Source organism: Podarcis muralis, chromosome 2, assembly GCF_964188315.1.
Source record: "Podarcis muralis chromosome 2, rPodMur119.hap1.1, whole genome shotgun sequence".
Lineage (NCBI taxonomy): Eukaryota > Metazoa > Chordata > Lepidosauria > Squamata > Lacertidae > Podarcis > Podarcis muralis.
The window spans coordinates 119146868-119266984 of record NC_135656.1 but is presented as its reverse complement, the minus strand read 5'-3'; the positions used below and the strand labels follow the sequence as shown (position 1 = coordinate 119266984).

Genomic DNA, 120117 nt, shown 5'->3' with positions numbered 1-120117 from the left:
CCCAACTGTGTTGCTTGGCTGCCCGGCCCGCCCCCCTCCAGCCTCCTCTCGCCAGCCACGGCCCCCGGGAGCCCCTCCCCACCGGGACTGGCGGGAGCCTCGGGCCCTTCCGCCACCATCCTCCTCATGTCCGCTGAACTGAGCGTCTCTGCCTGGGGCCTCCCCTCTGCCCGTCGCCGCCGCTCCCACTAGGCCATACTGCAGCTGCACCACCAAAGTCCCGGATGAGATGGGCAGCCTGGCACGGCCTATGAACTGCTGAGGAGCCTTGAGAGGAGAGCGAGGGCAACCATGGAGAAAGCAGTTCAGAGAGAGGAGGAGGAGGCTTTATACATTTTTGCTAACTTTACGGGTGTAATGTACCATCTATATACCATTTTCATGATATTCTCCTTTAACGCCGTACATGCAGTAAATTTCATATTTTCATTCCATACCTTTTCCCAATCATCCAATTGTATATTATAACCAAAATCTCTGGCCCAGTGTATCATAACTGACTTTATCTCCTCGTCTTTTGTTTGCCATTCCAAAAGTATTTTGTACATTTTTGACATTGTCTTGACATCATTATCAATTATCTCTGTTTGAAATTTCGATTCTTTCTCTGTATATCCCCTCTCTTTAAGATCCTTTTTGAACCTTTCATTTACCTGAAGATAATGCAACTTGTCTTGTAAAGAGTTACATACATTGGTAGGATTGACAGAAAACTTGTAGTAAAAAATTGAACTATGGATGGACAAATAATTTATAAAAATAGAGTTATGAAAGGGATGCAGAGGGAGAAATCACTACATCAAGATGCTGCACTGGTTGGAGGGGATGCTAAGCAGCAGGTTGGGGCTGCTGTCGTCCTGGCGCGAGGAGTTCCAACAGCCTTTCCCCACCCAAGAGAGGGGGGGAGGGAGAGAGACTCTCGCCCACGCCGCCCGTGAGCCCAGCATGAGGCGGTTGTGGCGCCGCGGCAGCCGCTGAAGCACCGCCCTTCTGCATCCCTCCTCTTCCTCCTCCCTCAGGCCGCCTTCTCAGCTGCCGCTGCCGCCTCCGGCTTCCCCTGGCAGCGCGGCGGAGGTCTCACAAGAGAGGGGATGCCTGCCCGCCCGCCACCACCCGTCTCCTCACGACGCGCCCCTGAGGGGGAAAAGACGGCAGCTCGTGTGCGCTCTCTCTCTTGCTCTCTTGAGGCAGAGGACCCCTAGCCGCTGCTTCCCTCCTGAGCCGGGCGAGCATGAAACCCGGGAAATTTAAGGGACATCATCAGTAAGGGACAGCAGCGGGACACGGCGCTGGGATAAGGGAGTTTCCCGCCAAATAAGGGACAGTTGACAGCTATGTCTTAACCTGAGGTACCACTTTAGCTAATGTGGCCTCCCACTGCTGCTGTGCTGCAGGTACGTGACTTCTGCTCTCATCCTGGGGCAAAGTTTGCTACCAGGAGCATCTACTTCTGGGTTAGTGGCGCTCAATACCCGAAGCGTTTGTAAGGGGGACGGTACGTAACATGAGGTTCCACTGTAATGATTTTTTGAATACTTACAGATAAATTGTAATCAGAAAAAAACATTAGCAGGATGATTGTAATGTTTTTATTTTTACAATAATCCTGCTAATGTTTTTATCTGCAGGAAAAAAAGAGCATGTATTTACAGTAGATAATTAAATGAGCAAGTTAAATGAATTTGAATCTGCAGAAGATATGAAAAAATAAATTTAAGAAACCTCAAAAAGAGGGGGAAGGAAGTCAAATTTTGAAATGTTAAATGGATTGTAAAATTAATGAAATGTATAAATTTGAAAACTATAATTGTAGTATTGTAGAGTTGGAAGGGACCCTGTTGAGGATCATCTATTCCAACCCTCTGCAAACCAGGAAAATGCAGCTGTCCCATCCTTTTTACATTTGCTCTCAGGTTTGCCCTCCTCCTGCTATGTAAATTTACATATCTCTCTCCCTCCCTCCCCCCTCCCACACGGTTGCCTCGGATGCTGGTCCTACTCAGACTCAGAGTAGACTCACTGAAATGAATTAAAAATCCCAACATTAATTTCAAAGGGTCTGCCCTAAGTAGGATTTAGTTGGATGTAGCCTGTTATTATGACCAAAGTAAAGGGACTCCTGACCATTAGGTCCAGTTGCAGATGACTCTTGGGGTTGCGGCGCTCATCTCGCTTTATTGGCCGAGGGAGCCGGCGTACAGCTTCCGGGTCATGTGGCCAGCATGACTAAGCCGCTTCTGGCGAATCAGAGCAGTGCATGGAAACGCCGTTTAACTTCCTGCCGGAGCAGTACCTATTTATCTACTCGCACTTTGACGTGCTTTCGAACTGCTAGGTTGGCAGGAGCGGGGACCGAGAAATGGGAGCTCACCCCGTCACAGGGATTCGAACCACCGACCTTCTGATTGGCAAGCCCTAGACCCTGTGGTTTAACCCACAGTGCCACCCGCGTCCCCTACCAAAGTCTTATCCTCCAGGAATTGTATCTAATCCCCTGTTAAAGCCCTCCAGGTTTTTCAGCCATTGGAAGGCACCACACTTTATTAGGAATATAGGAAGACTTTACACTGTGTAGTAATATTGATTAATAATAATAGCCAAGTCTCACCAGGCATTCATATCTAGGGAAGGAACTCCAAAACTGGGCTGCAACCATGCAGATGGTGCCTTCTGCCAGGTCCATCGAGGTCAGTATGCCTCCACTGACTGGCAGTGGCTCTGCAAGGTCTTCCCAACCATACCTGGAGATGTCCTGGCCAGGGATGATGGGAGCTGAAGTCTTAAGCAAACAGAGGGCACCAGGTTGGCAAGGCTGTGTTGTAAACAAAAATTGCCCTTTTCCCTTATGGGGTATCCAAGAGCCCATATAGAGTCCTTACATAGGTTCCCTATTGGTAGGAGAGAATAACAGAGGCCAACCAGAGAATATTGAGAAGCAAAGCAGCTAGTAAGCCTGATCTTTATTGATCTGTTGCAACAGGGTGCTCCCCTCACCCGCAGGAGAGAGGAGGGACCCAGAAAAATGGCATGTAAGGCCTTATAAAGACTTTTGAAATTGCCAACCTGTAGATCAAGACCACCCCCAGAAACATCATACATACATCACAGAAGGGGTGTAACCTAAGACCACCCCTCAGATACATCACACCTACATCACAAAAAAGGCGGTCTAAAACAGAACATTTGAATGTTGTTTTTCTCCTGTCGTTGTTTATCTCCTGTCTGGCAGGTTACTTGATTAGATTTCCTGGGTAGCTTAGTTCCTGGGCCATGTCACCAGTTCACACCCTGTTCATATCTTAAATGTGTCCTTAAGGCAGGACTTGTGAGGAAAGAGACAATGAGGAGGTTTCCCACTTTGACCTTGCAGAGAAAAGATTTGGTCAGTTTAGGAATCAAAATGGTTCCAGGTTGGCCTTCCTATGCTGATCCATGTATGTGCTTGGTTGGTACACTTATGAACATTTAACATATATCCAAGACCTCAAAATTCCTATCACAGCTGAAAGCGTCTGTTTCAATCTGAAGTTCTTCGCCAGCCTGCTAAAAGGGGATAAAACCAGACTTTTAGGAGTTCTCTTCACGGAATCAAGTCCCACCTGCTAAATCAGAACTCCTATCCATTTAGGGCAGAGGCAGATTTTCTCCAATTCAAAAATGACAAGGAAGCCTATGAATGAAAAATGTTGCAGTATGAATACCACAACTTACTAGGTACATGTGTCAAAACAAAAAAATATTCCTTCCAGTAGCACCTTAAAGACCAACTAAGTTAGTTCTAGGTATTAGCTTTCGTGTGCATGCACACTTCTTCAGATACCTCGTTTTGACTATGGCAGACCAACACGGCTACCTATCTGTAATAGGTACATGTGTGTTTGTGTGTAATCAAAAGCATGGGAAGCAATCCAGAAGCATTGTCTGCTACTTGAGAAAACATTCAGCAATTGCAAAGACCTGGAGACATGTGTTTGTGTTTTTTAAAATAAAGATCACGTGATCACTGAGTCATTTCCAGGAAGGGAAACTCCCAGTGACTGAAAACTGAAAAAGCGAAACTTAACTGAGTCTTCAGCACGAGGGAGCCATGGCTGCTGCAGGGGGTCACATCCAGCGTCTCCGTGATGAAGCCACTTGCTCCATCTGCCTGGATTACTTCAAGGATCCAGTCACCATCCCAGAGTGTGGGCACAACTTCTGCCGATCCTGCTTGGTCCTGTTCTGGGGGGAATCGGAGGCAGAGGCTTCCTGCCCTCAGTGCAGGGAAAGAGTCCAGAGAAGGAGCCTCGTCTCCAACCGGCAATTGGCTAATATGGTGGAAATAGCCCAGAATCTCAGCCTTCAAGAGGGAAAGGAGGAAGGAGGGAAAGGAGGAGTCTGCGAGGATCACCAGGAGCCCCTCAAGCTCTTCTGCAAAGTCCACGAAGCCCCCATCTGCGTGGTGTGTGACAAGTCAAAGGAACATGAAAATCACAAGGTGATTCCTCTGGAAGAGGCTTTGGAGGAATACAAGGTAGGAGATCCCTGGATCTGGAGGGGGAGAAATAAATAGCTGTGGATTCTTCTTGGGAGGTTTGCTTTGTAATTCTGAAGTCCAAAGTAGACATGGCATTGATTGGTCGTTGTTTATCGCCTTGGAAGCAGCCCAGGGGAAGCCTGAGGGCTCCTGGGGTGGCTGGAGGGGGGAGCTGAAGTCTTTCTCTTTGCCAGGGGCACAAGGGGATCTTGAAATACTCACAGCAGCTTCAAAGATTAGGGTTGGGACCATGGCAGGGAGAGAAAGGGTTAACCTTGTCCACATGCCCCTGAAAGGCTGCTTTGTATATATTTAGAACAGTTGAAATGTGAATGGCACATAGACAACTAAGTACATGTCTCCTTTGGTTACCAGGATTCCTCCTCAATGCCCTACAAAACAGAGAGCAGCAAGGGATCAGCGTGGGGTGGGGAGGGGACTGTTAGCCAGGAATTGACCAGATGGTGCCTTATCCCACCCCCCAAGTATCTGTTGGAAGCAGATTTGGGAGTGGGGAGTGGAAGGACCTACTGGTGGCTTATTCTAGGGGTGCTTTGGAGCCTCTGCAATGAGGTTGGGGGGGGGCTGAGGATCTCCTCCCACCCCAAATTTTGAAACGTTCTGGTCTATCCCTGCATCTCTCGCCTCTTGGCCTGACCTCACTATCTCTTTGACGCTAGAATGGTACATCCCAGGTTGGATCCTGCCTTAGCACTTCCTCCTCCTCCTCCTCTTCCCACTTCTCCCTGAGACCTCAAGATGAGAAGTCAGGCTGGGACTTCCAAGGAGAGGAGGGGAGGCTGAGAGATCACTCCACAAGGGAGGGTGTTTGAGAAAAGGTGAGGGGCTGCCAGCTCTGCAGGCAAGGGGGGACCTAATTGGGATCCTGAGCCCCACAGGGTAGCTGATCCATGGAGCCGTGGACCCAAAAAGGCTGAAAACCTTTGAACTTTTATTTCCACCAGTAAATTACTTTGCTATTATAGCAAGGCCACTGGGCTCAAGAAGCCATTATGATTTTAATTTCTCTGTGTGTCTCAATCAAAGCTGAATTTTTCCTTTTCTCTTTAGGGAGAGATCTGTCGCCGCCTGGAGATTCTGAGGAAAGAGAGAGAGGAAATTCTGGCCCATCAAGCAGATCTGGACAAGGAAAGCAAAGACCTCCTTGTAAGTGTCTCTGTTGTTACTAGACAGGGAACAAGCACTTGAGACCTCCAGGTATAGGGCAGTGTATAAATTCAATAGAGAAGAAGAGGAAGAGGAAGAGGAAGAGGAAGAAGAAGAAGAAGAAGAAGAAGAAGAAGAGAGTCAGGACTGAGGAGGAATGGAGAAATCTGCCTGTTTCAGCTTCTCCACATTTCTCCTTTTTCCACATCAGCCTGTTATGAATCAGATGTTAGGGTAGCTACCTCCTTGTATAAATATTTTGATCTGTACTTTACCCTCATAAATACATTTTTTGTGAATATTACCTGGCTGGGTCAAGCTTGAAAATATCAGAATTTTAAAGCTCTGTTTTGGTCTCCATATTTTTTCAGCAAGAGCGAATCAGGTAAGTTCACCTTTGAATGCAGCTAAATTGAGTTTATTTCCCCTTGTCATTTATTATGTGAATAGCAGTCAAGGAGAAGCCTGAGGACTTGTGAGCTGAAAGGGTGGAAGCAATTCAATCCAAATCCTGATTTACCATAAATATTACTAAAGAATTGTCTTTCTAAATGTGCGCTCTTGTTCATTTTTAGGAAACTCAGGCCATTTTGAACCTTTAAAGAAAACAGGGGAGCTACGGGGATGAACGGGGATCTCTCCCTAAAGAGAAAAGGAAAAACTCAGCACTTTGTCCTCCTCCTCCTCCTCTGTTTCTGTTCCTTCCTACACCTAAATGGCCCCAGTCTAAACTGAGGGGCGTTTTATGTCCCTGGATGTTCTCTGAACAACTGTGAACTCTGGTTATGCCATGCCCCAAAACATGCAAGGAACATCCTTGGCTAGGAAAAAAGAGCTCCTTCCTTTAGGCTGTATCCATCTGCAAAATGGAAGTCAACAGAAACAGCAAAGGTAGAGGGCCTCCCCTCAAAATAAAGATTTACTTCTTTAGCCACTGGAGGTTTCATGTCTATAGAAATATCAGAAGTGTCCTCCCTGTGGAATTCTCATAATTCTCTTTCTGCTGTTTCGAGGCTAAGCACCAAACACACTCAGACCTCCTCTTTTCTTGCAGAAATTAACAGAAACAGAGAGGCTGAAGATTGTGGAGAAGTTCAGAGAACTGCGCCAGTTCCTGGAAGAACAAGAAAAAGGTCTGCTGAATCATGTGGAAGAGGTGGAGAAGGAGATTGCAGGGAGAAGGGATGAGCAGCTGGCCAGACTCTCCAGGAAACTCTCCTCTCTTGAGAGGATCATCCAGGAGATGGAGAAGAAGAGTCAGCAGCCAGCGAGTGAACTCCTGCAGGTAAGACGGTGTCAGGAACAGCCCAAGGCTCCCGGAAAAGGCTGCCTCCAATCCTTCATGTGTCTCTTTCATTTATGCAAGGAGTGCAGGGGTTCAGATGATGGAGCCTCTAGTCAGGTATGTAATGGACAGGAAGACCCAAGAGACCTGGGATGCTGAACTCACCTGAATGCAGACTAGAGATTCTTCTGTGTTCTTGATGGAACAGGAGGTGGTTTTCTGCTCTTTGCTGATGATTTTTCTCCAAATGCCTTCCTTCTTGGCAATGCTGCCTTCCTGCCCTGGGCTGGGCTTCAGTGAGGATGAGTTCAGGCCTCCTTCTGACATGAGCCAGTCTCTTGACCAAATTTCTCTTCCTGTTCCCTCCACAACTTCTTGGTTGATCCCCTTCACAATGGATCCAGATCAGCCCAAAATGGTGCTCAGTCACAGTGACCAAAGAGCAAGACAGAGGGACTCATCCTGTCCCACCCCTTTCCTCCAGGAAAACCTGCTCTCTACTGCTGAATTAGAGCAAACCTCAGCCAGGTTTTATCCAGATTGACGTTTGCTTTGATGTTGCACCAAGGAGCAGGTTTTTCCTGAGGGAAAGTGCCAGGGCAAAGGCAAAACCACTTGGACCCGTGTTTTCTGAGCACAGGAAAAGCAGAAGTATGGATGAGCCCAAAGAAGCTATATTATTATTAATTATTATTATTGTTGTTGTTGTTGTTGTTAATATATTTATATCCCACCCATCTGGCTGGGTTTCCCCAGCCACTCTGAGCGGTTTCCAACCGAATATTAAAAACAATACAGCATCAGACATTAAAAACTTCCCTAAACAGGGCCACCTTCAGTTTTCTTTTAAAGGCAAAATGGTTGTTTATTGCCTTGATATCTGCTGGGAGGGCCTTCCACAGGGCGGGCGCCACTACCAAGAAGGCCCTCTGCTTGGTTCCCTGTAACCTCACTTCTTGCAAGGAGGGAACTGCCAGAAGGCCCTCGGCGCTGGACCTCAGTGTCCGGGCAGAACGATGGGGGTGGAGACGCTCCTTCAGGTATACAGGACCGAGGCTGTTTTATTACCCCATTGGAGGCATTTTATGCTGCAGGTGCTTTTTTATTTCCAGTTGGAAAGTAGAATGTGAAATTTGGGGACTTCTATGGAAGACAATTTGGGACAGTTCTCTGGTAGGATTATCCTGTAGGCTTGCTTATGTCTAAATTGCACAATGCAAACTGGATTAAAGTTAATAAATTATAATCTAAGACATGAGATGGGTTGGAATCTTCTATTGAATCCATAAACATGAGATTCCCTTAAATGCTGGTGGATTTTCATAAGGATTTTCAACAATAATTGCAAACTGATGTGGAAATGTGGAGAACTTGATATTGGAAAAATTCATAATTTCATATTGGAAAAATAAAAGCTGTGAGAAACCAAAACTGGCTGGTTCCACCATCCCTGCCCACAAACCTTGCCATGTGCCAGGCAGACTGGCATCTGAGGGCCAGGGTCTGAGGGGGTCTTCCTAGTGTGGCCTGTGGTGTGCAGTGAATTCCCTTCTCCTTTCCCCTCTAGGATGTGAGAAGGACCTTGCAGAGGTAAGTGGATCTGGCTCATTTCCATTAGCATCACTCTTTGAAGCTGAGATGCAGGAACCTCAGACATGGCCCTCCAGGGGCTGCAGGGGGGAGACTGTAGGACTCACTCCCTGAGGCATCTCACAGGTAAAACAGGACCCCCTCTTTGGGACTTGACAATGGGTAGATCACAGTTGGTCTTTTTATACTGTGAGGAGATCACAGTCTCTTGGGAGTTGGACATGCCTGCCTCAGTTGTTTCCTTCTAGACTGACCAGTTCAGTCACTCTGCAGCAAACACTATGCCGGGCCCCCACCCTGTCCCAAGCAAACTCCTGCCCCATAGAGCCCCTTGGGAGGGGGCGATTTCTCACCAAGGAGCAGGAATTGGCTATTTTCTTGACCATATTCCAGCTGCGGTATTTATATTTAAGGTGTCACTCAGGTGCAGAGTAGAGGTTTGAAGGAACATTTCTTGTTTCCCAACAAAAGTGCATCTCTTTTTCTTCCTCTCCCCTTCTCTGGGGACATCTAGAGAAAGGAAATGTGTGCTGTGCTCTCATCAACCTCAGACAATTCCTGCCCCTTGATACAATATGATTCTGCTTCTTCATTGAATAGACATCAGTGGGGAGACCCAGAGGCCTGGGGTTGCTGTTTTGGCCCTTGGGGGTCTGGCTGAGGAGTCCGTAGTGAGGAAGAAACTCCCCAATCAGGTGCCTGCCTGTCCCTCTAGGCCTCCCACAGCCAGCTTCCTCCTCTCAATTCCTTTCTTTTCCTTTAACAGAAATTGTGGATTTTAACGTGCAGACATTGTTTTTCTTTTCACCAGGTATGAGAAAAGAGAGAGTCCAGAGAAGCCACTGCCTTTCCCTCCAGAACTGAGGAACAGGGTCTTAGAATCCTGTGATGTAAATCACCTTGTGGAGGATGCAATGAAACAATGGAAAGGTAATGAAAATTGGCTGCCAGGATTTCACACTGGGAATTCTAATATTTCTTCAGAACTGAACATGCCAGGCTCTTATTGCATGGAATTGAGTAACCCCAGGATACCTTCCTTCTTGGGGCTCCAGCCTTCATTTCCTGTCCCCCAGAATGGCCCATGTATATTGTGAGGCTGGATCCTGTAAACAAAGCCTGAACCAGAGTGTATTTGTTTTCAATTATACAGAACCTCCTTTTCCTTTTGGTTACCAGTCTACACAATCTGGGGTTGTCCTTATGGAGGTTCTCCTGCTCTGAATGGAGTCAATTTGAGGATGCCACATTATGAAGTGTTACTTTTGTATGGAGATTTATCTCAGGTGGAAGAGTGTTGCCCTAACACTTTATATCTTTTTGCTTCCTCAGATGCTGTGTTATACAAAAAACAGACTCAGAAAGGTAAATTTCCAGGGGAGGAACAATTTGACAGGAGGGATGGGGACTGATATTTCATGGGTGTTGAACCTTTCCTTCTGCAGACTTTAGTACCCCCATCAATGGCGTCACTCTTGGTAACAGTCCTCTAGGGGGTTTTGGTTCTTTTTCTGTCCCATGAATGAACTGGGAGAGGGTTTGAAGGCTTGGATTGGGGGCAGAGCTTGTCCTTGCGAAGAACCCGCACACCAGTCTGAGTTTTACTCCTGCCTATAGACTAGTACCCTGGTTTCACCCTCAATTTTATAGATTTTGCTTTCTTTCATAAAATCTATATACTGCTTGTTTGTAGGGAAAACCCTCAGAGTCTTACAATATCTTACAAAACCTTAAGGAGGTTCCTGCAGGGTCAGTCCAATGTCCATCTTGTCGAGTTCTCGTGTATAAGGAATCTCCCTTGCATTTTGTTTTCCCTCCACACAATCTGCAGAGGTTCTTCTGGGGCTTTTGAGATCAGCCCCATTCCAGGAGGGAGGACTTCCCATTGCATGAGACCCTTTGAATTACAGGGTAAAGCTCTGCCGATTCTTCCTTTGGTTTGTCAGCATGCTTGGAAATTCCGCTTTGAAGAGCTTTTTCCCACCAGTTCACTTGGCGCAGATGTTAACCTTCCTCCAGCCATTCAGTACAGATCCCCATTTCATTCATGGATTCTGAATGATTGTATTCCGCCATTTTCTAGCATGGTTTACCATTTCTGATTTCCCCATGGAATCATGGAATAGTAGAGTTTGAAAGGATCCCAAGGATCATCTAGTCCATGGGTAGGCAAACTGAGGCCTGGGGGCTGGATCCAGCCCAATCTTCTTCTAAATCCTGCCCGCAGACTGTCCGGGAATCAGCGTGTTTTTACATGAGTAGAATGTGTCCTTTTATTTAAAATGCATCTCTGGGTTATTTGTGGGGAATAGGATTTTGTTCATTTCCCCTCCCCCCCAAAAAATATAGTTCGGCCCCCCACAAGGTCTGAGGACAGTGGACCGGCCCCCTGCTGAAAACGTTTGCTGACCCCTAATCTAGTCCAACCCCCTGCAATGCAGGAATCACAGCTAAACAGGTTAGTTGTTTTAATTCCTTAGGCCTACAGTTGTTGTCTTTCAATTACTCGTTTTATGATGCCATCTTTTGCTTGAAATAAGGAAACAACAGATGCTATGTTATGGTGATGTTTTGTAAAAAGATTTTCTTTGAACTATTGCAGTGTAGACCATTAAGCCTCTCTTTTTGCTTCCTCAGATGTCCAGTCACTCAGAAGTCTCCAGAGAGGTAAATTTCACATGGAGACCCCAATTCACAGGAGGGGGGGGGACTAGTGTTACATGGGGGGTCAAGAGTCTCTTCTGTACAGTTGAGAACCATCCACCGCTTGACTCTAGCCCTGCTGTTTGTGCCACAAAGGCAGAGAAGGTGGACTTGAAGGGGGGAGAGAAACTTCCCAGAAGGATCAGGCGGAGGAGGGCAGAGCTTTACTCCTGGCTAGAGAGAGTCTGGTTGCTTTTCCATCATGTGACCTTTTTCATGCCTGGTTGCCATGTGTCCTCTTTTTCCCAGCCATGTCGGCTGGGTGAGGACTGCAGGGCTTGCTCCCTTCCAGGGCCTTTTCCATCTGGCCCAGGGGGTGTGGCCCAGGCCCTCTCTCCCGGCTATAAAGGGACTCCTGCTGCAGGGAAGCCTCGGACCATCGGCTGGGTGAGGACTGCAGGGCTTGCTCCCTTCCAGGGCCTTTTCCATCTGGCCCAGGGGGCGTGGCCCAGGCCCTCTCTCCCGGCTATAAAGGGACTCCTGCTGCAGGGAAGCCTCGGACCATCGGCTGGGTGAGGGCTGCAGGGCTTGCTCCCTTCCAGGGCCTTTTCCATCTGGCCCAGGGGGTGTGGCCCAGGCCCTCTCTCCCGGCTATAAAGGGACTCCTGCTGCGGGGAAGCCTCGGACCATCGGCTGGGTGAGGACTGCAGGGCTTGCTCCCTTCCAGGGCCTTTTCCATCTGGCCCAGGGGGTGTGGCCCAGGCCCTCTCTCCCGGCTATAAAGGGACTCCTGCTGCAGGGAAGCCTCGGACCATCGGCTGGGTGAGGACTGCAGGGCTTGCTCCCTTCCAGGGCCTTTTCCATCTGGCCCAGGGGGCGTGGCCCAGGCCCTCTCTCCCGGCTATAAAGGGACTCCTGCTGCGGGGAGGCCTCGGACCATCGGCTGGGTGAGGACTGCAGGGCTTGCTCCCTTCCAGGGCCTTTTCCATCTGGCCCAGGGGGTGTGGCCCAGGCCCTCTCTCCCGGCTATAAAGGGACTCCTGCTGCAGGGAAGCCTCGGACCATCGGCTGGGTGAGGACTGCAGGGCCTGCTCCCTTCCAGGGCCTTTTCCAACTGGCCCAGGGGGCGTGGCCCAGGCCCTTATTTGGAACAAACTTTTGGGGAAGCTGGGAAGTGTTCTGCAATTGCTTCCCTGTTCCAATGTGTTTTAAAATGTCCTCAAGCAGTCGGTGGCAATTTAAATTTGTATTTCTTTTTTTCCTTTTTCCCTTGTTGGGGGTGGGTGGGTGGGATGGATATTTGGTTGGGGATTAATTTTAGTATAATTGTTCTGTTTTTGTTTTCTGTTGTTTTATTGGTTCTGTATAGTTTGTGTTTTGTTTTTAAGGGGCGGGATCAGGGCTGCCTGGGAGTGGGGCCCCAGCCAACACGATGGCTGGGACAAGTTCCACAGGGGAGGAAGCACTGGGACATCCGATCTCGGTGATCATGGGCAGGAGGCGGAGTTACGCCAAGACCAGACCATGTCATTACCGAGGAGGCAGGTTTAGTCGTTGTTTGAAGACTATCCCTGCCTCCGGGTCTGGCCTTGACCGGATGGATACTGGAATCAACAGGGGAAACCCACATAACCTGAAGGTGTTGCTGTGTAATGCCAGGTCAATGATGAATAAAACCACTGCCATCCACGACCTGATTGTGGATGGAGGATTTGACCTGGCATGTGTGACAGAGACCTGGTTGGATGAAGCGGATGGGCCTGTCCTTGCTGCCGCTTGCCCACCAGGTTTCTCTTACGCACAGCAACCCAGGTCATGTGGGCGGGGAGGGGGGGTTGCAGTGATTTTTAGGAAGTCATTAGTTTGCATCAGGCGTCCTACTGGGAAGACCCAGTTTTCTGAGTGCATGTTCTGGAAGTTGGGCAATAGGGGCAGTACAGGATTCCTTTTGGTGTACCGACCTCCCCGCTGCACCAAGGATTCCCTGTTCGAGCTGCTTCAGGTCGTGGCGGATGTTCTCCTGGAGACTCCTAGTTTGGTTGTCCTAGGGGATTTTAACATCCATGCCGACACGACCTTACAAGGGGCCGCTCGGGACTTCGTGGAAAGCATGGCCTCCATGGGGCTGTCCCTGAATAAGTTGGGCCCAACTCATAGTCATGGACATGCCTTAGATCTGGTATTCACCTCTAGTGACGTGGGTGATCTGACACTAAGTAAAAGTGAAACTAAAGAAGTGCCATGGTCAGATCACTTCCTGGTGCAACTGGACTTCTCCGCGACCCTTCCCCTCTGCAGGGAGGTGGGACCAATTCGGATGGTCCGCCCCCGCCACTTAATGGATCCAAATGGTTTCCAGAGAGTGGTAGGGGATGCTTTATCCCATGTTGATGGCCTTTCAGCTGATTCCCTGGTGGCCCGCTGGAATGTGGAGTTAACCAGGGCTATCGACTGTCTGGCTCCGAAGCGCCCTCTCCGATTGCATGGAGCCCGGACAGCCCCGTGGTTTTCTTCGGAGCTGAGGGCGATGAAACAATCGCTGAGACGGCTAGAGCGTCGGTGGCAGAAAACTCACTCCGAATCTGACCGGACACAGGTTAGAGCTCAACGTCGAGCCTACCAAGTGGCGATAGCGACGGCGAAGAAGACTTTCTTCACCGCCTCTATTGCATCTGCAGAAAATAGTAGCAGGAGACTCTTTCAGGTGGTCCGCAATTTAACGGAACCACCTTTAACATCGGGGCCTTGTAAAGACCCCAAGATCTCCTGCAACGATTTTGCAAAGTTTTTTGCAGATAAAATCACTCATATTCGGAAGGAGCTAGACACCACCGTGGGAGCAGGGCTGGGGCGGGAGAGTGCTGGAGCTCTGTCTGGTCAAGTTGCATGGAACCAATTTCAATCCGTTACCCCCGAGGATGTGGACAGGCTGCTTGGACGCGTGAAACCAACCACCTGTCTTTTTGATCCTTGCCCATCCTGGCTAATAAAAGCAAGCCGGGAAGGGCTGGGCGATGGGCTCTGCGGGGTGGTGAATGCTTCCCTCTGTGAGGGAACATTCCCAGGTCTGCTGAAAGAGGCGGTCATTAAACCGCTTCTTAAAAAACCATCTTTAGACCCGGCCAGTATGGCCAACTATCGCCCAGTCTCAAATCTTCCATTCTTGGGCAAGGTGATTGAGCGTGTGGTTGCTGAACAACTCCAGGCACGCCTGGAGGATACGGACCATTTGGATCCCTTCCAATCGGGGTTCAGGCCTCATCATGGGACTGAAACTGCCTTGGTCGCACTGGTTGATGATCTCCGGCGAGCTAGGGACAAAGGTGAGAGCTGTTTCCTAGTTCTGCTGGATCTCTCAGCGGCCTTTGATACAATCGACCATAACATCCTTCTGGACCGTCTAGAGGGGTTGGGAGCTGGGGGCACTGTTATACAGTGGTTCCGCTCCTTCCTCCTGGGCCGTGTTCAGAAAGTGGTGGTGGGGGATGAGTGTTCAGACCCTTGGGCCCTCACTTGTGGGGTACCTCAGGGTTCCGTCCTCTCCCCCATGCTTTTTAACATCTATATGAAGCCGCTGGGAGAGATCACCAGGGGGTTTGGACTGGGTGTCCATCAATATGCAGATGATACCCAGCTCTACCTCTCTTTCAAATCAGAGCCAGTGAAGGCGGTGAAGGTCCTGTGTGAGTGCCTGGAGGCGGTTGGAGGATGGATGGCGGCTAATGGGTTGAAGTTGAATCCTGACAAGACAGAAGTACTGTTTTTGGGGGACAGGGGGCGGGCTGGTGTGGAGGACTCCCTGGTCCTGAATGGGGTAACTGTGCCCCTGAAGGACCAGGTGCGTAGCCTGGGAGTCATTTTGGACTCACAGCTGTCCATGGAGGCGCAGGTCAATTCTGTATCCAGGGCAGCTGTCTACCAACTCCACCTGGTACGCAGGCTGAGACCCTACCTGCCCGCGGACTGTCTCGCCAGAGTGGTGCATGCTCTAGTTATCTCCCGCTTGGACTACTGCAATGCGCTCTACGTGGGGCTACCTTTGAAGGTGACTCGGAAACTACAGCTAATCCAGAATGCGGCAGCTAGACTGGTGACTGGGGGCAGCCGCCGAGACCACATAACACCGGTCTTGAAAGACCTACATTGGCTCCCAGTACGTTTCCGAGCACAATTCAAAGTGTTGGTGTTGACCTTTAAAGCCCTAAATGGCCTCGGCCCAGTATACCTGAAGGAGCGTCTCCACCCCCATCGTTCTGCCCGGACGCTGAGGTCCAGCGCCGAGGGCCTTCTGGCGGTTCCCTCATTGCGAGAAGCAAAGCTACAGGGAACCAGGCAGAGGGCCTTTTCGGTAGTGGCGCCTGCCCTGTGGAATGCCCTCCCATCAGATGTCAAAACGATAAACAACTACCTGACATTCAGAAGACATCTTAAGGCAGCCCTGTTCAGGGAAGTTTTTAATGTATAATATTTTAGTGGGGTTTTTGGTTTCTATGGAAGCCGCCCAGAGTGGCTGGGGAAACCCAGCCAGATGGGCGGGGTACAAATAATAAATTATTATTATTATTATTATTATTATTTTCATGATCAAAATTTCTTAAAATTTGTATCGGGGCAGATTATTAAAATTGGGAAAATGTCCCCAAGGTTTCTTGTTCAGTTTTTTGGTTTACAAGAACTCATGAAAATTTTAATATTGCATTAGAACAGGCATAGGCTACCTCGGCCCTCCAGATGTTTCAGCACTACAATTCCCATCATTCCTGACCACTGGTCCTGTTAGCTAGGGATCATGGGAGTTGTAGTCCCAAAACATCTGGAAGGCCAAGGTTGCCTATGCCTGCATTAGAGTCAGATCCAAGGCACCCGGTTAGGCTAACCTGCAGCAGAGAATCACAACAGAGCAGCATCTTAAGTTAGCGACATACTGTAAAATCCCTTCTCTTGTGGCTGAAGCAAAAGGATGCTGGCTCAGCTACAAGATAAAGAGAAGGAGTCCAGGAGGGCAAGAGTTAACATCCCCCTGCCCTTAAGGAGAGTCCAGATGCAGATGTTCAACAGGTTAATGAATTGTTCTGTGCACACTTACATTCAGAAAGATGTGAACATGTGCCCAAATATTTCATGTGGCAAGTGAGGGAGTGATATGCATTCTTACTATTCTTTTGTTGTTGAAAGTTAAGAGCATTGCTACTAGCAATATATCACACCTACTACAGCCTACATATAGTAGGGGTATTTCAAATGAGAATCATCATAGTGATCCATGGTTAAAAGTCGAAGTTGGCCAATGTGTCCTCTTTCTTGCTCTTCAAAATAGGGCAGCCCTACACTTGCCTATCATGACTGTCTCAGCCCCAAACTGGTAACCTTTTGAGTTATTCCCCGCTTATGGTACTGTATATATTAAATCCCAAAGAGAAGCATGGAATAAGCAGCCCTTTGTAAAATTGCGCTGCCACCTGCCTCTTCTTCCCTGGCGGCAAGCCCTAAACTTCCAAGATGGTTGGGAGGAAGGAGAGACCAAGTGGGTGAGAGAGATGGAGAGCAGGAATAAACAGGCTCCCCACTTAACACGATTTTCACTTTTGTGCACGAGGGCCCAGAACATAACTCCCGCAAAAGTGAGGGGAAGCCTCTATGTGGTTTTGTGTTGTATTTTTATGCTGTGGACCACCCTCAGACCTATATATGAAGGGCAGTATGCAAATGTTGATATTATTATTATTATTATTATTATTATTATTATTATTATTATTATTATTATTAGAACAGGGGGTCCTCATCCCCCAGCCCAACCCAGAGGTCCCCAAAGGCCAGTTCCCACAGAGATTGTCAGAGGAAAGCAGCTTCTCTCCTCTCCTGCCTCCTCCTCCTGGGTGGTTTTTCCCCTTAGAAAATGCCTGGGTTGAGAGGAGGGCAGGCACAATGGACATTGAATATAAGAAAGTGAAGGAAACCGAGTTAAAAACAAACAAAGAAGTTATTTATTCTGATGAGAGCCTGCAAGGAGGAGTCTCAGTCTAGCATGCGATGCAAAGAAATCCCCTTGATCTGAAAGGGAATCTGGGTTTTTCGGGTGTTTCTTGGATTAGGATGTCCATCTCTCTCTCTCATCTGACTCTGCCTAATCTTCTCTCTCCCTCATCTTCTCCCCAACAGCAAATGTCACTCTGGATCCAGACACAGCTCATCCTGAACTCATCCTGTCCAAGGATCGGAAAAGCCTGAGATTGGGAGACAAACCTCAAGCCCTGCCTGATAATCTTGAGAGAATCAACTTCTATTTTTGTGTGTTGGGACGTGAGGGATTCACAGCAGGCAGACATTTCTGGGAAGTCACTGTGGAAAGTGGGAAATGGTGGTCTGTGGGGGTTGCCAGGAAGTCTGTGAAGAGAAAGGGCCGCTTCTCCTTTAGCCCTGAGGAGGGGATCTGGGCTGTGGGAAGGTCGAGAGGGGAGTACATGGCCTGGACATCCCCTAAATACTCTCTTCTGTCCCTGAGTGAGGAGCCCAGGAGGATCTGGGTGACTCTGGACTATGAAGGGGGACGTGTGTCTTTTTCTGACGCTGACTCAGGAGCCGAACTCTACACGTTCTCAGGAGCCTCGTTCTCAGGAGAGACCCTCCTCCCTTTCTTTCATCTGTGGGAAAATAAAACCCACCTCATTATCTCCTGAGGAGACTAAATCTGCCTCTCAGGCCCAGCAGGAGTTTCTCTCCAGACCAGAGTGACTGACATAAAAAATATTTACCCACCAGGAGAACCTTGGGCAGTTTTTCAAGGGCCCTTTGAGAAGATTCATTTTCCTTCCTTTTCCTATAATTCCCTCTGTAGCTTGCTTCTTTTTAAAGAGACAGTCACACTTTAAACAGTCCCAATAAATCATCTTTTCCTCACCTTCAGTCTTGTTTTCCTTTTGAGATGTCTGATTTGGCAGAGCACGAGACTCTTAATCCCAGGGTTGTGGGTTGGAGCCCCACGTTTGGCAAAGGTTTCCTGCACTGCAGGGGGTGGGACTAGATGACCCTCAGGATCCCTCGCAGCTCTGCAATTCTACGAAACCTTCCTCTCCCCACAAGACCTTATGCAGCTGTGAAAATGCATGCATAATTGGATTAATAGAGGACTAAAAAATGAACCCCTTCCCCCACATCAGGCAGGAAAGCTCCTTACTCTGGAGACCTCAGATGGGAAGAAAATAAAAAAGAAATTGAACAGGGCGTCAGCTTCAAATGCCCTCTGCAAATACAGCCTCCCCATCTCCACACGTTGCCAGAAATGAACCTCACTGCATTGAGTGGGGCTTCGGCCCAATTATACGTGTTTAGGGTTGATGTATTAACGTTCCTTATTTACAGGCTGGATTCTGTCTATCGGGGGCCTCAAATGGGGTGTCCCCTGGATAATGCTGGACTCCAACTCCCCTCTGACCCATCCAGCATGGCCAGGGGTCAGTGAGGATGGGAGCTGCAGTCCGGCAGCTTCCGGAAGGGGCCCCATGGGCTGTGCTGCCCTATACATTTCGCAGGACACCTTGCCTGTGTTCCTCAGCCCCACCCCAAATACACAATGCTCCCCCAAGGAGGGTTTTTTCAGCACCAGCTGCATCTGATTTCTCTCCTGGGATACTAAGAGCTAAAACAACAAATGCCTGTGGAATTGACCCCTCAAATATCAGGCAGGACTCACTCTGGCTCCACTATCAGTGCTGGTGACTTCTGACCGGTGCAGCCTGATCTCCTTTTCCTGCATTTCCCATGGGGTGGTGGCACATGTCAAAATAAAGACACCTCCCCCCCACCTGCCTGAGGGCCACCTCCCCTTGCTCCATCCCCTATATGATGTTGGCGATGTTTGTGTGTCATCATACGTTTCCCTGTGAGCTTCCACTCAACCCCTGGAAGGACACAAAAGTGTCCCATTTGGTCCAGCGCCCAAGAGGGGCCACCCAGACGCCCGTGGGACACCTGCAAGTGGGACCAGAGAGCAAAACCAGCCTCCCTCCCCTCCTTGCAGTTTCCAGCACCTGAGATTTAGAAGCCTTCTGCCTCTGGACTGGACTTCTTGCTCTTCAAAATAGGGCAGCCCTACACTTGCCTATCATGACTGTCTCAGCCCCAAACTTGTAACCTTTTGAGTTATTCCCCGCTTCCCTCAGGGAACTAGTCTTATGGTATATATATGAAATCCCAAAGAGAAGCATGGAATAAGCAGTCCTTTGTAAAATTGCCCTTCCACCTGCCTCCTCTTCCCTGGCAGCAAGGCCTAAACTTCCAAGATGGTTGGGAGGAAGGAGAGACCAAGTGGGTGAGAGAGATGGAGAGCAGGAATAAACAGGCTCCCCACTTAACACGATTTTCACTTTTGTGCACGAGGGCCCAGAACATAACTCCCGCGAAAGTGAGGGGAAGACTATATGTGGTTTTGTGTTGTATTTTTATGCTGTGGACCACCCTGAGACCTATATATGATGGGCAGTATGCAAATGTTGATATTATTATTATTATTATTATTATTATTATTATTATTATTACCCTCTGTGTCTGCCAGGGCCCATTTAAGATTCCTACGATTTTACATCAACCTTGCAAATACCTCAAACACCTTATTAGCCAAACAAGCCTTTGTATCTCTTCAAAAGAACACCACTTGGCGTCAAACCTATCTGAGATCCTGGTTAGATACACCCTACCGGAGTTTAATATCCTCAAACTGTGGAGCCCGGACAAAGTTCGGGAATGGATCCTGCAGAGAGACGCTCTGTTAGATATCACAAAAATACAGAACCCAGGGTCCTCCCACTGGCTTCCCCGACTGAAAACAGTCAAAACCTGCGCCAATTACTTAGCGAATATCACCAATCCCACCCTTCGGAGAGCCTTCACCATGGCCCGTTTTCAAACCATTCCTACGGCCTATCTGTCAGGCAGATATGCAAAAATCCCAGTAGAGCAGCGTATATGTCCTTGTCATATGAGAACCAAAGAGGATCTCATACATTACATGTTGTATTGTCCCATCTATTCGGCCTTCAGGGATGCGATGTTACAAACTATTCCCAAATCAATAGTCAACTCTGAGGACCAAGTAAAGTTTTTACTGGTGGACGCTGATCCACGGATTTCTCACGTGGTAGCAGTCTTTGTGGTGAAGGCTATGAAAACTAGGGTATGGTTCCTGGATGAAACGGTGAGGTCCCTTCCATTGATCTCCTAACCTGTTGCTGTATCTTCTTTCCTGAATGGTGGGGTTTTTTGGGTAGTTTCCTTGCTGGGATAGCATGACATGAATTTTAGCTTACTTTTATAATTTTATTGTTTATCTTTTAACAATGTTTTATGGTATTTTGTGTAAAGGCATGGACCTCACAAATTTAATAAACTTGTTGTTGTTGTTGTTATTACTACTACTACTACTACTACTACTACTACTACTATTATTACTGCTGGGGGTCCTCCTCCCCCAGCCCAACCCAGAGCTCCCCAAAGGCCAGTTCCCACAGAGATTGTCAGAGGAAAGCAGCTTCTCTCCTCTCCTGCCTCCTCCAATTCTCCTCTCTTTCCTCTTAGATAACACAGAAGAGAAGAGTAAAAGGTTTCCTGGGTGTTTTTTCCCCTTTGAAAATGCCTGGGTTGAGAGGAGGGCAGGCACAATGGACATTGAATATAAGAAAGTGAAGGGAACTGATTTAAAAACCAAAAAGAAGATATTTATTCTGATCAAAGTGTGCAAGGAGGAGTCTCAGTCTTGCATGCGATGCAAAGAAATCCCCTTGATCTGAAAGGGAATCTGGGGTTTTTCGGGTGTTTCTTGGATTAGGATGTCCATCTCTCTCTCTCCGCTGACTCTGCCCAATCTTCTCTCTCCCTCATCTTCTCCCCAACAGCAAATGTCACTCTGGATCCAGACACAGCCCATCCCAACCTCATCCTGTCCAAGGATCGGAAAAGCCTGAGATTGGGAGACAAACCTCAAGCCCTGCCTGACAATCCTGAGAGATTCAGATGCTCCTCTTGTGTGTTGGGACGTGAGGGATTCACAGCAGGCAGACATTTCTGGGAAGTCACTGTGGAAAGTGGGAAATGGTGGTCTGTGGGGGTTGCCAGGAAGTCTGTGAAGAGAAAGGGCCGCTTCTCCTTTAGCCCTGAGGAGGGGATCTGGGCTGTGGGAAGGTCGAGAGGGGAGTACATGGCCTGGACATCCCCTAAATACTCTCTTCTGTCCCTGAGTGAGGAGCCCAGGGGGATCCGGGTGACTCTGGACCATGAAGGGGGACGTGTGTCTTTTTCTCACGCTGACTCAGGAGCCGAACTCTACACGTTCTCAGGAGCCTCGTTCTCTGGAGAGACCCTCCTCCCTTTCTTTCATCTGAATGACTTTGAAACCCACCTCATTATCTCCTGAGGAGACTAAATCTGCCTCTCAGGCCCAGCAGGAGTTTCTCTCCAGACCAGAGTGACTAATATAAAAAACATTTAACCACCAGGAGAACATTGGGCAGTTTTTCAAGGGCCCTTTGAGAAGGTTCATTTTCCTTCCTTTCCCCAGAATTCCCTCTGCAGCTTGCTTCTTCTTAAAGAGACAGTCACACTTTTAACAGTCCCAATAAATCATCTTTTCCTCACTTTCAGTCTTGTTTTCCTTTTGACTTGTCTGATTTGGCAGAGCAGAAGACTCTTAATCCCAGGGTTGTGGGTTGGAGCCCCACGTTCGGCAAAGGTTTCCTGCACTGCAGGGGGTGGGACTAGATGACCCTCAGGGACACGTGCAACTCTGCAATTCTACGAAACCTTCCTCACCCCACAAGACCTTATGCAGCTGTGAAAATGCATGCATAATTGGATTAATAGAGGACTAAAAAATGAACCCCGTCCCCCACATCAGGCAGGAAAGCTCCTTACTCTGGAGACCTCAGTTGGGAAGAAAATAAAAAAGAAATTGAACAGGGCGTCAGCTTCAAATGCCCTCTGCAAATACAGCCTCCCCATCTACACACTTTGTCAGAAATGAACCTCATTGCATTGAGTGGGGCTTCGGCCCAGTTATATGTGTTTTGAGTGGATGCATTAACGTTCCTTATTTACAGGCTGGATTCTGTATGTCAGGGGCATCAAATGGGGTGTCCTCTGGATAATGCTGGACTCCAACTCCCCTCTGACCCATCCAGCATGGCCAGGGGTCAGAGAGGATGGGAGCTGCAGTCCGGCAGCTTCCGGAAGGGGCCCCATGGGCTGCCCTATACATTTTGCAGGACACCTTCCCCGTGTCCCTCAGCCCCACCCCAAATGCACAATGCTCCCCCAAGGAGGGTCTTTTCAGCACCAGCTGCATCTGATTTCTCTCCTGGGATACTAAGAGCTAGAACAACAAATGCCTGTGGAATTGACCTCTCTCAAAGATCAGGCAGGACTCACTCTGGCTCCACTATCAGGGCCGGCGACTTCTGACCTGTGCAGCCTGATCTCCTTTTCCTGCATTTCCCACGGGGTGGTGGCACATGTCAAAATAAAGACACCTTTGCCGCCCCCCACCTGCCTGAGGGCCACCTCCCCTTGCTCCATCCCCCATATGATGTTGGCGATGTTTGTGTGTCATCATACGTTTCCCTGTGAGTTTCCACTCACCCCATGGAAGGACACAAAAGTGTCCCATTTGGCCCAGCGCCCAAGAGGGCCCCCCCAGGTGCCCGTGGGACACCTGCAAGCGGGACCAGTTTGTAAAACCAGCCTCCCCCCTCCTTGCAGTTTCCAGCATCTGAGATCTGTGGATATTTCACCCCTCCCATTGCAAGAATCTGCTGACAATGTTTCAGAAAGGAGGGTGGGATTTGCTCATCGCTTCCTCAGCTCCAGCCTGTGGGTGTCTGAGTGTTATCTGTACAGTGGTACCTCGGGTTAAGTACTTAATTCATTCCAGAGGTCCGTACTTAAGCTGAAACTGTTCTTAACCTGAAGCACCACTTTAGCTAATGGGGCCTCCTGCTGCTGCTGCGCCGCCGGAGCACAATTTCTGTTCTCATCCTGAAGCAAAGTTCTTCACCTGAAGCACTATTTCTGGGTTAACGGAGTGTGTAACCTGAAGTGTATGTAACCCGAGGTACCACTCTATAGAGATAAGGTGGCTGCTCAAACAACTGTAACACTCATGCAGTCCAGCATCTCCGATAGTTTTCAGTAGTTTATTTTAGTTTTGCAGTAGCTGTAAAAGAATAAATAAGTTGTGCTTCAGAGCCGTCGTTTGTGTAATATATACTCTGCTGTGCTCGGCTGACTTTGGAACTGAGTTTGGTGCTCACAGCTCTGAGTTGTGAGTCCACAGCACTTAGACCTGCTCCCAGCAGTGGAAGGTCTCTGGAAGTGCTTTCCCAGCTCGCCTGGCCCAGTCGGGGCTGAAGAGGTTGAGCCCAGTCGTTGGCACCGGCTCATAGGTGAAGCTGACAAGATTTAGAAGCCTGCTGCCTCTGGACTGTGGAGGCAGAGCAGAGCCATTGTGCTTCACAGCCTAGTGCTCCATGAATTTGTCCCCTTGTCTTGTCCCCAGCTCGGTGGGTGGAGCACGATAGTCTTAATCTAAGGGTCACCGGCTTGAGCACCACGTTGGGCAAAAGATTCCTGCGTTGCAGAGATCTGGACTAGGTGACCCTTGTGGTACCGTTCAGCTCTGCAATTCCATGATTTTAAGCTGGTAGCCATCTCTGCCTCCAGTGGCAGTGAGTTCCATAGCTCATTTGTGTGCTGCACAATGAAATGCTTTTATCTGTCCTGGATCTCCCACCATTCAGCTTTCTTGGAGGGCCACAACTTCTACTGCTATGAGAATCTGCAACGTGGAGATAATGTGTCTCTGCCTCCATCATGGGGACCAGAGCAGGGGGTGGGCAGTTCGTTTGTCCCTTCCTGGGACAGGAAGCCTTGACAGAGAACTTTCTTGAATTAACAACAACTGGTTTCTTGAGGCAGCAGGAAAACAAATCAGGAAGGAGCAGGCCTCTCAAATGCAACACAACATCTCTCAGCTCCGGCCTCCCTGAACTGTGGGAACAGAAAGTCAATCCTGGAGATGCCATGCACTGTGTGTGTGTGTGTGTGTGTGTGTGTGTGTGTGTGTGTAATTGAGCTGCATTGGTGCCTTAGATGCAGGGACATCTTGCTCTGCAGTTTCTACACTGAGTGGCTGTGGCTCTCCTGGATTTCTGACCAGCACCTTTCCCAGTCCGAAATGGAGATGAGGGGGTTGAACCTGGAAAAAGCAGACACTGTTTCCCTGAGCTGCAGCTCTTCCCCATTTTTGAAGTAATGCTCATGACCTTCTTTGTACTATTCGTTTAACTTTCTGAAGACCCAACTGATTCCTATTTTAGGTGAAAAGCAATTAATAAGGAGTCCGACAAGTTCATATATTCACATCCAAAAAGTCACACTCAAAACAAGACCCCATTTAGAGCCCCAGAGAGAAACATGAAGCTGAATGATATAGACCAGTCATGATGTTACAATCACTAAACCAAGATGGCATCGTAAGAGTTGAACAGAAAATGGCGTCCTCTTATCTTGAACGGTCTTCACGACAAGGCAGTGCAGACCCAGAGGCCGATCTACTCCAGATTCCTCTTCTCCCACTAGCTGATCAGGTGCCCCAGTGGGAAGCCCCCAAGAGGACAAATATAGTGTGAGTTACTGGGAGCTATGGTTGTCAGTGTGGGTCTGTGGCTGCCCTTGTGATGTGTCCCTGGCCTTGGTTGGGAACCATCAAGTTGAGATGCTTCATAATGGAGTCTAGAACATTTGAGGACTTAACTAATTAACCTGGGGTGGGGTCTTGCTTCTTTTAAAAAAATAATAACTATTCATCAACAAAACACAATCCATTTTGTTATCAACTGCAGCTGGTGCAACAGAGAAATAGACTCTTCAAAATAAAATTTCCTCCCACTCCATCCATCAACCCCATTATTTTTCTAATCAGATCATCTATATCTTCTAGATTAGGTACGTCCAACCACAAGTAGCCTGAGATCTACCATCCAATATCAAAAACTGGCAGTGATCTACCACACTCTCCCTTTGTCATTCTTCAGCTTAAACATATTATATTTGCCTGAGGGAGGGAACTGCTAGAAGGCCCTTGGTGCTGGACCTCAGTGTCCGGGTTGAATGATGGGGGTGGAGATGCTCCTTCAGGTATACTGGACTGAGGCCATTTAGGGCTTTAAAGATCAACACCAACACTATGAATTGTGCTCGGAAACGTACTGGGAGCCAATGTAGTGCAGAAAGAGGGGGAAGGAAGTCAAATTTTGAAATGTTAAATTGATTGTAATACTAATTAAATTTATAAATTTGAAAAGTATAGATAAAAAACTTTTTAAAAATACGCTGTTGAATTTATCTTAATGCTGCCAATGTTTTCAAGTGTGCACAATCCCCCCCCCCATATATTCAATAAACATTTTCCAATGTGGCCCACCTTGTCACGTTTCCTGTTCTCACAGGACTCAGCTATACAGCTGCAAATATAACGTTTTAATGTGTTTTAAGTGCATTATACAAATGTGACACTAGATGGCAATGGTGAGCTTATGGCAAATTCAATATATTTTTTAAAAACTTTTTTTTTTAAAAAAACATTTTTATATGTGTCTAGATTCCACCACAGTGGTCAAACAGACTCTTGTGGGAAGCCCCTAAGTGCCGCAGTGCCTCTCCCCACCTGCAAATTCCCAGAAACTGGTATTCCAAGATAGACTGCCCCTAAGAATGGAGGCTCCATTCAGTCGGCCCAAGTGGAGCCCTGAAGCTGGACGCAGCCAGTGGCCTGTCCAGTCCAGCCTCCTGTTCTCACAGTGGTCCACCAGATGCCCCGATGGAAAGCCGGCAAGCTGGACCGGAGGTCAACAGTGACACTTAAAAGATTCCCTGAGCCTGGTATTCAGACGCATCTCTTGTCTCCGACAGTGAAGGGGAAACTGAGCCAGGACCTCTGATGGCCTCATCCTCTAGGGAGGATGCTTAATCCACTTTTAAAGCCTTCCCAAAGGACCACAGCTTTCTGTTACAATATAGAAGCAATGCAGCTGCAAACTGCTAGCTTGAAAGCAAAACATAATGGGAATGTTGGGACTGCCCGTGGGAAACAGAGGGACAGTCAATTCACAGTGCGAAGCACCGGAATTAGCTCAGAGTGTAATATGAGCTGTACAGGAAGTGCAGGAAGTGTTTGCTACTAGACTGCTGGAGCTTGAAGAGAGCAGTCATGTTTTTTGTAATGCTGCAAAGACAGAAATAAAGGCATGTAAATACGTTTCTGTCTATCACTTTCCCCTGCCAGGGGGGGCAGGAAAGAGGGGGGGGGTGTTCTTCCCACGTTTGAGAAGAATCGCCTATCGAGACCTAGTCTGGATCTTGCTGGGGAATGCAGCCAGGGAGGTCAACAGGAGATCAAGCCGGGTGCCTGGGATCGTTGCCAGTTTCTCCTGATATGGGCTTGATTTCCGACACTTTCCCCATCCATCCAGGCATCTGACTTTGCACCAGAGCACCCGTTCCCTTCTCTGCTCCCCTAATGCAAAGGTTTAAGGGGTTGGGAGAAGGGGGGGAACCATTGCAATGGACGTTTGGGCCCTGCTTTTCTGATGTTTTGCAACTGCATGCAGAAATCTATACAAGAAAACCAGAGCTGGGAGGTTTCTTTCCCGTCTTCACGCTCCTGGCCACCTCTATTGCTCAAAGAAATTCACCAATTCCTCCAAATGGGGGAATACAATGCTGGCATTTCGGGCATTTCTGCTACCAGGAGGCCGAGGGACCCCGAGAGTCCACCATCTTTGCGCTCAGTGGCTGAAGCCGGAGAGACGCACCGAGGCTCAGATCTTGGATTTAGTGATCCTGGAGCAGTTCCTGGCTGTCCTCCCCGCGGAGACAGAGAACTGGGTCAGGGAATGCGGAGCAGAGACCAGTTCCCAGGCGGTGGCCCTGGCAGAAGGTTTCCTCCTGAGTCGGGCAGAGGACCAGGAACAGCAGGTGAGAGACAGTTTCACTGAGATAATAATAATAATAATAATAATAATAATAATAATAATAATAATAATTTTTATTTATATCCCACCCTCCCCAGCCGAAGCCGGGCTCAGAGCGGCTAACATCAAATGTATAACACATTAACATAAAATCAGACAATCAATTAAAATACATCCTCACCTGAGATATTTGCCAGGAGCTGGTAAAGTGAGGGGGGAGATACCCTAAAACGTTTCACTAATTGCCCAAAGTCTTCTAGAATGTCTCAACTCCCCAAAAAGTGTTTTCCCTCTTATAATTTTATTTTTGATCCTAGTCCTCATTGCTGTTTCAGGTAAAGGAACGAACTGCAGAGGCAGGAGGAGATTTCTCTGAGGCCAAGGAAACGTTCCTTGTGGTGGCCTATCAATCAGGAAGGTGACGGAGAAACCGCCTTACGGAGTAAGCATAGATGGGGCACCTTCGACCAGAAGAATGGCTCCTTGCAAGTTCAGGATTAACATGATGTGGCACTTTTCTGAGTGCCAGTCCCTCAGGTTGCAGGATCCAAGGGGACATGAAATAAGGCCATCCATCTGCTAAACCAGGGGTAGACAACCTAAGGCCCAGGGGCCAGGTGCGGCCCAATCGCCTTCTCAATCCGGCCCGCGGACACTCCAGGACTTTGTCTTTTATTATTATTATTTCTTTGTTTATTATCTTTGCTACTTCTTTATTTTTCTTTCTTTCTTTATAAATGTTCTATTTTATATAATTTTCTTTCTTTTTTTACTTGTTAAGAGATAGTACATAATGTTTGTACAGACATGTAAATTTTTTAATCAATCAAAAATATTAATTTAAAAAAAGAAGAATGCTTTTATTTTAAATGCCTCTCTGGGTTATTTGTGTGACCTGCCTGGTGTTTTTACATGAGCAAAATGTGTGCTTTTATTTAAAATGCATCTCTGGGCTATTTGTGGGGCATAAGAATTCATTCATTACCCCCCTCCCCCAATATAATCTGGCCCAGCACATGGTCTGAGGGATGGTGGACCGGCCCATGGCTGGAAAAGGTTGCTGACCCCTGGGCTAAACTAATTCCAAACTTCTTGTCTACGTGACAAGCATCTGCTACTGTGAAAAGAGCCGATATCACTTTCCTGAAAAAAACAAGCAAAAGCAGGGAGACGTTCATCCAAACATAGCAGAGGAAAGCTCCCTCAGAACCACCCAGCCAATCCGAGCACGTTTCCTCAGTGAAGGTCATGCCGCTCTGCTTGGTTGCTAAGCAGCAGCTCCGCCCACCCCTCTTGGCTAGCTCTCTTTAAACACCACCAGATTTAACCCTTAGCTGATAAACTGCATGATCCCTGCTGTTGACCTTCCAACATTCCTGACCTCTTTGTCTCTCGCAGGTGATGAAACCGTGCTGACGATTCATGCTCAGCCATCTCTCCTTGGGTCACCAAATCAGGTAGAGGGAATCAGCATCGGGGACCCTACCAGTACCGCTATCTTGCTACCCACTAGGAAGGCTGTCAACGCCACTCATGAAGATTTGAATCAGGAGTGGGGAACCTCAGGCATCATAGTCAGGGGCACTAACTGCGGCCCTCCAAGCCTCTCTCTGGCCCTTGATCTTGCCTGTTGTTTCCTTGGATGGAGGTAGAAAATTTTGCCTCTGGATCCGCCCCGAATATTGTCTTGAATGGAAAGAGGCTCCCAGGTGGGGAAAAAAGCTTCTCTCACCTCTACAATGGTACCTTAGTTCTCAAACGCCTTGGTACTCCAACAACTTGGAACCCAAACACCGCAAACCCGGAAGTAAGTGTTTGCAAACTTTTTGGGGAAGCCGAATGTGCTCCGTTTTGAGTGCCTTGATTCAATTGTGAGTGTTACGCTTCTGTTTTGAGTGTTACGCCGAGGTCTGTCTGTGTTTGCTATTTATTTTGCGTTTTTGTTTTTGCGGCTCTTTTTGTTTTGTTTTTGTGACTGTGTGGAACCCAGTTCAGCTACCGACTGATTGATCGTGTGATTGCAGTACATTGTTTATTGCTTTCATTTTATGGATCAATGGTCTCGTTAGATGGTAAAATTCATGTTCACTTGCTGTTTTAGGGGTTGTTTTCAGAAGTCTGAGACGGATTAATCCATTTTGCATTACTTTCTATGGGAAAGCGCGCCTTGGTTTTGGAATGCTTTGGTTTGGGAGCAGACCTCCAGAATGGATTAAGTTTGAGAACCAAGGTACCAATGTATATTAATCCTGAGGGAAATGCCCATTCACCTCCCCTTAACAAGGCTTTGGGATTTTGCTTGTAGGCTGGTCTATTTTGATATTTGCAAGGAAGCATTCCCCCCTTCCTCTCTCTCTCTCAGAACTCAAAAAAAATTCCTTCCAGTAGCACCTTAAAGACCAACTTAGTTAGTTCTTGGTATGAGCTTTCGTGTGCATGCACACTTCTTCAGATACACTGAAGAACTCAGTTTTACTGAAGAGGAATGGGCTCTGCTGGGTCCTGACCAGAGAGCCCTGCACAACCAAATTATGAATGAGATTTGCAGGATCGTGTCCTCTCTCGGTAAGGTTCCCTTTTACTCTGCTTGATGATAATATATTTTCAGAAATGCAAGTAAATTAACTGGCAATACTCAACGGGTTTAACGACTGTGTGTCAGCATCACAAGTCTTATTCTTTTGGTCCAGTGAGATTTATCTATTTGTGTATATCTTCTGGATACATATTTCTATAGCTCTGCTTCTGTTTATCTACCGTTTTCCCATTTAACAAAAATCCACAAGAGGATTAACCCTGGTCAGATGCCAGTAGAAAAAGTAAAAATTATTATCACATTATTTGTAACAATGATTTATTGATTGCCTTAAATATGATTGCCTTCTATGGCGAAACTTACCAGAAGAATAAGGAATCAAGATAACATTTTTTTAAAATAAAAGAATGGAAATGGTTTATTGAATATTTACAGATAAATTGTAAACAGATAAAAACATTGGTAGGATTATTGTAATAACCTGCAGTTTCATACCAGTATATATTTAAAGAAGATGAATAAATGAGCAAATTAAGTTAATTTGGATATGCAGAAGATATTAAAAATAATTTTAAGGAAGCACAGAAAGAGGAGGAAGTCAAACCTTGAAATGTCAAAATGATTGTAAAATTAGTGAAATGTATAAACGTGAAAAGTATTTTAAAAATATTTTTAAAAAATAATTGATTGCCTTCTAAACCACCGTCTCAAGGCAATTTATATAAAAAATGTTTTAAAAAGCAGTTATATACACAAAGGCAACAAATAAAAATAAGACTAAAACCGTAACAAGTGGACCCCCATTATTAAAATCTATTTATCCAGCTGGAAAAGGTCCCAATTCCTGCCCCCCAAGGGATGCCATTCCACAGAACACAAACAGTGACACTAAGAGCCCCATTCTGGGTGCGTGCTTTTGAGATCTTTGGAACTTGCAGGAGAATCTCTGCTGTATATCTGGGACTGAGCAGAACAGAGACTTGCATGTGAGTACAAACTCCTTGAACTCAGCCCAGTAGCAGATTGGTAGCAAGTGCAAATCCCACTAGCAAGGTGTTCTATGCTGGCAGTAGTTTCCTCCCACAAGCCTGACGTGGATGGCACTGTGGTCTAAACCACTGAGCCTCTTGGGCTTGCTGATGGCAAGGTTGGCGGTTTGAATCTGTGTGACAGAGTGAGCTCCTGTTGCTCTGCCCCAGCTCTTGCCAACGTAGCAGTTTGAAAGCACGCCAGTGCAAGTAGGTAAATAGGTACCACTGTGGTGGGAAGGCAAAAGATGTTTCCGTGAGTTCTGGTTTCCATCACGGTGTTCCATTGCGCCAGAAGCGGTTTAGTCCTGCTGGCCACACGACCCAGAAAGTTGTCTGTGGACAAATACCAGCCCCCTCGGCCTGAAAGCAAGATGAGCGCCGTAACCCCATAGTCGCCTTTGACTGGACTTAACTGTCCAGGGATCCTTTACCTTTTTTAACCTTGCTCACACAAGCCACCTGGCTATTGCATTCTGCACCAGCTACAGCCTGTGGCCCAACCTTCTACGATATCTGTTTGTACGGTGCATTGCAGTAAGCTAACCATGAGGGATGTGAACAGATTCCACTATTTTTTTCCAGTGTAGGTGGGACTCATGAGTTTTTTGAAATTTTCATAAAGATTTTATTTTCGTAAAGCTTTTTCTGTTTCATTTTATGATGCACATGAAACAGAGATAGCAGCTATAACTGTAGTGATCAGACGGGATTACTATGAGGAATTATAAAATATGCATCAAGCCACCGTGTCCGCGATGAAAGCATTGCGTTGACTGGGTTTGATTCATTGAGAGTAATTTCTGATCAAATCCCACAAGCCTCTGCATCTACACCATTTTTCTCTACTGCCCATTTCTCTATGTCTGACAAGCACCTATAAGCATTCTAGGACACAGACCAGTTGCTGCACCAAGCACTCTAGGTCATAATAGGTTACTTTGATGTAGTTTGTTAATCTTTAGATAGATCTTAGGGCCAGGAAGAGACTTCCCAAAGAAATGGTGAATACTACCCTTCCTTCCTTCCTTTACTGATCTGACTTTGTCCCACGTGGGGTTTTTTTAAATGCTCAGAGGAAATCTGATAGGTTCTTACAAACACTGTGTAAAAAGTTCTTTTGTGAATAAAACGACCTGGGCTAAGGGGTAGGGAGAGAATTATTATATGCACTCCTCCCAGAGTCTTGCTGGTCAAGCCTCGTGTATATTTTATTAATCAGAGTCCTATTCTTCCTTGCTTTGGGAACGCTACATACAACAGCAGATGAAAATTAGGATATGAAAAGCAAAACTATAGAATAGGCACCTAGAATTGTACATGGGTTCAAACAGCACAGTCCAAGTGAATAATATTGGCATTATCTGATGATCAAGTATATCTCCGGATTTACCAAGCTTGTGACAACAGTTGTCTTGCAGATGAATGTTCTGCTGTATATAGAATCATAGAACTGTAGTTATAAGGGACCCCAAGGGTCATCTAGTCCAACCCCCAGCAATGAAGTAATCTCGGCTAAAGCATCCATAGCAGAAGGCCATCCAACCTCTGCTTAAAAACCTCCAAGGAAGGAGAGCCCACCTCCCACCGAGGGAGACTGTTCCATTGTCAAAACAGCTCTTACTGTCAGAAAGTTCTTCCAATACAATAATGGCTGTCCTGGGGGGACCAGAACACGTTCATTGGTTTTACTCTCTGTAGGAGTTATTTGATATGATTAAAGATCTTCCCACACTCCAACCCTTTCTAAGATGTTTCCCTTGTACGAGTTCTTTACTGTTTAGGAAGGGAGCCCCTGTCACTGAAGTTCTTTCCATACACCAAACATTTCTAAGATTTCCTCCCTGTATGACTTCTTTGATGCGACTTAAGGGAGCTACTCTGACTGAAGCTTTTTCCACACTCTGAACATGTATACGGTTTCTCCCCTGTATGAGTTCTTTGATGCAACTTAAAGGCGCTATGGTGACTGAAGCTTTTCCCACACTCCGAACACGTATACGGTTTCTCCCCTGTATGAGTTCTTTTATGCGACTTAAGGGAGCTACTGCAAATGAAGCTTTTTCCACACTCTGAACATGTATACGGTTTCTCTCCTGTATGAGTTCTTTGATGCAACGTGAGATGGCTACTGCACCTGAAGCTTTTTCCACACTCCGAACATGTATACGGTTTCTGTCCTGTATGAGTTTGTTGATGCAGTGTAAGTAAGCTACCACGACTGAAGCTCTTGCCACACTCCAAACATTTATACGGTTTCTCTCCTGTGTGCAATCTTTTATGCAAGGTAAGGCTGGAACTCTGGCTGAAGCTCTTTCCGCACTCCAAACATGTATATCGTTTCTCCCCTGTATGAATTCTTTCATGTGAGGAAAGGGAGTCGATGCGACTGAAGCTCCTGCCACATTCCCAGCATTTATAAGGTTTGTTGCCTCGATGAGTTTGTTGATGTCTAGTAAGCCCATTGCTGCGAGCGAAGCTCATTCCACACTCCAAACACGTATGCGGTTTCTCCCCTGTATGAGTTCTTTGGTGCGAGGTAAGGGCACCTTTGTGATTGAAGCTCCTTCCACACTCTGAACATGTATATGGTTTCTCCCCTGTATGAGTTCTTTGATGCGAGGTAAAGGCACCATTGTGACGGAAGCTCTTTCCACACTCTGAACATGTATACGGTTTCTCCCCTGTATGAGTTCTTTGATGCAACCTAAGGCTGTTACTATAAATAAAGCTCTTTCCACATTCTGAACATGCATACGGTTTCTCTCCTGTATGAGTTCGTAGATGCAAGGTGAGGGAACTACTTTCACGTAAGCTCTTTCCACACTCCAAACATTTATATGGTTTCTCCCCTGTATGAGTTCGTTGATGTAACATAAGGCTGCTCCTCCAAATAAAGCTTTTTCCACACTCCGAACATGTATACGGTTTCTCCCCTGTATGAGTTCTTTGATGCCACATAAGGGAGCGACTCTGACTGAAGTTCTTTCCACACTCTGAACATGTATATGGTTTCTCCCCTGTATGAGTTCTTTGATGCGAGGTAAGAGTTGAGCGACTACCCAATATCTTTCCACACACGCTGCATTCATGCTTTTTCTCCTCTCTGGCAATTTGGTTTTCACCACCCTGAGATGTACCAGAGTCACCATCCGGCTTCTGCTTTCGTCTCCCCTCTCGCCTGCTGCCTCCATCTTGACCTCCCAGCGTCCTTTGCTCCTCATCCTCTTTGGATCCTTTCGGTGACACTTCTGAATGTTCCCCTTCTGCCAGGATCCCTTCAACATCTCCTGATGGAATAAAAAGGCAAACTGATGAAATGCTAAAGGAGCATCTTCACCCCAATCATTCAGTCAGGACGCAGAGATCCAGGTCCAAGGGCCTTGTGGCAGTTCCCTCACTGTGAGAAGGGAAGTTACATGGAACGAGGCGGAGGGCCTTCTTGGTAGTGGTGCCCACCCTGCGGAACGCCCTCCCGTCAGTTGTCAAAAAAATAACTATGCAACTTTTAGAAGACAATTGGAGGCAGCCATGTAGAGGGAAGTTTTAAATGTTTTATTATGCTTTTATATTTGTTAGAAGCAGCTAGAGTGGCTGGGGCAACCCAGTCAGATCCGTGGGGTACAAATAATGAAAGTATTAATATGGTATTATTATTTATTGAGTTTATATACCGCCCTATACCCGGAGGACTCAGCATGGTTCACAGAAAAGATCACATCATATATAATCAGAATAAAAACAACCCAATAACACTCCCAAAAAAAGAGCCACGTTTGAAAATGACCATAGGATGTCAAAGATATCTAGCAAAAACCTGGTTAAAAAGGAACATGTTTGCATGGCACCTAAAGGTGTAAACCCCTTCATGGATCACTGCCTTGTCGTGGTGAAGGGACTTGAATAACTCAGAGAAGCTATGACCTATGCTTTGCAGGGCCACCTAAGACAGGCAGGTCAGCCGAGAGTTTAGACTAAATGTGATCCACCTGGAGAAGAAACTGGCAACCCACTCCAGTATTTTGCCATGAAAGCTCCATGGACTAAAAAAGGAGAAGCTTTGAGAAGAAAGCAACTGTTTCCAAGGCATGCTCTGATTCATGGGGTCACGGAGAGTCGGAAACGACTAAGACGACTAAACAACAACAAAGGTTTATAAGAAAGGCGCCCGGCGAACTTCCCTGGGGAGGGCATTCCACAGACAGGGAGCCCCTGCAGAGAAGGCCCTGTTCTCGTGTTGCCACCCTCCGGAGCACTTGAGGAGGAGGCCCACGAAGGAGGACCTCAGGATACGGCTAGGTTCATATGGAAAGAAGCAGCCCTTGAAGTACTGAGGTGGTACTTGAAGTATTGTGATCCTGAGCCATGTAAGGCTTTATAGGTCAATACCAGCACCTTGAATTGAGCCCGGAAACTAATTGGTAGCAACCTGGCTGCTGAATTCTGCACTAGCTGAAGTTTCCAAACTGTCTTCAGAGGCAGCCCTACGTATAACGCATATCTATATCTAACCTTGAAGTTCCCAGAGCATAGACAACGGTAGATAGGCTATTCCTGTCCATATAGGGGTGTAGCTGGGCTACCAGCCAAAGGTGATGAAAGGCACTCCAGGCCATCTGAGCCTCGAGCAACAGCAAAGGATCCAGGAGGACCCCCAAGCTACGAACCTGCTCCTTCAGAGGAAGTGTAACCCCATCAAGAGCAGGCGACCTTCCAGCCATCTGCTCTAGGGAACCACCCACTAACTGAGCCTCACTCTTATCTGGATTGAGCTTCAATTTGTTGGCTCTCATCCAGTCCATTACCAAGGCAAGACACTGGTGGGAGAGGGTGCTCAGGGGTATTAGTAGTAGTAATAGTAATAGTAATAGTATTAGCCTGTCTAAGTAAGGCCTTAGCCACGCTTGTAATTTTAATGTGGACTTGAAGTTGCTTGTTTCTCCTTTTTTTTTTAACCTCTTCTGCCCAGAACTGCTATATTTAATTTAAACACAGATGTTTTAAAATGTGTGTGGTTTGGGGGGGCGTTATTGGGTTGATTTTGTTTATGTTTTGATTATATACTTTTGAGTTTTAATATTGCGATTTTATCCTATGGGTATAGGGAGGTATACAATTTTAACAAATTATAATAAAATCAGGCCGGATAAAAATTATTACAAGTTCCAGGGAGAGCCCCAGCAGAAGGTTTCCCAATGCTTAAGGGTTTACCTTGACCCCAAGCCCTATGGGGAGCCCAAGGAAGGTCCCCCACCTGCCCAGGTTGGCCTGCAGGGAGGAGAGCAGGAGAAAGACCTGCCCTTCCATTGGGAAAATATGTCCTACCCCCATACAAAGGGGGAAAGCCCTATAAATGCATTATTTTAGCGGAATTATATACAGAATGCATTAATTATGGCAAATATAAATATTTGGGGAAATACCCTTTGCAAAAGCATGGGCATTAGCTGAGATCTTCACCAAAATGCTGACCAATTTTCAAGAGGTCTTTAAAAATAATAACGTGAAAATCTGGACAAATTGACGACTAGAAAAAGGAGACGCAGAAAAAAACTTACATTGAAACGGTTTGCCTAACAGGGTTTTTTTTAATCCCTCCCCGCAACTCCCTCCAGCAGCAGCCCCAGTCTCTCCCCCAGTTATAATACATAATAATGTGACGCACCTCCAGCGCCTCCGCGAGGAAGGAGAGCCGCCGCCATGACCGGCATCTGCCACCCCGCCAAAACAGGAAGCGGAAGCGGAAGCTGTAATTCTCCCGTCAGCCTTTTCCCCTCCGCTCTAGGAATCTCAGCTCTGTCGCCGCTGCTCTTAACCGTTTCGGAGCCGAGCGGCAGGAGCCTCTGGGCGTCTCCGGGCAGAGAGCGAGGAGAGGCGCTGGTCTCGCCTCCGGAAAGCCCCGCTGGATCAGCTGCATGGGAGCCCCAAATAGTTTTCTAAACTATTTTTAAATATATATTTTTTATTTTCAATTTTCAAAATAACCTTTTTTCCAAATTTGCCATAAATGTCTCCCCCCCCGCCCCCTAGTTTCCGTCCCCCCCTTTATTCTCCTTGTATATAATTATATTTCTCCAATTAATTTCAACTTCTTTTCCCCCTCCTAATTCTATTCTTAGTTCATCAATGTTACATCAAACCTACCAACGTTTTGACGTTTTTGCAGTGTTCTCTAAAATAGTCTATAAAGTTTTCCTATTGTTGATTGAATTTTTTCTCATCTTGGTGCCTGATCTTTACGGAAAATTTAGCCATTTAGGCATAGTAGTCAATCATCTTTCCATTCTTCTTTCTTTGGGACCTTTTCTTCTTTCCACATCTGGGCTAGTAGCATTCTGGCTGCTGTAGTCGCATAAATGGTCTCCTTTGCTTCCTTGGCAATTCTCCTATTACACCTAGTAAAAAAACCTCTGGTTTTTTTAAACAAATTTAATTTTAAGAATTTTTAAAAGTTCATTGTATATCATTTCCCAGAAGCCCTTTACTTTTTTACACGTCCACCACATATGAAAACAAAGTTCCTTACTTATCATTACATTTCCAGCATAAATTAGAGACATCTTTATACATTTTAGCAAGCTTTACTGGAGTCAAATACCACCACTACATCTTCATATAATTTTCTTTTAATGAACTACAAGCCATGAATTTTAAAATCTCTTTCCACAGCTTTTCCTATGATCCAAGTAGTATATTATAACCTATGACTTTTGCCCAGTGTATCATTACAGCTTTAACCTCTTCATCTTTCATCTCCCATTCCAACAGTGGTTTGTACATTCTTGATAAGAATTTCTCATTATTTTTTAATAATTCATTTTTGAACTTTGAGAATTCCTTCCCAAAGTCCTTCTCTTTGTCACCTTTGAATATGTCATTTATTTGGCACTATTGTAACCAATCTGTTAACAGAGCTTTTTTATCCTCATATTCTTTACCTTTAATTTGTTTTCTACTTCTGTTAACAGATCTTTGTATGTTGCCCAGTTTCGTGTCTTTTTACAGATATGGTTTCTAATGGGGAAAGCCACAAAGGTGGTTGTTCTCTAATAAATTCTTATATTTGTCCCATACTTGGTAAATTGATTTCCTTATAATGTGGTTCAGGAATCCCTTGTGCACCTTTGTTTTCTCATACCAAAATTCAGCATGCTAACCAAATCTATTACCACGTCCTTCCAGATCTGATACTTCAGTATTGTTTAACTATCCATTTGCCAATAACGTGCAGCCCATTGTGTAAATAATGTATATAAAGTCGATACTGTGGGGGAACATTCGTTCCTCCTCACCACTATGAGCTGAATAAAGAGTATGAAATCCACTCTCGACTCCGAGTATATTTCACACCTTATAAACAATAAAAGAACAATTCTGCATTTGTTATCTTTTTCTGTTCTTCCTTTGAAAAAACAAAACGAAACAAGAAATCAGTCCCTGGGGAGAAGATGTTCCATGATGATTAGTAGGCCCTGCTTAGTGAGGCCTTTGCAGGAGACATGCAGGCCTGGTTGTTCTCCACAGCAAAACAAAAGAATTGTGGACCATAAAAAGGTGTGTTTCTTCATTTTAAAAGCACTTTATGTACCATTTATTTTGGTTGTGCAGGTCACGAGAGTCGTGGAGCTCTGCTGCCGCCAATTAACCATGTTTTCCAAGTCCTGGGGAGGGACAAGCCTCTGACCCCTGGTCACCTTCCTCTCTGTTTTCAGAGATTTCACAGATGTTGTACATCCACGTTGAAGTGTCTGCTCTGCTCTTCAGGGCTGGAAACTTCCCTCCCCCCAAAGAAGGGATAAATGAGATTTTCCAGAAGTTGTACTTTGCAGCCAGTGGTCCCAACCCCACCTTCAGAAAAAGGCAGCCCAAATTATCGAGGGGATGGAGGAACTCCGCTGTGGAGAATTGGGAACTTTTTAGTTTAGAGAAAAAGCAAGTAAGAAGTGACACGATTATGAAATTGTGCATTGTGTGGAGAAAGTAGGTAAAGCTTTTTATTTCTCCTAGCGTCAAAGGGGCGTCAAAGGAAGCTGAATGGTGGAAGAGTCAGGATATATAAAAGAAACCCTTCGCACAGTGAGGAATTAAGCTATGGAACTCACTGCCACAAGAGGCAGCAATGGACTGCTGTAATAGAGGATTTGAGGAACCATTAAGGAATACTCTTTGGTTCAGTCAGTCAACCGGCTTGTAAACTATGCTGTTTGCAATGTGCATTTTATAGTTGGCTTCACTTAGCAATGTTTTCTTTTGAAATGTTCAAGTTGTTGTTGTTTTTTGTTAACTTTGTGTTAAATATGTATTCTGTAGTCGACCTCCTTTGTAATGTTTTATTTTGAAATATTTTAAGATAATATTTTAGTTTCCTGTTAAATATGTTGCTTTGACTGTATACTTTATATTTGACATTCTTCAGAAATGTTCTAGATTGTTTTATTGATGTTAAATATGCAGTAAACCTCTTTGAGATTCTTTTTAAAAAATATCAAGCAGTATAGAAATGAATAGTAATAGTAATAATAATAATAATAATAATAATAAATTAATTTGGGGGGAAGGCTAGATGGCATCAGTGGACCTCACTACTCTCCCTTGTCAGTACTCCTTCTCTCCTTATGCCCCAAACTTGCTGGGCCCAATTTCCCTAATGGCAGAGGGGCTAGCAGCTTGGCTCCCTCTCCTTGCTGCTTCCACACATTTGGAGAGGGCAGGTGAGGAAGCAGACAGAGCTAGAAAAACAAAGAGGAGCCTGGCTGAAGGGAAATTCCTCCCGAGTAATACTAATTTATACCCCTCCCACTTGGTGGGATTTCCCCAGCCACTCTGGGCGGCTCCCAACAGAAAAATAATTAATAATTTATTATTTATACCCCGCCCATCTGGCTGCGTTTCCCCAGCCACTCTGGGCGGCTTACAAAAGAATATTAAAATACAATAACCTATTAAACATTAAAAGCTTCCCTAAACAGGGCTGTCTAGCAGATGATGGTTCTGCTGTATATAGAATCATAGAACTGTAGTTATAAGGGACCCCAAGGGTCATCTAGTCCAACCCCCAGCAATGAAGTAATCTCGGCTAAAGCATCCATAGCAGAAGCCCATCCAACCTCTGCTTAAAAACCTCCAAGGAAGGAGAGCCCGCCACCTCCCGAGGGAGACTGTTCCATTGTTAAAACAGCTCTTACTGTCAGAAAGTTCTTCCACTCCAATAATGGCTGTCCTGGGGGACCAGAACACGTTCATTGGTTTACTCTCTGTAGGATTTATTTGATATGATTAAAGATCTTACCACACGCCAACCCTTTCTAAGATGTTTCCCTTGTACGAATTCTTTACTGTTTAGGAAGGGAGCCCCTGTCACTGAAGTTCTTTCCATACGCCAAACATTTCTAAGATTTCCTCCCTGTATGGGTTCTTTGATGCGACTTAAGGGAGCTACTCTGACTGAAGCTTTTTCCACACTCCAAACATGTATACGGTTTCTCTCCTGTATGAGTTCGTTGATGCAACGTACGGGAGCTACTGCACCTGAAGTTCCTTCCACACTCTGAACATGTATACGGTTTCTCTCCTGTATGAGTTCTTTGATGCAACGTGAGTTGGCTACTGCGACAGAAGCTCTTGCCACACTCCAAACATTTATAAGGTTTCTCTCCTGTGTGCAATCTTTGATGCAAGGTAAGGCTGGAACTGTGGCTGAAGCTCTTTCCACACTCCAAACATGTATATCGTTTCTCCCCTATATGAACTCTTTCATGCGAGGAAAGGTAGTCGTTGCGACTGAAGCTCTTGCCACATTCCCAGCATTTATAAGGTTTGCTGCCTCGATGAGTTTGTTGATGTCTAGTAAGCCCATTGCTGCGAGCGAAGCTCATTCCACACTCCAAACACGTATGCGGTTTCTCCCCTGTATGAGTTCTTTGATGCGACTTAAGGTGGCTACTCTGACTGAAGCTCCTTCTACACTCTGAACATGTATACGGTTTTTCCCCTGTATGAGATCTTTGATGCGAGGTAAGGGCACCATTGTCACTGAAACTCTTTCCACACTCTGAACATGTATACGGTTTCTCCCCTGTATGAGATCTTTGATGCAAGGTAAGGGCACCACAGTGACTGTAGCTCTTTCCACACTCTGAACATTTATAAGGTTTCTCTCCTGTATGAGTTCGTAGATGCAAAGTGAGGGAACTACTTTGACTGTAGCTCTTTCCACACTCCAAGCATTTATACGGTTTCTCCCCTGTATGAGTTCGTTGATGCAACATAAGGCTGTTACTCCAAATAAAGCTCTTTCCACACTCTGAACATGTATACGGTTTCTCCCCTGTATGAGTTCTTTGATGCCTAGTAAGCTGGCCACATTGACTGAAGCTCTTTCCACACTCGGAACATGTAAATGGTTTCTCTCCTGTATGTACTCTTTGATGTAAAGTAAGAGCTGAGCGACGACCAAATCTCTTTCCACACACTGTGCATTCATGCTTTTTCTCCTCTCTGGGAATTTGGTTTTCACCACCCTGAGACATACAAGAGTCACCCTCCGGCTTCTGCTTTCGTCTCCCCTCTCGCCTGCTGCCTCCATCTTGAACCCTCAGCTTCCTTTGCTCTTTGGATCCTTTTGGTGACATTTCTGATTGTTCCCCTTCTGCCAGCATCCCTTCAACATCTCCTGATAGAATAAAAAGGCAAACTGATGAAATGCTAAAGGAGTGTCTTTACCCCAATCATTCAGTCAGGACACAGAGATCCAGGTCCCAGGGCCTTGTGGCAGTTCCCTCACTGTGAGAAGGGAAGTTACAGGGAACGAGGCAGAGGGCCTTCTTGGTAGTGGTGCCCACCCTGTGGAACGCCCTCTTGTGAGATGTCAGATAAATAACTATACAAATTTTAGAAGACATCTGAAGGCAGCCATGTAGAGGGAAGTTTTTTTTATGTTTTATTATGCTTTTATATTTGTTAGAAGCCAGCTAGAGTGGCTAGGGCAACCCAGTCAGATCCGTGGGGGTACAAATAATGAAAGCATTAATATGGGATTATTATTTATTGATATGGGATTATTATTTATTGAGTTTATATACTGCCCTATACCCGGAGGACTCAGCATGGTTCACAGAAAAGATCGCATCATATATAATCAGAATAAAACCCAACCCAATAACACCCCCCAAAAAAAGAGCCACGTTTGAAAAAAACTATAGGATGTCAAACATATCAAGCAAAAGCCTGGTTAAAAAGGAACATGTTTGCATGGTACCTAAAGATGTATACCCCTTCATGGATCACTGCCTTGTTGTGGCAAAAGGGCTTGACTAAATCAGAGAAGCTATGACCTATGCCGTGCAGGGCCACCCAAGACAGACAGGTCAGCCGAGAGTTTAGACTAAATGTGATCCACCTGGAGAAGAAACTGGCAACCCACTGCAGTATTATGCCATGAAATCTCCATGGACATAAAAAAGGAGAAGCTTTGAGAGGAAAGTGAGTTTCCAAGGCATGCTCTGATTCATGGGGTCACGGAGAGTCGGACACGACTAAGACGACTAAACAACAACAAAGGTGTATAAGGAAGGCGCCAGGTGAACTTCCCTGGGGAGAGCATTCCACAGACAGGGAGCCCCTGCAGAGAAGGCCCTGTTCTCGTGTTGCCACCCTCCGGACCACTTGAGGAAGCCCACGAAGGAGGACCTCAGGATACGGCCAGGTTCATATGGAAAGAAGCAGCCCTTGAAGTATTGAGGTGGTACTTGAAGTATTGTGATCCTGAGCCATTTAAGGCTTTATAGGTCAATACCAGCACCTTGAATTGAGCCCGGAAACTAATTGATAGCAACCTGGCTGCTGAATTCTGCATTGGCTGAATTTTCCAAATTGTCTTCGGAGCCAGCCCTACGTATAACGCATATCTATATCTAACCTTGAAGTTACCAGAGCATGGACAACGGTAGATAGGCTATTCCTGTCCAGATAGGGGTGTAGCTGGGCTACCAGCCAAAGGTGATGAAGGGCACTCCAGGCCACCTGAGCCTCAAGCAACAGCAAAGGATCCAGGATTACCCCCAAGCTATGAACCTGCTCCTCCAGAGGAAGTGTAACCCCATCAAGAGCAGGCGACCTCCCACCCATCTGCTCTAGGGAACCACCTACTAACTGAGCCTCACTCTTATCTGGAGTGAGCTTCAATTTGTTGGCTCTCATTCATTCCATTACTGAGGCAAGACACTGGCGGGAGAGGGTGCTCAGGGATAGTAGTAGTAGTAGTAGTAGTAGCATTAGCCTGTCTTAAGTAAGGCCTCAGCCACGCTTGGAATTTTAATGTGGACTTGAAGTTGCTTGTTTTCATTTTTTAAAAACCTCTTCTGCCCAGAACTCCTCTTGCAGAAACTGCTGTATTTAATTGAAACACAAATGTTTTAAAATGTGTGTGGTTTGCGGGGGGTGGGGGGTTATTGGGTTGATTTTGTTTATGTTTTGATTGTGTTCTTTGAGTTTTTATATTGCAATTTTATCCTGTGAACTGCCCTTAGGCCTGTGGGTACAGGGAGGTATACAATTTTAATAAATTATAATAAAATCAGGCCGGATAAAAATTATTACAAGTTCAAGGGGGAAGCCCCTGAAGAAGGTTTCCCAATGCTTAAGGATTTGCCTTGACCCCAAGCCCTATCTATGGGGAGCCCAAGGAAGCTCCCCCCACCTGCCCAAGTTGGGCTGCAGGGAAGAGAGGAGGAGAAAGATCCTCCCTTCCATTGGGAAAAGATGTCCTACCCCCATACAAAGGGGGAAAGCCCTATAAATGCATTATTTAACGGAATTTATACAGAATGCATTAATTATGGGAAATGTAAATATTTGGCGAAATACCCTTTGCAAAAGCGTGAGCATTAGGCGAGATCTGCACCAAAATGCTGACCAATTTTCAAGAGGTCTTTAAAAATAATAACGTGAAAATCTGGACAAATTGATGACTAGAAAAAGGAGACAGAGGAAAAGAACTTACATTGAAACGGTTTGCCTAACAGGGTTTTTTTAATCCCTCCCCGCAACTCCCTCCAGCAGCATCCCCAGTCTCTCCCCCAGTTATAATACATAATAATGTGACGCACCTCCAGCGCCTCCGCGAGGAAGGAGAGCCGCCGCCATGACCGGCATCTGCCACCCCGCCAAAACAGGAAGCGGAAGCGGAAGCGGAAGCTGCAATTCTCCCGACAGCCTTTCCCCCTCCGCTCTAGGAATCTCAGCTCTGTCGCCGCTGCTCTTAACCGTTTCGGAGCCGAGCGGCAGGAGCCTCTGGGCTTCTCCGGGCAGAGAGCGAGGAGAGGCGCTGGTCTCGCCTCCGGAAAGCCCCGCTGGATCAGCTGCACGGGCGCCCCAAATACTTTTCTAAATTATTTTTAAAATATCTATATTTTTTATTTTCAATTTTCAAAATAACATTTTTTCCAAATTTGCCATAAATGTCTTCCCCCCCGGCCCCCTAGTTTCCGTCCCCCCCTTTATTCTCCTTGCATATAATTATATTTCTCCAATTAATTTCAACTTCTTTTCCCCCTCCTAATTCTATTCTTAGTTCAAACCTGCCAATGTTTTGACGTTTTTACAGTGTTCTCTAAAAATAGTCTATAAAGTTTTCCCATTCTTGATTGGATTTTTTCTCATCTTGGTGCCTGATCTTCACGGAAAGTTTAGCCATTTCGGCAGTCAGTCATCTTAGTTATCCATTCTTCTTTCGTTGGGACCTTTTAATCTTCCCACACCTGTATCTTCTGCTTCTCAATCTCTTCCTTTATGCCTATCAGTTCTGAAGACATTACTGAATGAAAGCATCATATAGCATTTTGTGTTTAACCATGTAGTAAATAATAATAATAATAATAATAATAATAATAATAATAATAATAATAATAATAATAATAATAATATTTGTATACCCCGCCCATCTGGCTGAGTTTCCCCAGCCACTCTGGGTGGCTCCCAATCGCGTGTTAAAAACAATACAGCATTAAATATTAAAAACTTCTCTAAACAGGGCTGCCTTCAGATGTCTCCTAAAAGTCAGATAGTTGTTTATCTCCTTGACATCTGGTGGGAGGGCGTTCCACAGGGCAGGCGCCACCACCGAGAAGGCCCTCTGCCTGGTTCCCTGTAACCTCACTTCTCGCAAGGAGGGAACTGCCAGAAAGAATAAATGAGCATCTCCGACCCCATCATGCTGCTGCTGCTGCTCTGAGTGAGTGCTGGGTGGACCACTCCCTTTCCTGCCAACGCCATCGGGCCTAGGGGGCGGAGCCTGTGTCCCGGAGGCCTTGATGGAGGCCCTCAAGTTGTGGTGGAGAGTGCAGGCCCTGCCCCCTAGGCTGGATGGAGTTGGCAGGAAAGGGAGCGGTCCACCCAGCACTCACCAGAGCCTCTCACCGCCACAGCTTGAGGGCCTCCATCAAGGCCTCCGGGACACTGCTGCTGCTCTGAGTGAGTGCTGGGAAGACCGCTCCCTTTCCTGCCAACTCCATCTGGCCTAGGGGGCAGTGCCTGCACTCACCACCACAGTTTAGAGGCCTGAGCAGCTCCCTGCAGCAAGTGTCAAAATGGTTTTAAATGTTTTAAGTGCTTTTAATTTGCTGCACTTTAAATGGTGGTTGTTGTTTTTTTATAATATTCTATAATTTTATTGTTTTATTTCTGCTTGGGTTTGGAGAAGTATTTAGTCAGGGTGGGGAGTAATTTAATTTTAGCACTATTGTTTCTTGCTTTGCTTCTATTTTTATTATTCTGTTAAGTTATAGTTTGTATTTTGCTTTTTAAGGGGAAGGGTCAGGGCTGCCTGGGAGTGGGCCTCAGCCAATAGAACGGCTGGGGCATGTTCCACAGGGGGGAATGTATTGGGACACCTGATCTCAGTGATCACGGGCAGGAGGAGGAGTTACGCTAAGACCAGACCATGTCATTACCGAGGAGGCAGGGTTAGTCGTTGTTTGAGGACTATCCCTGCCTCCAGGTCTGGTCCTGACTGGAAGGATACTGGAATCAGCAAGGGAAACCCACATGACCTGAAAGTGTTGCTGTGCAATGCCAGGTCAATGATGAATAAAACCACTGCCATCCACGACCTGATTGTGGATGGAGGATTTGACCTGGCATGTGTGACAGAGACCTGGTTGGATGAAGCAGATGGGCCTGTCCTTGCCGCTGCTTGCCCACCAGGTTTCTCTTACGCACAGCAACCCAGGTCATGTGGGTGGGGAGGGGGGGTTGCAGTGATTTTTAGGAAGTCATTAGTCTGCACCAGGCGTCCTACTGGGAAGACCCAGTTCTCTGAGTGCATGTTCTGGAAGTTGGACAATAGGGGCAGTACAGGATTCCTATTGGTGTACCAACCTCCCCGCTGCACCAAGGATTCCCTGCCCGAGCTGCTTCAGGTCGTGGCGGATATGCTCCTGGAGACACCTAGCTTGGTTGTCCTGGGGGATTTTAACATCCATGCCGACACGACCTTACAAGGGGCCGCTCGGGACTTCGTGGAAAGCATGGCCTCCATGGGGCTGTCCCTGAATAAGTCTGGCCCAACTCATAGCCGTGGACATGCCTTAGACCTGGTGTTTACCTCTACGGATGTTGGTGATCTGACACTAACTAAAAGCAAAACAAAATAAGTGCTATGGTCAGATTATTTCCTGGTGCAACTGGACTTCTCCGCGACCCTTCCCCTCTGCAGGGAGGTGGGACCGATTCGGATGGTCCACCCCCGCTACTTAATGGATCCAACTGGTTTCTAGAGAGTGGTAGGGGATGTTTTATCCCAAGTTGATGGCCTCTCAGCTGAGACGGCTAGAGCACCGGTGGCAGAAAACTCACTCTGAATCAGACTGGACACGGGCTAGAGCTCAACGTCAAGCCTACCCAGTGGCAATGGCGATGGCGAAGAGGGCCTTCTTCGCCACCTCCATTGCATCTGCAGAAAACAGCAGCAGGAGACTTTTTCAGGTGTTTCGCAATCTATCGGAACCACCTGCACCACCGGGGCCTGGTAGGGACCCCAAGATCTCCTGCAATGCTTTTGCAAAGTTTTTTGCAGATAGTCACTCAGATTCAGAAGGAGGTAGATTCCACCGTGGGAGCAGGGCCAGGGCAGGAGAGTGCTAGAGTTCTGTCTAGTCCTGTTATATGGGATCAATTCCAATCTCTTACCTCCGAGGATGTGGACAGGCTGCTTGGACAAGTGAAACCGACCACCTGTCTCCTTGATCCTTGCCCATCCTGGCTGATAAAAGCGAGCCGGGAAGGGCTGGGCGATGGGCTCTGTGGGTGGTGAATGCTTCCCTCTGTGAGGGAGCCTTCCCAGACCCGCTGAAAGAGGCGGCTCATTAAACCGCTTCTTAAAAAAAAATCTTTAGACCCAGCCAATTTGGCTAACTATCGCCCAGTCTCAAATTTAACATTCTTGGGCAAGGTGATTGAGCGGGTGGTTGCCGAACAACTCCAAGCACGCCTGGAGGATGCGGACCATTTGGATCCCTTCCAATCGGGATTCAGGCCTCACCATGGGACTGAAACTGCCTTGGTTGTGCTGGTTGATGATCTCCGGTGGGCTAGGGACAAAGGTGAGAGCTGTTTCCTAGTTCTGCTGGATCTCTCAGCGGCCTTTGACACAATCAACCATAACATCCTTCTGGACCGTCTTGAGGGGCTGGGAGCTGGGGGCACTGTTATACGGTGGCTCCGCTCCTTTCTCCTGGGCCGTGTCCAGAAAGTGGTGTTGGGGGATGAGTGTTCAGACCCCTGGGCTCTCACTTGTGGGGTGCCTCAGGGTTCCGTCCTCTCCCCCATGCTTTTTAATATCTATATGAAGCCGCTGGGAGAGATCATCAGGGGGTTTGGGCTGGGTGTTCTCAGTATGCAGATGACACCCAGCTCTACCTCTCCTTTAAATCAGAACCAGTGAAGGCCGTGAAGGTCCTGTGTGAGTGCCTGGAGGCGGTTGGAGGATAACTATGCTTTCCTCTGCTTAAGAAATTTATTGACAGTAAGACCCGTTTGAGAGTGGAAAGTTTCTCCAAGCAAAATTACCAGGTTTGTCCTTGTTTTCCTGCTCATTGTTTGGAGAGAAACAGACCGCAAGCCGGGTTCGGACATCCCAGTAAGTCAGACTCTGGTGTCTTCTCCATGGAGCAATGTCAGAAATCCGGGAGCAGCCGAAAGGTGTTACCGTATTTTAGCAGTGTATATACCTTGGGGCTTCCAGTTCACACGAAGCCATCGCTTTTTAAAAAAAATAAATGATTTTTATTTGATTTTACAAATTCATTCACACTCAAAATAACAAATAATAAAAAATTATACAAGATTCTTCTGAATCTCAGGACCTCCCTCCTCCCCTCCATGGGTTCTTTAATTAACTTTTTCAACTGCATACTATAAATCCGAATTTTTCAGTCCTCCATTACATCCAAAGTCTATGTAACATTACAAGAGTTATTTAAGACCTGCCAAAGAATTCAAATATTTACAGCAGTCTGCCAAATATGATATAAATTTCTCCCATTCTTTGTTGAAGTTTGATCTTCCTGGTTTCTGATTTTCCCAGTCATTCTTGCCATCTCTACATAATCCAGTAGTTTGCCTGCCAGTCTACCCTGGTAGGGATTTTATCGTTTTTCCAACTTCGGGCAGGCAGCTTCCTTGCAGCTGTTGCTGCATACATTAACAGTCTTTTCAAAAAGGCTTCTGTTTGTTTTTTAACAAACATTATTTTAAACAGTCCCCCCCCAAATTCATTATATATCATTTCCCATATTTCCTTTGTTACTTTACAGTTCCACCACGCATGGTAAAAGGTGCCTTCCTTTTCTTTACATTTCCAGCAAATATTTGAACTTGTCCTGTACATTTTTGCTAATTTACCCAGGAGTTAAATACAAGCTGTACATCATTTTCATATAATTTTATTTTGATGTATAAGGTAAAGGGACCCCTGACCATTAGGTCCAGTCGTGGCCGACTCTGGGGTTGCAGCGCTCATCTGACTTTACTGGCCAAGGGAGCCGGCGTATAGCTTCCGGGTCATGTGACCAGCATGACTAAGCTGCTTCTGGCGAACCAGAGCAGCACACGGAAACGCTGTTTACCTTCCTGCCGGAGTGGTACCTATTTATCTACTTGCACTTTGATGTGCTTTTGAACTGCTAGGTTGGCAGGAGCAGGGACTCACCCCATCGTGGGGATTCGAACCGCCAACCTTCTGATCGGCAAGCCCTAGGCTCTGTGGTTTAACCCACACCGCCACGCGCATCCCTATATTAATGTATAACACGCTGTAAATTTCAAATCCCCTCTCCATAATTTTTCCCATGCTGAAAATGGAACAATCACTTATTTTAACTGTGGTTTAACATGGCATGTGAACCTCACCAATGTCACTGAAGCACCAATCTGCTGCAAAATGTAAGTGAAAGTAGAATGATAGGTGATGTTTCACCTTAATTGGAATATTTACAATAACGTATATTTACGACTGGGTGGTCTACGGAAACTGAGCACAGAGCCACACCATTGAAAGCATATCCAATGCACATTTAAAGCAGTTTCTTCCAAAGAATTCTCGGAACTATGGTTCCCCCACCACAGAACTACAATTCGCAGTACCCTTAATGTTGTTGTTATATTTATATCCCACTTTCCCCCCACAAGAGGGTACTTTCTTCCATATGTGGTAGTTATGTAAGGTAGCAAAAGCTTTCTGATAAATGATTTATAATGAGCTGAAAAAAATGTTGAAGATAACTTTTGTTAAAAATACACAGAAGAGAGGTACCCAAAGAACAGAATATATATATATATTTATATACATTACAGTCGTACCTCAGGTTACATACGCTTCAGGTTACAGACTCCGCTAACCCAGAAATAGTACCTCAGGTTAAGAACTTTGCTTCAGGATAAGAACAGAAATCACGCAGCGGCAGCAGGAGGCCCCATTAGCTAAAGTGGTGCTTCAGGTTAAGAACAGTTTCAGGTTAAGAACAGACTTCCAGAACGAATTAAGTACTTAACCCGAGGTACCACTGTACTATAGCTGCCCAAATGATTTATGTCCAGAGATGGAAAGAAGAACATCCATTTTATTTTCCAGTCCTCCTTTGTCGGAACTGCAGAATATGGAATATGCAGAAATGGTGAAACTTACCGGAAGAATATGAAACCAAGAAGAGAGATTTTTTGAAACAAAAAGGGGAACATTTGTTGATTATTTGAAGATACATTGTAAAACTTGAAATATTAGCAGGAGAGACATAAATTCGTGCAGTAAGGAATAATTAAAAGAGAACACAAGGGCAAATCAGTAAACAGGTTTGAACTGGATACGTAGTAAGAAAAATATACAAAGTAAGTAACCGCAGAAAGGAGGGGAGGGAAGTCGAAAGAAATGCAGATCAATTTTGCTACGATTTTTTTGTCAAAATATTTGTAAAAGGTGAAAACGAAAAAGAAAATTATATTAAAAAATAATTAAAGTATAACAGAATTAAAACAATATAAAAACAAATCTATTAACACACAGGTAGTAAAACAACAACAGCCCAGCCCCATTAAAAGCCCTTTCTTTAAAAAACAAAACAAAGCAAGCAAGCAAACAAACAAACAAACAAACAAACAAACAAACAAACAAACACCCCTTAATAATCTACTTTACCCAGGATTTCTGAGGGAAAGTCATGTTCTTTAAACGAGTGTTGGATGTGCTTTGAATCTATGGTGTGGATCTGGCCTAAGAGGCAACACATGATACGTAATTTCTCCTGGGTGTGAAATCTGAGAAGTTGTTCTTGGATCTGAGAACGTTCTTTCTAGGCGTAATGCGTTTCTATACTTCCTCCTCTTCATGAGTACTCTGGTGCTTACTGAGGTATGATCTTCTTTTAAAGCATTTTCCGCACTCGGAGCATTTGTAGGGCTTCTCCCCGGAATGAGTCACTTGGTGCTTACTGAGGTTTGAGCTCGAACTGAAGCACTTCCCGCACTCGAGGCATTTATACGGTTTCTCCCCCGAGTGAATTCTCTGATGACATGTAAGGTGTGTGCTTCGACTGAAGCTCTTTCCGCACTCCGAGCATTGATACGGCTTCTCCCCTGTGTGGATTCTTTGATGAAACGTGAGATTAATCTTCTGATTGAAGCTCTTTCCGCACTCCAGGCATCTGTAGGGCTTCTCCTCTCGGTGGATTCTCTGATGAGAAGTGAGGTCTTTGTTTAGGTTGAAGCTCTTTCCGCACTCCGAGCATTTATAAGGCTCCTCCTCCGAGTGAGTCGCTTGATGGTACATGAGGATTGTGCTCGAACAGAAGCTCTTTCCACACTCCAAGCATTTATACGGTTTCTCTTCAGCGTGAGTCCTCTGATGCATACTGAGGGTTGTGCTGTTGTTGAAGCTTTTCCCACACTGCAGGCATTCGTAAGGTTTCTCCCCCGTGTGAATCCGGTGATGGTTACTGAGGCCCGTGCTCAAACGGAAGCTCTTTCCGCACTCCGAGCACTTATATGGCTTTTCCCCTGTGTGGATTCTCTGATGGGTAATAAGGTCGGCGTTCTGACTGAAGCTCTTTCCACACTCGGCGCATTTGTAGGGTTTCTCGGCCGTGTGAATTCTCTGATGTGTGGAGAGGGCTGAGCTCTGACTAAAGCTCTTCCCACACTCCGAGCACGTATACGGTTTCTCCCCTGTGTGAATCCTTTCGTGATAAGTAAGACTAATTTTGACGCTGAAACTCTTTCCACATTCCGAGCATTTGTACGGTTTCTCTGCCATGTGAGTCCTCTGGTGCATAGTTAGGCTTGAGTTGTGACTGAAGCTCTTCCCGCACTCTGCACACTTATACGGTTTCTCCCCTGTGTGAATTCTCTGATGAGCAGTTAGGCTCGTCCTCACCGTGAAGCTCTTCCCACACTCCCCACATTTATAGGGTTTCTCCCCAGTGTGAATTCTCTGATGACGAGTGACGTACATCTTCTGACTGAAGCTCTTCCCACACTCCAGGCATCGGTACGGCTTCTCCCCAGTGTGGAGGCTTTGATGCACGATGAGGGTTGTGCTGCGGCTGAAGCTTTTCCCGCACTCCAGGCATTTATAGGGTTTCTCCCCTGTGTGGATTATCCGATGCTTCCTAAGGTCCGAGTTCGAACTGAAGCTCTTTCCACACTCCAGGCATGGGTGCACTTTCCCCGCCGTGTGAGTTCTTTGATGCCTGCTGAGGTTTGTGAACCAACTGAAGCTCTTTCCGCACTCCGAGCATTTATAGGGTTCCTCCCCTTTGTGGATTTTGCAATGAGCTCTGAGTTTAGACCTAGAACTGAAGCTTTTCTGACACATGAGGCACTGACTGGTCTTCTTCCTTTTATCGGTTTTTTCTGGGGTTGCGATTTCAAGGCAGCCACTCCCCTGGGAAGCAAAGGGTTTTTCTCTCCCCTGATTTGCTTTTGCTTTCCTTGCTGGCTGTCTCCTCTTTCCACACTGTTCTATTCCCAGCGACACCCCCCATAGTTCTTCTGTTTCCTCAGTTGCCCCTTGGTCACCTGTTGCAATGAAGACAAGAAAACGATAAGAGTCCATTTTGGAAATGGGAGCTTCGAGTAACTGAAGGACCTCAGGTAATTGTTAATTGGGATGTGCCACATAATTTCTCTCATAATGTCTGTCCTGCACTTGCAAAGAATTCTCTGCCCCTTGATATTAGGCAAGTGTTTTCAGGGCCTGCTAAAAGCTTTTTTTACACAGGTAAATCTGACAAGTACCATATTTTTCTGTGTATAACATGCCCCTGTGTATAACACGACTCCTATTTTTGGGACTCCTAATTAAGAAAATGAAAAATGAAAAAAATGAAAAATGAAAAAAAATGCGGGACACGGGTGGCGCTGTGGGTAAAACCTCAGCGCCTAGGACTTGCCGATCGTCAGGTCGGCGGTTCGAATCCCCGCAGCGGGGTGCGCTCCCGTTGCTCGGTCCCAGCGCCTGCCAACCTAGCAGTTCGAAAGCACCCCCGGGTGCAAGTAGATAAATAGGGACCGCTTACTAGCGGGAAGGTAAACGGCATTTCCGTGTGCTGCGCTGGCTCACCAGATGCAGCTTGTCACGCTGGCCACGTGACCCGAAAAGTGTCTTCGGACAGCGCTGGCCCCCGGCCTCTTAAGCGAGATGGGGGCGCAACCCCAGAGTCGGACACGACTGGCCCGTACAGGCAGGGGTACCTTTACCTTTTAATTAAGAAAATGGGGGGAGATTGCCCAGAGTTGTTAACATTTTTTTGGGGGGGGGTTGCACATGTCGCCAAGAGTTTGGATTTGGATTTGATATCCCCCTTTATCACTACCCAAAGGAGTCTCAAAGTGGCTAACATTCTCCTTTCCCTTCCTCCCCCACAACAAACACTCTGTGAGGTGAGTGGGGCTGAGAGACTTGTAAGAAGTGTGACTGGCCCAAGGTCACCCAGCAGCTGCATGTGGAGGAGCGGAGATGCGAACCCGGTTCCCCAGATTATGAGACTACCACTCTTAACCACTACACCACACTGGCTCTCGCCGACAGCAGCCACCAATCGCCCGCCCAGTTGCCTCAGCGGCAGCCAGTCAACACCAGGCCACAACCAACAACCACCCACAAAATTGACGCAGAAGCAGCCAATTGACAGCAGCCACCAATCACCCACCCAATCTCCGCTGACAATCTCCTGCTCGTGGCTGCAACCAATTGCCCCCCCCTCTACACTATCCATGTACAAGACGGCCCCCAATTTTTAACATTTTTTAAAAACAAAAATCGTCTTATACACGGAAAACTACGGTATACTACTCTGTGATTTTATTTTGGAATGTGTCTTTTTAAGACTTGCTGATTTTCTTTTAAAAACTGTTTCCACTCATTTGTTTTTAAGCTTCTGGTTTTATCAGTAATTTTAATGTCTCTTTTATATTATAAGTATTATCATCATTATTTATTGAATTTATATACTGCCCTATACCCAGGGGTATCAGGGCGGTTCACAGAATAAAATCGAGATATAAAATCACAAAATATCTAATTAAACAAAACAACAACAACCCAATAGCCCCCCCTCTAAACTGCTTAGGGGTTCTGATGACTGAAAGGCACAGCAATCCTGCTAATATATATATAGAAATAATATGCATTTGTGGGATATTGATTTATAGTTAATGATGTCTGTTGGCTGACAAATTGAAGAGTAACTCTACTTGACATTTGGGGAATCTGTTATAATTATATGCAAGTCTATGCAGGAATTGAAATATGTAGTCGATGAGAAATGAAGAAGGGGGGAAATGAATGCTAAAATATTTTTAAGCATTGAAATGGAATTAGTAAATTCATGTTACGCTGAGTAGCAAGTAAGGGAGGGAAGAGAATCATCATGGAAGCGGGGTGGGAAGTCAATTTTTAAATTTGCATTATACTTGAATTAATTTTATTAAAACAATAAGGACCAAAAACAATGATTTAGTTATTTGCTTGTTGTTCCAGCTCTCAGCTATTAAATGTGTCCTGCAACTGAGTATTAAAAATGGCTATTTTGATGACGCCAAGCCTTTAATATTTTGCACCAATGTATAACCATGCATAGGGACGCGGGTGGCGCTGTGGGTTAAACCACAGAGCCTAGGACTTGCTGATCAGAAGGTCGGCGGTTCGAATCCCCACAACGGGGTGAGCTCCCATTGCTCAGTCCCTGCTCCTGCCAACCTAGCAGTTCAAAAGCACGTCAAAGTGCAAGTAGATAAATAGGTACAATTATTAAATTGAAAGGTGGGAGATAAATGCTCTTAATCTACGAAGAGAGATCAAATCCCACTAGAAAAGGTGAATGGGCTTTGGGGCACGAAAGCATAGGAACCGTTCAACAAGCAGGTTTATTAACTGCTCTTTTAGACAGACACCCTCACCGAGCGAGTCCAGGATCCTGCCCTTTTCCTCCTTGACTTCTCCATGCAGAGCCGCCCGGTCAGGATCCAGGGGCGCCCAGGCCTCCTCCTCTTCCTCCTTTTTGAAATGCAGAGCCATCTCTTCAGGGGGGTCACCGGATCCTGAAAGGCAAGATTTCGCTTTCACGCAAAAAGCAAAGCCACCTACAGCAGAATCAGGAGACAGGGCTGAAGCAAAGCTGGTTCTTCTGGTCAGTAGCTGGAAATGAACCACTTGCATGATCCTTGGGCTTCACTGCCAAGGCTCAGACTTTTATAATCTGGCTGTCACAGCCCCCCCTCTGCCCTTCTCCTCCTTTCACCAACCCCGCTAACGATTTTAGCTGTTTACAACGGTTTATAAAATAAGATTGGGACACAGGTGGCCCTGTGGGTTAAACCACAGAGCCTAGGACTTGCCGATCAGAAGGTTGGTGGTTTGAATCCCCGCGAGGGGTGAACTCCCGTTGCTCGGTCTCTTCTCCTGCCCACCTAGCAGTTCGAAAGCACAAAGTGCAAGTAGATAAATAGGTACCACTCCGGCGGGAAGGTAAATGGCGTTTCCGTGCACTGCTCTGGTTCGCCTGAAGCGGCTTTGTCATGCTGGCCACATGACCCGGAAGCTGTACGAGGGCTCCCTCGGCCAGTAAAGCGAGATGAGTGCTGCAACCCCAGAGTCGGTCATGACTGGACCTAACGGTCAGGGGTCCCTTTACCTTTACCTATAAAATAAGATTATAAATTTTCCCCATTCCTTATTGCAATTTTGGTCTTCCTGATTTCTGATTCTTCCGGTCATTTTTGCCATTTCGTCATAGTCAGTGGCGTAGCGTGGGTTGTCAGCACCCCGGGCAAGGCAAGTAATTTGCGCCCCCTAACCCATGGATTTGCGCCCCCTAACCCGTGGATTTGTGCCCCCTAACCTGTGGATTTGCCCTAACCGCAGATGTTGCGCCCGGTGCGGCCGGCCCCCCCTGCACCCCCCACGCTACGCCACTGGTCATAGTCCATCAACTTAGACCTGCCATTCTTCTCTGGTAGGAACTTTATCTTCTAATCCACATTTCCAGTACATCCCTCACACAAAATACTGAGAACCTGGAAGCGGGACCTAGTTTAGCCAAGTCTCACACCAAAACCACCTCGAACGTGGTTGAAATGAAGGTTTTCACTCGGTTGGAGTCAGGCTGCACAACCAATTCTTTAATTTGCAGGCGGTGTTTCAATCTACTGGGTGCACAAAACCTCACTTCCCTCCTTTATTTCAGAAATATTATTTAATATAAATTTAAAAGAGGGAAGAGCCTTTTCTGCTGCCGCACCTGAAGTTCAATATGTTGCCCCTGCACATGGAGGCTTTAATAATAATAATAATAATAATAATAATAATAATAATAATAATTATACCCCACCCATCTGGCTGGGTTTCCCCAGCCACTCTGGGTGGCTCCCAACAAAATATTAATATTAATACTACTACTAAAGTTTTATTCTGCGCACGTATTAACTGTTTGGTGACCATAAGATGCACCTCCAACAGCCTCTTTACAGAAGTGACCAACTTTTGCAATGCTTTGGACCCCAAAATCTACCAGCCAGCGTTGTTCTGTTTCCAGGTTCTTCTTCAATTTTTCTCCCTCCCTCCCTCCCTCTGCCTGATGTACCTTTCCATCCTTTCACCTGAAAGATTTAACCAGGCTGCTGAGTGCTTCACCAACTCCCCTTTTGAAGGAAAACCGATGAAACAGAGGCGCGATCAAACAAGAGCCACCCATCTTAATCTCGGGGCCGTGGGTTCGAATCCCGCATTGGGCAACAGATTGCTGCATTGCAGGGGGTTGGACTAGATGACCCGCGGGGTCCCTTCCAACTCTACGGCATAGCTGTCAACTTTTCCCTTTTCTTGCGAGGAATCCTATTCGGAATAAGGGAATTTCCCTTTAAAAAAGGGAAACGTTGACAGCTATGCTCTACGATTCTATGGGCGGGAAACAGCGCCAAACCGGGATGGAGTGATGGACTCCAACTCCCATCATTCCTCATTGGCGGCCGTGCTGGCAGGGGCTGATGGGAGTTGGAGTCCTGTCGCAGGATCCCCCACCCTGGTGCAAAAGGAGCCTAAGATCCCATTGGTGGGGGCAAGTAGGGGGGTGGGAGGGCCAGCAGCAACCCCGCATCTCCCTGTCCTGCCTTGCAGTGCCCCCCCCGCACCCTCCTCCCTCCCTGCCACCCCAGGGCTCCCCTTCAGCCCCCCATCTCCCCATGCACAGAGCTATGGGGGGGGGGACATACGACTGACCAGATCCTGGGGGGGTCTCCGATGCAGCGCTTGAGAGAGGCTGGGCTGGAGCTGGAGGAGGGAGCTGTTTGCACAGGCTTGCATTTGCTCGGAGGACCCCCGCCCCACTCTCCTCCTCCTTTTGCACCCCCACCCCCCCAATTCACATCCTCTCTAGGACCCGGAGTCAGTTCACTTTAACCCTTTGAAGGCAGGATCGCTTTCCTCGCTCTGCGCCTCTCTGAGCCAAGGAGGGGAAATCAGTTCTAATTGCGCAGCTCTGGTCTGATTGATTGATTGATTGATTGATTGATTGACTGATGCTTATTCAAATATGTACCAAAAAAGGGAAAACGAGCGAGGTCCCAACCAAATAAGAGTGGCAAGTTAAGTTGCCAGAATATGCGCAGCTTGCAGACTTAACATATAGAATAAGAGAACAAGAAGAACATACGCTTAGAGAAGATTGGAAAACGTTTATTGAATATATGGGGAATAACTGCGTACAGCTGAAAACGCTGGCAGGGTTAAGATAAATTCAACGGTGTAAAGAAGTATTGGTGGATGCAATAATGGAATACTGAATGGTATCGTTTCTGCAAAACATGCAAGGATTTATGATATGTAAAATGAACCATGGAAAGAGAAAAAAGGGAAGTCCTGATATCTTAAGGATGTAATAATGAGTATTTTAAATTGTAAAACAGAAAATTTAATAAAAATTATGTACAAAGATGTACAAAAATGCATACCTATTTTAAAGCATCTTATATACTGAAATGAAACAACTGCCTGGTCGAAAAGAGAATGAAGGTCTAAAAGTCAGAAGGAAGACATGGAAAGGAGAACACTAAGAAAAAGAGAAAGCGAGAGAAAAAGAAAAGAAAGGAAAAACAAAACAAATAAATACAAGGACTTCCAGTTCTCTGTCCTGCAGCTACATGTGGTATTCATGCCTTAAGATCCAACCATTCTGTCATCTATAAACCAGTATTTTTTCAACCTTCAAATCCTGATATTACAAGATTGTTTTCCCTTTCATGCCAAAAGCCCATAAGAAATTCCCAAGTCCTTATTTGCTCAGTAATGATTTTTTCTCTAATTAAATGTGCGAACGTCAGCATCTCAGCCAAATCCACTAGTTTTATTGGCCATTCTTCTGTAGTGCATAGGGCTGTAGACTTTCCACCTTTGTTCCTGTAGTAATCTTGCCGCCGTAATAATATAGGATTATTATACGCACAGCTCTGGCCTATAATGCATCGTCTCCCACACACTCCTAAAGGTTAAAATGATTGTGTGTGTGTATATATATATACATATATATATATATAAAATAGAATTTATTATTTGTACCCCGCCCATCTGGCTGGGCCTCCCCAGCCACTTTGGGCAGCTTCCAACAAAGACCAAAAATATACTAAAATGTCACACATTTAAAACTTCCCTGATGTCTTCTGAATGTCAGGTACTTGTTTATCTCTTTGACATCTGATGGGAGGGCGTTCCACAGGGCGGGAGCCCCTACCGAGAAGGCCCTTTGCCTGGTTCCCTGTAACCTCACTTCTCGCAATGAGGGAACCACCAGAAGGCCCTCGGAGCTGGACCTCAGTGTCTGGGCTTAAGGATGTGGATGGAGACACTCCTTCAGGTACACAGGACCGAAGCCGTTTAGGGCTTTAAAAGTCAGCACCAACACTTTGAATTGTGCTCGGAAACACACTGGGAGCCAATGCAGGTCTTTCAGGACCGGTGTCATATGGTCTCGGCGGCCACTCCCAGTCACCAGTCTATCTGCCGCATTCTGGATTAGTTGTAGTTTCCGGGTCACCTTCAAAGGTAGCCCCACGTAGAGCATATTGCAGTAGTCCAAGCAAGAGATAACCAGAGCATGCACCACTCTGGCAAGACGGTCCATGGGCAGGTAGGGTCTCATCCTGCATACCAGATGGAGCTGGTAGACAGCTGCCCTGGACACAGAATTGACCTGCGCCTCCATGGACAGCTGTGAGTCCAAAATGACTCCCAGGCTGCGCACCTGGCCCTTTAGGGGCACAGTTACCCCATTCAGGACCAGGGAGTCCTCCACACCTGCCCGCCTCCTGTCCCCCAAAAACAGTACTTCTGTCTTGTCAGGATTCAACCTCAATCTGTTAGCCGCCCTCCATCCTCCAATTGCTGTATAGGACAAGCTTCAAGAGCAGGGGATTGGAAACTCAGTTCCAATGGTTTTCCAGCCCTGCTTCTCGCCTGCTCCTGCATTTATTTCTGACACAGACTCTCCCTGCTCACTACGCCCTGTTACCTCTTCAGCTTCCCAGTCTCCTCCTTCCCCCCTCTTCTCCCTCTGCCCGCTCATTGTTTTCTCACTTCGATTCCCTGGGCATAGACCATTCTTCTATTTCGGGTTCCCCAACCATTGCATGACACCTGCCTTCTGCCCTACCAACCCCAATGGGTTGACCACTGACCACCGAGGTAGAAATTATGCAAAACCCACTCTCAGGAAGGTCAGCTTCAGGTGTGCAAAGCTACAGACTGACGCCAAACTAGTAGACCAGTTTTACAACAAGGCTGTATATTGTCTCCCTGCCTATTTAACTTATATGCAGAATTCATCATGTGAAAGGCTGGGCTGGATGAACCCCTAGCCGGAATTAAGATTGCCAGAAGAAATATCAACAACCTCAGAAATGCAGATGACACAACCTTGATGGCAGAAAGTGAGGAGGAATTAAAGAACTTTTTAATGAGGGTGAAAGAGGAGAGTGCAAAATATGGTCTGAAGCTCAACATCAAAAAAACAAAGATCATGACCACTGGTCCCATCACCTCCTGGCAAATAGAAGGGGACGAAATGGAGGCAGTGAGAGATTTTACTTTCTTGGGCTCCATGATCACTGCAGATGGGGACAGCAGCCACAAAATTAAAAGATGCCTGCTTCTTGGGAGAGAAGCAATGACAAACCTAGACAGCGTCTTAAAAAGCAGAGACATCACCTTGCCAACAAAGGTCCGTATAGTTAAAGAATTTTTAATTTACTGGTTTCCCCAGTAGTGATGTATGGAAGAGAGAGCTGGACCATAAAGAAGGCTGATTGCCAAAGAATGGATGCTTTTGAATTCTGGTGCTGGAGGAGACTCTTGAGAGTCCCATGGACTGCAAGAAGATCAAACGTATCCATTCTGAAGGAAATCAGCCCTGAGTGGTCACTGGAAGGACAGATCCTGAAGCTGAGGCTCCTATACTTTGGCTACCTCATGAGAAGAGAAGACTCCCTGGAAAAGACCCTGATGCTGGGAAAGATGGAGGGCACAAGGAGAAGTGGACGACGGAGGACGAGATGGTTGGACAGTGTTCTCGAAGCTACCAGCCTGAGTTTGACCAAACTGCGGGAGGCGGTGGAAGACAGGAGTGCCTGGCATGCTCTGGTCCAGGGGGTCACGAAGAGTCGGACACGACTGACTAAACAACAACAAAAGCTGCATGCTAGAGCGAAAAACAACGATCAGATAAGATGCAAAGGAGGCCTCTGCACACAGCAAAAAACTTGAATTGAATATGTGTTTTTGAGGACTGTGGTTGGAGGAAGAGGTGGCAGAAGGTGGTCAGCTAGTGGAAGGAATGAAAATGTCGCTTTTTCATAAAACCACAAAACGTCAAAAGGCCTCAAACAGTTGCAGCATCTAAGCAGAAGGTTGCAACAGCGAAGAAACAGCAGACTCGCCTAGAGGTTTATTTTGAAGAGAGCACAGGAACATGCCTTCTGGTGGTTCCCTCACTGCAAGAAGCCAAGTTACAGGGAACCAGGCAGAGGGCCTTCTCAGTAGTGGTGCCTGCCCTGTGGAATGCCCTCCCACCAGATGTCAAAGAAATAAACAACTATCTTGACTTTTAGAAGACATCTGAAGGCAGCCCTGTTTAGGGAAGTTTCTAATGTTTGATGTTTTATTGTAGTTTTTTATATATAAAAAAAATTCTGTTGGAAGCCACCCAGAGTGGCTGGGGAGGGCCAGCCAGATGGGCGAGGTATAAGTAATAAATTATTATTGTTATTATTATTATTGTTATTAATATTATTATTAAGAATCATAGTTTTGCAGAGTTGGGTCATCTAGCCCAACCCAACAGATGAAACTGTTTCTTCCTCCTTTTTTAAAGGTTTGCATTTTTTGGATGGCTTTGTTTGTTGTATCACTTCTAAATAATAATAATAATAATAATAATAATAATAATAATAATAATAATAATTGCCACCCATCTGACTAGGTTGCCGCAGCCACTTTTGGCAGCTCACAACAAAAAATAAAAGCACAATACAACAATCTTGTGTTTCTCTGTTTTATTGATCTGTTGCGCCCCCCCCCCCCACATGCTGGCTGTTTGCTGTAATAAACATTGGTTGGTTGGTTGGTATTGCGAAGGCTAGCACTTCATTGCTGGGAAGTGACCTATGTATGGAAAGAGAGAGAGATGATGCGCCTCTCCCTGGCCTCCCAGGGGTTAAAACCAAGTGAATCTGAATCCTAGACAGGACAGGGATTTGAGGCGGGAGGACCGGAAGTGGCGGAGGCGGAGTCCTTCCTCAGTTGTTCTCCAGCCTAGGTCGAGTCAGAGGTAGATTGGACTACAACTCCCATCATCCTCAGCCCGCTGAGCCAGTTGCCGGGCATGATGGGAGTTGTAGTCTCCCAGCCTCTCCGGAGCCGATGCCTCCCCCTCCTCCTCCTCCTCCCCAAAGTCTTTATTCCCCTGCCTGGCGTAGGAGAAAAGCGACCTTCTGCCTCTCCCCGGAGCGCTGCATCGGCGGCCCCCGCCTGGAGCTGGTGAGCCCCCGCGCCTCTTGCGTGCCTCTGCAGGAAGGGGAGCCCCGGGGTGCAAAGCTGGCCTTCAGGGCCAGGGCGCCTCTGGCTGGGGAAGATGCCCAGATCCCTGCACCAGCCGCAGGCTGGAGGGGAAAAGCCACCATAGCGGGTGCAGGATCCTATATCTGCCCCTTCCCTCATTGCACCCCATGGGGAAATGGAAGGCAACCCTGTTTCGGAAAGCTTTTAATTATCTATGTGTCTTTCTTTCTTTCCCTCTATATTTTCTTTGGAAGCCACCCAGATCAGCTGGGGGCAACTCAAGTCAGTTGGGCGGGTATCAGAAATAAATAAATAAATAAATAAATAAATAATAGATAGATAGATAGATAGATAGATAGATAGATGATAGATAGATAGATAGATGATAGATAGATAGATAGATAGATAGATAGATAGATAGATAGACTGAGCTCAACCAGGACACACACAGCATCCACATAACCACCCAAGAGGAAAATTTTATCCTCCTTGGGCATCTTTGTTAGGATGGCATCCAGCTGAGAATAATTTTTTCGTGGGAGCCGGTTGAAGTTGAATCCTACCATTAAGAACCACTAAGTCTCTTTATCATGAGTCTCTTTATCATGAAGAAAGAATGGGCCATGATAAAGAGACTTAGTGGTTCTTAATGGTAGGTGATGTTGCTGTGTTATATTATCTATGTACATCGATTTATTTCTTGGAGTTAAGAATAGGACTGGGATAAATTGTGCTCGCTGAGCCCGTATTTTATACAGTCTGTATATGATGTTTGTTTGATAATGTGCGGTGTGCTATGCCTAATAAAGGATTTTGAAAGAAGTTGAATCCTTCGAAGACAGAGGTCCTTTGGCTGGGTCAGGAGGATATGGGATTGGAGGGGCAACTCCCATCTCTTGCGGGGGTGCAATTAGTGCCAGCATCGTCCGTTAAGAGTTTGGGTGTAATCTTCGACACCTCCCTTCCCATGGGGGCACAGATTGCCGCTACAACAAAGGCGGCATTTTTCATCTCCGCCAAGCTAAGCAGTTGGCCCCTTACCTCTCTCGCCCTGACCTAGCCACTGTGATCCACGCGACGGTCACCTCCAGGCTTGATTCTTGTAACTCGCTCTACGTGGGGCTGCCCTTGAGACTGACCCAGAAACTCCAGCGGGTGCAGGATGCCGCAGCGAGACTCCTTATGGTGTCCTCGCTGCGAGATCACATTCACCCGGTGCTATACCAGCTGCACTGGCTCCTGGTGGAGTACAGGAGCACGTTTAAGGTGCTGGTTTTAACCTTTAAAGCCCTATACGGCCTAGGACCCTCGTACCTACGGGACCGCCTCTCCTGGTATGTCCCACAGAGGAACTTACGATCTTCAAACAAAAACATCTTGGAGGTCCCAGGCCACAGGAAGGTTAAGGCTGGCCTCAACCAGAGCCAGGGCTTTTTCGGCTGTGGCTCCGATCTGGTGGAATGCTCTGCCACAAGAGACTAGGGCCCTGCGGGACTTGACATCTTTCCGCAGGGCCTGCAAGACAGAGCTGTTCCACCAAGTCTTTGGCCCAGGCACAGCCTGACTCCCTCCTTTGGCAATCTTCACAGAACTCTAGCCCAATGGTTGCCATCAATTTTGATTTGAATTAATTTTATAATGAAATGATTTTAGAATGTTGTATTATTTTATTGTTGTTAGCCGCCCTGGGCCCAGCTTCGGCTGTGGAGAGCGGGATATAAATAAAAAATTATTATTATTATTATTATGGGCATCCTACGCCCATGTTGTCTAGTCTTGGGTGCATAGGGAGGAATGGGAGGGGAAACGCCACAAAGAATCGAAACAAGGAAGAAAAGGAGTGGCGCTGGTGCTTACTGATGCAAGGCTAGTCTTAAGTCCATCTACCAGGAGATTGGGGAAGAGGGGAAAACCTCCCATTGCAGCATTTCCTTGCCTATCTGCAGCATAGCAGGGTTATTTTAAGGGGGGGAAGGTTAACCTACTTACAGGCTGTGACCTCCGCCCCCCAAAAAAAGAAGAAAAAGAAAAATCATTCCTGCGCTGCAACTGATTCCTGCACTATGCCATCAGACAGCTAGATATCTCACCTTTGCTCCAAGGAGCTACAAGGTGCAGTAGATGGTTCTTCCCCTCCTGATTTAATCCCCACAACAGCCCCGTTAGGCTGAGAAGCAGCTGCTGGCCCAAGGTTGCACCCAGTGAGTGAATGAGTGGTAAAGGAATTGTGTGGGATAAATAGCATGTGGGAGGCGGGGCCTGGTTCCTGCCCCACCCACATTGGGCTCTGGCACCTCCCACCACGTGTTCCAGCCCCTCCCACTTCCGGCATGCGTTCCCCCAGCAGCTTCTCCCCGCATTTGCTAACGGGACAATGTCACACTTGGCAGGATTTGGTGGTCTGATCCAATTGCTCCCTTCTCTGCCTCTAGACGGAAATCGGTAGGAGGTTTTCCTGATGGATGAGCAAAACCCAGCTGGCCTTGAAGGAGGAAGAGACCCCGAGCCTGGGAGCAGTGGGGAATTCTGGAAAAGAACTGTGGAGAACATCCTGGGAGAGGAAGAGACCCTCAGCTTAGATGTCCAGCGCTGGCATTTCAGGCAGTTCCGCTACCAGGAAGCTGAGGAGCCTCAAGAGGTTTGCAGCCGGCTCCACCATCTTTGTCGTCAGTGGCTGAAGCCAGAGAGACACACCAAGGCTCAGATCCTGGACCTGGTGGTCCTGGAGCAGTTCTTGGCTGTCCTCCCTCTGGAGATGGAGAACTGGGTGAGGGAATGTGGAGCAGAGACCAGTTCCCAGGCAGTAGCCCTGGTCAAAGGTTTCCTCCTGAGCCGGGCAGAGGACAGGAAGCAGGAGCAGCAGCAGGTGAGAACATTCTTATTCTTATTCTTATATATTGTTCTTCATCTATAGATCTCAGCGCGGTTCACAACATAAAATGACGATAGAAGAAACACAGTGTTTTTTTAGCCCCAAAATGGAAAACGGGTGAGGTCCCAACTAAAGAATGGCAACTTAAATCGATGGAATATGCGCAGCTTGCATATTTAACATATAGAATAAGAGAACAAGAAGAACATACATTTAGAGAAGATTGGGAAATGTTTATTGAATATATGGGGGGAACTGTGTACACTTGAAAACGTTGGTAGCATTAAGATAAATTCAACAGTATTGATGGATGTAGTACAGTGGTGCCTCGCAAGATGAAATTAATTCGTTCCGCAAGTTTTTTCTTCTTGCGAGTTTTTCGTCTTGCGAAGCACGGTTTCCCATAGGAATGCATTGAAAATCAATTAATGCGTTCCTAGGGAAACCGCTTGCCAGGCTGGCGGTGCGGAGAAGGGCTTTTCTCCCCACCGCAAGCCTTCATGACAGGTACGGGAACAGAGGGGAAGGCGCGCAGAGCTTTCCCTCTGTTCCCAGGGCTTGCGTGGGAGGAGGGTTTTTCCTCCCCACCGCCAACATTCAGAACAGCATTCTGAATGTTGGCGGTGGGAAGGAAAACCCTCCTCCCACCCCAAGTCTTCAGGAAAGCCATCCGATGCCGGGCGGCGGGAGAACGCGTTCCCGCCCCCCCGCCCGGCATCGGAGCTTCGTTCCGATGGCGGGCGGCGGGAGAAGGCGTCCCCGCCCCCCCGGCATCGGAGCTTCGTTCCGAGGGCGGGCGGCGGGAGAAGGCGTCCCCGCCCCCCCGCCCGGCATCGGAGCTTCGTTCCGATGGCGGGCGGCGGGAGAAGGCGTTCCCGCCCCGCCGCCCGGCTTTGGAGCTTCGTTCCGATGGCGGGCGGCGGGAGGAGGTCCGAGGACAGTGGGGAAGACATGCTGCGCTTCCCCGCTGTCCCGGAGATTTCCCTATGGGCTTTCGTCTTGCGAAGCAAGCCCATAGGGAAATTTGTTTTGCGAAGCGCCTCCAAAACGGAAAACCCTTTCGTCTAGCGGGTTTTCCATCTTGCGAGGCGTTCGTCTTGCGGGGCACCACTGTAATGGAATGGTTTAGTTTATGTATAATATGTAGGGATTTATGATACGCAAAATGAACCATGGAAGAGAAGAAGGGAAGTCATTGATATTTTAAGGTTGTCTAAATGAACGTTCTAAAACGTAAAACAGAAATTGTTAATGAAACTTATACTGACAGTATAAGAAACACAAAATACATAGAATTAGAACCAAAACAAACCAAAGGCAGTGAAGGTGAAGGAGGATTTCCTAAAACTATCTAAGAGGCGAAAAGAGATGACCTGATAGAAGTTTATAAAATGAGGCAGAGTACGAGAACGCGAATAGATAGTTCCCCTGCCCCCATCCCTCTCTCATAACATGGTAACTTTGAGATATCCAAGCTGAATTCAGGACAGAAAGTAATTCTTCATGCAGCACATACTTTAAACTATGGAACTCCTTTAAAAAATAAATAAATTACCATATTTTTCGCTCTATAAGACGCACCAGACCACAAGACGCACCTAGTTTTTGGAGGAGGAAAACAAGAAAAAAAATATTCTGAATCTCAGAAGCCAGAACAGCAAGAGGGATCGCTGAGCAGTGAAAGCAGCAATCCCTCTTGCTGTTCTGGCTTCTGGGATAGCTGCGCAGCCTGCATTCGCTCCATAGAACGCACACACATTTCCCCTTACTTTTTAGGAGGGAAAAAGTGAGTCTTATAGAGCAAAAAATACGGTATTTATTCATTTTTTTGATACAAACAACAACCGCAAAAGACAATACAACAAAAACCATAATAACAATAACACAATTTGACAATTCAGATTTAAATACACTGATATACCTAGGTATGTCAGTGTAAACTATGGAACTCCTTGCCACTGGAGGCAGTGATGGCCGCCATCTTGGATGGCTTCAAAAGAGAACTGGGCAAGTTCATGAAGGAAAGGCCTATTCACAGCTACTAGCCAGGATGGCTATGCTGTGGCTCCATGGCTTGTTGTTGTTGTTTAGTCGTTTAGTCGTGTCCGACTCTTCATGACCCCCTGGACCAGAGCACGCCAGGCATTCCTGTCTTCCACTGCCTCCCACAGTTTGGTCAGACTCATGTTTGTAGCTTCGAGAACACTGTCCAACCATCTCATCCTCTGTCGTCCCCTTCTCCTTGTGCCCTCCATCTTTCCCAACATCAGGATCTTTTCCAGGGAATCTTCTCTTCTCATGAGGTATCCAAAGTATTGGAGCCTCAGCTTCAGGATCTGTCCTTCCAGTGACCACTCAGGGCTGATTTCCTTCAGAATGGATACGTTTGATCTTCTTGCAGTCCATGGGACTCTCAAGAGTCTCCTCTAGCACCATAATTCAAAAAGCTCCATGGAAGGAGGCAGTAACTCTTCTGAATGCCAGTCGCTGGAATCCGCACACAAGAGCTTGAATCCTGCATTCGGGTTTCCCACGGGCACCTGGTCGGCCGCTGTGAGAACAGGACACTGGACTAGATGGGCCCTTAGCTTATGTTCCTAGAGGCTTCTAGTTAGCCAACCTGGACAACCGAATGCTGGAACTGGATAGGCTATTTTGGTCTACTTCTTCTGACGCATCTTTGCCTCTGCCATCCTTTCCCTAATGCTTTCCACTCCCACCTCTTCTCCAGGAGAAAAGCCTGCTTGCAGAAGCGAGGGCCAGATTTTCTGACTCGGAGGAAGCTCTTTCGGGGACGAGGCAGAGCCCCCCACAACGTGGGATCGCTCCAGAGCGTGACAGAGGGGCCACCTTGCTTGGTAAGGATCTCTGCATGGGTGGGGAAACTGTGGCCTCCCAAATGTCGCTGGACCCCACCTCCCATCAGCCTCTGACTGACAGGTGTCAGGGACTGGGCAGAGGAGGAGAGTTCAGAATCACAAGAGGGATTTGAGGGAGGTCACAGCTCAGAGGAAGCGGAGAAGAAGAAGCACCTCGGGGAGGGGGCGACTGCTGACAGACTCAGTGTCTTTAGAAAGCATTCCAGACCCCCCTCTCTCAGAACCCGGAGAGCAATGGACTATGCAGAACTAGATAAATTAACAGGAAGGATTCGAAACCTGCGGGATCAGAGATTCTTAGAAGACTGGAGTAAATATATGAACTACAGTGGTACCTCTGGATGCGAACGGGATCCGTTCCGGAGCCCCGTTCACATCCTGAAGCGAACACAACTTGCGTCTGTGCGTGCGTGGGTCACTATTTGCCGCTTCCACGCATGCGCGTGATGTCATTTTGACTGCGCATGTGCGAGCGGTGAAACCCGGAAGTAACACACTCCGTTACTTCCTGGTCGCCTCGGAGTGCAACCCGAAAATACTCATCCTGAAGCTTCTTCAACCCAAGGTATGACTGCACAGTGGTACCTCGGGTTACATATGCTTCAGGTTACATACGCTTCAGGTTACAGACTCCGCTAACCCAGAAATATTACCTCGGGTTAAGAACTTTCCTTCAGGATGAGAACAGAAATTGTGTGGTAGGGACGCAGCAATAGTGGGAGGCCCCATTAACTAAAGTGGTGCTTCAGGTTAAGAAGACTTTCAGGTTAAGAACGGACCTCCGGAACGAATTAAGTACGTAACCAGAGGTACCGCTGTATCTGAAAAGTAATTGTGACAGACTACGCTAGTAGGACTGCAAGAAGTTTTGTAAGGTGGATTATTTGAAATATTGCAAGAAAGGCTATGAAAAGAATTATTAGTTAAGGACAATTAAATGTAATAGGGAATTAAGAAATGCAGAATAAGTGATAAAAAACGGAAAATCATCAAAGGTGTTGACGGAAGTCAAAAATATTGTATAAGATGGGAAGATATGTTGTATGACTCTTGGAACAGATATGTTAAAAAATCAATAAAAATGTATATATATATAAAAAAAGAAAGTAGGAGAGCAAAGAGTTCAGAGGGCACTTTGCAGCACCTGTAGCGATAACTCATAAGGAAATGGGAGAGACAGAGAGGGTGGAGATTCACTCGGGACAACACCATTATTCCGCAAGGCTGCATTCCCAAGCCTCTCTCTGTGAACGTTGAATAAAAAGCAGATGGCAAGGACTTTTCCTCGTTTTATCCGTTCCTGGCAACCTGCCGTGGGGGTTGGTTCCTCTGCTGCCTGACGCCAGACCACTGCTGAGGGATGCTGGCAGTTGGAGTCTAAAAGCAGCAGCAGCATCTGGGCCAGAGATTCCCTATCCCTGGATTGCAATGGTAACGCTTCACCCTTGGGTATGCTCGTGTTTTTTGCTTACAGTGGTGCCTCGCAAGACGAAAATAATCCGTTCCGCGAGTCTCTTCGTCTAGCGGTTTTTTCGTCTTGCGAAGCAACCCTATTAGCGGCTTAGTGCTATTAGCGGTTTAGCGGCTATTAAAGGCTTAGCGGCTTAGCGGCTTAAAGGCTATTAGCTGCTTAGCGGCTATTAAAGGCTTAGCGGCTTAGCGGCTAAAAGGCTATTAGCTGCTTAGTGGCTATTAAAGGCTTAGCGGCTTAGCGGCTTAAAGGCTATTAGCTGCTTAGCGGCTATTAAAGGCTTAGCGGCTTAGCGGCTTAGAAAAGGGGGGGGGAGCGAAAAAAAATCGCAAGACTCGCAAGCCATTTTCGTCTTGCGAAGCAAGCCCATAGGGAAATTCGTCTTGCAAAGCAACTCAAAAACGGAAAACCCTTTCGTCTAGCGGATTTTTCGCCTTGCGAGGCATTCGTCTTGCAGGGCACCACTGTACTCTGTATCCATTGTGCTTGGATAGCTCAGTTGGTTAGAGCACGGTGCTGTCAACGCCAAGATTGCAGGTTCGAGCCCTGTACGAACTTCCTGCAACGACAGGATGTGGGGGCAAATCCGTTAAGTGGTTCATGGCACAACCTGGAGGCAAGGCAACCCGAAACAGCCTTCTCGCCCCATCAAAGTGTTGGTGCTGACCTTTAAAGCCCTAAACGGCCTCGGCCCAGTATACCTGAAGGAGCGTCTCCACCCCCATTGTTCTGCCCGGACACTAAGGTCCAGCTCTGAGGGCCTTCTGGAGGTTCCCTCACTGTGAGAGGTCAAGTTACAGGGAACCAGGCAGAGGGCCTTCTCGGTGGTGGCACCCACCCTGTGGAACGCCCTTCCAGCAGATGTCAAAGAGATAAACAACTACCTGACATTTATAAGACATCTGAGGGCAGCCCTGTTCAGGGAAGTTTTTAATGTGTGACATTTTAATGTATTTTTAATCTTTGTTGGAAGCCACCCAGAGTGGCTGGGGAAACCCAGCCAGGTGGGCGGGGGTACAAATAATAAATTATTATTAAATTATTTTTTGTCTCTTGCAGGAGATGGAATGATGCCAGCAGCATGTAGCGGGTCATCTCTCTCTGGTGGTGGAAGGGAAGGAGCTGTGATGGAAAAGGATCAGGTAAGGAGAAGGATCAGGGACACGGGTGGCACTGTGGTCTAAACCTGATTGGCTTGCCGATCAGAAGGTTGGCGGTTCGAATCCCTGTGACAGGGTGAGCTCCCATTGCTCGGTCCCTGCTCCTGCCAACCTAGCAGTTCAAAGCATGTCAAAGTGCAAGTAGATAAATAGGTACCGCTCTGGCGGGAAGGTAAACGGCGTTTCCGTGCTGGTTCTCCAGAAGCGGCTTAGTCCTGCTGGCCACATGACCCGGAAGCTGTACGCCGGCTCCCTCGGCCAATAAAGCGAGATGAGCGCCGCAACCCCAGAGTCGACTGGACCTAATGGTCAGGGGTCCCCTTACCTTTACCTTTTAAGGAGAAGGATCACTGGGGAGATGGAGAGGGGCTCACTTCTCTGGATATGTCTCATTCCCTTAGCATCTTCCCACCAGGCCTGTTATGGAGTGAGACATTCATTTGCCAGAAATCATGCAATTTCCAGAAGTTTTCTTGCTGGTTTGGTTTGGTTTGGTTTGGTTTTTTACATCTGCAAGCTCAGCACTCTGAGAGCTGTCTTTATATATGCTCAGTTTCTGGAACTGAGTAAGAGTCCATTTAGTCCGAACATAAACCTCAAACTGAAAGGATGTAGTCCTTTGAGGGTGGGGTGTGTCTTGCAGCCAACTATGGCAAGGCCTTAAAAAGACTTAGAAAGAAGTTTGCCTCTATTAGAGAAGCTGGTAAATAGTTTTTGGAATTGTTAAGCTTACAAAGGCAGTACAGTGGTGCCTCGCAAGACGAAAAGAATCTGTTCCGCGATTCTCTTCGTCTAGCGGTTTTTTGTCTTGCGAAGCAACCCCATTAGCGGCTAAGCGGATGAGCGCTATTAGCGATTTAGCGGCTTAGCGGCTATTAAAGGCTTAGCGGCTAAGCTGTTAAAAGGCTATTAACGGCTTAGCAGCTTTGTAAAAGGGGGGGGGGAAGCGGGGAAAAAATGGCGAGAAGCAAGCCCATAGGGAAATTCGTCTTGCGAAGCGCCTCCGCAACCGAAAACCCTTTCGTCTTGCGGGTTTTTCGTCTTGCGAGGCATTCGTCTTGCGGGGCACCACTGTAGTAAAAAAAAAGTTCTATCTATACCAGATTTTGTTGCTGTGATTTATTTATTTATTATTAATACCCCACCCATCTGGCTGGGATTCCCCAGCCACTCTGGGCGGCTATCAACAGAATATTAAAAACACGATAAAACATCAAACATAAAAAACTTCCCTAAACAGGGCTGCCTTCAGATGTCTTTTAAAAGTCAGATAGTTCTTTATCTCCTTGACATCTGATGGGAGGGTGTTTCACAGGGTGGGTGCCGCTACCGAGAATGCCCTCTGCCTGGTTCCCTGTAATCTCACTTCTTACAGGGAGGGAACCGCCAGAAGGCCCTCGGAGCTGGACCTCAGTGTCTGGACTAGACGATGGGGGTGGAGATGCTCCTTCAGGTATATCGGGCCAAGGTCGTTTAGGGCTTTCAAGGTCAGCACCAACACTTTGAATTGTGCTTGGAAACGTACTGGGAGCCAATGCAGGACTTTCAGGACCGGTGTTATAGGGTCTCGGCGGCCACTCCCAGTCACCATTCTAGCTGCCGCATTCTGGATTAGTTGTAGCTTCCGGGTCACCTTCAAAGGTAGCCCCATGTAGAGCGTATTGCAGTAGTCCAAGGGGGAGATAACTAGAGCATGCACCACTCTGGCGAGACAGTCTGCAGGCAGGGAGGGTCTCAGCCTGCGTACCAGATGGAGCTGGTAGACAGCTGCACTGGACACAGATTTGACCTGCGCCTCCATGGACAGCAGTGTCCAAAATGTCTCCCAGGCTGCGCACCTGGTCCTTCAGGGGCACAGTTACCCCATTCAGGACCAGGGAGTCCCCCACACCCACCTGTCTCCCCAAAACAGTACTTCTGTCTTGTCAGGATTCAACCTCAATCTGTTCGCCGCCCTGCATCCTCCAATCGCCTCCAGACACTTCAATTCACTTCAAGGCTGTGTGGAAAATGTGCTGGACCCAGTGTAGTGTTTCTGGCTGTGCAAATTTCAGCAAGCCTTGCAAAAATGCACAACAGGTTGTTGTGGCAGCTTGCAGATTCTCAACGGATTATGGGTGGTTTCCATAATCCCTGACAGCCATTAAGTGCTATTCTCCTCTCAAAAGGACCCCCGGGCTGCAAATGCACCTGTGATAAAAATCAGGGATTTTTTTGTTTTTGTTTTTTGGAGCAGGAACTGGGGGCAAACTGAACTCCCTTACCTTTTAAAAATTAAATAATAATTATTTTTTTGTCTGAGGGGGCTGGAACGGATATATACCCACAGTGCCTCAGCCAACAATCCCCCTCCATCTGTCTTCAATAAAGTTTTAGCCATTTCAAATCCAGATCATTGTCTGCTTGAGTTTATTAATCACAATTTGCATTTAGCCACTGCCTGGGAGAGGGGCACTGTGACTGGGCCTGAAACAAACAAACAAACAAACAAACAAACAAACAAACAAACAAACACACACACACACATTTAGCGGTAAGTTCCCTCACCTATTTTCCCAGGGGGGGAAATCACTGGATGAAATAATGCAATTAAAAACAAAACCGAATCCTTTTTAAAAACCAAAGAGGAACCTATGGACTATGCAGCTACATGGTAGCCATTCATGAATTACGTCCAGATACAAACTTACAGCTGGCAGGCTCCTGTAAAGCAGTGTTTTTCATCCTTTTTTGGGCAAAGGCACACTTGTTTCATGAAAAAAAATCACGCGGCACACCACCATTAGAAAATGTTAAAAAATTTAACTCTGTGCCTATATTGACTATATATCAAGTAATTCTCTTGAATAGGAATCAAATAAACACAAAGAAAGTATTTTATAATTACTTTATTATGAAATAGTAAGTAAACAGAAATATGAAAAATTATAAAATACTTTATTTTTAAATCTTTCGAATTTTTCCATTTTTCCCACGGCACACCAGGCAACATCTCGCGGCACACTAGTGTGCCACGGAACAGTGGTTGAAAAACACTGCTGTAAAGTATAATTTTATCTGGATTTGATTCTATACCAGAACTTTTTGACTGCTCAGTTGCACTTCCATGAAATCATAGCCCTATCATTCGTAGCATTGATTTTATCTCTCTGAAATAACCATTTCTCCGCTCTGCGTCATTTTCTTTCTAAAGTTGCGGGTCAAACAGGCAAGATGTAACCTAAACCAAACAGTTAAAATTAATGTTAAAAAATACACTAATTGTCCGGCAGAATCCGAGACCAGGGAGAAGAGTCGGTGGAAGAAGATTGGAAGAAATTTAAAGACTATTTACAGAAATATTGCAAAATTAATGAATGTTAGAATGATGTTGGATTGAAGTAAAGTGGTTTTCAGCAGCAATGTTATGAAGATGTGCAAAAATGGATTGTTAACAGGGGATAGTCTAAAGTTATAATATATTAAGATTAAAGATTAGGATAAAAACAAAGAGGGAAAGGATTTGCTGAACCAACCAATTGAAATGGATACAAAAAAGAGAGGTGTGAGGAGGTCCGGGGAACAGGCAAATGAAAAATAAGATATGAAAAGACTGAACTGTTTTTAACTGCTTTTATTTTGTATTTCTTTTTCTTTTTTCTTTTTGTAATACTTTGAAAACCTTAATAAAAAATTATTTATTTTTTTTAAAAATACACTAATTGTCTTACGAAGTAACGAAGGAGGTGCAGTGTTATAAATCTTAAAAATATAAGAAACCGCAAAAGGAATGGGGGGAAGTCAATTTATATTTATATTTATATTTATATTTATATTTATATTTATATTTATATTTATATTTGTTGGGAAACATTGGAGTGTTTTAAAGTCAAAACACTTTTGAAAAATAGAAAAAAATATATAATAAAGAAAAACAGGCAAGCTGTGGTTCGTTTCTGTATTTCTCAAACATGTGTATGTAATGAAATGAAACAGCTTTTTAAAAACAGTTGCAAGCATCTTAAAACACACACTGAAATGCAATTTAATAGAATGAAAATGTTCAAATGGATTTTAAACCACATGCACGGGGATTAACCCAAACCATCCTCAGGGTTGAGGGTAAAACCCACCCAAATCGTCTGCACTTGGGATTTTGCTGGTAAATAAATGTTCCGTTATCGGTGAGGAGGAAATGTTTGCTTCTCTTCCAGGATTTGGTGACCTTTGAGGAGGTGGCTGTGTATTTCTCTGAGGAAGAGTGGGCCCTGCTGGATCCGAATCAAAGGTCCCTGCACAGGGAAGTCATGGAGGAGAACTGGGAGATTCTGGCCTCTCTGGGTAAGACACAGCTTTTTTCTTTAGCTGATTATCAGCACATAGAACTGTAGAGCTCAAAGGTGAGCAGGGATCACATATTCCAACTCCCTGCAAGCGAAGCCTGCTAGAGAGTATTATTCATTTATCCACAACCATTTTTAGCACTGTTGATTTTCAGTTCTTTTGAGTAGCTAAAATAGTTGTTTTTAACTGGTTTTTGCTGATAAGTTCATTGTTTTCTTCTTTTTTTAAAAAAATCTTTTTATTAGTTTTCCAAATTTTTACAAACCAAATTACTTTAATATAATACGATTTCTTAAAATCAGGTTTCCGCTCGTGTTGCAAAAATATGTTGATCGTTTCCCATAGCTGCATCATTTCTTATTTAATGTTTGGTTGTAACCCAGTTGCTGACCACATTTCCCCATTGTTTTACTCTTTTTGTAAAATGGCTTGAGGTTTTTTCTCTTACAGTCAAGGGGTACCGTATTTTTCGCTCCATAGGGCGCACCTGACTATGGGGCGCACCTAATTTTCAGAAGGGGAAATCAAGGAAATAAATATGATTCCCCCCCCCCCCCAGCTGTGGGAGCAGCGGACAGGCTGCAGGCAGCCTGTGCGCTTCTCCCAGACCTTCTCCCTGTTTTTGCGGGAGGTGGGGGAATTCCCCCATCTCCCGCAAAAGCCCATAGGAGCCACACACCCTTTAAGGAGCGCACTGCTCCTGCGGGCTTTTCTACGAGGAGGGAGAAGGGACTGACGCAGCCAGTCAGTCCCTTGTCCCTCCTTGGGGAAAAGCCCCCAAGAGCGGCGCACTCTTTAAAGGGTGCGCGGCTCCTGCGGGCTTTTCTACAAGGTGGGGGAATTCCCCCACCTTCCACAGAAGCCGCATGCTCTTTAAAGGGGCTGCGCGGCTTCTGCTGGCTTTTCTAGGAGGTGGGGGAATCCTCCCGCAGAAGTCGCGTGCTCTTTAAAGGGTGTGTGGCTCCTGTGGGCTTTTCTATGAGGTGGGAGAAGGGACTGATGCAGCCAGTTAGTCCCGTCTCCCTCCTGGGGAAAAGCCCGCAAGAGCCGCACGGAGCTTGTGTGCGGCTCTTGGGGGCTTTTCCCGCCTGCCTCCCCCCTGCATTCGCTCCATAAGACGCACACACATTTCCCCATGCTTTTTAGGAGGGAAAAGGTGCGTCCTATAGAGCGAAAAATACGGTATATAAAACTCATTAATTAAATGTACGTCTCTAGAGTACGTACAGAAATATATATATATAATCCATCTTAAAAACAGCACAGAACAGAATCACAGATAAATTTAGAAACACACACACAGCAGAGACACTAGATCATCCAGCAGGGAAACCTTGTCTGAACAAAAATGAGTGCTGAGAGTTGTCAGGAGAGACCCCTGTTCCCTTCACAGTGCTACAGTTCCCAGAGTGGTTTAGGAGTCAATCCTTCTTCCCAGAGGACTCTGGGAATTGTAGCTCTGTTAGTGGAATAGTCATTTTGTCCATGGAGGTGCAGGTCAATTCTATGTCCAGGGCAGCTGTCTACCAGCTCCACCTGGGACGCAGGCTGAGACCCTACCTGCCCGCTGACTGTCACGCCAGAGTGGTGCATGCTCTGGTTATCTCCCGCTTGAACTACTGCAATGTGCTCTACGTGGGGCTACCTTTGAAGGTGACCCGGAAACTACAACTAATCCAGAATGCGGCAGCTAGACTGCTGACTGGGAGTGGCTGCCAAGACCATATAACACCAGTCCTGAAAGATCTACATTGGCTCCCAGTATGTTTCTGAGAACAATTCAGAGTGTTGGTGCTGACCTTTAAAGCGCTAAACAGCCTCGGCCCAGTATACCTGAAGGAGCGTCTCCACCCCCATCGTTCAGCCTGAACACTGAGGTCCAGCTCTGAGGGCCTTCTGGCGGTTCCCTCCCTGCAAGAAGTGAGGTTACAGGGAACCAGACAGAGGGCCTTCTCAGTAGTGGCACCCGCCCTGTGAAACACCCTCCCATCAGATGTCAAGGAGATAAAGAACTATCTGACTTTTAGAAGACATCTGAAGGCAGCCCTGTTTAGGGAAGTTTTTAATGTTTGATGTTTTATCGTGTTTTTAATATTCTGTTGGGAGCTGCCCAGAGTGGCTGGGGAATGCCAGCCAGATGGGCGTGGTATAAATATTATTATTATTATTATTATTATTATTACTTATTAAATAGGGGGTTACCTAATCACTCTCAGAGTCCTTAAGAAACTACAGCTCCCAGGATGCTTTGAGGGAAGGTGTAGGCAACCTGCTGTGGTCTACTAAAGGTTCCTAGATTGCAACTCCCGCCTCCCTTCAACTTTGGCAATGGAGCTGCCCGGTCCACAGATATTTCTGGCAGGAGCTTCTCGGTGCTGGCTCCCCCTCCTGAGTGAGGTGCAGCTGTCTCCGTTACTGATCTTCAGGAGAAAGTTAACAGCATTCCTGTTTACCCAAGAGTTCGATGGCTGAGAAATACTGGCCATAGCAACCATGAAAGTAATAACTCTGGGGGTACGTTATTGTTGTCAGGTCGAAAGTAATAATTATGGGGGTATGTTATTGTTGTCAGATCTTCCAAATGTTCTTAAGACTGTTTTGAATGGTTTTTAAACACTTTAAATACTTTTTTTAAAAAAATAAATCAATTTTTAAATTGGGCTGTTTTAACATCTGAAGAAGTGTACACGCACACGAAAGCTCATACCAATAACAAACTTAGTTGGTATCTAAGGTGCTACTGGAAGGAATTTTTAAATTTTGTTTTAACATTTTGCTGTTTGCTTTTCTGGGCTCCTTCGGGAGGAAAGGCAGGAAACAAATCTAACAAACTGTTGTTAATAACAGTATTAGTAAGTCTGGTTACATTGGGGTCAGTCCAGTGATGTTTGGAGGTTTACAGCAGGCACCCTCTCCCTGTTTCTAAAATGATGATGATGATGCTAACAATAGTAATAATTTTATTATGGTTGTACCTTGGTTCTCGAATGGAATGCGTTCCAGAATCTGTTTGACTTCCAAAAACGGTCAAAAACCCAGGCGCGGCTTCTGATTGGCTGCAGGAGCTTCCTGCACTCAATCAGAAGTTGCGGAAGCCATGTTGGACGATTTGCTTCCAAAAAACGTTCGCAAATGAGAACCCTCACTTATGGGTTTGTGGCGTTTGGGAGCCAAAACAGACGAGTACCAAGGTGTTTGACAACCAAGGTATGACTGTATTTGTAACCCCGCCAATCTGTTTTGGTTGCCCCAGCCACTCTGGGCTGCTTCCAGCACATATAAAAACATTCCCTCTTAAGTCTTTTCAGCCCTTATCACAACTGTTTGAGTCGTTCTATGATTTGAGGCTCCATTTCTGACTGATTTTCCTCCTCCGTTCCAGCAGGTGATGAATGGGACAGTGAGGAGAAGGGAGACTCTCCCAGGATGTCTCTGGAAAGAGACACATGTGAGAAGAGGGAACAGCAGAGAAGGAAAACCGAAGCAAATCAGAAGATGAGGGGGAAAGCCTCTGCCTCTCAGGACACTGACTGCCACGAAATCACAGCTCAGGAAGAAGTGGATGAGAGACAGGAAAAGTACAGCCCTTCCATGCTGAGGGAAACAGAAGAGAAACCATATCAGTGCTTGGAGTGTGGAAAGAGCTTCCATTTCAGTTCCGACCTGACTTGCCATTTCAGAACCCATACGGAGGAGAAGCCATATGAAAGCCTAGAGTATGGAAAGGGCCTCAGCATGACAACAGGCCTCATGGCCCATCAAAGTATTGACACAGAAGAGAAACCATATAAATGCCTGGACTGTGGAGAGAGTTTCTGTTTGATCCACTCGGTGGAGGAACCATATCAGTGCTTGGAGTATGGAAAGAGCTTCACGGAGAATTCAAATCTCACTTCCCACCAAAGAACCCATGTGGAGGACAGATGCCTGGAGCATGGAAAGACTTTCGGTTCGAATGCAGAACTGTCTTCCCACCGAACAACCCACAAAGGGGAGAAACCTTATAAATGCTTGGAATGTGGAAGGAGCTTCAGCGGCAGAACAGCCCTCGTCTCCCATCAGACGACTCACACAGGGGAGAAACCATTTAAGTGCACCGAGTGTGGAAAGAGCTTCAGTCAGAAGGTAAACCTCACTTCTCATCAGAGAACCCACACAGGGGACAGGCCGTACAAATGCTTGGAGTGTGGGAAGAGCTTCCATTTCAGTTCCAACCTTACTTGCCACCAGAGAGTTCACACAGGGGAGAAGCCGTATGGATGCCTGGAATGTGGAAAGTGCTTCAGCGGGAGAACTGGCCTCATTGCTCATCGAAGTATTCACACAGGCGTGAGACCATATAAATGCCTGGAGTGTGGAAAGAGCTTCAGTCAGAAGGTGAATCTCAATACTCATCAGAGAACCCACACAGGGGACAGACCATATAAATGCTTTGAGTGTGGAAAGAGCTTCCGTTCCAGTCCAGAACTTTCTTCCCATCAAACAACTCACACAGGGGAGAAACCCTACCAGTGCTTGCAATGTGGAAAGTGCTTCAGCGTAAGAACAGGCCTCATTGCCCATCAAACAACTCACACAGGAGAGAAACCGTATCAGTGCTACGAGTGTGGAAAGAGCTTCAGCCAAAAGGTAAATCTTGCTTCTCACCAGAGAACCCACACAGGTGACAGGCCATATCAATGCTTGGAGTGTGGGAAGAGCTTCCATTTCAGTTCTAACCTTACTTGTCATCAGAGAGTTCACACAGGGGAGAAGCCATATGGATGTTTGGAGTGTGGAAAGAGTTTCAGTGGGAAAACAGGTCTCATTGCTCATCAAAGAATTCACACAGGAGAGAAACCGTACCAGTGCTTGGAGTGTGGAAAGAGTTTCATTCAGAAGGTGAATCTCACTTCTCATCAAAGAATTCACACAGGAGAGAAGCCATATAAATGTTTGGAGTGTGGAAAGAGTTTCCGTTCAAGTCCGGAACTTTCTTCCCATCAAACAACTCACACAGGGGAGAAACCATATAATTGTTTGGAGTGTGGAAAGAGTTTCAGTCGAAGCCCAAACCTTGCTTCTCATCAGAGAATTCACACAGGGGAGAAACCCTATCAATGCTTGGAGTGCGGAAAGAGCTTCAGTAGGAGCACATACCTCTCTTCTCATCAAAAAAATCATGTGGGGGAGAAGCCCTATAAATGTTCAGACTGTGGCATGACATTTTCTGTTAAATCAAGCCTTGCTTCTCATCAACGAATTCACACGGGGGAGAAACCCTACCAGTGCTTGGAGTGTGGAAAGAGCTTCATTCAGCGTGGAATCCTGACTACCCATCAAAGAACTCACACAGGGGAGAAACCGTATAAATGCCTGGAATGTGGAAGGAGCTTCATTCAACGTGGAATCCTGACTAAACATCAAATGACTCACTCTCGTGACGAAATATTAATGCACGGCATGTGGAAAGGGTTTCAGTAGAAGCATGCGTCTCACTTTCCATTAAAGAATTCACACTGGGGAGAAGCTATATAAATGTTTGGGGTGCAGGAAGAGCTTCTGCGTATGCAGGCACACCTGTGCACATTGAAGAATCCACAAAGCGGAGAACGCTATAAGTGAAGCGTGGCAAAATCTTAAGCACGCGTGAAATCCTTTCTGGGCATCCAATAATTCGTACTAGGAAGAATTCATTAAAAACTTTTATGGAGTGTTGAAAGGTTCTTTGTGGGAAGACTTAAGATGATCCCTGCTGGGTCAGAACAGTAGGAAGCATAATAAGCAGGGTGTGAGGTCAACACCCTCTCCCACTTCTGTTCCCGAGTGACGAGGATTCAGATGCACGCTGCCTCTGATTCTGAAGGCAATATATATCCATCATGAATGGTAGCCATTAGCAGTCTTATCCTCGACACATTTGTCTAATTGTACTACATCTTGTGGCAGTGAATTCTGTAGTTTAGCTATGTGCTGTGTGAAGAAGGTCTCCCTTACCCGTCCCGGATTTTCTACCGTTTACCTTCATTAGATGATAGTAGAACTGTAGCTTTGGAAGGAACAACCTCTTGCAATATAGGAATAACTGCGAAGGAATCCTTGACCACCCAACCTAGTTTAAAAATATCCTTCTTACCATCAGAATGACAATTGCAACTGACTACTCGCCCTTTACCTTCAGGTCCCAGGGCGGGTAACAACTAAAACACAAAATTAAAAACAATTTAAAACGACTTAGGGTGGGTCCTAAAAATATACATCTATAGCGTCAGAAGCAGTAAGAGGCGCATCTTCAGCGTTTGTGAAAACGAAGGTGCCAGTTATGTCTCTGTGGGGAGTTTCACAATTTAGGGGCTGCCACAGAGAAGGCCCTCTTATGGCTACAAGATGGTATAGTGTAATGGAAATAAATTAGGGTTGACATACGTCTGGAATTTGGCCGCCGGCAACGGTGACCGGGCGGAAAGCTCTGACGTGTCCGGGAAAATCCGGAAGTGTCGATTTTTAGAAGGATCTTTAGAAAGGAAGTTTCAGAGCTCAACGACTTTGGCCACAACTTTAAAAAAAAAAAATAGCTCAACAATTTTTGTGTCTGCATTGTCACTTTTTGAAATACGGCACCCCTAAATAAATGCATGGGTGGGTAAGCCTGTTCTTTTCCTCTGAGGAGGCTGAAAAGAGGTTAGCTGAAATTTGCATCTTGAAGCTGGCCAGAACCTGCATGATTTGAGGAAAGCAGCCTTGAGAAAGAACAAAATGTTAAATGTCAGGAAATTGCCCAAAGCAGGGCTGCTGAGGGGTGTGGCTGAAGAGGTTTGGACCAGGGAGAGTTCTGAGGGGCTGGATTTGGCCCCCAGGGCAAAGGACCCCTGTGCCTGCTCTGCTGGGTTGAGGTTGAGATGAGTTTATCTGAGAGATCGTCTGATCCCATATATAACCATTGACCACTTTGATCTGCGGAGCTGGTGCTGTGGCAAGTGCCACATAATAGTCATTCCACATTTGTGAAAAAGAAAAGAAAATGTATTTTACCGTGGCAGCACCCACACTTTGGAACTCCCTGCCGATTGACATCGGGCAGCTGCCGTCCCTGTACCCTTTTCGTCAGCTGTCGAAAACATTTTTTGTTTAGGCAAGCCTATCCAGATAAAGTGTTTTAATCTGTGCTTTAGCATATCGTTGAATTTAATTGTTTTTCGAATGTTTAAAATAGTTGTTTTTAACAGATAATTCCGTTGTTTGATTCTTTTTTTAAATCGCTGTGAGTGGTTGTTTTTTTTAAAAAATAATAATAATCAAGGGTTTGGTTGGCATCTGTCTGTCCCGGGAGACAATGGAGGACTGCGCCTTTGGGGATGAGGTCAAACCGTTGAAGAGTTACGGCACCTGCTGTGGCTATAGAGACCGATACAGGTGAGATGTTTCGATTCAGCTTGGGAAGATGGAGGGGTGCGGCTGTGCAGTTGCAGCTGCACTGAGGCGTTTCTTCTCTCTGTGCTCGGCCCAGCAGTCCTCCTTCCTCTGGTTACTGCTGCGGATGCACAGCCAAGCAATATATAAAGAAAATTAATAAAAAGGATTAGCTTCCTTTTTAAAAAAATGTTGCAAGCCACTTTCGGTTCTTAATGCAAAGAAGAGTGGGGTGCACACACAGTCATACCTTGGCTCCCAAACAAATTGGCTTCCAAATAATCAAAACCCAAAGGTGAGGGTTTCAGTGTCTGAACATTTTTCAGAAGCTGAACGTCCGGCACGGATTCTGATTGGCTGCAGGATGCTCCTGCAGCCAATCAGAAGCCGCACTTCGAAAACCAAGGTACCACTGTATTTGAAATAAGAAAGCTTTGCTGTACAATATATGTAACCTTGGGTTACATATGCCTAAGGTTTCAGACTCCGCTTACCCAGAAATATTACCTCTGGTTAAGAACTTTGCTTCAGGATGAGAACAGAAATCATGCTCCAGCCAGGTGGCAGCAGCGGGAGGCTCCATTAGCTAAAGTAGTGCTTCAGGTTAAGAACAATTTCAGGTTAAGAAACGGACCTCTGGAACGAATTAAGTACTAACCCGAGGTACCACTGTATCAATAAAATTACCCTGTTCCCGGAAAAGGCACATTTCAAGGGGACTCTACTCCAGACCTTGACCAAAGCTCCTAATGTTACACAGCCTGTGCTGTCGTTGTCTTTTGTGACAGGTTAGTGTTAGGATCAGTTTTACCTGCCTATCATCCAGCAGAATAGAGCCAGGGACCCCCAAAGGGAAGAGATTCCCCCAGCATCAGAATGAAATATCGGTCATCAGTAGGGAAAAGGCTTACTTCCCAGATTGGTGACTGGGAGCGGCTGCTGGGACCATATGACACCAGTCCTGAAATACCTCAAGATTGGCTCCCAGTACATTTCCAAGAACAATTCAAAGTGTTGGTGCTGACCTTGAAAGCCCTAAATGGCCTCGGTCCAGTATACCTGAAGGAGCGTCTCCACCCCCATCGTTCAGCCCCCACTGAGGTCCAGCTCCGAGGGCCTTCTGGCGGTTCCCTCCCTGAGAGAAGTGAGGTTACAGGGAACCCGGCAGAGGGCCTTCTTGGTAGTGGCGCCCTCCCTGTGAAATGCCCTCCCTTCAGATGTCAAGGAAATAAACAACTACCTGACTTTTAGAAGACATCTGAAGGCAGCCCTAGAGAGGCCATGGCAACCCAGCCAGATGGGTGGGGTACAAATAATAAATTATTATTATTATTACTACTACTCACTAAACATGCTGCAGGAGGGGAAGGACGTATTGGATGTACTTAGAAATACATCCCCACCCACCCCAGTAAACACCTCCAAAATTAGATTAGTGGAGCAGTAGCGAGAAAGGAGGTTTGAGAATCCTTTACTTAGTCCTAGGAAGATGATGCAAGCTTGTTTTCTGCTGCTCCAAAGGGTTGAACCCAAATCAGTGGACTCAAATAAGGAGATAGGAGATCCCGACGAAGAACTTTCTGATGGCAAATGCTGTTTGACACTTGGAAGGTGATGGACTGTCCTTTGTTGTAGGCATTGAAACAGCGGTTGGATGGGCTTCCATCAGGGATTTTTTTGCTGTGATTCCTGCAGTGCAGAGGGTTGAGCTAGATGACCCTTGGGGTCCCTTCCAATTCTTATGATTCTGAGAAAAAGCACACACAAAAACCCATAAAAGCAAACTACGCCAGTTCTGCTAGGAAGGGCCCGATCAGGATATCTGATGTGGGGAGCACATTCATTGCAGGTGCTGAGACAGGCAGTACAGTGCAGTGGTTAGAATATTGATTGAGGCCCAGGGGGACCAGGGTTCAAATCCTCCCTCACTGGGTGATAATGGGCAATTCACAGTCTCTCCCCCCTAACCTACCTCACAAGAATGTTGTGAGGATAAAATGGAAGAGGTGTGGGTGGGAGACCAATGTCAGCCACCTTGACCTCCTTGGTGGAAAGCGGGGCAGTTTAGTTTAGAAAATGTAAGGAGCCTAAGGATGGATGAAAACATAAAAGGAATTCCAGTAGGGTGCAAATCATATAAATTGAAAGCATTTGCGGAAGACCTGTGGAAGAACCCCTGGAAAATATTCCAAGGGTGCTGGGGGGGGGGGAATGATAATTTTGGGCAAGTAGCATAAAAGTTGAATAAAAACAAAAGTATTACTGAAGAATATGTCAGAACAAAAGAAAAATGAATTTAAGTCAAAAACAGACCTGGTAATAGAAAAGAAAGTGAAATATCTAGGGGTGCGGTTAACAACTAGAAATATAAATATTTTTAGGTAGAACTATTTAAAGGTCTGGAATGAAGTTAAAAGGGATATGGAGATATGGGGAAAGATAAACTTATCATTGTGGGGAAGGGTCTCTGTGATAAAAATGAATGTATTGACAAGAATCTTGTTTTTATTCCAATCAATACCCACGGTCAGAGGAGTGGAACACTTTAAGCAATGGAAAAAGGATATTTCTAAATTTATCTGACGGGGGGGAAGGACGGGACCTAGAATAAAATATAAATTATTAACAGGTTTAAAACAAAGAGGTGGATTCTTCCTGTTGGTTTTAAAGTTATATTATGAAGTGTCCTGTCTCTGCTGGCTGCAAGAATGGATACAGTTAAACAATAATGAGGTATTAGATCTGGAAGGACATGATAATAGGTTTGGTTGGCATGCTTACTTATGGTATGAGAAAACAAAGGTACACAAGGGATTCCTGAACCATTATAGGGAAATCAATTTACCAAGTATGGGACAAATATAAGTATTTATTAGAGAACAAGACACCTTTGTGGCTTTCCCCATTAGAAACCATATCTGTAAAAAGAGGTAAACACGAAACTGGGCAACATACAAAGATCTGTTAACAGAAGTAGACTACAAATTAAAGGTGAAAGAATATGAGGATATAAAAGCTCTGTTAACAGATTGGTTACAATATTACCAATTAAATGACATATTCAGAGGTGACAAGGAGAAGGGCTTTGGGAAGGAATTCTTAAAATTTGAAAGGGAATTATTAGAAAATAATGAGAAATTGTTACCAAGAATGTACAAACAGTTGGAATGGGAGACGAAAGATGAGGTTAAAGCTGTAATGATACAATGGACAAAAGATATAGGTTACAATATACCACTTGAATCATAGGAAAAGCTGTGGAAAGAGATTTTAAAATTCACGGCATGTAGTTAATTAAAAGAAAATTATATGAAGATGATCTACGGGTGGTATTTTACTCCAGTAAAGTTAGCTAAGTTTGAGAGCCAGTGTGGTGTAGTGGTTAAGAGCAGTGGACTCGTAATCTGGTGAACCGGGTTCGATTCCCTGCTCCTCCACATGCAGCTGCTGGGTGACCTTGGGCCAGTCACACTTCGCTGAAGTCTCTCAGCCCCACTCACCTCACAGAGTGTTTGTTGTGGGGGAGGAAGGGAAAGGAGGTTGTTAGCCGCTTTGAGACTCCTTAAAGGGAGTGAAAGGCGGGATATCAAATCCAAACAACTCTTCTTCTTCTTCTTCTTCTAAAATGTATAAAAATACCTCTATACTGGAAATGTAAGGATAAGGGGAAGGTACTTCCCCCCCCCCAAATGTGGTGGACATGTACAAAAGTAAAGGGCTTCAGGGAAATGATATACAATGAACTTTAAAAAAAGTTTAAAATTATGTTTGTTAAAAATTACAGAGGCTTTTTAACTTGGTGTAATAGGAGAATTATGGGACGCAGGTGGCGCTGTGGGTTAAAGCCTCAGCACCTAGGACTTGCCGATCGAAAGGTCGGCGGTTCGAATCCCTGCGATGGAGTGCGCTCCTGTCGTTCAGTCCCAGCGCCTGCCAACCTAGCAGTTCGAAAGCACCTTCGGGTGCAAGTAGATAAATAGGGACCGCTTTCTAGCGGGAAGGTAAACGGTGTTCCGTGTGCTGCGCTGGCTTGCCAGATGCAGCTTGTCACGCTGGCCACGTGACCCGGAAGTGTCTGCGGACAGCGCTGGCTCCCGGCCTATAGAGTGAGATGAGCGCACAACCCTAGAGTCTGGCAAGACTGGCCCGTACGGGCAGGGGTACCTTTACCTTTTAATAGGAGAATTGCCAAGGAAGCAAAAGAGGCCAGATGCTACTAGCCCAGATGTGGAAAGAAGAAAAGGTCCCAAAGAAAGAAGAATGGATAAATAAGATGATTGAGTATGCCGAAATGGCTAAACTTTCTGTGAACAGATCTAATCAGAAAAAAATTCAATCAAGAGTGGGAAAACTTTATAGACTATTTTAAAGAACACTGTAAAAACGTGAAAACATTAGCAAGTTTGACGTAACATTTATGAACTAAGAATAGATTTAGGAGGGAGAACAAAATTGAAATTTATTGAGGAAATATATAGTAATTACATGCAAGGAGAATAAAAGGGGGGGATAGAAACGGGGGCGGGGGAAAGTCAATTATTGCAAATCTGGATTGGATATGGATTGTACCAAAAGCAAAAATGTTAATTCGAAAATTGAAAATAATTTTTAAAAATTAGTTTAGAAAACTATTTGGGGCGCCCGTGCAGCTGATCCAGCGGGGCTTTCCGGAGGCGAGACCAGCGCCTCTCCTCGCTCTCTGCCCGGAGAAGCCCAGAGGCTCCTGCCGCTCGGCTCCGAATCGGTTAAGAGCAGCGACGACAGAGCTGAGATTCCTAGAGCGGAAGAAAAAAAGGCTGCCGGGAGAATAGCAGCTTCCGCTCCCGTGGAAAGATGCCAAACATGGCGGCGAGTGTCGTTCCTCGCGGAGGCGCTGGAGGTAAGTCAAATCATTATATGTTATAACTGGGGGGGGGGGGTAGTGGGGGTGCTGCTGGAGGGAGTTCTGAGGAGGGATTAAAAAAAACCCTATTAGGCAAAGCGTTTCAATGTAAGTTTTTTTCTGCGTCTCCTTTTTCTAGTCATCAATTTATCCAGATTTTCTCATTATTAAAGACCTCTTGAAAATTGGTCAGCATTTTGGTGCAGATCTCGCCTAATGCACGCGCTTTTGCGAAGGGTATTTCCACAAATATTTACATTTGCCATAATTAATGCGTTCTGTATATAATTCCGGTAAAATAATGCACTTATAGGTCTTCCCCCCTTTTTATGGGGGTAGGAAATCTTTTCCCAATAGAAGGGCAGATCTTTCTCCTGCTCTCCTCCCTGCAGGCCAACCTGGGCAGGTGGGGGGACCTTCCCTGGGCTCCCCATAGGGCTTGGGGTCAAGGCAAACCCTTAAGCATTGGGAAACCTTCTGCAAAGGCTCCTCCTGGAACTTGTAATAATTTTTATCTGGCCTGATTTTACTATAATTAGTTAAATTTACATACCTCCCTATACCCACAGGCCTCAGGACGGTTCACAGGATAAAAGTACATAATCAAAACGGAAACAAAAAGAACCAATTACCCCCCCCCCCCCAACACACACATTTTAAATTATTTGTGTAAGCAGTTTCTGCAAGAGGAGTTCTGGGCATAAGAGGTTTTTTTAAAAAAAGGAGAAACAAGCAACTTAAAGTCCACATTAAAATTCCAAGTGTGGCTGAGGCCTTATTTAGACAAGCTGCTGCTGCTACTACTACTACTACTACTACTACTACTACTACTACTACTACTAATCCCTGAGCGCCCTTTCCCACTTTGTGGAGCCTGATTGGCCCCCTGGTATACTCTAGAGCTTAGGTGAGGAAACAAGCCGGGAGACTGCTTGAATGAAAGTGGAGGAAAGATCCAAATGAATGCAACCGAACACTGGTAGGGGCTCATTATCAAGCCTACCTAGTGGCAGTGAAGGGAGAAAAGAAGGCATACTTTGCTGCCTCCATTGCATCTTCATTATGTCGTCCGGCAGAACTTTTCCAAGTTGTACAGAGCCTTTTACAGGCAGGCTCAAAGGAGGAGTAGAACCAGCAGTAGCTGGCTGTGACTTGTTTGCAAAGCATTTTGAAGATAAAATTGCTTGCATCCACCAAGACCTTGACTCTGCTGTAACAGCAGATGAGTCTCATGGGGTGTCCAGAGCACAGTCTAGTCCTGTTGTGTTGGATGAGTTTTTTCAGTTTTCAAGACTCGAGGATATGGACATGGTGTTTTGATCAGTCAGGGTGACCATTTGCATTCTAGACCCTTTCCCCTCTTGGCTGATAAAATCCAGCAGGGAGGGAACAGTTGGCAGGACCAAGGAGATGATCAGTGCCTCTTTACGAGAGGGGGTGGTCCCTGCATGTTTGAAGGAGGCAGTGGTAAAACCACTCCTTAAGAAACCTTCTCTGAATTCAGAAAGCCTAACTACCGGCCAGTTGTTGATCTCCCTTTCCTGGGCAAGGTTCTGGAGCAAGTGGTCGCAGACCAGATCCAGGTGCTTTTGGAAGAAACTAATTTTCTGGATCCATTTCAATCAGGGTTTAGGCCTGGTTTTGGCACAGAAACTGCTTTGGTGGCCATCTATGATGACCTCTGTCGAGAGAGAGACAAGGGAAATGTGTCCCTGTTCATTGTTCTCCACCTCTCAGCGGCTTTCAATACCACTGACCATGGTATCCTTCTGGAGCGACTCTCTGAACTGGGGGTGGGTGGCACTGCTTTGCGGTGGTTCCAGTCCTACTTGGATGGTCGTTCCCAGAGGGTGTTACTTGGGCAATGCGTTTCAGCCCCATGGAAGCTTCAATGTGGGGTTCTGCAGGGCCCAATCCAATCCCCCTTCTTGTTTAACATCTACATGAAATCGCTGGGAAGGGTTATCCAGAGGTTTGGAGTACGTTGCCAGCAGTATGCTGATGACACTGAGCTCCATTTCTCCTTTCTATCCGAAGATGAGGCAATGGAAGTGCTGGACCAGTGCCTTGCCTGGGTAATGGACTGGATGAGAGCCAACAAATTGAAGCTCACTCCAGATAAGGCTCAGTTAGTGGGTGGTTCCCTAGAGCAGATGGCTGGAAGGTCGCCTGCTCTTGATGGGGTTACACTTCCTCTGAAGGAGCAGGTTCGTCGCTTGGGGATTCTCCTGGATCCTTTGCTGTCGCTTGAGGCTCAGATGGCCTGGAGTGCCTTCCATCAGCTTTGCCTGGTGGCCCAGCTAAGCTTCTATCTGTACAGGGATAGCCTATCTACCGTTGTCTATGCTCTGGTAACTTCAAGGTTAGATATAGATATGCGTTATACGTAGGGCTGGCTCTGAAGACAATTTGGAAAATTCACCGAGTGCAGAATTTACTGGCCAGGTTGCTCACTGGAGCAAGGTGGTTTGAGGATATTACACCCATCCTGGTCTGACTGCAGTGGCTGCCAGTTAGTTACTGGGTCCAATTCAAAGTGCAAATTTTGACCTATAAAGCCTTAAATGGCTCAGGACCACAATACAGTGGTGCCTCGCAAGACGAAATTAATTCGTTCCGCAAGTTTTTTCTTCTTGCGAGTTTTTCGCCTTGCGAAGCACAGTTTCCCATAGGAATGCATTGAAAAGCAATCAATGCGTTCCTATGGAGACTGTCCGGGGACAGAGGGGAAGCACCGCGCGCCTTCCCCTCTGTCCCCGGACCTGTTTTAAAGCAAGGGGCAGCGGGGAGAAGATTGCTTCTCCCCGTTGCCAGCCCCGCAATCTCCGGGGCTGGCAACGGGGAGAAGCGATCTTCTCCCCTCCGCCCCTTGCTTCAAAAGAGGGGACAGAGGGGAAGACGCGCTGCGCTTCCCCGCTATCCCCGGAGCTTGCGGGGCAAGCTTCGTTTTGCGAAGCAAGCCCTTAGGGAAATGCGTCTTGCGAAGCGGCTAAGAAAACGAAAAACTCCTTCGTCTAGTGAGTTTTTCGTCTTCCGAGGCGTTTGTCTTGCGGGGTACCACTGTACTTCTTTCCTTATGAACCTAAGTTTTGCGTATGAACACAGTTTGGTGGCACACAGTTATTCTCTTGTTTCTTTTTCCTGGACTTTTTTGTGGGGGTGAAAGGGTAGGGCTCACAGTAGGGTTAGTTGGGATCGTGGTTGGGGTTGGGTTTTCCTCCAGGCGGGTATGGTACAAAAGGAGGGAAAAGGAGAAGTGAGATGGTTGGGCAAGACGTGATAAAGAATGTGAATATTGTGTGTAAAGCTCTTAATATTAGAGGTTTGGTTGATCAGGTGAAGCGAGTGAGGATTGGGAAGTAGATTTGATGATGATTTTTTTTGCAAGAAACATATAGTGGGGGGGTGGGAAGAGGGAGGTTAATTTCCCTGGCTTTGTAAAAGGGGAAAAATTTATGGCTTCTGGAACTTTGAAAAGTAGAGGGGTGGGAATAGTAATTAAATCCAATGTTGACTTTGTGGAGAATAAGGTGTTAAGAGATAAGAATGGAAGGTTTGTTTTTGTTCAAGGTTGCTTGGAGGGTGAGCCTGTGGCATTGGCGTCCATTTATCCCCCTAAGAAGCACCAGCTGGATTTTCTCTATAGGTGTTTACAGAAGCTTGAGAAATTCTCGCCTTATACAAAAGTAGTTGGGGGGGGGGGACTTTAATGTTAATCTACAAGGGGGAAATAGTTCCCAAAAGGAAAAGGGTATGAAGTTTAAAAAGTTATGTGGGAGGTTTGGATTATTGGAACTATGGATGGAGTTGTTCCCCAAGGATTACTCATATTCATTTTATGCTAGCCCACATGGAACATTCTCAAGACTGGATGGTATTTTAATATCACAAGAGGCTAGGAAATGGGTGAAGGGAATGGATATTGGAATGATTAAGATCACTGACCATGCCCCCATATCTGCTTTCCTTCAAATAGGTCACATTAATAGGTCCTACCCTTGGTTGGTAGCTGATGAGCAGAGTAAGTTAAAATATAAATTGCGGTAGAAAGGTATTTTGAGGAGACTCTAGACCCAGAAATCCCATTAGCAACAAAATGGGAAGCAGTGAAGGCAGCCATTAGGGGAGAATGTATTCAGAGTTTGTCAATGTTAAAAAAAGGGAAAGATAGAAGGATTAAGGAGGTAGAAGAAGTAGGTAGGTTATTGGTTGGAGAAATTTAGGATGTCTAAGCAAAAGAAGGATAGGGAAAAAATAGATCAAAAGAGAGAAGAGTTGGAAGTTTTTGATATAAATAGAACCACTTTAAAGTTATGGTATAGTAGACACAAATATTATGAATTTGAAGGGAAAGGAGGGAAAATATTAGCAAATAAAATTAGGAATTATCAGGAAAGGAAAAATATTAGATCTATTAGAGATGATAAAGGGGGATTGGAAACAGACCCTAATAAGATATTGGAGACCTTTTTAGGATTTTATAATCGATTGTATGCAAATAAAGGAATTAAGGACGAAGAGGTGGATCAATTTTGTGAAGGATTGGAGCTCCCAGAATTACAAGGAGAAAATAGAAGGGAATTGGATAAGGATATAACAGAGGAGGAAGTTAGATTAGCAATCGACTCTATGAATGTGCAATCGGCACCAGGATTGGATGGGTACAGTGTGGTGTATTATAAGCATTTTAAGGATATATTGGTGCCACCTGTGACTGTACTGTACCAAGGAATGTTGAATGGAGCTTCAACTCCACCTTCTGGTTGGAGCCAAGGTTGGTATTAATTCCCAATCCAGGGAAAGATCAAACTCTGCCGGATTCTTGTAGGCCAATATCGATTACTAATATGTATTATAGAAACTGTATTGTACAATTGGTGGGGAAAGAGCAATTTGGGTTTATGCCTCAGACGTATTTGGTGGAGGCAGTTAGGAAGGTGATGGGTATGGTGTATTTAGTGAAAAATGAGGACCTGCCTCTTACTCTCATGTCATTGGATATACATAAAGCATTTGATTCGGTGGATTGGGATTATTTGAAAAAGATACTGCAAAAATATAAATTTGGAGTGAAATTTCAAAATGTGATAGAAGCAATATATACAGAGTCCAAAGCAATGGTAGGAAATGGTGGGTCGGCAGGGGGGTACGCCCAGGTGCTAAGTGGTACAAAACAAGGGTGTCCACTTTCGCCCATGCTCATTATCTTAGCATTGGAACCATTAGCAATGAAACTCAAAAAGAATATTGAGATTAAAGGATTTGAAATCCCGGGGGAAAGGCGAGCAGAGGGGGAGTGAATAACAATGGATGCAGATGATATGATGATGACGGTCAAGGACCTAGAGACCCCAATGGGGCCATTAAAAAGAATTTTGCAAGGATTTTCAAAAGTATCAGGGTTAAAAGTTAATTTTTCTAAATCACCAATGATGTGTTTAATGTGGAACATAAAACTCAATTAGAAGCCTCTGAATTATTGGGCACAGTGGTACCTCGGGTTAAATATACTTCAGGTTACATACGCTTCAGGTTACAGACTCCGCTAACCCAGAAATAGTACCACAGGTTAAGAACTTTGCTTCAGGATGAGAACAGAAATGGTGCTCCCACAGCGCAGCAGCAGCAGGAGGCCCCATTAGCTAAAGTGGTGCTTCAGGTTAAGAACAGTTTCAGGTTAAGAACGGACCTCCGGAACGAATGAAGTACTTAACCCGAGGTACCACTGTATTCCTATAGCAAATAAAATAGTAAAGTATTTAGGAGTAAGGATATCTCAAAATGTGAAGAAAATATTTGAATATAATTATAAAGAAATTTAGAGCGGTATTCAGTCGAAGTTGAGAATATGGGAGAAAAGGAAGGAATCAATTAGTACAAGAATTGCATTAGTTAAATGCTTTTGTTACCCAGATTAACCTATCTTTTGTATGTATTACCCTGGCACATACCAGAACGGATTTTGAAGGGGTTGCAAGGGAAAATCGATAGGTTTGTTTTTGCATCCAAGAAACCAAGACCGGCCAGCAGATATAGGTATCATAGAACCCAAGATGGAGGATGGGGGATTCCCAATTTGGTTTTATATTATGAAGCTTGCCAATTGAGACATCTTATGATTTGGTTGGAGGGAAAATAAGAATATTCGATAGGAGGAAAAGGAAAAAGGAAGTAGAAAAAATATCAACATTTACGGGGTCCATTTGGGTATGGGAGAAGTGGAGAAGGAAGCTTTTTCCTGACCTTTCTCCCCTTACCCAAATGTGGTATTATGATAAAATGGGCCCGTTACGGGAGCTCATCCCAAAAGAGGTAGGGGATAAATTAAAGGAGATCTCAATTCAGGATATGGAGAAAAGTTGGGAAATTAGAAGGTACAATGGAAGTGGAATTTGGAACAAAATTAATTGGTTACAGAAAAAGCAACTTTCCTCCCTGTTGAAGTAAGAAGAAGTTAAAGGATGTGGTAAAAGAATTATTACACCCTTCAAAGAATTAGTGAAAGAATATAGGTTAGATAGGGCCAAAATTGTATAAAATGTTATTAAATATAGGGAAATCACCAGAGGAAAGTTTGAAAGAATATTGGAGGTTAGATATCCAGGAACAGATTTTAGATGAAGATTGGGAAAGAATTTTTCAGCAATCACTCTTTGTTGCGACCTTTAGGATAATTCAGGAACAGCGGTTGAAGCTGGTACAAAAATGGTATTACACACCAGTAAGGTTGTATCCTATCACAAAATGTGGAAGCAAGAATTGCTGGAGGAAATGTGGAGTGATGGGAACATACAGTCATATGTGGTGGGATTCTCCATTAGTTAAGAAGTTTTGGAAACAGATTGGTATAGAAATATTGGGAATTGTGGGTGGAAGTGTGGAGATATCTAAATTAATGGTTCTTATTAGCCTGGGTAGCACCGGGTTAAAAACAAAAGAGGAATGTAAATGGGTAAAATTGGTGGTAATTGCAGCTAGACAGGTTATAGCGAATAATTGGAAAAATGGAGAAGAGCTAGGGGTGAACAAATGAAGGGAAAAATTGAATAATATTATCATTTTAGAATACCTACTGTGAAGATACGTGTGAAGATATTGGTCAGCGAGAAAGAGGAGGACTGGTTTGAGAAGATGTTGAATTATTTGGGTGGTTTGAACAATATGGGGTGATTAAATGTTAAAATATTATGGAGTGTGGAGTTTAATATATATAGAATTGTACATATGGTTGATTTGAATATTTTTTTAAATAAACTTTTTTATTTATACAACAAGAAAAAACAACAAAAAACAACACAAATATCAAATTACACACAAATTACAAAAATAACCATAAACACATAATTTTCTTAGCAAACAATAAAACATCTATTGGTCTTAACACTAAAGACCCAACCTCCCATCTATTCCATATTTCAAATTCATATTAATTATTGCCAATACACATTTTTTCATAATTAAACTTATTCTCAATAAATCTAATTTCTTATATCTACCTTGCAACTATTACTGAAGTTCCTTGAATGCTGCAACAGAATTTAAACTACTATATTTATTTTTCAGATATTCTTTGAAAACCTCCCATTTAGAAACAAATTCCTGTTTTGATTTATTCTTTATTTTTTCTGATAAACCATCTAATTCGGCATATTCTGTCAGTTTTGGATCCAATTTTATATAGAGGGGATTTCATTACTCTTCCATTTTGCTGCCATCAAAGCTCTTGCTGCCGTCGTCGCCTATAAAAAGATACCCTTCCTCTTTTGTGGAATATCCAAATCAGTTATTCCCAGGAGGTAGACCTCTGTTTTTTTATTGAAAGAGATCTTTAGCATTTTTTGCAGTTCTGCATGTATACTCTCCCAGAATACCTGTATTTTCCTACATATCCACCACATATGGTAGAATGTTCCTGAGTCTCCGCATCTCCAACAATTACTTGATACATTTTTATACATTTTTGAAAGATTCCATGGTGTTAGATACCATCGATGTTGCACTTTTTGAAAGTTCTCTCTAATCGTGTAACAATTTGTGAATTTCCAATTGATCTTCCATAAATTTCCCCATTGGGCCATGGTTATTGAATGGCCAAAATCCTGGGACCACCTCACCATTGCCACTGTTACCTCCTCCTCCTTGACTGTCCAGTCAAGGAGGAGTCGGTAAGTTTTGGAAAGAGTTTTTCTTTTAGAATCTACAAGATCAGAATCGAATCGGGAAATTTCTGTTGAGAACCCCTTTTGTTTGTCAGATCTAAATTTTTCAAATAACTGATGGTATTGGAACCAGTCTGAAATGTGTTCTCTTATTTCCTCAAAGTTTTTAAATTTTATTTGGTTATCTTCGTTTTTTAGAAGTATTTTATATGTTGGCCAGCTTTCCTGAGTATTTTTCTGGTTTATCTCTATGGCTTCTACTGGAGAAGTCCACCACGGGACTTTAGGCTCCATCAGGTCTTTATATTTTTCCCATACAGCAAAGAGTGACTTTCTTATTATATGGTTGGTAAATTTTTTATGAATTTTCGCTTTTCCATATATTAGGTAGGCGTGCCATCCCCAACGGTTGTCAAAACCTTCCAGGTCCAGGAGGTCTGGATCCTGCAACGTACACCAATCTTTTAGCCAGGTGAGACAGGCTGCCTCGTAGTAAAGTTTTAGGTCGGGTAGGGAAAAGCCTCCTCTCTCTTTTATGTCTATTAAGATCAGGTGCTTAATCCTAGGTTTCTTCCCTTCCCACAGGAATTTGGAAATTTCTCTTTGCCATATCTTGAGACAACCTGCTTCGCCCAGTATTGGAATCATTTGAAATAAAAAGATTAATTTTGTTTTTGTTTTTTGAAATAATATTTATTAAAAGTTTCAAGATTACAAAAAGAAAGAAGAAAAAAACAAGAAAAACCAACACCATAATATATAAAAAAGAAAAAAAAGAAAAATACATAAAAAACCAATACATCAGCACAACAAAAAAAGAAAAAGGAAAAAAAAAGAAAACACCAATCCCTTTTTGCATATCTTTACCTTTCATTTGCTTGTTTCATTGACCTCCTCACACCTCCCTTTTTGTATTCTAGCTACATTGTTTCAGCAAATTCCATCTTTCTCAATTTTTATTAAACAATTTATCTTAACAGTCTAACCTATTACTTAACTCAGCAGATCCTTTCCGTCTTTCACCATATTCTGTTATTCAATTTGCCTTAATTTATTTAACCTTATCTTACCGTAGAATACCTTAAAGCTTAAAACTTAATACTTATTTATACATAACTCCTTATATCATTTCTACCAAAGCCAGATAGTTTCATTCCAACATTTCCCCCAATATTCATTAATTTACACTAATTCCCAATGTAACAATTTTTCTTTATAGACTTTCTTCCAATCTCCATCCAACGTCCCTTCTTCCTGGTCTCGGGTTATGTCAGTCCTTACTGTCCATTCCATCTAGTCCATCAACCGGGTAATCTTATGTCCGAGGCTCTTAAGTCTCTTCCATGCCCCTTCTGCAGATCTTCTTCTTCTTGTTTATACTTGCACTTTTCCTTGTCTTTTGTTGGTCTCTTTCTTAATTTCTTTCCTTTCTCATTGAAGAGTCGGTCTCTGGGGGATTCCAGCCCAAAATTATCTCCCCTCATCCAACCAGTCCATTCCCCAGAGTCCCACTCCCCGCAGTCATCAGCGTAATCCAAAAAATATTTAACAGCGTGTTTCAAAGTCCCTCCGAAATTAAGAGCCTCCTCAACTCCAGACTTCCCCTGGCCCACTCCAAATTCAATCTTCAAAAACAGCGGCTTATGCTCCTGCAGGGCCTCAGATCTCTCCATTTGTATTGCTTGAGGTGCTACCGCAACCTCGTCCATTATCTTCTGCACTTGTACTTGCCCAGTTAAAACAGGTTCCTGAGTTGGTCCCTGAATGATTTCTGTGTCAGTATTCCCTACAGCCGTCATCAAATCCAACTTTTCGTTCATCAAATCCATCTTCTCATGCATCTGCTCCAACAAAGCATTTGTCTTGCAAAAAGCAAGCACCAAAGCTTCCTCCCAACACATTTTTGTCCAAGGTCAAAAGCCTGATCCCACGATCTTAATCTTACAGCTGTAGAGTCCCCAAGCAGACTGCAGCAACAATTTAACAAGCTCCCTCTAGAGGAGACAATTTTTATTTGTATCCATCTTTTTAAAGCAAGTCCAACAAAGGAAGATTACTTTCGTTTTTCAAATACTTTGTTTCTTTAAAATGCAAAAGGCAACATTGGAATCAGTTTGTTTCTCTTTTTTAGCTATCTGTCAAAACATTCACAGTCAATGAACGTCTCCAACAATTTCTGTCTCTGACACCCTGTTCCCAGGTTTGAGACGGTGGAAACTTATCTTTCTTTACTCCCTCTCCTGCAGGCTTAAACAGTCAAAGTCCCCCCCCCTTTTCTCCTGCTTCCAAGGGGGTTTTAGTGGTTCTAAATGAAGGAAATTTCGACCTTTATAAGCGACTTTCCAGGCTATTAGCTTACAAGGTTTTGCTTCAGTCTATTTACAAAAAGCGGAAGGCGGACTTCCTGTTTTGAACCTTCCCGCTTCAATGTCAAATTAATATGTTTCTTGATCCAATTTTCCGTTTCTACTCACGGGTACTTGTTTAGAGTCCAATTGTCCGCAGGAAAAAGTCAGCGCTCTCCGGCGATGGCTGTACGGCTTCACTCCGTGGAAGTAGCAATCAGTTCGCAGCACCGCGCTGCTCAGCCCACTTCACTCCAGAGCCCCAAAATGGGGTTCCCCGCGAGTAGGGGAGGCGCTCCTGGTGCCCTGCCAAACCCCACGTTCCCAGGCTTCCTCCACCTGGGATTTCTAGCGGGTCCCCACCTTCGCCACAGCGGGAAGACCCAGTTTCCACAGAGCCAGTTCCTCCAGTCGGAGGAACTCCGCCATTCGCCGATGGCGCTAACCCGGAAGTCAATAAAAAGATTAATTTTCGAAGCACATTCATCTTTATAATGGAAATTCTACCCAGAAATGTCAATTTTAGTTTACTCCAGGTTACAAAGTTTTTTCTAATCTCTAACCAAGTTTCGGTGTAATTATCCTGAAATAAGTTTATGTTCTTGGGGGTGATCCAAATACCCAAGTATTTTGCTTTTGAGGAGATTTTCAGGCCCAATATTTTTTCTAAGTCGTCTTTTCTCCTGTGGTTACATTTTTAACAAGCATTTTTGTTTTTGTTATATTCAGCTTAAAGCCTGCCACTTCTCCAAATTCTTTAATCAATTCCATTTGCCAGAATATTATTCATTATATCTTTCATGGGAAGAAATAATGCTTGTTCTAACTTTTCATAGTAATTAGCTGGGAGACCATCTGGGCCCAGTGTCTTTCCTAATTTTGATCTCTGTATAGCTTGTTGCACCTCCATAGCTGTTATTGGTGAGTTCAAGATTTCAGTTTTTTCCTTAGGTGTTATTGGTAGTTTATTTTTGCCCAAATAATCAATTATTTTTTCTAGAGTCTCTGGACCTTCTTTATATAGTTTTCCAAAAAAACTAGCAAAGTTTTTACTAATTTCCTTCGGTTCTTGAATCCATTTGTCTTCAATTTTAATTTTATTGATAATTCTATCTTCCTTTTTCTTCTTTAATTGCCAGGCCAGAGGTTTGCCAGGTTTATTTGCAAACTCAAAATTTCTATGTCTCAACCATTTTATCTTCCATTCTATCTCTTCATTTATTATCATGGAGAATTGCGTCTGTAAAATTTTTATATTTTGCTTAATTAGTTCATCATCTGGTTTTTGGAAAAGGATCCTTTCCTTTTTTCTAATTTCCTCCCAGATCTCCATTTTCTTCTTCTCCTTTATTTTCCTTTGGAATGCGTTTTGTATCGGCCGCTTGGCGGGTTTCACTGTTTGAGTTTGGTTCCTGGTGATCTACATTTTTTTTTAAAAAAAAAACAACCAACCCGAACCTGAGATCATATTCTGAGGCCCTCCTTTGTGGGCCTCCTCCTCAAGAGATCCGGAGAGTGGCAACACGAGAACAGGGCCTTCTCTGCAGTGGCTCCCCATCTGTGGAATGCATTTCCCCAGGAATGTTCGCCTGGCACCTTCATTATACACCTTTAAATGCCAGGCAAAAAGGTTCCGTTTTAAACAGGCTTTTGGTTGATATGTTTGACATCCTATATCCTTTTTCAAATGTGACTTTTTTGGAGGGGGTGTTATTGGATTGTTGTTTTTATTCTGTGATCTTTTCTGAGAACCACGTTGAGACTTCTGGGTATAGGGAGGTATATAAACTCAACAAATAATAATACTAATATTAATACTTTCATTATTTGTACCCCACACATCTCACTGGGTTGCCCCAGCCACTCTAGCTGGCTTCCAACAAATATAAAAGCACAATAAAGCATAAATCATTAAAAACTTCCCTCTACATGGCTGCCTTCAGATGTCTTCTAAAAGTTGTATAGTTATTTATCTGACATCTCACAGGAGGGCGTTCCACAGGGTGGGCACCACTGCCAAGAAGGCCCTCTGCCTCGTTCCCTGTAACTTCCCTTCTCACAGTGAGGGGACTGCCACAAGGCCCTGGGACCTGGATCTCTGTGTCCTGACTGAATGATTAGGGTGAAGACGCTCCTTTAGCATTTCATCAGTTTGCCTTTTTATTCCATCAGGAGATGTTGAAGGGATGCTGGCAGAAGGGGAACAATCCGAAGTGTCACCAAAAGGATCCAAAGAGCAAAGGGATCTGAGGGTTCAAGATGGAGGCAGCAGGCGAGAGGGGAGACGAAAGCAGAAGCCGGAGGGTGACTCTTGTATGTCTCAGGGTGATGAAAACCAAATTCCCAGAGAGGAGAAAAAGCATGAATGTTTGGAGTGTAGAAAGAGCTTCAGTAACAGTAGCAGCCTTACCTCGCATCAGCAAACTCATACAGAGGAGAAACCTTATAAATGTTTGGAGTGTGGAAAGAGCTTCGGTCACAGTAGTGCCCTTACCGTGCATCAACGAACTCATACAGGGGAGAAACCATATACATGTTCAGAGTGTGGAAAAAGCTTCAGTCACAGTAGTGTCCTTACCATGCATCATAGATCTCATACAGGGGAGAGACCGTATACATGTTCAGAGTGTGGAATGAGCTTCAGTCAGAGTGGCCACCTTAAGTCGCATCAAAGATCTCATACAGGAGAAAAACCGTATACATGTTTAGAGTGTGGAAGGAGCTTCAGTAGGAGTAGCACCCTTAAGTCGCATCAAAGAACTCATACAGGGGAGAGACCGTATACATGTTCAGAGTGTGGAAAGAGCTTCAATCAGAGTAGTTCCCTCATCTTGCATCTACGAACTCATACAGGCGAGAAACCGTATACATGTTCAGAGTGTGGAAAGAGCTTCAGTCACTGTGGTGCCCTTACCTCGCATCAAAGATCTCATACAGGAGAAAAACCGTATACATGTTTAGAGTGTGGAAAAAGCTTCAGTGAACGTCGCACCCTTAAGTCGCATCAAAGTTCCCATACAGGGGAGAGACTGTATACATGTTCGGAGTGTGGAATGAGCTTCAGTCAGAGTGGCCACCTTAAGTCGCATCAAAGATCTCATGCAGGAGAAAAACCGTATACATGTTTAGAGTGTGGAAGGAGCTTCAGTCAGAGCAGTTCCCTCAGCTTGCATCTACGAACTCATACAGGGGAGAAACCGTATACATGTTCAGAGTGTGGAAGGAGCTTCACTCAAAGTAGCTCACTTAAGTCGCATCAAAGCACTCATACAGGGGAGAAACCGCATACGTGTTTGGAGTGTGGAATGAGCTTCGCTCACAGCTATGGGCTTACTAGACATCAACAAACTCATCGAGGCAGCAAACCTTATAAATGTTGGGAATGTGGCAAGAGCTTCAGTCGCTTTGACTACCTTTCCTCACATGAAAGAGTTCATACAGGGGAGAAACGATATACATGTTTGGAGTGTGGAAAGAGCTTCAGCCAGAGTGGTAGCCTTACCTTGCATCAAAGATTGCACACAGGAGAGAAACCGTATAAATGTTTGGAGTGTGGCAAGAGCTTCAGTCGTGGTAGCTCCCTTACATTGCATCAAAGATTGCACACAGGAGAGAAACCGTATACATGTTCGGAGTGTGGAAGGAGCTTCAGGTGCAGTAGCTCCCTTACGTTGCATCAACGAACTCATACAAGAGAGAAACCTTATACATGTTCGGAGTGTGGAAGGAGCTTCAGGTGCAGTAGCTCCCTTAAGTCGCATGAAAGAACTCATACAGGAGAGAAACCGTATACATGTTCAGAGTGTGGAAGGAGCTTCAGTCACAGTAGCTCCCTTAAGTCGCATGAAAGAACTCATACAGGAGAGAAACCGTATACGTGTTCGGAGTGTGGAAAAAGCTTCAGTCGTAGTAATATCCTTACTAGCCACCAAAGAACTCATACAGGGAGGAAATCTTAGAAATGTTTGGCCTATAGAAAGAACTTATGTGACAAGGACTCCCTTACTAAACTGAAAAGAACTCGTACAAGGGAAACAGAAAGGTTGGAGTGTGGGAAGATATTTAATCATATCGAATAATGCCTATAGAGAGTAAACCAATGATTGTGTTCAGAATTAGAATTTGCTTCCATTAGAATATTTATTCCTTTTAGTGGCTCTGTTGCAGATTGTTCTCCTGATCAGAGTTAAATTTACATAGCTATGTTCTGTTTTCTTTCCCATGTGTTATTTCCCGTGTATTCATCACTTGTTTATAGTGTTGCTTTAATATTTCTCCCATCCCCAAGATTTGTTAATCTGGTGTGAATTGATCTGATATTTTTCATAGACACAAATGCATTCACTGGTATTCTGTTGACGTATGTAAATGATGTATCTTTGCAGTGAGAGTATAGCCCCTCAGATCACAGCTCTAATGAACAAATGCTGTTGAAAAATATATACTGTATGATAAGCCTCAATGCGCAGTCAAGAGAGAAATTCTTCTTCTTTGGCGATCACTCGTAGCCGAGTAAGATTGTCTTCCATAAACACAGTTTTAACAATGAGTCCATGAGGGGTTTCTGGTTTGCCTGCGAAGGGAAATGGCGGCGTGGTGCGAGTCGTCCGTCTAAAAGACGACCATTACCGGGTGGGGGGGTTAGAGCAATGGAGGAGAGTGCCAGGGTTAGGCACCCCCCAAAAAAGGCCCCACAGGCAGTGGGGTGTCGAGGGGACCAACCAGGCATAAAGAGGCTTGTCACGATCGCCGGAGCTCCGCCACTGCATTGGCAACGAGTGGGGTGTGTGTGTGTGAGAGAGAGAGACAGCGATTTGAGCCTGCCCGTGGCTCCAGCGTGGCTCAGAATCCTGAAACCATGAATCGCCACCTGAAGCAGCAGACTTTCAAAGGAAAAAAGGTGTTGTCAACAACAATGGACTTTTCAAAATCAAAAGAATTGCAGTACAGACTTGTAAATGGGGAAAAAAACTTTGGAGACACATCAGTCTTCAGATACTTTTGAAACTGCACTTTGCTACTTAATAACACGATATACTTTGGATACAAGAAGAAACTGTTGCTCTTTTTTCTTTGATTTCTTAAAAGGAAGATAACAGGAAGAGATTGGAGTACTCTCAGTTCTTATGAATAGGAATGCAGATTTTATGAGGGAAAGTACTGAATGGCTTGGAAAAATTGCCAAGATTTAAAAAATAATAATTCTAAAAAGGACCTTGTATCTTGGCAAGTCCTACCAAACATTGGCAGAAGGACACTTTTCCATAAGTGGGAGGTAATCCCAGGGAGGGAAAGTGCCTGGTAAGAGCTGGAGTAGGAGAAGGGGGGGGGGAGGATTCCTGTTTAAAGAACAGGGCCTGTATTGGAATAAAAACTGAGAGAAGCAGCAGATATTGGATTACAAACATCATTTGGATTACAAATATCATTTGGATTATAAATACGCCTGGAAAATTTTTGGACTCACAGTGGAGTTTTAGATTACAAGACATTTTGTGGATTATAATATAACTAGAAGTTTGGCAAGTGCTAAATCATCATCAAGGAGACAACATAACAGCGAGTTTGAACAGTGGTAACTATTAGACTGCTGTTGTGGCCTGCTTTTTTATTTTTTCTTCCGTAGATTGTATATAAAGGTGATCTTGCCCTCTTCTCTTTTTATTTTTTGGATATTGTGGAACTTTTATAATTTGCTGTAAACCTGAAAGTGTTGTTACAGCTTGGTTTAAAAGGGTGTGGGAATTGGATTGGTGGGAGAACTGTTGTATACAAGATAGGAGTGAGGAAAAGACAGGAGGGCTGAAGTGTCCTTAAGAAAGAAGCGCTTGGGAACAGTTTGTTTTTGAGAACTGACATGGCAGAGAAATCTAAACAAGAGCCAGTAAAACAGAGTGTCAGAAAGGAGGAGAGTCTGAGCACAGGGCGATATAGAAAATACTCCAAAATCAGAAATGGCTGAATTTATGGCCTTACATTTTGCAGAATTTAGCAAAGGGTTGGAGCAGACTATGATTAAACAATTTATGGAAATAAGACTGAGGTACCACTGTAAAATTAAACTAAAATTTGAATAAGAGGGTTGCCGGAAAAGGAGAAGGAACAAGGCCTTGCAAGTTATATGGACGGGATATTGGGGAAATGGATGGGGGCACAGGAAGGAATGGAAGCATGCATTGAGAAGGTTTACAGAGTTCGAACCCGAGCTTCAAGAGAGAAAAGACAGCCATCAGACATTCTCTTGACTTTCACAACAAAGAAAATTAAAGATGCAGTAATGCAAAAAAGTTTTGAGGATGGTCTGGTGGTTGAAGGACAGAAAGTTGACATTTTTAAAGAAATCCCATTTAATTTGAGAGCTAAGAGAAGGAAGTATCAAAACCTGACAGCAATTTTAAGAGGAGCAGAAAATAAATTACAAATGGGAATTCCTGGAGGGAGTTTCCTTTACCTACAGGAGAAAGAGATTTAGGCTAATCTCAGAGAGTCAGGTACAGGAATTCTTAGCGAAACATGGCAAAGACCCAGAGTTTCAAAGCTCGGGGAGAGACTTTAGAACCCCTTATGAGATGCAAAGAGATGAACTGGAAAAGACTGAAAGAGCAGGGCAAAAAAGCAAATCTTTTTAAAATGAATTAAAGGTAAAGGTAAAGGTACCCCTGCCCGTACGGGCCAGTCGTGTCCGACTCTAGGGTTGTGCGCCCATCTCGCTTAAGAGGCCGGGGGCCAGCACTGTCCGCAGACACTTCCGGGTCACGTGGCCAGCGTGACGAAGCTGCTCTGGCGAGCCAGCACCAGCGCAGCACGCAGAAACGCCGTTTACCTTCCCGCTATAAAGCGGTACCTATTTATCTACTTGCACTTAAGAGTGCTTTCGAACTGCTAGGTGGGCAGGAGCTGGGACCGAAAGATGGGAGCTCACCCCACCGCGGGGATTCGAACCGCCGACCATGCGATCGGCAAGCCCTAGGCACTGAGGTTTTACCCACAGCGCCACCCGCATCCCTTTTTAAAATGAATTAGATAATGGCAAATCTTAAATTACTAACTTGGAATGTCAGTGGCCTTAACAGTAATATAAAAAGAAACAGGGTGTGGCATGAGTTTTAAAACGGAATTTGGATATAATTTGCCTACAGGAGACTCACGTTGCAAGAAAGCATGAGAAAATCTTGAGTAATGAGAGACTAGGGAGCCATTTTGTTGCATCAGATGTTTCCAAAAAACGTGGAATTGTTTTGTACATAAAACCTGCACTTGAACCACAATTAATTCAAAAGGATGAGAAAGGGAGAAAATTAATGGTAGAAATTAAAGTTGAGGGAGAAAAAAGAATTTTGGTAGGGATAGATGCACCAAATGAAAATAAATAAATAAAAATTCAGGATTTAGAGACAATTAGAGTCCCATCACTAGCGAAAGAACGATTAGGAGGAAAGACACGAAAGAGGGTAGACTTCTCAAAACTTTTTTTGAAATGATAGAAAATGTAAAATTGATAGATATTTGGAGAATTAAGCATCCGTTCGAAAAACAGTTCACTTTTTTCTCTCATGTTCATGAAAGCAGTGCTTGACTGGATGCAGTTTGGGTCTCTAAGGAATCGGAGCCAAAAATTAAAAATATTGAAATAGATCCAAGAACAATGTCAGATCATAATTCTATAACTATGGAAATACAGAAAGAGACTCAGTCCACCTTTTGGTGGAGACTGAATGAAGAAATACTGGATGATATGACACAAAGAACGAGATTTTGAAAACGGGGGAAGTTCCAGAAACATGGAAAGAGGCTTGTATAACTTTGATACCAAAACAAGATTTGAATGTGACGTTAGTTAAAAATTATAGGCTGATCTCAATACTTAATAATGATGATAAACTATTTGCATTTGTTTTGGCAAATAGAATGAAAAAAATGAAAAAAATTATTTGTCATGACCAAGCTGAATTCCTTCCAGGCAGAGAAATCAAAGATAATATTAGAAACGTATTAAATATTATAGAGTACCTGGAAGTGAGAAATGAGAAAAAAGCAGCATTAATGTTTAGAGATGCGGGAAGAGCATTTGATAATGTTTCTTGGAGCTTCATGAAGAGGGTGATGGAGGAGATGGGATTTGGAGTAAATTTTAATAGGGGAATGCAAGCTGTTCACTCAGATCAAAATGCAAAAATAATTGTAAATCGGGTGATAACGGATAAATGTAGTATACAAAAAGGAACTAGGCAAGGATGCCCCTTGTCACCATTGTTGTTTGTTCTGGTACTGGAAGTCCTGACAAGAAAGATAATAATAATAATAATAATAATAATAATAATAATAATAATAATAATAATAATAATTTATTATTTGTACCCCACCCATCTGGCTGGGTTTCCCCAGCCACTCTGGGCGGCTTCCATAGAAACCAAAAATACACTAAAATATCACACATTAAAAACTTCCCTGAAAAGGGCTGCCTTAAGATGTCTTCTGAATGTCAGGTAGTTGTTTATCGCTTTGACATCTGATGGGAGCGCGTTCCACAGGGCGGGCGCCACTACGGAGAAGATTCAGGCATTCCCGCTACCAGGAGGCCCAGGGGCCCCGAGAGTTTTGCAGCCGACTCCACCACCTTTGCAGGGAGTGGCTGGAGCCAGAGCGACACACCGAGGCTCAGATCCTGGACCTGGTATTCCTGGAGCAATTCCTGGCTGTCCTCCCACCGGAGATGGAGAACTGGGTGAAGGATCAGGGAGCGGAGACCAGTTCCCAGGCGGTGGCCCTGGCCAAAGGTTTCCTCCTGAGCCGGGCAGAGGAGAAGCAGCAGCAGGTGAGACAGTTTCATCCTGGTATCTCCCAGAGATCCATGGTGGCTGCTGAATTCTGAGGGTGGTGTCTCTTAAAAGGCGAAAGTGGCTCTTGGGTGCAGAAGGTTCTGGGTTTAATTCCCTGCATCTTCCGGCAGGGCTAGGAAATCATCCCTTCCTGAAACCTGGAGAGATGCTTCCAGTCTGTGCAGACAGCACGGATCTAGATGGTCCAATGGTCTGGTTCTGGACTAGGCAGCTTCCTTGGTTCCTATTTAAACAGCTCTTCATTCTGAAGCAAGAGGGCTAGAAACTTGCTTTGCCTTTCACCTGTGCCCTCGATATTATTTGAGCGCAATTTCAGCACCCCTTCACATTTTTCTGTTTTTTTCTGTCTATGCATTATTTCCCTTCACTGTGCCCACCCCCTCCAGGAATGTTCTCTCTCTCGCCCCCTGCTGAGTTGATTCCCCCTCCCCCCATATCTGAGCGAAAGGGATCCATAGGTCATAGAATAAACATCTCCCCCATATTGGTCTCTACAGCCAGAGAAGGCCCTGCAACTCTCCCAACATCTTGACCTCACCCCCAAAGGCACACTCCTCCATGGTCTCCCGAGACAGACAGATGCCAAGATCATCAGAGATTCCTGCATTGAAGCGGGTTGGACTAGAATAGATGACCCACAGGGCCCTTCCACTCTATGATTCTATTCACAATATTTTCTTCACCCACAGTCCTCAGAGGCAGCAATACTTTTGAATACCAGTTGCAGGAGAGGAGAGGGCTCTTCTGCACGGATCCTGCCCTCTGGTTCCCTCTGGTTGGCCACTTTGAGAACAGGATGCTGTCCTAGAAGGGCCTCTGACCTGATCAAGCAACTCTTATTAAGGTTTATAATAATATAAAAATAGTATCTGAATATAAAATGTTGCTACTTACTAATTTGAACAGAATGGTACATTACCATAAAACACCATCAAAGGGTCCAATGGCATGTATCACTTAGAAATGTTCTTCTTTTCTAGAAACCATTTATACAATAATTTTTTATTTTTTGGGGGGGAGGCGTGGAATTAGCAAATGGATCAATTGATTAATCCTTTCCCAAGGGTGTTAATAACAGGATTGTCACATGACATCTTTGTGGCTTTGCAGGGCAAGGGATCCCCACTCATTTCTACAATCTCTGCTTCAACAAGGAATCTGACGGAAGAAGGAAGCGATCCTATATCCACACTGGAGTCTGGCTTGCATTGCGGATGGAAGTTGGAAGGGCATGACTCAGCCGGGACTAAAGAAGGAGAAGATCCCAAGATCCTGGGTGAGTAGGACCTTCTCAGCTCAGACGCACAGTGTCAGTGTTTCAGGGACCAGTAGGATTTGACAAAAGTCAAAACTCCACACTAGGTCCCCGTGCCCCACCCCACCCCCCGCCGATCACCCAAGGAGAGTGTAGTGAACACACCCCACCAAGCTAAGTCTCCTTTGCCTCTAACTTTCTTAGTTTGGATGCTTCCTTTTTAAAAAAAAGATTACATTTTATTTATTTGTTAACATTCTTATATTACATCGGTAAACGTTGTCATATTACATTACAGGATTTACTAGAATATAATTTCCAACATGTACAGTGGTACCTCGGGTTAAGTACTTAATTCGTTCCGGATGTCTGTACTTAACTTGAAACTGTTCTTAACCTGAAGCACCACTTTAGCTAATGGGGCCTCCTGCTGCCGCTGCGCCGCCGCTGCATGATTTCTGTTCTCATCCTGAAGCAAAGTTTTAACCTGAAGCACTATTTCTGGGTTAGCGGAGTCTGTAACCTGAAGCATATGTAACCCGAGGTACCACTGTATAATAAATTATATACAAATTTTATATACCTAGAAAGAAAATGAAACAAATAAAAAAAATAACAGAGAAAAAAACTAAAACTAATCCTCCCCCCAAATCATATACATACCGACACATTAGACTGCCTGTCTTTCCCGTTGTATATTCCTTTTTTTACAAATGAATATTCTCTTATTATTGTATATTTCTTTACATTTTATCTAATACATTCCTATATCAATATGTGCTCTTAGTCTTATTTCTCAACTCAGTCTCACTCCAACGTCAATCAAATGCAAGCATAGATAGCGAACCTTTACTGTATTTTTGAACATATGTTTTATATCTATCCTACTTTTCCATAATTTTTTGTTTTGAATTGCCTCTTAGGGTATTTGTTAACTGCGCCATTTCAGCAACTTCTTGTAGCTTGTCATGCCAGTCCGTTATTGTCGGGGCTTCTTCTTCCTTCCACCCCTTTGCCACCAAAGTCTGAGCTGCGGTCGTTGCGTATAAGAATACCTTCGGGATGTCCCTGCCAACAATGCTTAACAGAAATGCCTCTGGTCTTTTTAAAAAAGTTATTCCAAACATTTTTTTTCAACTCCTCGTAAATTAAGCCCCAGAACACTTTGATCTTCCGACATGCCCACTGTGGGGGAATCAGCACCTACAGGGTTAAGAGGTTCTGTGTGACGCCTTGCATCATGAGGCGTGGTCACGGACACTTACGGGAGTGGTTTGCTCTGAGTGTCTCAGTCTGCCTCTGGTACGCTATGCGAGAGGGAGGATGGGTGAGCTTTCGCCAGGTCTGATTTATGCTGTTATTCTACATGATTAAAAGCTAAGAAGATAAGGAAAGCCTTGTGTCTGTTCTGAGTTTATTACCCACACGCTGCAATTTGCTTCTAACTGCTGCGATTGCTCTGCTACCGGCTGAAGAGGCAGAAGGACTTTTGGAGCGGCACGGAGAGTTTGCAAGCTGCGCAATGGAAGTGTGCCGGACGCCATGTTTGGCCTTTCTTGGCAATCATGGCACTTTTGGCCTCTTGGCCGCATATCCACCACATATGATACATGTTGCCATAACTCCCACCACACCTCCAACAAGTATTCGCTAAATTTTTATACATCTTCGATAGTCTTGAGGGGGGTGAGGTACCATCTGTGCTGCATCTTTGACATATTTTCTTTGATGTTATAACACGCCGTAAATTTCACGCCAAATCCTAGTTTGGATGCTTGCTGGCTTTTCAGGACTGGGAACTGTTTGCGAAAGCGGCCACTGATGTCCCTGAAGCAGAGAAGTCTCCATGGGTTCCAGAAACGCCATCTCTTCCTTGTGGTGAAATGAAAATTGCTTCTGTTTTACCTGAGCAGGTAAGGGTGTGAGGCTGGGAATATATCACTTGGGAGCTGAGGAGAGAACAATCTGGGTTCCTCTGCCCGCCTGCCTTTCTGAGTCCTGGCTCCCACCCACGGCGGATACCCATTCATCCAGCTGGGAAACTTCGTCTGAGCAAAAACGGAGAGGCGCCTGTTCCCTTCACAGAACTACAGTTCCCAGAGAGTTTCCCTGGGAAGAAGGGTTGATTCTTAAACCACTCTAGGGATTGTGACTCCTGTGAGTGGAACCAGGGTCTCCCCGAACAATTCTCAGCACAAACTTTTGTTGTTGTTTAGTCGTTTAGTCGTGTCCGACTCTTCGTGACCCCCTGGACCAGAGCACGGCAGGCACTCCTGTCTTCCACTGCCTCCCACAGTTTGGTCAGACTCATGTTTGTAGCTTCGAGAAACATGTCCAACCATCTCATCCTCTGTCGTCCCCTTCTCCTTGTGCCCTCCATCTTTCCCAACATCAGGGTCTTTTCCAGGGAGTCTTCTCCTCTCATGAGGTGGCCAAAGTATTGGAGCCTCAGCTTCAGGATCTGTCCTTCCAGTGAGCACTCAGGGCTGATTTCCTTCAGAATGGAGAGGTTTGATCTTGCAGTCCATGGGACTCTCAAGAGTCTCCTCCAGCACCAGAATTCAAAAGCATAAGCACAAACTACAACTCCCGTAATTCTTTGGGAAGAATTAAACAGGTGTTGTGAATGGATGCACTGCCTAATGCAGTTAGATGTGGGAGGTAATGTTGAAAATACCTCTTTGGATTCATTTTGGTTTGAAGTTGCTACTCCAATCAGTTTTGGAAAAATCCTTGATATTCGCAGACGTATATTTCTAAAGTATATTCCTGTAGTATTCATAGCTGGGCAACAAAAGGGGCTATGGGATTTAAGGAATCAGAATTGGTTTTTAAAAAATAGAATATTTATTAAGTTTTCTGATTTACAATTTAAAATACTCATTTTACATCCTTAAGACATCGGTGACATTCTTCTCTTTCCATGGTTCATCCTGCACATCATAAATCCCAGCATATTTTACAAAAACTAAACCATTCATTATTCCCTTATTGCATCCATCAAAACTTATTTACACTTTTGAATTTGTCTTAATGCTGCCCACGTTTTCAGCTGTACGCAATTATTCCCCATACATTCAATAAACATTTTCCAGTCTTCTTTAAACATATGTTCTTCTTGTTCTCTTATTCTATATGTTAAGTCTGCAAGTTGTGCATATTCAGTCAACTTAAGTTTCCAATCTTCTTTGGTTGGGACCGGACTAACGAAACACGGGTTGCAGTACTAGTGTACGTAAATAACCTTTTTTGACACCTGGGAGTTTCAGTCTGAATTATCTCCAACAGAAAGGACTATGGTTTTGGGGGGGGGAAGTACCGTATTTTTCGCTCTATAACACGCACCCGACCATCACACACACATAGTTTTTAGAGGAGGAAAACAAGAAAAAAATATTCTAAACGAAACAGTGGATGTATGATTTTTGTGGTTCATGCTGTGGCCACAGACATGTGCTCTGACGATGAGTTTTGGGTAGCCCAATGCAAAAATCCTGAGGATCCATGCTTTGTAACCGCGTTTTAAGTGGGGAGGGAAGGAAAAGCACTCAAGGGACAAGGAGCACGCGTGGGGTGTGTGGAGAAGGATGCTGCTAATAATGCAAGAGAGGGGTATAAGAGGAGAAGGCTCCTTTCCTCTCCTGCTTTGCTCCTTTAAAGCAAGCAGGCTCTGCTTCTCTCCCTCCTCCCAGCTCTCTGAAAAACTTTGCTGCTATTTAGCGAGCTGAGTGGAGAGGAGACAGGGACAGAGAGCCTGCTTGCTTTAAAGGAGCCTCTCCTCTCCCGCTTTGCTCCTTTAAAGCAAGCAGGCTCTCTGTCCCTCAGCGGCTCTTCTCCCGCTTTGCTGTTTCAAAGCGAGCCACGGAGGAGGGAAGGAAGGGAAACCATGGATCCTCTGCTCACGACTGCAGCAGATCCCCCCCCCCCCGCCATCCGTAGGCATTCGCTCCATAACACACACAGACATTTCCCCTTACTTTCTAGGAGGAAAACAGTGTGTGTTATGGAGCGAAAAATACGGTACTTTAAAAAAAAATTCAATTCATTATGGATCATTTCCCAATATACTTTTACAAGTCCACCACATATGAAAGTCCACCTCTTGCTTAGATGCATAAGACTGAATTAGTGCTGGAGACGCATAGAATCAGAACTGTAGACTTGGAAGGGACCCCAAGGTCATCTAGTCCAACCCCCTACAATCCTGGAAGAATAAATACCCAGTGTCTATTAAGCAGTGGTCTGAGCACCTCACTGCTTTGGCTACATACTAACACATTTTATATAGGCGTAAATTTTGTGTGGATACCTGTTTACACATCTGTAAGACTTGCATTAACTTACAGGTTTTATTTAAGATCTATACAGAAGATCGCAAGATGCGGGTGGTGCTGTGGGTTAAACCACAGAGCCTAGGGCTTGCCGATCAGAAAGTCGGCAGTTCGAATCCTTGCGATGGGGTGAGCTCCCATTTCTCGGTCCCAGCTCCTGCCCACCTAGCAGTTCGAAAGCACGTCAAAGTGCAAGTAGATAAATAGGTACCGCTCTGGTGGGAAGGTAAAGGGCGTTTCCGTGCGCTGCTCTGGTTCACCAGAAGTGGCTTAGTCATGCTGGCCACATGACCCGGAAGCTGTACGCCGGCTCCCTCGGCCAATAAAGCAAGATGAGCGCCGCAACCCCAGAGTCGGTCACGACTGGACCTAATGGTCAGGGGTCCCTTTACCTTTACCTTACAGAAGATCTCTAGGTTCACAATGTGAATTGATGATTGCTGTTATTGTTTTCGATGTCTTTCTTCTTTAATGTACTTACAGTGGTACCTCGCAAGACGAATGCCTCGTAAGACGAAAAACTCGCAAGACGAAAGAGTTTTTCGTTTTTTGAGTTGCTTCGCAAGACAAATTTCCCTATGGGCTTGCTTCACAAGACGAAAACGTGTTGCAAGTTTCTCCACTGAAGCTTCATGTCTGCGTATTCATTTGTGGTTTTGTAGGACATCTTAGAGTAACAGTTAAATCTTGCATGCATTTACATTTTCTCAATTTTGGGGGGTGTATGTGTGTGTAAAATTATTAAACAGAAATGCATGATCACACTCCCAAAACTAACCTACCTATTCCAAACCCTCCCAATCTGGATCCCCTCAACCCAACTTCGCAGTTGGCAGAGAAAACTACACTCTTTCATCTTCTCACATAAAAAACCAAGAATAAGCCCCAAATACCTACACCTCCCCACCTCAGAAGGAGGATGGGGAATCCCCAACATAGAAGCATATTACATTGCCAACCAAATACGCCATATAATCCCATATATACTAGAAGATGAGACAAAACAATGGGTACACCTAGAGAGGGACACAATTGAAAACACCTGCACCACAACATACCCACTCCTCCCAAACAAACTAAAGAAAATTCCCACAACACTTAACAGGTACACACAGACCATGCTCAAAGCATGGAAAACACAAATAGGCAAACTATCCCCAACCCCATCCCCACTAATCCCCCTGGCGTACCACCCATTATTACACCATGCAGCACAAAACCTCCAAATAAAAACCTGGCGAGCCAAAGGCTTATATCGCCTAATAGACTTTTATAAAAATAACAAACCCCTGTCAACACAAGAAATACAAGACAAACTAGAAGACACCCAAATGCCCTGGTTAACACAACACCAACTACATGCCCTCTTAAACAACCCAACAGTAAAATCAGCAGCAACTAGGCCCCTGACAACCTTCGAAAACCTCCTCCTAACAACAAAGGGAAACGGTAAAGGGACAGTATCCGCAATATACAAAATACTACTCCAAAATCCCGCAAATCCCCTAGACACAATCAAAAAACAATGGGAGAATCACATAGGCTATGAGATTAACCCCACTCAATGGACCAGAATGTGGTCTAAACCCCCCTTTAAATCCATATCAACGAAAAGAAAAGAACTCACACTGAAACTCACCTACAGGTGGTACCTAACACCAAGGAAACTAGCGCTAATACACCCAGGAACCTCACCTAAATGCTGGAGAGGGTGCACCTCCACAGGCACATACCTCCACATGTGGTGGGAGTGTCCCAAAATCCAACTATTCTGGACGACAGCCATACAAGAAATATGTACAATAACTAAGCAAGTAATAGACATCACCCCAGAATTGGCCCTACTAAACATCTTCCAAGACAACAATGCCCATTTACACCACAAAGAACTCATAACCCACCTGCTCTCAGCAGCCAGAAATACCATAACCAGACACTGGAGAGACCTGTCAGGAGTAAGCATGGACCAATGGCACCAAACAGTATGGGAAACAGCCCTACTAGAAAAATTAACTAATAAACTGAAACTGACACGGGGACAAACAGAAGAAGACACCTTCACCCCAGTATGGCTCCCCTTTATCACACACACAGCCCAACAGGACAATGACAATAATCCACCAACAGCATACAAATCAATATGGCTAACCTGATCCAAAACACCCACCCACCCCACTCACACACGAAAACAAAGATCACCACAGCCAATCACAAGCAAACAATCACACCCTAGGCCAACCCCAATCTCTCTCACCACCAAAGGAACACAAGTGAACAACACAAGCACGCTGACACCAAACTCTACACACATTAAACATAATAGAAACACCGCCACCCGACCCCACCCCCATCCATCTTCCCTCCCTCCACCCCCCCTTTTCTTCTCTCTTTCTTTTTTCTTCTCCCCCTAATGCCTCAACAAATGAAATGGATTTGTAAAAATGTTAAAGGGAAAAAAACAAACAAAAAACGAGGCACTACACTTCTGTAAAACAAGAAAATCCTTAATAAAATATTAAAAAAAAAAAACAGAAATGCATGATTAAGCCTGCCAATAGACTCTACAGTTCAGAGAACAAAAGGATGGAAGGGGCTCCGCCTGGTGGCTTTTGCGTAAAACTGCAAATTGTGGAAATAAATCATGACGGGGAGTCAAGGTTCTAGTTTATGAATGAATACTAGCCTCAGTGCATTCCTATGGGAATCCGTGCTTCGCAAGACGAAAAAACTCGCAGAACGAACCAATTTCGTCTTGCGAGGTACCACTGTACTATTTCTTCCCTCTTTTTCCTTTGCCATGTTGAATGTGCTAAGAAAAATAAATCAATAATAATAAGGTGTGACAGGGAGATGTTCTCTTCTCCCCCAGGATCTGGTGACCTTCCAGGAGGTGGCTGTGCATTTCACAGAGGAGGAGTGGGCCCTGCTGGATCGGGACCAAAGGTCTCTTCACAGGGAAGTCATGGAGGAAAATTGGTGGATCGTGGCTCCTCAGGGTTAGGCGCCCTTTTTATTGTGCTTGGCTTTCTTAGTAGTGGTGTCCTCCCTGTGGAACGCCCTCCCATCAGATGTCAAGGAAATAAGCAGCTATCCTATTTTTAGAAGACATCTGAAGGCAGCCCTGTTTAGGGAAGTTTTTAATATTTAAATGCTGTATTGTTTTTAACACTTGATTGTGAGCCGCCCAGAGTGGCTGGGGAAACTCAGCCAGATGGGCATGGTATAAATAAATTGTTGTTGTTGTTGTTAAAGCAAAAAACAAGCAAACAGTTTGCAAGTTCTAACAAATTATTGGAGCTTTCATTTCTGTTCTCTTACCCCATGGCATCACCCACCCACACACCCACACTGAGTTTTCCTCACTAAGTCAGCTGCCTTCTGGCTTCCCAGAATCTTTTTCTAAATCACGGTAGGTGGTGATGTCAGAGGCTGCTTCCTTCCTTCTGAGTGTTGGGCTAGGACCTGGGAGACCAGGGTTCAAATCCCCCCCCCCCACTTGGCAATAAGTTTTATTAAACATTTTGACAGCCACTGCTTTCCCATCCCTGATTGGCTAAACAGATTCTGAATATTCTAAGGCAGGCACCCCCAAACGTGGCCCTCCAGTTGTTTTGGGACTACAACTCCCATCATCCCTAGCTAACAGGACCAGTGGTCAGGGATGATGGGAATTGTAGTTCCAAAACATCTGGAGGGCCAAGTTTGGGGGTGCCTGTTTTAAGGTCACCCAATGGGCTTTGTAGTCAGAAGAACAGTCCTGGTCTCCATGGTCTCAGTCTTGCACTTGGTGCATAGCACCAGTTCTAGTTGATGGGACTCATTTAAAGCATATCCCAGGCAAATGAGGATTCCCGCAAAGCAGAGGTTGGATGGCCATCTGTCGTGGATGCTTTAGCTGGGACTCCTGCATTGCGGAGGGTTGGACTAGATGACCCTGGGGTCCCTTCCAACTCTACAATGCTATGATTAATCCTGGGAACAGTAGTTTGTTAACGCTACTGCAAATAATAATGCAGTTATCTCAGCAAGTGTAAAATTATTAGCAAGTCTTTGTAATTTTTATAAATGCATTCCAATTATCATTACACTTATACATACACAACCTGCCTCTAGAGGCCATCTGTTTCTATGTTGCCAGCATTGTCATGTCTTCCCTCCATTGATCAAAAGGGGGTCATGGTATTATATTTCCAATATACTGTACCGCGTTGCATTACAGTTTCATTCATTTATTTTTTTCTATTTGTCCCCCCCCCTTTTTTCTTTGCTCCCACTTTTTTTTCCTCACTGAAAGCTTTCGTTAAAATATAAACATTTTAAAAGGGGCTACTCTTCTTCTTCTCCTTTGGTGATCTCTTGTCGCTGAGTAAGATTGTCTTCCAAGAACACGGTCTTAACAGTGAGTCTGTAAGTGACTGTGGAGGCCAATTCTGGATCCACACGTCCTTCCACAGTGGGGACATTGGTTTCTGGACAGGAGTTGATCACAGTGAGGGTTTGCCAAGCGTCCCTTCCTCTTAGCATGTTTCTCCCTTTCGTCCTGAGTTTGAGTGTCTTCAAAGCCCATGACACCTTCGGTAAAGGCTGTTCTCCAATTGGAGCGCTCGCAGGCCAGTGTTGTCCAGTTGTTTATACTACTGTAAATAGTAGCTGTGTGAGGGGGGAACTACAATTCCCATGATTCTTTGTAGGAAGTCACGTGCTTTAAATGCCTGTTGGATTACCTTTAAGTGTAGGTAGGCAAACTAGGGCCTGGGGGCCGGATCAGGCCCAATCGCCTTCTAGATGCGGCCCACGGACAGTCCAGGAATCAGCGTGTTTTTGCATGAGTAGAATGTGTCCTTTTATTTAAAATGCATCTCTGGGTTATTTGTGGGGTCTGCCTGGTGTTTTTACATGAGTAGAATGTGTCCTTTTATTTAAAATGCATCTCTGGGTTATTTGTGGGGCACAGGAATTCGTTCATATATTTTTTTCAAAATATAGTCCGGCCCCCCACAAGGTCTGAGGGACAGTGGACCAGCCCCCTGCTGAAAAGGTTTGCTGACCTCTGCCTTTAAGTATGTTGTGAAAAGCTGCTCCATAACAGCTAACTGTGTGCCTTCATGGATTTCGGGTTCCCGTTTTCCCTTGGGTCCTCACCAGTTGTTTTTCTCTCTCTTCCTTCCAGGAGCTGATGGGCAGGAGCGTGAGAATGAAAGAGAAGCCCGCAGGTTGTTGCTGGAAAGAGGCAGCTGCAACAAAGGGGAAGAGCAGACAGCAGAAATGGAATCAAGACAGGAGGAGGGCAAGTCTCAAAGTGTTGACAGCTCTGCAGTCCCGATCCAAGAAGACGCAGGCAAAGGAGAGGAAAGGAGCCAGGACTTTGGTTGCAAGTCAAGCCTCGATGCTCATTGGAAAATCCACACCGAGGAAGAACCATTTAAATGCTCAGACTGTGAGAAGAGCTTCTGTAGTAAATCAGCCCTGAAGAAACATCAGAGAATCCACACGGGAGAAACCATTTAAATGTTTGGATTGCGGACGGTGCTTCCGTTGGCCCACGAGCCTTACTTCCCACACCGGGGAGAAACCGCACAAATGCTTGGAGTGTGGAAAGAGCTTTGGTTCTTACGGATACCTTCCTATCCATCAGAGAATCCACACGGGAGAAAAACCCTTTAAGTGCCTGGAGTGCGGAAGGGGCTTTAGCAGGAGCGATGCCCTTGCATCGCACCAGAGAATCCACACAGGGGAGAAACCATACAAATGCTTGGCGTGTGGAAAGACGTTTATCCACAGCCAAAGCCTCATTTATCACGAACAGCTTCACACAGGAGTGAAGCTGTATATGTGCTTCGAGTGTGGGTGCAGCTTTAGTAGAAGAAGCAGCCTCACTTCGCATAAAAGAATCCACACAGGGGAGAAACCCTTTAAATGCCCAGAGTGTGGAAAGAGCTTCAGTTTGGCCTCGGGACTGAATTCTCACCGGAGAATTCACACAGGAGACAAGCCATATTCGTGCTTCGAGTGTGGGAAGAAGTTTGGCAACCGCTCAAGCCTCACTTCCCATCAAAGAATACACACGGGAGAGAAACCATTTAAATGCTCCGAGTGCGGGGAAACCTTCAGCAGAAGCGCCAACCTGAATTTGCATCAGAGAATCCACTCGAGAGACAAACCCTATAAATGCCTGCAGTGTGGAAACAGCTTCACTAGGAGCACTAGCCTCACTTCTCATCAGAGAATCCACACGGGCGAGAAACCGTTCAAATGCCTGGAGTGTGGAAAGAGCTTCATCCAGAGGTCTTGCCTTACTTCTCACCAAAGAACCCACACTGGGGAGAAGCTGTTTATGTGCTCCGAATGTGAAAAGAGATTCAGTACTAAGAAAACCCTTGCTTTACACAAGCGGCTTCACACAGGGGAGAAGCTGTTTAAATGCTCAGAGTGTGGAAAGAGCTTTAAGAGGAGGGATGCCCTCCTCTCCCATCAGAAAATCCACTTGGGGGAAAAGCCGTACAGATGCTTGGAATGTGGGAAGAGCTTTGTTTTGACCAAGTACCTCAGTAAACATCAAAGAACGCACACGGGAGAGAAGCCATATAAATGCTCTGTGTGCGGGAAGAGGTTTATCGACGGCAAAAGTCTCTCTTACCACCAGCAGCTGCACACTGGTGCGAAACCTTTTGGATGTTTGGAGTGTGGGAAGAGCTTTCGCCAGAGTTCAGACCTTACTTCTCACCAAAGAACCCACACGGAGGAGAATCCGTACACGTGTTTGGAGTGCGGAAAGAGTTTCAGGAAGATTGGCAATCTCGCCTCCCACCAGAGGACTCACATGGAAGAGAAACTGTACATGTGACTGGAGTGCGGAAAGAGCTTCAGGAAGAGCAGCAACCTCTCTTCCCACCAAAGGACTCACACAAAGAAAGAAGCCTACAATTGTCTGGAGTGCGGAAAGAGCTTCAGTTGGCTTAACTCCTATACTTTACATCAAAGAATTCACACAGGAGAGAAACTGCTCAAGTCCATGCAAGGTGGAATGAGTTTCTGTGAGAGCACCGGCTCACATCAAACTATCGACTCTGGGAAAGAAACTATAAACATGCTTAGAATGTGGCAAGGGCTTTAGTCGTAGCAAAACCCTCACTTCCCACCTGCAGCTTCATGCAGAAGAGATGATATAACTTGCCACTAAAGAATTCAGAGAAGCATGGAAATGTAAAACGCCTAGGGTGTAGAAAGAAATTTGCTCAGAAGGCAAACTTCACGAAACATCCCAAAACAGTGGAGAAGCTATATCACAGCTGGCGAGGGCAGTTGGGAGTTCAAATCCTTCTGTTGATGGTAAAAAATTGATGGCTGGGATTTTGTGCATGATCATGTGACCATGATGTGAAGTGGAGAAGGGGGAATTATTGAGCTGCGATTCCTGCCTTGCGAGGGGTCAGACTAGATGACCCTTGGGGGTACCTTAACAATTCTATGATTCTGTGATATCTCAGGATATGGAATAGCTACCATCCTGATTGTGGTGATTTCTTACTTTTGTTTAAATATTTTTGTGGCCACTAGCAGGAGAACAATACAATTTTAAGATAGTGTGTAATCTGATAATGTAACTGTCCTTTGCTCTTGGGGTTATTTTGTCTCTCTGTATTTTGTTCTGCACATTGTGGTAATATATTTCAAAATGTTTAATCCTTGGTTTTAATTTTTTTTTATTACAGTATTTAGGATTAAAATGGTTGCTTTTAACCGTATGTCAGGGGTTCAGGGAGAGAGGCACAGATGAGGGAGGAGACTGAGAGCGAGGGGGAAGAATCCCGGAACGAGGAGGAGGAGGATGACAATGACTTGAGGGTTTCCATGAGTCTTTCAAGTGAATCGGAGGATTCCCAAAAGGGGGCGCCCCTGGTCAGGCCAAGGGGAGCCACAGGGGGGACTAGTCAGGAGCAGGGGAGCAGCAGGGGAACCCCGAGTGGGAGTTGGAGATCGGGGCCGGCTTCCCCGCCGGAACAGAGTGAAGAGGGTGGAGTTCCCAGTGTGACAGACGAAGCAGAGCAGGAAGCAGAGAGGGGAAGGAGATCGGGGCAAGACGTCCTGCCGGGAGGGGCGGAGAGTAGTACTGAGAGTAGTGTAACTGTCAAAAGGAAGGTCAGAAGCAGCGTACGCGCGCCAAGTTCAAATGTGGAGGCGCGCGGAAATGCGGAGAGCCCGGAGGAGGAGCCTGGTCCCAAAGCACGGAGGAGGGGGGAGCAGGCGTCTGGGGATTCAGCGTCAGGGGAAAGCAGGAGGGAAGGAACCCAGGGGGGCAGAAAGACCCTGCGGAAAAGAAAGGACAGGAAGAGGTGGACC

At 45.4% G+C, this 120117-nt stretch overlaps 4 protein-coding genes across 6 annotated transcripts; 3 read left to right on the top strand and 1 right to left on the bottom strand.

The window, feature by feature from the left end:
* Positions 1–3563: 3563 nt before the first annotated feature.
* On the top strand, positions 3564–21826 carry LOC114589946 (zinc finger protein RFP-like). 3 transcript variants are annotated; one of them, XM_077923316.1, is made up of 9 exons: positions 3564–3714; positions 3867–4513; positions 5588–5683; positions 6738–6968; positions 8536–8558; positions 9370–9488; positions 9891–9923; positions 11196–11225; positions 21089–21826. In XM_077923316.1, the coding sequence occupies exons 2-9, from the start codon at positions 4088–4090 to the stop codon at positions 21604–21606; spliced, it is 1476 nt and encodes a 491-aa protein (XP_077779442.1). In that variant the 5' UTR covers positions 3564–3714; positions 3867–4087; the 3' UTR covers positions 21607–21826. The 3 variants fall into 3 exon arrangements, with proteins under 3 accessions (XP_077779442.1, XP_077779441.1, XP_077779443.1); XM_077923315.1 differs by lacking the exon at positions 21089–21826 and adding an exon at positions 17361–18098; XM_077923317.1 differs by lacking the exons at positions 11196–11225; positions 21089–21826 and adding an exon at positions 17361–18098.
* An 8327-nt stretch (positions 21827–30153) lies between these two features.
* Positions 30154–54887, bottom strand: LOC114592505 (uncharacterized). The gene is given in 5 exon segments (XM_077923429.1): positions 30154–33839; positions 35445–35448; positions 40227–41222; positions 50678–52345; positions 54728–54887. Coding segments are annotated over 5 exon segments (4071 nt in total). The 5' UTR covers positions 54846–54887; the 3' UTR covers positions 30154–32554.
* A 6757-nt stretch (positions 54888–61644) lies between these two features.
* Positions 61645–103006, top strand: LOC114592508 (uncharacterized). Its single transcript, XM_077923427.1, is given in 7 exon segments — positions 61645–61850; positions 64304–64737; positions 67475–67601; positions 70153–70235; positions 74447–74573; positions 77959–79995; positions 99701–103006. Coding segments are annotated over 6 exon segments (4512 nt in total). The 5' UTR covers positions 61645–61850; positions 64304–64329; the 3' UTR covers positions 101431–103006.
* A 119-nt stretch (positions 103007–103125) lies between these two features.
* Positions 103126–119854, top strand: LOC114592488 (uncharacterized). The gene is given in 7 exon segments (XM_077923617.1): positions 103126–106166; positions 107302–107471; positions 108647–108773; positions 109213–109359; positions 114647–114773; positions 116948–117282; positions 117413–119854. Coding segments are annotated over 7 exon segments (2688 nt in total). The 5' UTR covers positions 103126–105863; the 3' UTR covers positions 118892–119854.
* Positions 119855–120117: the final 263 nt, after the last annotated feature.

Bases quoted from the DNA above. Each gene is read 5' to 3' on its own strand.
- LOC114589946 (XM_077923316.1), top strand. From the start codon at position 4,088: ATGGCTGCTGCAGGGGGTCACATCCAGCGTCTCCGTGATGAAGCCACT. The intron at 8,559-9,369 runs GTAAGTGGATCT...TCTTTTCACCAG, and splicing joins GTGAGAAGGACCTTGCAGAG to GTATGAGAAAAGAGAGAGTC. The intron at 9,489-9,890 runs GTAATGAAAATT...TTGCTTCCTCAG, and splicing joins TGCAATGAAACAATGGAAAG to ATGCTGTGTTATACAAAAAA.